Source organism: Myotis myotis, unplaced genomic scaffold (genome assembly GCF_014108235.1).
Source record: "Myotis myotis isolate mMyoMyo1 unplaced genomic scaffold, mMyoMyo1.p scaffold_m19_p_14, whole genome shotgun sequence".
Taxonomy (NCBI): Eukaryota; Metazoa; Chordata; class Mammalia; order Chiroptera; family Vespertilionidae; genus Myotis; species Myotis myotis.
This window is the reverse complement of record NW_023416318.1, coordinates 42,477,265-42,596,726: the sequence shown is the minus strand read 5'-3', so window position 1 is coordinate 42,596,726 and position 119,462 is coordinate 42,477,265. Positions and strand designations below refer to the sequence as shown.

Sequence of the window (119,462 nt, the reverse complement as noted above, 5' to 3'; positions counted from 1 at the left end):
GCCCAGGCTTTGTTGAAATTTATGGCCCAGGTCTGCTGTGAATTAGAACTAGAATTGTACTCGTGCCTATTGCTCAGAGTGGTGGAAAACACTGATAGATGTTTTCTGCCATGCCAAATTAGAATCCTCACTGGCTTCCTCCCATAAACTCTGCTATAATTGGTGGTTTGAGTCCACATTACCATGGATACTCTTCTGCTCTTACATTAAGAATTAAATTGATGTTGCAGGCAGATCTGGGAATTTAACCACTATTTGTACCACAGTCTCTGTGGGAAAATATATTCTGTGTTCCAAACAATTGACCTTTTGGAGTTGATCCAGTTCCTAAGTTGGGGACGGCCTGTACAATATTGTGTTACATTTTGGGTTTCATTTGTGTACTTCAGAATCAAAGACTTTTTATAGCTGGAAGAAACTTTGAGATCATTTATTAATGGACTGATTTTGTAGTTAATGAAGCCAAGGTTCAGAAAGACAGAGGGATTTGTCTATAGTTACTCAGCGACTTTGGTCTCCTACCTCCAAGCCAACGTTTTTCCCACTATCCAGATAATTGTGTGCTCATTTCCCCACGTGGTCATTAAAGCACTAAAAAGTTGGGAAGATCATGACTTCCTCAACACAGAATCAAAAATACTAAATGTTTCATAAATACTTAATTGGTCCATTATTCACTTTCCTTTCGAGGTCCATTCACTGTAAGATTTCCTTAAATAGCAAGTACCCTTGGATCACTTCAATTAAGAGCTTATTTATAACAGACTTGAGTAATAACTCATAAATATTCTATTTAACCAGTGTGTCCTACATTAGAGAACTTATCAGTGTTGGATGTCATTCCAATAAATATTTTTCACAGTTCACAGACATATGTGGTTTTAGTTTTAGAAGATACATGCCATTAATTTTAATGTGGTCTTAGGGGAGAGTTACTCATTTTATAACTACATTAGAAAACTTAATGCTCTGTTTGTTTTGTTCGCCAAAACTAATTAAGACAGAGACTTACAAAACTATTCAGAAGTAAACCTTCTCCAACTGAAAAGATGCCTCACATAATTTAAATGTACAGCATGAGGAGAGCAAACATCATTAGAAATAAAATATTTACATTACTTTATTTGAAACAAAGTTTTCATATTTTGTATACTTTTCTTCATCAACAAACACATTTAGTTATTTCCTGGTATCCTGTTTGCATGAGCAGGATCAGAGAACACTGAAAGAGAAGCAATCTCATATATGTAGCAGACATGGTTTTACTGTAACAAACTTGGAATGACCTAAATAGATAGCTGATCCTGTAATCTAATTACAAGAAAAAGAAGGGCCACCGATCAACTCTTCAAAAATTAAATACTCATCCTTTGTAGTGGCTGCCCATCCATGTTAAATGCCTTAGAGTTAACAGTTCTATATAGCCAAGTAGCTCTTTCAGTTACTGGGCATTTATTTTGCAATCACTTTATCTTGAAGAATAGAGAGTGAGTTTAAGAGACAATGCTCCACTGAGAGGTTGTGTGTGTGTTGGGAGGTCGGAAGTGTGTGTGTATGTGTGTAGGTGGGGGAGGCGGGGGTACCATTATTGGCCAAGAGCAGGGGAAGAGGCTTTTGGTAATACCTGGCTTTATCATTTTGTACTAAAATGACTGAGAACATGACTTAGCTGGTAACTTTGGTGCTTGATTCTTCTCTCATATGTGCATTGAAATGAAACCAAAAATAAATCCTAAGGAAAAATCTTGGCCCTGTCCAAGTGTACAACGTAACCTGGCTCTGGATTGAGGGGTGGCCTCCTACTGATGTACATTGTTTTGTATGGTATCTCAATATCTTTGAATTGAGCTAACCACAAAAGATATACTGCCCTTGCCCTAACCGGTTTGGCTCAGTGGATAGAGCGTCGGCCTCCGACTCAAGGGTCCCAGGTTTGATTCCAGTCAAGGGCATGTACCTTGGTTGCGGGCACATCCCCAGTAGGGAGTGTGCAGGAGGCAGCTGATTGGTGTTTCTCTCTCATCGATGTTTCTAACTCTCTATTCCTCTCCCTTCCTCTCTGTAAAAAATCAATAAAATATATTTAAAAAAAAAAAAGATATACTGCCCTTGAAGTATATCTAGTAAAATTTAGAAATTGCTGCCACTTAAGACTTATTAAAGACTTGATTAAAAGGAATCATTTATGAAAGGGCAGCCCATTGAATATCCATTCATTAATTTATAAGTTATCTGGGATTAGTCAGGGCTGCAAAGAGCTGTATATCACCATCACAACCTCCACATTTCGCTATCTAAACCTACTCACTTTCACACTATATTGGCCAGTATTGAAAGGCATCCTATCGAATAATAGACAAACATGGAAATTGACCGTACCTTTGCTTTGCCTCCCACGGGCTAATCAGCGAGGTATACAAATTAACCACCAACAAAGATGGCGGTTAATTTGCATACATAGGCACGAAGCGGCAGCGTGAAGCCTGAAGGCAGCTCTGGCCTGAGCGAAGGCCTTGGTCCCAGGTGCCAGAGGAAAACCGGTGCTGGCAGCCAAGGGAAGGGAAGGGAAGGCCTATTGCACAAATCTTTTCGTGCAACAGGCCTCTAGTATAAAAATATCCCTTGAAAGTCTGTGCCATGTTTACTAAAAGAAATGAGACTGCTATTCACTATGTTCCAAAGTGCCTTCTTTGAGGACAATCCAGCACAGTGATGGCTGGGTTCCTCTGAGCACTGGTCTAAAGGGCACTGATCTGTCCCAGGTATTTCCTGTTAGTACAGATAAGACCATGATTATATTAAGACCTTAACTTTTGATTCCCCAAGCCCCTTGCAATCAAAATTATCCAATTTTCCTCCACAGACATTTCTGGAATTACCCAAGAATATTGACATATATGACTCAAGTCTCCCTAAGCCTAGTGGCGTGCTAGTAAATGATTAACGAACGGCCAATTCTCTGATGGAAAAAAACCTACAAATTTGTAGCATTAATTTTACAATAAGGAAAGTAGCAAAACTTATTGTAAAAACTCCAACACTGTCAATATGATGTCACTGAACAGGGAGTTGAAAGGAGATGCATAGCAGCATATCATTATATAGTATTTCCATCATGCATATACGACAGATGCAAACAACCCCTAGACTATACATAATAGTGAAATGTAGCAACATAAACAGGATAAGTTTCGAGTAATCATTGCCTTTGTTTTTAGTACTGTGTAATTTATTTGTAAGTCTACATAATTTAATTTTTAAATAATAGCTCTGTTTAACAACTGGCTTGCAAAAATCCTGAAAATTTAACCACTGGCTCTCATGAGAGTGTAAGCTGGCTCCAGCACACCACCAGATAAAGGCCCACTGGTTTGAGAGTCCCAGCTAATAGTTTGCCCTTCGGTTTGTTAGAAAGGGATCCTAGAAAACAAAGAGCAGGATCCCTTTTCTCTGTCTTGCCACATGTTCAAAAAGCGTGGGGGGCAGTTTCCTGCATGCAGTCAGCAGCACTGCCTGGTCCCCTCCTCCAAAGCCTGCTAGTCTCCAGGCCTGGCCACCCCAGAGGGCTGCTGGCCCCGCGGGCTGGCCGAGGCAATGTCTCCTACGCCACTGGCAGCCTTCTCCCGTCTCTGCCTCCTCGCGGCTAGGGAACTGATGACCGCCCCTCGGCCCGCAGGCCACGGCTCACACCGAGGCCAAGAGCCTCCTCCGGGGCCGCATCCGCCGCATGAGGCTTCTCTCCTCTTGGTACCCACCCACTCTCGCACCTTACGATGGTGGCTCCAACTGCCTCTATTGCTGCTGCTCAGACATGGGTAATGCATTCCGCGTTTCCCCGTTAACGGAAACATGAGGAATTGTTTGCAAAGCCAGGGAATGGAGCCAAGAAAAGAAACGCGAGGCGGGAAGGACACAACAACAAACAGTGTCTGCGCAGCGCCCGGGCCTGGGCGGCTGGGAAGCGGGAAGGTCAGGGCCGCCTCCGCGCTGCCAACCCCGGGAGCCTCGGGGCGCCTGCGCCGCCGCGGCGATTTAGCGCAGCGGGCGCGGCGGCGGGGAACCGAGTCCAGTGCGGCTGCGCGAGGGCCGGGAGGCGCGAGTGGCCGCCGAGGGAGCGCCGTGCGCCTGCGCGGGGCTGCGTGGCGCGGAGCGGGGCCGGGCCGTGCGGAGTCGGGGCCGTCGGAGGCGCTGGTGAGCTTTGCGGATCTGGGCGGTGCCGAGGAGGACGAGGCGGCGCTGGGTCTGACGCGGCCCGGTTTGTGGGGGCCCCGCGGGTTTATTTATTTATTTACCGTGTGTGCCTCCGAGTGCGCGCGCTGCACTGCTTGGCGGGGAGGGGGAGGGGGGAGGGCCGGGGGCCGGTGGGAGCGGGAACCGGGATCGAAACGCCGCGTGACTTGTAGGTAAGGGAACGCCGAGCGGTCGCCGCCGCCGCCGAGAAGCCCAGGTTCCGGCCGCCGGGAAGGAGCGTCTGGTGCCGACAAGATGGCGGACGGGGAGCTGAACGTGGACAGTCTCATCACCCGGCTGCTGGAGGGTGAGTGCGGAGCCGCGGCCGCGGGGAGGGGCGCCTGGCTAAGGCCTCACGCCCCTGCGCTGCGGGAACCCAAGGGACCCCCCCCTCCCCGCCCCGAGGCGGCCGCGGTGGAGGGGCGAAGGGGCGGGTTGGCCGGGGGCAGCGGCCTCGGGGAGCGCGGCCCGCGGGAGGCTGGGCAAGAGGCGCTGTCGCCGCGGGGGGCCGGCGGGCGGGCGGGCAGGCAGTGTCCCCGCGGCCCTTGGGGGACCCGCACGGCGGGCGGGGAGCCCAGGGTGCTGGGTGACCCCTCCCCAGGAGTGGCCAGGAGGCGTGCGCCCGCATTGTGCGTCCGCGGAACGTGCATTTCTGGGCTCTTTTTGTGCTTTGCCCTTGGCCGCCTCGGCTTCTAGTTCCGGCGTAAATTTTATAAAAACCTTCTGGAGACGATGGTTTGACCTGTTCTGCATTTTTATATGATGCTATACTGTAGGAAGGACTCTTTAAGGAGAGGGTAACAACGGGAGCTGAATACCTCCCAGTTATTATTTTGCTTTAAAAAAAAGTAAAGAGGTGTTGGAGCGAGTTACAGATGCTCGCAAGAAAAATGGAATATGCAGACACGTTTGCTGAAGGTGTTAGCTTGCGGGTTTGAGGGTTTGGTTTCTGCACAAAGTTAGGAAGGGTCTGTTGTACGGCCTCTCCTGTGTTACCAGGTATTTACAGCTTTTGAAGTGTCGGACCCTTCCGTTTTGGTTGAACAGTTGCACGTTGGGGTGGGGGTCGAAGGGAAGTGAAGAGGTGGAGCGGCCAGAATGTCATTCACAGCTCGTCCGGGCTCCTCCCAGTGAATCCCTCTCCCATGAAATTTGCGTCATCACTAATTGCTTCATGAATACATATAGAGAGAGAGAGAGAGAAAATAAGCCTTAAAAAAAAAAAAAAGTTCTTCCTGCCAGAAACCGCCGAAGGATTGTTATTTGCTTTCTGATTACCTGAAGGTAATTGTTTGATACAGTGAAGCAATATACTTACATTTGGAAAATCATCGGAGGTTGTGTGATGATTTGGGGGGGGGAAGGGGGGCGCTAGTTCCTTTCTTTTCTTTTAAACCATTGTCGGTACCTCATCGGCTCTGTGTACTGGTGGTGTAACGAACGACAGTATATATTTGCTCCAGATGTGAAAGCTTCCAGCAATCTAAGACCGAATAAGCGGCAAAGTTTTCCCGGGAACTCTTTCTTATTTACCTTTTCCTTTACTACCAAGTTATTCCTGGGAGGCCCCCTGGTGCCTGCAGTTAGTGTTCACCACCTAAGACTGTGGACGCGAACATCTTGCCGAGTGAGACATTTGCTTTGAGAGAAATTGTATATTGTAATCGTGTGTTGTTCTAAGAGAGAAATATAGCTCATTAAAATGTTTAATATGTTAATTTGGGCGGAAGTTTCGTTTAGGCCCACATCGGTTTTTGTGTATTTTAAATTCAGCTTGTAAATTTAAATAATTCTAAAATCTGATGTTTGTATCTCAACTTTACTTTTAATTTCCATATGCTTACATATTTATATGCTTTATAGGCATAAAACAAAGTAGACTTATATGTTTTTAAATGTTTGATCTGGAACCTTTTAAGGCAAATGCACCTTTTTATGATTATAGGTAATTAAGAATCTTTATTAGTGGATTATTCAAGGTTATTTTTTTATTTTATTTTTTATTCAAGGTTATTGGAAAAAAGATACGGTGTGAAAAATGGAATGAGTGAATGATTCCATTTATTTTTGTGAGTTCAAGTTACATAAACATTTGGTTTTGGTTTTGGATGATCATTTTTCTTTAATTGGTGAGAGTTCTAGTCCAAGACATTTTCCCCTGTTTAAATTACCAAACATTGACCTGCTTTGTGCCAGTCATCAGGAATCCAAAGAAAAACAGTTTCTTCACTCAAGAAACTCCTAATAGAAACAAGTGATTTGGGTGTTTTTTTAGCCTTCTCTCTGTTCATGTTCATCACACCCTGTAAAGAATTTCATTACTTGCTTCTTAATCCAGGAAAGTATATTTAGTTTGTTTGACAGTGCCTCCCTGAGATTCTTAAATTCTCCAGGTTCCTCTTCTCCTTTCCCCTTCCAAAATCTAGACCCATTAAAAACATCCAAAACAGACTTGGATTTTCTTAAGCAATTACTTTTATCTTCAAGTAAACATTTTTGTGTTTGCCTTGTTTTTCAGTGGTGTCACATGATAGTTGAATTTAACTCAGATTTTTAAGTGATGGTATTTTTGTTTGTCTTTAATCCTCATCCGAGTTTATGTTTTATAGATTTTCAGAGAGAGAGAGGAAGAGGAGGGAGGGAGAGAGAGAAATGAACGGTTGCCCCTTGTATGCACCTTGACCAGGGATCGAACCCACAGCCTAGGTATGTGCCCTGGCTAGGAATCAAACCCGAAACCTTTTGGTGTTCAGGATGACGCTCCAACCAACAGCCACCCAGGATGGTATTTTGTAAATGCTATCTAGCAGAATAGGTACTTTTAGGTTTTGGCGTGGGTTTTTTGTTTGATTTTTGTATTACATGAACATATAAGTTAACATTTGACACAATTTCTCCACATGGTGGTGGGGGGGGTCAGCAGGACTTGATCTTGTTTTTAAAATGTTGATTGGAGTTCCACAATATTCTTGATTTTTTTTTTCTTTTCTTATTATATTAAATTGCCAATCAGCGAAATAGATTAATGAAACCACATTAACCCTCCCTTTTTTAAAGAACAGTTTTACTTAGCTATAATTCACATACCATACAGTTCACCTATTTGAAGTGTATAATTCAGTGATTTTTTTACTATGTTCACAGAGTTGCACAGCCAACTTTATTTTTTATTTATTTATATTTTTGAATATATTTTTATTGATTTCAGAGCGGAAGGGAGAGAGAGAAAGAGAAACATCAATGGTGAGGGAGAATCATTGATTGGCTGCCTCCTGTAGGCCCCACACTGGGGATGGAGCCTGCAACCCCAGCATGTGCCCTGACCAGGAATCGAACCATGATCTCCTGGTTGATAAGTCAATGCTCAACCACTGAGCATCACCAGCAGGGCAGCACAGCCAACTTTAGAATGTTTCCACCCTCAGTCACAACCCTGTTCCCATTAGCCAACACTTTCTTTTTTTCTTCATCCCATTTCCCCCTCTCCTCACACTAGGTAGCCGCTAAATCTATTTTCTGTCGGGATTGTGCCTATTCTGGATGTTTGATATAAATGTAAGTGTATAATATGTGGTCTTTTGTGATTGACTTCTTTTAAAAGTTTACCCATGTTGTAGCACATGTCAGTATTTCATTCCTTTTATGGATGAATATTTCATTGTATAAAATAACTAATTGTATCTATTCATTCATCACTTGAGTTGTTTTCCCTTTTTGGCTATTGTGAATAATACTGCCATGAATATTCGTGTACAAGTTTTTGTGGGGTCGTATTTTCAGTTCCCTTGAGTATATAACTAGGAGCGGAATTGCTGAATCATATGGTAACTCCATATTTAACCTTTTTCGCATCTGCCAGACTGTTTAAAGTAGCGGTTCTCAACCTGTGGGTTGTGACCCTTTGGGGGTCGAACGACCCTTTCACAGGGGTCGCCTAAGACCATCGGAAAACACATATATAATTACATATTGTTTTTGTGGTTAATCACTATGCTTTAATTATGTTCCATTTATAACAATGAAAATACATCCTGCATATCAGATATTTACATTTCGATTCATAACAGTAGCAAAATTATAGTTATGAAGTAGCAACGAAAATAATTTTATGGTTGGGGGTCACCACAACATGAGGAAGGAACTGTATTAAAGCGTCGCGGCATTAGGAAGGTTGAGAATCACTGGTTTAAAGCCTTTTTTTTCTGAGTAACTTGTTTAATTATGACCCAGTTGTCTAAAGGTTAGGCAATTTGAAGGAAGTGTTAAGTTGCTCATGGCAGCCTCAGCTTCTGCAGAGAAAGTGTGTATAGATCCAAAGCCAAGTCTGTTAGAAAAGAGTAGGTTGGGGAGCACGGGAGATCATCTGAGGGATACTTTCTTCTCTTGCTCCTTGGATGAGAAGCTAGAGGAGGCATAAAGGGTGGTACAGGTTTTAACTGATTCAGAAATTTGGAGTGTTTGTTTTCCCATTAGTTACTTCCAGCAGGTGAGGGAAAGTTTGACAGTTTGAATAGCCCAGAAGTGTTTCTGTTTTGTTATTTAAGGAGAGCTGGAGCTTTTCTGGTAAATTTCTAAATCCAAGATTAGGATTTAGACATCTATTTACATTTGAGTCTAAAGACAGGTTATATTAAGATTTAGGATTAGTAAATTGTATCTGATAGGCTTTTTTCTCTCGTATCTTATTCTCCACATTTATTGTTTAACGGTATCCATCCCAATAACAGGCATTCTTAAACAACTCTAACAGAAGCAAAATAATGTAGGTGCATAAGAATGTCAAGATATTTAGAAATAATAACAAAATGTCATTAAGTGTTTCTGAAACAAAGGTTATCCTGGAAGTCTTGGAATTGGGGTATAGGGATGCTAAGAGAAATGGTTTGTAAATGTCAGGAAGCTTAGCAGTGATGTGGTGGAATCTTCTGTTTTTGAGTGGTTACAAATTTTTATAACCTCAGGCAGTAATCACTGCTCCTCTACCTGCTGTAAATAGCTATTTCACAGCTTATTCTTCCTGGAAAAATGGAGGATCAGAGAAGACAGGAGAAAGAAATAAATGTCATAATTCTTCCTTCTGGTACACTCTCCATATCCCCCTACACTGAATTGATTACCTTTGAAGTCTTGGTTATTAGTAGGTGAAAAGTATTTTTTTTTATACTTCAGTCTCCGAAATACGCCATACAACAGAGACTTTCCATCTGTTGAATAAAATGAAAATGCTTAAATGGAAAAGAAGTCTTTATTCCACAATTAAGGGTAGAAGACTAAAAGTGCACACACTGATTCTGAAGATAAAGAAGTAGAAATAATTAGTAGCTAGTCCTTCCCTAGTTGAAGGGTAAGTACAGTTTCTGGTATAAGTGGGTACTTGTTATATTAGTAGAAAAAGTAGCTGAAACTGGTTTGGCTCAGTGGATGGAGCGTCGGCCTGTGGACTGAAGGGTCCCAAGTTCGATTCTGGTCAAGGGCGTGTACCTGGGTTGCGGGCACATCCCCAGTGGGAGATGTGCAGGAGGCACCTGATCGATGTTTCTAACTCTCTGTCTCTCTCCCTTCCTCTCTGTAAAAAATCAATAAAATATATTTTTAAAAAAAGAAAAGAAAAAGTAATTAAAGGGCAGTGACAAATGTCCTTCCCAAATTTACCCACATTTGTGCAAGGACAAGGAGAGGTATTTATACTATGTGCATCATCTAGTGGGAACATTGTTATTGGCTCTTCATCTGTGCTGACACTGTATAATTTGGAGATTTGGGCACAGTTTTTTTGTGTGGTTTTTTTTCCACTATAAAGGAATTCTATCCCTAGAACGTTCATCAGAATACCCCCGAGTTCCCAACCTGTCAATTACAGGTTGACCAAGACATTTTCTTGGTTTGTCTAACACTATTTTTACTTTTCCCCTAATCCTACCCCCTATGTTCAAGATTTAGAGAAATCAAAGTTACTTTTCATAATAAGTTTAAGGACATCTATTAAATATTGTGGGCATTCCTTAACATATACCAAAAATATACAAGTGGTAATTTCTTAACAGTTTATTCATTGATCTATCTTGTACTTTAAATGGGTCTTACACATGACTTTGTAATATGCATTGGTCATTTGGAGAATACTGGTTAAACTGAATTATGTAGATATTCAATTGTACTCAACACCTTCTATGATATCAAAAAAATCACATTTGTTAATATTATAACAAGATATTAAAAAATGAGTCCTTAAGTATGGAGAAGCCATCAGGTTCGTGGTGCTGGATATAAGGTTTCCCAAATTTTAATTTTCACTTGAAAGCTTGAAATGTAACATTAACAAAAATGCTGTCAGTTGTTTTCCTTGAAATGACACACTTTGTTTTCAAGAGTATTTGTTAAATATCTAAGTGTGAATAACCATAGTTTGTCATTATCTGTTAAATATCTAAATGTGAATAACCATAGTGTGTCAGTTGTGCTTTCTAGTAAAAAAGATGTTCTGTGGGGGTTGGAGGGGAGTGGCTAGATCAGCTTCAAACTAAGATAGTCACATGAGTGCTTTTCTTGGAGACAGCTATTGTACTTTGGTATGCAGCAGAAATGCTTTATGGGTACTTCCCCTTTCATCATCCTGAATATGAAAAAGATGTATACTCAGTGGTGGAGATTGTTTTTACTGCCTCGTTAAGGGCATTCTTAAGTGAAGCTGGGCTTTTTTATGTTTACTAAAAGTGCATGGCAGTAAACACACTAGTGACTACAATAGTACAGTTAGCACTGATTTGGTTTGTGCTGGGTACCAGCAGTTTTAACAACCATTGCTTTTACATGGTGCAGATGTCAACACAATGAAAAAGGAGTCACACTTTGAGAACCTTAGGGCTAGGACACTCCTTCCTGTACACCTGAATTGTCTAGCCCTCACCTATGTGTGTTACATCGATGTGAGAGAAAGAGAAACAGCGATTGGTTGCTTCCTGTGCATATCCACATCGGGGATTGAACCTGAAACCTGGGTATGTGCTGTGACTGGGAATCAAACCGGCAGCCTTTCTGGACATGTGCAGATGCTCAACCAACTGAGTCACACTGGCCAGGGTAGTTACTTTCCTTCTTTACCCTTTTATCATTATCAGCTTATCAGTGTACTTGGAATGATTTTTTAAGATGATTCATAGACCCCTTTGAGAATTCATGAAAGCCAGGGGTCTTGTCAGAAAAATACATATGTTCATGTACATACACAATCTTATATACATTTGTGTTTATTATACAGGGCTCCTGAAGGCCACCTGTGGGCTCTGAAACTACATTAATTTTTCCTATCAGACTTCAAGTGCATTGAAATTATAGCAACTGCCTAATTCTTTCACTTAAAACTAAAATTCCACGTTTTAGCCTATTGTAAAAATTAGGCATTTTTTCTTTTTTGGCTAAAGGTAGACTTATGTGTAAAATACAGGCTGGGGCAAAAGTGGGTTTATAGTTGTGAGTACACAAACCAGAGTTTATTCTTGTATTATTTTTATTCTGCTTATTTTGTTTAGATATGTATTTATTGCCATTTTATTGTTCATACTTTACCTTTTTTTTCCCCCTTAAAGAAGGCCCTATAACATTTAATATACTATTGGTTTGGTGGTGGTGAAGTCCTTTTAGCTTTCTCTTGTCTGGGAAGCTCTATATGTCCTTTGATTCTGAATGATAACTTTGCTGGATAGGGTAATCTTGTTTATAGGTTATCTTGTATTATTACTTATTATTGTATTATTTTCCACACAAGTAACTGTAAACTGCTTTTGCTACACCATGTATATTGAAATTAATTGACATTTATCATACAGAAAAATTTAGGCAATATAGGAAACCTGGATTTAAATGCACTTTGCTGTTGATTCATATGTATCCTTGAGTGAATCTTTATTGGGTGTAGAAGTAGGGTAGAACCCATTGGAATTAAAATGTTAAAGATTGGGCAGACATGATAGATAGTAGAATTAGTTCTTTTTTTTCTTGGCATCCTTTCTATTTTAGAGAAGGTAGGTATTGATAAGAACTTGCTGGAGAAAGTAGCAGGTGGTTATTGAAAGATAAAATTTAGTCTGGCTGGCATGGGTCAGTGGTTGAGCATAAACCTATGAACCAGGAGGTCATGGTTTGAGTCTGATCAGAGCACATGCCTGTGCTGTGGGCTCGATCTCAGTGTGGGATGTGCAGGAGGCAACCGATTAATAATTCTCTCTCATTGTTGATGTTTCTAGCTTTCTCTCCCTCTCACTCTCCCTTCCTCTCTGAAATCAATAAAAATATTTTTTTAAAAATGTGTGGACTTAATTGTAAATGGAGAATAGTAGGCGTATATAAAGACATAGCCTATGCTTTCCTTATTTAAATGTCTTCTCAGTTAAGATTGAATGGGAGCTAGCAGTATATTTAGAGGTTAAAGGGAAAGTGAGTGGAGATGGTAATGAAATTATTACAAGCTCAATTCATTAGGGCAAATAAGGAACTCCCATGCACCATTTCTCCCCACTCCATCTCAGAAGTTACTGGAAACCATATTATTAATGAATTTTATTTTCTCATTCATGTGAAAAAAGTGTTTTTCTTCATCTAACTAGCTTATAGAATTTTTAATATAATGCCCTATTATAAACATAATAATGCATTGAACTTTATTAAATATCTGGCAACTTTGAAAATCTGTTTTGTTCTGATTGGAAAATAGAAGTGATAGTTGATAAAATTCTTGGGACTGCTGATAATATTCCAAGAAGTGTGTGAAGCTAAATCACCTGACAGCTGCTTTTCCTAATCTTCCTTTCTTCATAGCCACAGCTTCTTAATGATGCTATTTTGGCATTTTATTATTAAATGCAAGACTTTGCTGAGAGAATAGGCCAGACACTCAACAGGTGCTGTCCCGGAAACATTTTAGGGCTGTGAGGCCTCAAGTTAGCCATTGCAGAGCAAAGAGGGCTGCATTTCCATGGTAGCAACTTGCCTGAGCATCAAGAATTAACAAGAATGGAGATAGAAGCAAAAGATCATAGAATAACCTTACTGTTAGTCATAGGACATAACAGGTTTTCTGATAGTTTGCTGCCTGTCAAAATATTATTATTTTGTGGATAAATTTTAGAAAACTGACCATTTATTCATTGTTTATCAGTACGAGGATGTCGTCCGGGAAAGATTGTGCAGATGACTGAAGCAGAAGTTCGGGGCTTATGTATCAAGTCTCGGGAGATCTTTCTCAGTCAGCCTATTCTTTTGGAATTGGAAGCACCGCTGAAAATTTGTGGTAAGTAAATGGGTAAAGCTGGAAACAATCTCTTTTGAATCTCAGTCTTCCTCCCATATTTACATTGAAGATGATCTAGGGAAAGCATTTTAAAGTTTTTGTATAAAAGAGAAGACTAATAGGTTTTCTTTTATAAAATTCTATAAAAATTGAAACTTTTGCCATGGCTGGTTTGGCTCAGTAGATACAGTGTTGGCCTGCAGACTGAAGAGTCCCGGGTTCGATTCCTGTCAGGGGCATGTGCTTGGGTTGCGGGCTTGGTCCCCAGTGGGGACCCGAGTGCAGGAGGCAACCGATCCATGCTTCTCTCTCATCACTGACGTTTCTCTCTCTCTCTCCCTTCCTCTCCGAAGTCAATAAAAATATATATATTTTTAAAAAATTGAAACTTTCATGAAATGACAAGTTACAGACAAAATATTAGCTACATATACAACAGATAAAAAGATCACTGTTCACACTATATAAAAGATTTCTTATAGATAAATAAGAAAAAGCTATACAGTCAAAAAATAAAGAGTCAGATCTTAGAAGAAATTCAAATGCCCAATAAATGTAAGATCCTCAATCTCACTAGTAGTCAGGGAAATGCAATTCAAAATCAAATCCTGAATGATAATCAGATTGAAAAAAATACCAACACTGATTAATGTTAAAGAAGTGGTGAAATAGGCATGTTGGTGCACAAGTTAAAAAAAAAACCACAAACAGGTACAGAACTAGTGTCAGTATGGCAATGTTCATGGTATTCTAACTTTGTTGTGATCATTTTGACTTATTTGAAAATTATGTAACTTTACAGTTTGTTGTTTTAAGTCTTATAATGGCTTTTGGCTGAAAGCAAAAACTTAAGACCTTAAGTGGAGTAATAACAATTTTACATAGTTCATCTAACAGCAGGAAGTGGTATAAATAATGTATTGTGCTGGCTTTTGGTTTAGTAATGCAGTTTTTCTTGGTAGTGGCTATTAGTGATTAAGACATAGTGTTTATGAACTTAACCATAAGTTTTTGCTCAATCAAGGATTATTTGCTATATGCAGAAATTTATCTGGCCCTGGCCAGTTTGGCTCAATTAGTCGCACTGAAGCGTTGGGGGTTCGATCGCCATTTGGGGTGCATATGGGAGGCAACCAATCAATGTTTCTCTCTCTCTCCCTCTCCCTTCCTCTCTCTCTCTCTAGAATCAATGAAAAATGTATTCTTGGGTGAGGATTTTAAAAAGAATTTATTTTGCATGTTTCTTAGCGATCTACTGTTTCTAAGTTCTCGCTATTTGTCTTGCTATTTGGTATAACAATAGGACCTAAGTTAAACTACCAGATAATAAGATTAACTGTATTAGTTCTGTATTGTTGTATAACAAATCACCCCAAAACCTTATTGCTTAAAACAACATTAATTTATCACCTCACAGTTTTGTGAGTCAGGATTTTGGACCCAGCCTACCCAGGCCCTCTGGTTCTAGGGCTCTCACAAGACTAGTCAAGGTGTCACGTGGTCATTTTGAGGTTCAACTGGGAAAGGATTCAGTTCCTTATGTGCTAATGGATTGAGGGCCTCTGTTCTCAATAAGCAGGTGGCCAAAGGCCTCCTTCAGTTCTTTGCCATGTGTGCTTTCCCAGAAGGCAACTGGCTTCATCAAGAGTGAGAGAAAGCAAGAGAGTACAAGCAAGATGGAAGTCACAATCTTTTGTAACAATCTCAGATGTGACAGCCCCTCTTACTTTGCTATATCCTCTTTATTTGAAGCAAGTCACTACAGCTCACATTCAGGGTGAGAGGATTACACAAGGGAGTAAACGTGAGGAATCATTTCATAGAAGGTGATTGTACAACAGTAACAAAATATTCTAAAGCTGACCTTTTCTCTTTTTAGGAGATATTCATGGACAGTATACAGATTTACTGCGATTATTTGAATATGGAGGCTTTCCACCAGAAGCCAACTATCTTTTCTTAGGAGATTATGTAGACAGAGGAAAGCAGTCTTTGGAAACCATTTGTTTGCTATTGGCTTATAAAATCAAATATCCAGAGAACTTCTTTCTCTTGAGAGGAAACCATGAGTGTGCTAGCATCAATCGTATTTATGGATTCTATGATGAATGTAAGTAAAAATAAAAACCTATTTTTTTTTTTAATGGAAAAAGTCCCTAATAATTTTCTACTTAAAAAAAGTTCTTTCAATTTAGAGTTTTTTAAAAAAATATGATACATTTAAGCATAAGCCCAAGAAGAGAGCTTTCCATGGAAGAGGAACCTGAAACTGGGAAATGTTACTAATTAAGTTGGTTCCTTGGGATCTCTTTCAGGTTGACTGCAGCTTGTTTGGCTTAAAGGACCTTTTGTAATTAGCTTACATAGTAAAATATCCAAGTGGACTAGAGGTTACTACAGACAGTAGCTTCTGGTTTTCTAGTGCCCATTAAGGTTTTAGCTCTCAGCATTCTTGTGATATGACAAAATCTTACTGGCTCTTTGTCAAAGAAATATTGAGACACTCTGAAATTATTTTAAAAGTTCGAGTTTCTTTTAGGATGTTAGTCTATACTTATAAACTAGAGAGATAAAGATACTGAATATTCTTTCCTTATTTTGTTGTACTTTTTTGGCAGTAATAAATCACTGATTTGCTGTTGTGCAGTACTGCTTCCAAGTGTCATTACTGAACTATCCCATTACATTTGAATTGGTCTTTTGTTTTTTTCTAGCATTTCAAAGTAAACATATATTTGGTTAATTACAATTTAGAACCAATTACAATAATTTTTAAATTAAATTTATTGTTTTTCAGTGCTGAGCTCTCTATTTGAATCTGTTTTTGCTTTTTTTCTGTATCCTTAAATATGGTAGAGTCCTATTTAAACTCCTATCTCTTTAGTTCATATAATTATTATTTGACAAAGGCTTAAGGAAGTGTTATATGTCTGGCACTATTCTATACACTGGGAATGCAGCAGTGCACAAGACAAATGATCTCAGTTGTAAGATCAGATAGTACATAATGTAAAACTTTTAAACAATCACTGAAAGGATTCCTTAAGTAAAAAATAAACTAGGGGGAAAAAACCTGGGTAATGTGTTGTAGACAAAAGGTTAGTATCCTTAAATACAAAAAAGCTTTTACAAATTAATTTAAAAAATCAACAAAACATATGAATAGGCATGTCACAAAAGAAGAAATACAAGTGGGCAAAAATATAGAAAAAATCTTCAGTCTAACTATTAAATAAACAAATTAAATTGATACTGTTTTTCACCTATCAATTTGACAAAGACTTAATTCCTGGTGTTGACCAAGATACAGAAAAAGGTACTCTCAGCCATTACTGGTAGGGATATAAACTGATTCAACATTTACTTAATTATATGTTATGGGGGCGGGGAGGAAGGTTGTTATCGCTGGCCCCAGGACAGATCATGGGATATGGCCTGGGGATCCCCAACACCTGGGGGCGTTCTTGTAAGCCCACGAAAGGGGGTGGAACCGTATCTGCAAGACAAAGACCTCAGAAGGTTATAAAAAGTGAAGCCCTCTGCGTGTTTCTTCACTCTGGTTTGGAAATTATTCCTGGAGTCCACTAGTGTTAATAAACGGGGTCCCTCCCTTTCTCTAGGAAGCGTGCTTGGTATTTCTTTGGTCTTCTCAACAAGGTAATACCAAATACAAAAGAATACATTTAAAAATTAGAACTTGCTGTTTGAATTTAAAATATACATCCCAAATCATATGTTATGAACTTCAACCACAGATAGGTATTTTTTCCTTTTTCCAAAATATAAATTATGTTTAAAAGGCTCAGATGCTATCTAGTCTGCTACACACATAAAAGGCTAATATGCAGAGTGTCCCCTCGGGAGTTTGTTTGCTCGCTATGATGTGTGCTGACCACCAGGGGGCAGCACGGAATGAAGGAAGGCCCCTGCCAGTAGCCGGAAGGCCCCGATTGACCCTGATTGTCAGCCGGCCAGGCCTAGGGACCCTACCCGTGCACAAATTTCGTTCACTGAGTCTCTAGTCTCTAATATAACTTTACTACCTTTTAAGCATCATCAAAGTAAATACTGATGTGAATTTGTTGGCTTATCAAGTTTTCTCAGGTAACTCCTTTAAGAATCTGGCAATTTGGAAGCTACAGTATTAGAATTCTAGTCAGTCAGCCTCTTGCTGTGCTGCATTTCTAAAGATAGCTTGGATCTGAACATGCTCCCCTTTCCTAATCCATAGTGTGGAGATGCCCTAGAGATATAGTTGCTATAATCAATACTTTGGGCCTTTGAGGAATGATATAAAACTGTAAGAACTGTTCATAACTAATTCACCTAAATTCTAAATCCCAAGTATCTAACAGTTGAAAACTGGCCTCAAATATATAGAGTTTACCAGCTATTCATTCAATCATCTATACCCTTATTTGTCTTCCCAAAATTGGCAGGTATATCAAGCATGAACAGGGTATTAAATGGTATATTAATTCTCTTTCTTCACAAGCCACTGAATGGTCAAAAGGACCATTCAGCTAACAAGTATATTATTAGGACATAAGAAAAAAAAAATAAAACTTAAAAAATTACCCTTAAAAAGTATTATTCCAATTTCCTCTTGATTATTAACCATCTTGTGATAAATATTTCAATCTTTCAACATCAAAATTGGATGGTTTAGACTCCAGTAGAAGAAATGACAGATGTACAATAGGGAGAAAGGTTTGTCATTGAGAACAGTGTGTAAGAGCTCGATATGTAATGAAAAAAGTATGGAACTTCCAAATAAAAACTGTTGATTAAACACACGCACCTACTTTAACTCTTTCTGTAACTCTCCTAAAACAATAGGAAAGGGAATTTTAATGCATAAGCTTGCAAGTAAAAGAAAAAACAGAAAGTAAAACTTGGAGTGACTACTTAGCAAATGAGAGAAGGCTGAATCCTCAGTGGAGAAAGCCAAAAAGCAACTGATTTCACTGCTGAATCACTGTGACCCTCAGAAATGTTTCAGGATTTGGCAGCAGCATCAAGTACCATTTCTTAAGATGAACACCTGGTAGTGGAATTGCCAGGCCAAGTATAGGCATATCTTTAACTTCACTAGATAATCTATATATAAAAGCCTAAGCAACTGGCCGACGTTTGACCAGTAGCTATGACGTGCACTAACCATTGCGGGCAGACCTCAACACAGGAGCTGCTGAGCTGTGGTGACTTGACAGCTGCAGTTCTCAGGTGTTGCACCGGAATCAGAGAGGAGGGAGCCGGATTCCGGGTTGCGTCACCCAAGAACCGCCCTCTCGCAATCCGGGATCCCTCAGGGGATGTTGTAGAGCTGGTTTTAGCCCCATCCCTGCAGGCCAGGCCAAGGGACCCCACCTGTGCACAAATCCGTGCACTGGGCCTCTAGCGTTACTATGATTGCCAAAGTGGTTTTACTAATAATAGTTTTGTTGGGCAATATCTCCTTTTTTCTTTCTTTTAAGACTGATTCTTTTGTACTGCTGTATTATCAAGGATGATATTGTAAGGTATTCTAATCACTATTTTCATGGAGCTTACATTCTAATCTTGCATTATACTAGAGGCCCAATGCAAGAAATTCATGCAAGATTAGGCCTTCCTTCCCCTGGCTATCAGCATCAGCTTCCCTCTGGCACCTGGGGTTCCCTGGCAGCCCTGACTTCGTCCGGAAGGACGTCCGGTCTAATTAGCATATTACACTTTTATTATTACAGATTTTTATTTCTGAGGTGTAGTATGTGGTTTCAATTGTTTAATCAGACCAGCAGACAGAAAGTGGGTTGTAGTATATCAAACTATAACCACTTTTCTAAAGCTACATCAGAAATAAAGGTATATTCTTAAAAGATAAAATACAGGCTTTAATATCCTCAGGATAGAAATTATATCAAATGAAATAATGTATGTGAGAACAGCTTACAAGCAGTGCTTTGAGTTAGACTTACCATTGAGAGACAGGTTAAGGCAAAAAAAACATAGGAAATTAGTGCTTGAGTCTTTCATCCCTTCCCTGGGTTATTGCAACTTATTGCCAAATTCAGAAAAATTGAATAACACTAAAAAGGTGAACATACACTGAAGATTTTCTTTGTTGTAGCTTTTTATGCTAGACTAAAGGAAAATTTTGGCCTCTGTCTCTGTTTATACTTGCTATAGTGCCAAGTTGTAATTCATTCAAAAGTGAATACCAGTTAAGCACTTGGAAATTCTCCTTTCTTGGTAATAAATTTATGCTGTGTTGCTCAGTGCATTAGAGTTAAAATGGCCAATGTCCAGAGGCACCCCTTTTGCTTCTGCTTATTTATTTGGCTAGATATGTAACTAGTATACATATTGAATAGAAAAAATAAACTAATAGTCTATTAGACTCTTTCAAAGTTGCTATGTTACAGTGATCTTAGAAGACAAGTGTTCGATGTATTTGTTTCATAGAACACCTAAGACAATCTTTGAAGTCTTTGTAACTTTATTGAAGGTGTGTAAATGTTCTTTAAATGTATTACCATTTTTAAAATATACAAGTAGCACTTATTCATTATAGAAAAAAAACAGTGCTAGATAAACAAAGAAAATTGAAATCATTCATAATCCTGTGGCTGTGAGAAAACTAATGAGAACAGTTGTAAATGTATTCGTTCTACTTGCTTGGTCCTTTTGTAGGCAAACGAAGGTTTAATATTAAGTTGTGGAAGACCTTCACTGATTGTTTCAACTGTCTGCCTATAGCCGCCATTGTGGATGAGAAGATCTTCTGTTGTCATGGAGGTAGACTACTAAATTTACCTAATGGGCTTTTCTTATTCTTCTATTATTTAGAAAAGACCTATAATATTTAAGCAGTGCTTTTGTGAAAACTCAAGTGATTAAAACTGTTTAAATATGGCTAAAATCTCTTCTGTTACCTAGAAATTTATGATATTTATACATAATGAAAATAAAAATTTAGTATTTATCTTTAAAGAATTTCACATAGGAGGATAACCATAGTTTTGTTTTTAAAAATATCTTCCTTTTGGCCCTAACTGGTTTGGCTCAGCGGATAGAGCGTCAGCCTGCGGACTCAAGGGTCCCAGGTTCGATTCTGGTCAAGGGCATGTACCTTGGTTGCGGGCACATCCCCAGTGGGGGGTGTGCAGGAGGCAGCTGATCGGTGTTTCTCTCTCATCGATGTTTCTAACTCTCTATCCCTCTCCCTTCCACTCTGTAAAAAAATCAATAAAATTATATTTTTAAAAAAGTTATATCTTCCTTTTGCCTCATTTATAACAGGAAGATGCCCCTACTATCTGTAAAAATCAGAGAATCGTTGTTTTCCTGCCTTTATTAATGCCTTTTATCAGAATCCAAATAATTTAATATTCCCATATGCCAAGAGTTCTAGGCTTTATGTAATATGTCTGCTTTAGTCCTAAAAATAATTTTAGGTAGAATGTTATTCTGTATGACTTGTTTAAATAAGCTTGATTTTTAAAAGTTTATTTGAAAAACTAATATATTTCTAGCATTTGGCTACATGCCATGAAAATATATAGATACAGATATATAGAAAGAGATATATATAGATACGGCACCAATATATGAGTTGGCTATCTTGAGGAATTTAAAAATCTATTGATAAAATGTATACTTTCAAAACAGATATTGAGTAATGAAAGAAATTTAATTATGTCAAAGTACTTATAGAGACAGTAATTATGAGAAGTCAGGAAAAGGAGAGAATTGTTAGGTAAATGTTTATGGAGACAGATTTTGGAAAGGTGGAAACATAAGACAATCTTTATGTTTAGTTCAAGAAATGAGTGAGGACTGGCCTGTCTAGAATGTCAAGTACATGTTGGGGAATGATGAATGGGATCAGATTATAGAGATTTGAATACTGAGCAAAGGAGTTTATTGAATGGTTTGATAGCCATATTAGGTTTTTATACAGGGAAGTAATTTAATGAAAAACTTGTAAGAAAGTTAGTTTTCTATCAATATGTGGTAAAAAGTAAGACAATGCTAAAAAGATAGATGCACTTTTCTAGGCCTGAGAAAATAAGTAATCTCTAATGGTACATAATTCACTGTATTAATTGAAACATTTTACAATAGATACTAAACATTTAAGAAATTGTAGCTCTTGCACATTAGCATAGCTAAGAATAGAAGTGTAGCAAGCAGTATGGAGTATGAATATTTAGGTTCATTCTTTGTGATGATTGTCTACCAAAGACAAATATTGGCTGTTACCTATGTACTACTTGAAAGATTACAAAGTATTTTCATGTTTATCATTCTGTTCAACAATTATGCTTTTGTGAAGATAATGAGCATGTTGGAGTGGATTATAGACGGACAGAGTGGGGCACTTTAACTTAGGGTATGTTTAAGAGTACGTGATAAGTGGCAAAATGGTTGGAAAGATTGGAATTGAGTATGTTCCTATGAAGGACAGAGAATGGTTGTAAAGGAAGAAGAGTGGTAGGATTTCTTTTCCTTGGGAAGTTTTTTTAAATGAAAGGTAATTTCATGCCCTGGTAGAGAAAGTGGAGAAGCTAATTATAATGCTCTGTTGTATCAAAATGGGATTCTATTTAATAACAAAATATTAAAAGGAACACGTTAAATGTCTTTAATTTCACATAGTGAATCTATTTAATTAAATATTTTTTTGTTTGGGTGAAATTATTTTAGATGTCAGTACTATTGACTCATGTTTTTATTTATAGGACTGTCACCAGACCTGCAATCTATGGAGCAGATTCGGAGAATTATGAGACCCACTGATGTTCCTGATACAGGTTATGTATAGAGACGTTTGCTTAATCATTTTATGTAAAATACTAGAGAGCCTGGTGCACAAATTCGTGCACCAGTGGGGTCCTTTGGCCTGGCTTGCGGGGATCGGGCTGAAACTGGCTCTCCGACATCCCCTGAGGGGTCCTGGATTGCGAGAGGGCACTGGCCAGGCCAAGGGATCCCACCAGTGCATGATAGGGGCTAGGGAGACGCGGGAGGTTGGCCAGCCAGGGAGGGACCGCAGGAGGGTTCCAGGGTGTGTCTGGCCAGTCTCACTCAGTCCCGATTGGCTGGACCCCAGCAGCAAGCTAACCTACGGGTCAGAGCGTGTTCTCCCTGGTGGTCAGTGCACATCATAGCGAGCAGTTGAGTGGCCTTAGCATATCATTAGCATATTACGCTTCGATTGGTTGAACGGACAACCAGACTTCTGGACACTTAGCATATTAGGCTTTTATTATATAGGATTGGCATATTTGAATTATATTTAGTGGAAGAATTGGTTTATGTAATAAGTAATAGAACCCTACCAAATATTGATTTATTTAAAAGCTCTAGTATGTTGTTGGCTCAGGGATAAGTAAAATTGATCAGTGGAGTAGACTGTGGCACCCAGAAATAGACCGTGTAGGTAGCTCTGTAAGGAAAGGATGATCTATTTAGGAAATGCTGTGTGTTACTTGGTTATCAATATGGAGAAACCATATACAAAAGGTGAACAGCCTTTTCCATATATTGTGTGTATTCTTAGAGCGAGCCATACACATATATCCTCTAGATGGAAAAGGTGGAAAGTACTACCTTAAGAAACCAGGGATGATTATATTTGTAAGGGGCTTTAATAAAGAATGGCTAAGTTTGATAAACTGGGATTCCAGGGGCAAGAAATTGTTACTGTTTATTAAAGGGTAAGGTAAAGGGACAGGAGAAGAAAGGTGATGAAGGTATAATTTATAAACTTTGTTTTGCTTTATTCATTGCTGTTTTTATTCTTTAAAGGTTTGCTCTGTGATTTGCTATGGTCTGACCCAGATAAGGATGTGCAAGGCTGGGGAGAAAATGATCGTGGTGTTTCCTTCACTTTTGGAGCTGATGTAGTCAGTAAATTTCTAAATCGTCATGATTTAGACTTGATTTGTCGAGCTCATCAGGTATGAAATATAAAACTTTTGTATATTTTAATATTTATTAACTTCACACAAGTCTACTTTTATTTTTGAGGAAACTGAGAGGTGAAGCCTGTACCTTGTATTCACAATTAACAGTCTAATGATTTGTTAACCCTTTCTCACACTTTAAGAGGAAATGTTTCAAAATAATATATTTTTGCAGTTATTCTACAATTCTAATAAATTTTTCAGTGTTTGAAACTTTCTAGAAAGATTTGATCCCATTTTAATACGATATTTACTTACTATAGATAATAACCAAATGAATTGTGGGGATTTTGATAAGAGCCAACCACGCTGTAAAAAGACATTTTTGAGAAAGTTGAGGAAATTTGATTACAGACGGGGTATTAGAAATCCAGTAATAGTTGTTAATTGCTTTAGCTGTGATGATATGTCATTGTTATATAAGAAGGATGTCCATATCAGAAATGTTGCTTTAAAACACATCAGCAGAGCCTGGCCAGTGTGGCTCCGTGGTTGAGCATCGACCTATGAACCAGGCAGTCACAGTTCAATTCTGGTCAGGGCACATGCCCGGGTTGTGGGCTCGATCCCCAATGTGGGGCGTGCAGGAGGCAGCTGATCAATGATTCTCTCTCATCATTGATGTTTCTGTCTTTCCCACTTCCTTCCTCTCTGAAATCAATCAAAATACATTTTTTTAAAAAACAAAACAGGGAAAAAGGAGGGCTAAATGAAAAAAATGTAGCAAAATGCTGATAATTATTAAATCAGTGGTTAGTAAATGGGAATTACTAACTTTACTTTTGTACATATTTGAATTTTCATTATAAAATGAATATACAATTTAGGTTTGTTTGTTTGTTTACTTTTTTTTATGTCCTTTACCACTAAATTGTACACTTTTTAAGGAGGGGATTGTGACTTGTTGATCTTTCAATATTCACTGCCTTATAAACTTACTTATTACACCATGCTTTTAGTATTTGTTGAATAAAGGAATTAATTAAAAGCTTATTTTAACAATATATAACAATTTTAATATAACAAAGCTTCATGTTTTCTAAAACATAACTAATATGAAATACATTCAGAAGCATTTTTTATTTTATTTTTTTGATATATTTTTATTGATTTCAGAGAGGAAGGGTGAGGGCAAAGAGAGAGAGAAACATCAATGATGAGAGAGAATCATTGATCGGCTGCCTCCTGCACACTCCCTACTGGGGGTAAAGCCCGCAACCCGGGCATGTGCCCTTGACTGGAATCGAACCCGGGACCCTGCAGGCCGACCCTGCAGGCTGATGTATCCACTGAGCCAAACCAGCTAGGGCCAGAAAACCTTTTTGGACTACTTTTTTGAAAGTACTAAAAGTATTTGAAATTTGTAAATATAATATTTTTTAAAGATTCCTTGTTATTTTTTGTTAAAGCAAAATTTATTAAGTTTATGCTGTCCCACAATACCTCCCTTTTCATTAGGGCTTTACACCCATGACACATGACTACTTCTACCTCTTTGTGATTCTACATGATAAACACAGGTGACTGGCTTCTCATTTAAGCCTTCCATTAGATAAGAGGGCAGAGTTGCTAAATTTCCTTATAAAATACCCACTATACTCTTTTTTTTTTTTTTTTTTCAGCTGTAGAGCTCCATTCACTGGTCTTTTTTTTTTTTTTTTTTTTTAAAGTGATGATTTTAAAAGTAGGTTACTGGAATACCTGAGTTTGTGTGGTCATTTTTCCAGACGCCTCCAAAATCCTGTTGTGCTTATTTTCAAAAATATTTGTTTTGTTTTGAGCAGCAAATTATGCTCAGAGACCAAGATTATCTTTGTCAGTGATTTAACACAGGTTCACTGCAGTAATTAGAATAATTTCACAAGCCAATACTATGAATCAGTGGTTCTCAACCTTCTGGCCCTTTAAATACAGTTCCTCATGTTGTGACCCAACCATAAAATTATTTTCGTTGCTACTTCATAACTGTAATGTTGCTACTGTTATGAATCGTAATGTAAATATCTGATATGCAGGATGGTCTTAGGCGACCCCTGTGAAAGGGTCGTTTGACTGCCAAAGGGGTCGCGACCCACAGGTTGAGAACTGCTGCTATAAATGATTATGTCTCTTAATAAGCCAATAAAGAAATAACATATTCGCTATGGCCATTGTGGTTCAGTTGGTTGTGCGTTGTCCTTCGCACTGAAAGGTTGCCAATTTGATTTCCAGTCAGGCACATACGCGCCCAGTATTCTGGCTTAATCCTCAGTAGGGGGACATGCAGGAAGGAGGCAGTGATGTTTTGCTTTCACATCAATGTCTCTCTCTTACTCTCTCAATATTCTCTCTCTCCCTCTCTCTGTCTCTCTAAACAGTTTTGAAAAAATCTAAAAAAAAAAAAAAAGAACATATTCCAAAGCAATAATCACACAACCTGTTGTATCAGGCAAGGGGAAAGAAAGTAATAAAGTTCTAATTGAACTGAAGTGTACCTTTATAGGACTTGGTTGGTACTCAGGCTTAGGAGAGATGGTTTAGCCAAGGAGAACTGACAAGTAAAAGTCCCTTGTTACTAGAGCATGTTGCTAGGCAACAATGGAGCCAGTGTTGACAGGTAAGATGATCTCCTTTGTGGAGGCTGCTGCACAGCTTTCTCCCTGCAGATAAGCTTCTATTAGGGGAGGAGCTAATGCCCTTAAGAGAGTTATTTAGGTCAGCAGAGTCTCCAGGAACTCTCACATGGTCTTCACAAACTATGGGTATTTATAGTTTAAATGTTCCCTTCCCATAGTTGCTTCTTTACATGTTTTTAAAATTATTTTTTGTTGTTAATCTTCACCGAGGATATATTTTTCCCATTTTTTTTTTTTTTTTAGGAAGAGTGGAAGGGAGGGGGAGAGTCAGAGAGAGAGAAACATGGATGTGAGAGAGAACATCAGTTGGTTGCTCCTGTGTGCACCCTGACAGATTGCACGCTTGGGGCTCAAGCCTGCAGTCGAGATACATGCCCTTGACTAGAATCAAACCTGTGACCCTTCAATCTGAAGGCCATTGCTCTCGCCACTGAGCCAGACTGGCCAGGGCAAATGTTTTTCTGCTAAGCCCCCAGCAGCATCCCACAGCAGCTGAGTGCTTACCAATGACAACAGATGAGATCATGGCATCCTGACACAGCTTACCTCACTCTGACATCAAAGCAACTTTACTGCCCTAGCTGGTTTGGCTCAGTGGATAGAGCATCAGCTAGTGGACTGAAGGGTCCCAGGTTTGATTCCAGCCAAGGGCACATACCTGGGTTGCAGGTTCGATCCCCAGTAGTGCGCATACAGCAGGCAGCCGATAAATGATTCTCTCTTATCATTGATGTTTCTCTCTCTCCCTCTCCCTCCCTCTCTGAAGTCAATAAATATATTAAAAAACAAACAAAACAACTTTGCTCTTAGAAAATTCATTTTTGTCATAAACAGGTGGATTTCAAATCATATCAAACCAATACACAACACATTATCTCTAATATTAAGAGACTTGTGATGAGGAATAACACAAACTCTAAATATTTTCTGTAGGAACAAACCTGTTCTTTCAGTAAATATGGGATTGAATGAACAAGTGAACAAGGAAACTAAGAAATAAAAGGATGTACTGAGTGCCAAGTACCTTGCTGAGCCTGCAGTAGAAAAGGTGGCCAGGGTCTTAACAGAAAAGGTTAATACCTAAATTCTACCATGAGATAATTACATCATGAGCATGTACCTGATACTAAGAAATTATTTTAAAACATACATTATTTTGGAGGTGCTTTCTTATCTTAGCAAGCATTGTAGGATAAGTGTTACTTAATTAAGGGTACCTAAAAGACTTCAAACAGTATTCTTGCCCAATATAAATAAATATTAAGTGTTTAGGTATCATTACCTACCTCTCAAATTGTAGAGCTGAGAAACAAATTAATTCGCTCAGAAATTGACAATAAATTCTAAAAATCATGTTAAGTTATTAATGAAAATTTTAACCTATAACAAGCTAATTTTTTAGGAGTATGATCTGTGTAAATTAAGTTTAATTTAGTAGAGCATTATGTGTAGCTACATAATACTAACATAAAATTTAAAAGTGGAGCAAGTAAAACCTTGTGATAATCTGTTTTTCCTTGTCTGGTTATTGTTCACTGAATTAAGGATTCTGTAGTTGGATTATAGTGCCATCATCTAAGAAGTGCTTAGGGTCTCAGCTCCCTGCAGACACTACATATTAGCATATGGAGAGCCCTGGAAATGGCATGATTTCTAAACTTCTTAATAGTCATAAATTTATTATGATTTCATGTAAGCTAAATCTTTACCATTATAGAAAAAGCAAACTAATTTAAATATTCTAAGGCAGTTTAAGAATAAAAATCAAGCTTTCAAAACAAACAGGGTTTGCTTTCTTTTAGGTCTTTGTTACATTAATCTCAGTGAGTTTAGATGGTTGAGAATTACATGTTTTTTTCTTTGACATTTTCTTTGACAGGTGGTGGAAGATGGATATGAATTTTTTGCTAAACGACAATTGGTGACCCTATTTTCAGCCCCAAATTACTGTGGTGAATTTGATAATGCTGGTGGAATGATGAGTGTGGATGAAACTTTGATGTGTTCATTTCAGGTATGATATAAATTTATAACAACTAATTTATAACAACTGGAAATATAATTAATAAAAATATTGTCAGAAGAAATGTTTTTTTAGACTGGTGTACTTTTCTTGAGCCAGTGTAGAAAATCGGTTTTATTAAAAAGTGAATCTCAGCATAGGCTCAGTAGCGATTTCTGTTTTTATTCACAAAGGTTTTGGCCTTTTGGTATATATCAGATATTAGAGTTTTAGGGAACCTAAGTTATATTAGTCCTTTTTTCCCCCAAGAAAGTTTAACTAGAAAGTTACAGAGAAAATAGAGGTGAGCCAGCTGGGCTAGATAGGCTCAGGGAACAATAGAAGCCAAAGAAGGGCCCATGGAGCTTAGGAGAGAGAAAGGCAAAGGTAATATGCTTGGGGCGGGGAAGCTGAGGGAAGGGAAAGGCACAGGCGAGTGCAGGGTCCTTAGTATTGAGGGTTTTAAAGGCTCGGAATTTATAAACTCAGATGAAAATAACATAGAATATTTACCTAAGAAAAAGCTTTCCAGATAATCTTCAAGTACCCATTTATAAATATAGAAACATTTATAGTTTAAAAGTGATGAACTTTAACGTGCTACTTAAAATCATTCTTGTTCATAGACCAAAACAACTTTGATACTTTGTTTTTGCAAAGGTTATTTTATATCCCTGAACATACATACACTTTTTAAATGTAGACCATCCCTCTTTCTTTTTATATTACACTGTTTGTGTAATTTACACTCAGTATAATTAAGTATAAATGTTTGGCTTATCACTTATAATTTAAGGGAAGTAACCAGGCCATATCCTTCAACAGTCACCATAGTGGAGTTGAAGTAATATATTATTTTTCAGTGAGGCACTATGATGCTCTGAATAGTTCTAAGAAATATTTCATAAGCCTTTTGTATGCATTTTTTGTATAAATATTGAAATTTTCTATTTATAATGAGCTTAAAGCTCTATTTACATCCACCAGAATGAATACAATTTTATTTATTTATTTTTTTAATATATTTTTTGATTTTTTACAGAGAGGAAGGGAGAGAGATAGTTAGAAACATCGATGAGAGAGAAACATCGATCAGCCGCCTCCTGCACACCCCCTACTGGGGATGTGCCCGCAACCCAGGTACATGCCCTTGACCGGAATCGAACCTGGGACCTTTCAGTCCGCAGGCCGATGCTCTATTCACTGAGCCAAACCGGTTTCGGCGACAATTTTAGTAAGACAGTAACAAGTATTGGTGAGGATGTAGAGAAATTGGAACTTTCATACATCTATAGTAAAAATGGACATTGATAGTGAAAATGTAAAATGGTGCAGTAAACACAGAGTTTCTGTATGACCCAGCAATTCTAATCCTAGATGTACACCCAAAAGAATTAAAAATAGGTACTCAATTACATGCATATGCATATGCATAGGAACACTATAGTAGCCAAAAGGTTGAAAATGACACAAATGTCAATCAGCTACAGAGTGAATAAACAAAATGGTGTATTGTTTGATAATTAAAGGTAATGAAATACTGATACATGCTGTAACATAAATAAATCTTAAAAACAAAGAAGCCAGTCACAAAATACTACATATTGTCAGGTTCCATTTATATGAAAGAGCCAGAAAAGACTAATCAATAGAGAAAGTCAACTAGTGGTTGCTTAGAGTTAAAGGGCGGGGGAGGAGGAGTAGGAGAGTGAAAAGGGATGGGAACAAGGTTTCTTTTGGCGTGACAAAATTAGATTATAGCCGTTGCTCTACAACTCTGTAAATACATATACTAAAAAGCATTGACTTGTATATTTTAAATGGATGAACTTTATGTAATACAGGCAGTCCTTGGGTTACGTCGGACTTGACGTATGTCGTTTCGTGGTTACGTTGCCATCTCCCATTTATTTATTAAAAAAAAAAAAGTTCCGTCATTTCGATGTATGTACATATGTGCTTCATGTTTTTTATTTACTGTATTTACCACAAGTAAAGGTCAGGAATTGTTATCTTCCTTTTAAATTTGTTTTACTGTTTCACTTCATTACTGCTGTGTATGTGCTCCACGTGAATGACGTAGGTGCTTTATGTAGGTGGGTTCCAACTTACAGCAAAAATCGCCTTATGTTGCGCCGTTTGAACGGAATCTCCGACATAACCCAAGGACCTACTGTATACAAAAACAAAGCTGGTTTGTTTTAGGATGTTTTATTTTTAGAATTTTTATGAGTTTATTTGAGCCAAACTGATCGCATATGCTGAGGAGCAAGATCTCAAATGCCTCCTCAAAGCTGTTTTTTAAATGAAAAGATCTGTTTACACATAAAAAAATTAAGGTGTGAAGAGTTTGTGACTAGTTACCCTCTAAATAGTGGCAGAATTATGGTGAGAACCTAGGTCTTTTTGACTCTTAAAGCCAGAGTATTTTCCTCACCACAGAGATATACCAATTTAAAAAAATTTTTTTGCTTAAATCCAAGGAATGGTAGTTGATAGGTCTCGTATACTCATGCTTTTGTTAGTAAATTATTGATGGAATGACATAATTGCACTATTCAGATGTTTGCAAACTCTTTAAAATATGAGAAATATTTGTGGAAATTTGCTGTTTTTTCTACATTTTTATTGCACTTTACAATTTCTGCCATTTATTGAAGAAGAAGAAAAAATACCCACTGTTGTAACAGTAACTTTCTTAAACTTACTGCACTTGAAAGAATAACATTGTTAATAAATTGTTTACTTTAAGATATTGAAACCATCTGAAAAGAAAGCTAAGTACCAGTATGGTGGACTGAATTCAGGACGTCCGGTCACTCCACCACGAACAGCTAATCCACCGAAGAAAAGGTGAAGAAAGGAACTGTGTAAAGAAACCATCAGATTTGTTAAGGACATACTTCATAATATATAAGTGTGCACTGTAAAACCATCCAGCCATTTGACACCCTTTATGATGTCACACCTTTAACTTAAGGAGACGGGTAAAGGATCTTAAATTTTTTTCTAATAGAAAGATGTGCTACACTGTATTGTAATAAGTATACTCTGTTATAATATTCAACAAAGTTAAAAAACCAAATTCAAAATTACCCATTAAAGTTACATCTTCACTTATCACAGTTTTTAAAGTTGAAAAGCATCCCAATTAAACTAGATGTGATCGTTAAATCAGATGAAAGCATGATGATCCATCTGTGTAATGTGATTTTAGTGTTGCTTGGTTGTTTAATTATTTGGGGCTTGTTTTGTTTTGTTTGTTTGTTTTTGCTAGAATAATGGCAAATATTTTAAATTTTTTTCCCCTAAACATTTTTAAAAATGAAATGTGGGACGAGCTCTAAAGACATTCACCAACTATTATTTTCTCTTGCTTATTTACTTATGTACCTGTTTAATCTTACTAAGAAAACTTATGCTTCATTGCTGTGAAAAGGAATTTTAGAGGTTGATATTTTAAAAGTATGCAAACTGTCCAATCCAGTGATTTAATCAACAGTTTGGGCAAACTTTACAGCTGATAGTGAATATTTTGCTTCATACAGAAATTGCCACAGATATGGATTTGTGCACTCTAATTTTTAACTGATTGATGCTGTATTGTGCAGTAGCATTTCATTTAACTTTAAGATAAAGTTCATAGTATTACCCACCTAGTTGGTAATGTGATTATGTGGTACCTTTGTTTTAGGTTTTAATTTGCACGAAACACCTTTTGGCATGCTTAACTTTCTGGAAACACTCTCACCTGCATCGATTTTGTTTTTTGGGTTTTTGTTGTCGTTTTTTTGTGTTTAGATCCATAAAACATGGGAATCCTTTTTTGACAAGCCTTGGAAAGCTGACACTATCTCTCCCTTTCTCTGTACGAAGGACATATTTAAATGAATGCTGGTCAGTGGGACATTCTGTCAACTATGGGTATTGGGTGCTTAACAGTCTATTAATGCCATGTGAATGTTGTATACGATTGTAAGGCTTATGTCACTAAAGATTTTTATTCTGATTTTTCATGATCAAAGTCCATATGATATTGTATAGACATGCTTTGTAGTGAACTATAGTAGCAATAATTTCTGTACATGATCAAGGGTTTTTTGCAGCATTTCTTTTCCTCTTCTCTCTTTCTCTTTTTAAGGGTTAGCATTAACAAATGGCAAGACTAGAAAAGTGAACATAAAGATTTTATAAGGAGAACTTAGAGGACACAGATTTGTGATTTTTGGGTGCGATACTTTTGATGTGATTCTAAAAGCTTTTATTGAGCATTGTCAAATTTGTAAGTTCATAGGGATGGACATCATATTTATAATGCCCTTTTATGTGTGCTACCGTAGATGTGAAATTCTTGACCTTAATATTGTCTTTAAAAATGTTAAATTGAGAATTCTGTTAACTTACGTTTTATGAATTGGTGTATTGTATTACTGCAAGAGATTTGATTTTCAACTCAGTGCAACGTTCTTTCAAATGCATATGTCTTTTTTTCTAATTCCATTTTGTTTTAAAGCACATTTTAAATGTAGTTTTCTCATTTAGTAAAATTGTCTAACTAATATAAAGCCTGACTGGTTATTTTATTCCCTTTTTCCCTTTACAATGAGACATCTTACCTAATAATAGACAAACATGTAAATTAACTGTCCCTCTGCTATGCTCACCAGCCAATCAGGAGAGTATGCAAATTAACCCAACGAAGATGGAAGGTAATTTGCATACATAGTGGCGAAGCGGCAGAGCGAAGACAAGGCTCCGTCTGGAGCCGCGAAGGCCTGGGTCCCGGGTGCCGGAGGAAAACCAGTGCCAGCAGAATCTCTTCATGCAACGGGCCTCTAGTTTAGATATATTTTATTCAATTAAGATTTCACGGTCTTTGACATACATGGAATTGGTCCTGCTCTGAAGGTGTTCATGTACTGCATATGATGTATTAGATTGGGTCACACAAGCTTTTATCTAACATGATTCAAATATCTACCTCACTGGAGTGTACATTGAGCAATTTCTAATAGAATTTTAGGTGCACTCTTAGTAGTCATAGTGAAGTGGGTCTAGAAAATAAGCCTTTCGTAGGAAACAGGGCAGTCTTTTATTAATGTTAGTATTAATCAAAATAGCTAATTTAGATCCTCCTTAGTGGAGTTTTGTAATAATTTTCCAGGTCAATTCTGATTATGGAAAATTAGTCACTAAGCAAATTAATAGCGGTCACTAAATTTTAAAGAATGGAAACTTATCCTGTTTAAATATTATTCAAGCTGCCTTAAAATCACTTTAACATCATATACATAATTTGGTTATTACAGATACTAAGTAACACTGCTACTTAAAATAAATAAGACGTCATTTCTTAGGAGAAAAATAACGTGTAGTTCTAGTGTCACTAATTTATAGTGTCCATCCTCTCTTTTTTAAATGTTTCTAGGGAGAGGGAGACAGACCATGATCAGCTGCCTCCTGCACCCGGTCCTGGGGATCACGCCGCATCCGGGCGTGTGCCCCAAACCAGACTTCTTGGCACGCGGGAGGATGCTCGGCCCACGGAGCCGTCCGGGCCAGGGCTCACATTGCTTTTTCACATATTTATGCTGAAAACGGGTTTAGGGAAGGAAGGTGTCAGGCTTCCTCTGCTCTTGCTCCCTGACCCAGTCCACTCCTCTGTGGGTCTCCCTGACATCAGGGCGGCGCTCACCGGGCAGGGCCGTCTCCCTTTTGCTCAGAGATTTCCCTGAAGAGCTCAAATCGGTTAACGGGGGTTTGAAGTGGCAGCGTGCCTTGTAACATCAACAATAGTTAAATAAGACAAACTAACCCATATGAGTCCCACCTAAAGTTTTATCACTGCTCTTCATGATGTCTACTCAACGAGTGCCATTTAGATACAGGGTAACCATTTCCAGTTCAACGCGGTGCTCCCCTCCGGAGTGTCATCAGCGGGGAAACTCGGCGACCAGGAGCCGTGGGGCGGGAGCCGTGACCGTTAGGGGAAGGGAAGTCACAGAAAACAGCACAAAGCTGTGCCGAGTCCTGCTGTATTCCGTCAACAAACAGTAAGCACCGACCACCTCCTAAGGCACCTGACCAAGGGCTAAGACGAGGCCAAAAAGAAAAGGCTCCTGTAGAAGAATTTACAGCTGAGAACAGACTTAACAGAAGGGACAGCATCAGCCCTCCTCTCCGAGCCCAGGTATTCGCCTCTTACTCCTTTAGTTTAAGTGGTTCTCAACCTCTGGCCCTTTAAATACAGTTCCTCATGTTGTGACCCAACCGTAAAATTATTTTCGTTGCTACTTCATAACTGTAATGTTGCTACTGTTATGAATCGTAATGTAAATATCTGATATGCAGGATGGTCTTAGGCGACCCCTGTGAAAGGGTCGTTCGACCGCCAAAGGGGTCGCGACCCACAGGTTGAGAACCGCTGGAGGGGTCTGTCCATAAAACTACTTAAACATAGCAGGGCCTCTCCATCTCGCCGAGGAAGACGAATGGCTGTTGATAAAGCCTCACTTGGGTGAGTGCCCGAGAGGAAGGCTCCGCTTAAACCCGGGGCCTGAGGACCCCTGGGAGGGTCGTGGCGTTTGGCTTGGTCCCGAGCTTAACGGCAGAAGGTCCGAGGGCAGCAGCGAGCAGGCGCGGGGGCGGGGCGCGGCATGCGCACCCTCGAGCCGGCCCCGCCCCCGAAGGCGGTCTCTGGGCGCTGATTGGCCCGCGCCGGCCTTGCCCCGGACGGGCGCGAGTTCTCGAGGGTCAGGCGGCGGCGGAGCGCCCGGCGAGCAACCGTCTGAGGCCGGGGCGTCTGCGAGAGTGAGCGCCGCTCGGCCTGTCACCAGCCCCAGGTTTTCGCAGGTACCTTGGTCCCGGGCCTCGCCGGCGACTCCAGTTTCGTTGTGCCTGGTCCCTCCATCCCCTCACCCCCACCGTGCGCGAGGTGGGGCGACGCCCCTGCCCCTTCCTCACACGCTTCCCGGGAGGCCCTGTGGTGGCCTCGCCGCGACGAGGGCACCGTGCCTTCCAGCGCCAGCAGCCTGGGCTGGGAGCCGGGCGGGGCGGTCGGCCGGGCGGCTCGCGGTTCTGGGGCCGGGAAGGCGGGGGGGGGGGGGGCGCGAGCAGTGCTCGTAAGAAGCGGGGCCGGGCGCCCTCGGTGGTCGGGGTGGGAGCTTCCCGGCTCGCGGCCTCGCGGCTGAGCAGGTGGGCCGGCCGCCGCCCACGTTCTCCGGAGGGCGGGGGTCGCGGCGCCTGGAGGGGGCCCTGCGTCGCTGGCGTCCCCCCCACATGGCTCCTCCCGGGGCGTCTGCGCCGAGTCTGGAGACGTGACCTCTGAGTGTCAGTCACACGCCGGCAGCGGCGGACATTTCCGGGCCGCTCGAGGCCCGTTAACCAGGTTCAGCTGGAAAGCAACGGGTGGGGGAGCGGGATGGCGGAGCCTGATAAACCCGTGTCGGAATCGAGACCCTCACGACCGGCCTAAGCGCGCGTGGAAACACTGCACTCTTGTTCCCAGTGGATGGTTTTTCCATTTAAAGTGTACTTACTGGTTGAGGTGGGATGTGGCTACCTGTCACTTTCTGTGAAAAGGACACAGTTACGGTGCCGCTCTGTGCTGAGGTGTCGGTGTCAGCGCCCTCAGGCGTCACCCGCCCACGGGTCCCTCGTCGACCCGACAAAATACGCATCACTAACCATGCTTCATGGGAGGGGGCTTTTTAAAAAGTACATTTTTATTGACTTCAGAGAGGAAGGGAGAGGGAGAAACATCCATGGTGAGAGAACCTGCGACCGGCTGCCTCCCGCCCGCCCCGCCCCGGCGGTGGAGCCCGAGCCCCGGGCCCGCGCGGAGGGGGGACCGCACCCGGACCTTCTGGGACCTGGGTCCCCGCCGACCACGGAGCCGCGCGGCGGGCGGGCGGTTTTATTGAATTGGTACCTGCACCGGGTTCTGAAGCGCGCGCACGGGTGTCTGCTCTCGCCGCCCTCAGCGAGGGGCCCGCCCGGAGCGTCCCGGTCCGCGCTCAGCTTCTCCGCCTCCTCTCCCAGCGCTGCCCGTCTGCCTGCCGGGCACACGAATCCCGTCTTTTTTTTTAAAAAAAAGTCCTCGTCTGACCGTCGTCCCTTCCCTGGGGTTATTGCCAGGGTTTGGGGGGGGGGGGGTCGGGGGGAGGCGCGTTCCTGCTGCTGCTCCTCGTCGCTCCTTCAGTTCCGTTCCGTTTCCGTGGTTCGAGCCCCTGGACTCTCATGGGCTGGATTTCTGACCGGATTCGGACTTGCTGTGCCGAATAACAGCTGTGCCGTATAATTTTACAAACACTGTAGCATCTGGGCCAAAAGTGTTCTGTCACCGTTAGATGGTAAATTAATTTTGAAAAAAAAAAGTTTAAACGTGAAAATTGTGGAGATTTTCTAAATTCGCTCTGTGTCTCAGTAATTAGATTCTGTGGTTATACTAGAGAAGAATGCTATAGCAATTTCAATGAAAATTTTTAAATTTTTTGATCTTTAGAGAGAGAGAGAAAGGGGGAGAGGGGAAGAGGGAAACGGGTTTATTCCACTGATGGATGCGTTCCTTGGCCGCTGCTTGCATGTGCGCTGCCTGGGGGTTGGACCCCAACCCCGGCCGGCCGGGAGGGTGCGCTCACCAACTGATAAAGATTACTTTTTAAGAGTTACTTTATTTTAGAGAAAAATATGATAAGCCCATCTTTCTTCCCTACAGCAATGGCTTACTTAACCACTAAGTCATAATTCACTCACATGGCAAATGCTAGAATTAAATTTTACAAAGTGTAGTCTTGTAGCCGGGTTTATGTTTTCCTGGCAAGGTGACAGTACGCAATATTGGACTGCTTATTATGTTTCAAGTGTTTGCACATGATTTCATTTAATCTTTAGAACAATTCTGTAGTGGTTAAAGAATACGGGTCTTTGTGTCAGACAGTGTTGGATTCAAGTCCGAGCTTTGTCACTCATTATATGACCATGGGCAAATTCCTTAACTTCTCTAAGCCTCAAACTTCTAATCTAGAAAATAAGGATAAAACAACACTCACTTTATAGAGATGTTCTGAGAATTAAATGAGATAATGCATGCAAAACCTTTGGCACAGTGCCTGGCACATGTGAAGTGCTCAGCTAAGGCTGCAGTTAGGCTGACCTGCCTGTCCAATCGCCAGTGGGTATTTTCCTAGAGGCCCATGGACCTCCAAACTACTGCTTCTGTTGTTTGACCCCTCTGTATATTACCTGCAGAGAGAAGAAATTATTTAGATGCCTATAAATTAGCTGTTGTCTGGATACCCCCTTCACCAAAAAATATCTCAGATATTCTGTTCAAGTACGAATTCTGGTGTGATTTTCTTCATGTTGGTGGAATCCATGTAAAAACTTGTTAAAGGATTTTGCCTTATGAGCATAGTTTCTCCTTCCCTATCTCTTGTCCTTTCCAGGAATGGCCCATATTTTTGTCTTTTATTCTTTTCCTCTTGCATGCTTATTAGGACCTCATTCTTTTGGTATATCTAAATGAAGAACAAAATTACAACTACCTCAAGGTGGAATTTGACCAAGAATATAGCACTGATAGCTTCTGTCCTTAAGCGCTTTCTTCATAACTTTACTGCCAATATTTGTGTATTAATCTCAATATCTCTTTGGGGAATTTCAGCCATTTCTTTGTCTATTTTCTCAAATTTTATAGGAAGTATCCTAACACATACATCAGGATTTAGTGGCTTAGTGTAAAGCTGTGAGCCTGATATTTATCTTTTTTATGAAAGAAAATTGCTTTTTATTGCATGATATATCCATGGTTGTTTTAATATAACAAAACTAATATAACTTACTTAACATTGAATAAATCTTACCTCCTGGGAGATATACCACCGTTATTCTATATTCTGGTACATTCCACACCTGAGCCTAGCCTCTATACTCCAGTTTGAGAAGCCTATTCAGTTTTTTTTTTTATCTAGATTGTAAGGGGGAGGGGGTACAGATGAGGCCCCAACTGTCTCCCAGATGAGGTGGGTAGAAAGGAGAAGAAAGATCTTACACAAGTCTCATGGCTTAATTTATCACCCATTTCATCTTCAGTTTGGTTGGACCTAGGAAGAAAGATGAGCAGTGTTTCTCAACCTTCCTAATGCCGCGACCCTTTAATACAGTTCCTCATGTTGTGGTGACCCCCAACCATAAAATTATTTTCGTTGCTACTTCATAACTGTAATTTTGCTACTATTGTGAATCGTAATGTAAATATCTGATATGCAGGATGTATTTTCATTGTTATAAATTGAACATAATTAACGCCTGTGATTAATCACAAAAACAATATGTAATTATATATGTGTTTTCCGATGGTCTTAGGCGACCCCTGTGAAAGGGTCATTCGACCCCCAAAGGAAAAGGAAAGAGAAACAATTATAGAATCAATTTAATATAATTTCCTCTGACTAGTTCTTCATAATCTAACCCTATACTGTCTAATATGGTAGCCACTAGCCACATGTGGCTATAGAGCAACTTGAAATGTGATGAATGCAACTGAAGAATTGAATTTTCCTTTTATTTCATTTTAAATTAAGTACTGAATGAGTGTGAAATATGTTTTTCCTTGCAGATTACTTGATTGTATTGGTAGGACTACATTTCACTTTAACTGTTGGAAATTTAACATCCAAATCGAGATATACTGTAAGTGTAAATATATACCAGATTTCAAATTTAGTATGAAAAAGTAAAATATTGATTACATGTTAAAAATGTATTTTTTATATACTAGGTTACATAAAATATGTTATTAAATTAACTTGTTTATTTGCACTTTTTAAATGTGACATTAAAATATAAAATTACACAATAAAAATAAAGTTAAATTTATATATATACATACAAATATGTGTGTATATAAATTACACATGTGGCTCACATTATATTGGACAGCATTGCTCTAGCCCACTAAGTCCAATCTTATTTTCCATTCCTTCCTTTAGCAGGGAAGTTTCTGAGGGTCAGGTAGGAGAAGCTGTGCCTAACTCCTGGAACACCCAAGAAGGCATGGCTGCTTGGGTCCCTTTGAGTAAGGATTCAGAGCTTTTAATTAGGGTCTTGGAGTAGTTTCCTACTTTGCCTATTTATACCTCCTTTTATACCCTACAAATTTTTTGACCACAAAAGTAATACTAACTGTAGTAACATTACCACCAAACATGATAGAGATTATACATACTGTTAAATATGGATGGATGAACATTGTTTCAAATTGTATTAGATTATAGCACTATATGTTCATTTACACTTATAATCAGCTACTCAAATAGCATGCTCATATATTACACTCAAGTATAAAAAAATGACCAGTTTATGAGAATTCCTCAAAATACATATACCATGCATCTCTGCTAGAATTATATTTAACTTTAATAAATACCAATAAATGCTCTTGAGTAAGTAAATTTTGTAACATATTAAGAAATTTACTAGTAAGAAAATGTTTTTTTGTGTGTGGACTACTTTTTAATATAATACTTAATATTGATTATAATTAATTTCTAGGAATTGTTTGCCTTGTTCTATAAAAAATTCGAGGTGTCATATAATCATGATAAAATTATGTCAATGCAAGCAAAATGTTATCAGGAAAAAAGAGTATCACAAATAGATTATAAAGTTAGTATAGTTTCTTTAATTAACTTTCAAAATTGGTTTTGAGTTCCCTTGTAGTCAAAGCAAAATAGTATACAGGATCTTATTTCTTGGGAAGAGGAGGTATATCAATTAACCAAAGGAAGTGTAGCATTTCTTAGCACTGAATTCTAAAAGCACTTTCTCATATGAGTCGCTGTCACAACAATTTAGTAGCAAGTTCAATAATGCCTCACATCACTGCATCTGGTGGTATCATCCAGTTAATTGTTTTCATATAGAAATGAGTAAGAGTGTGATAAATAATTATATGTTTTATTTTTACAGGACTCTTGGGAAAGCAAAATGAGGCATAATCAGCTGTGTTGTGAGACACCACCTTCTGTTACTGTTCATGTAAAATCTGGGTCAAGTAGATCACATCAGCCTAAAAAACCTATTAACCTGAAGCGTCCTATTTTTAAAGATAGTTGGCCAACATCTGAAAAAAATGTGCAGAATAGCAACAAGTCTAAACGCCCCAAAGGACCCTGTCTAGTTATACAGCGTCAGGAAATGACTGCTTTCTTTAAATTATTTGGTAGGTTTAAAATATTATAATTAGAGAGTACTTAAAAGTGAGAGAATGTAAAGATCTATTTTATCATTTTCATAATAATCAGAGGATGCTCTTATTTTCTGTCAGATTTCTCATTTCCAACCAAGCCTATTTTAATTAGTCTTTTTTTAAATGTTGGATTTTGATTCTTTTGGATTAGAAATTCTAACTCATCTCATTTCTAGACTACTTAAATACAAGTGTCAAATATAAATATTGGGCATTTCAAGTTCATAGCATGAGTTTTCTTTGACCTAAAGTAAAATACTACATAAAATCTCAGCCAAGCCAACAACCCTGCTTCAAGATTTTCTTCAGTGCTATAACTGAGCTATTGAATTTGTTCAGATCATGAGACAGTGTTGTTTGTGTTTTTTTTTTAAGATTCTTTTATTGATTTTTAGGAAGGGAGAGAGAGAAAAACATTGATACGAAAGCAAAACATTGATCACCTGCCTTCTGCACATCCCCTACTGGGGATTGAGCCAGAAATCTGGGCCTGTGCCCTGACAGGGAATCAAACCGGAGACCTATTGGTGCATGGGAGGATGCTCAACCAACTGAGCCACATTAGTGGGGCAAGTCATTTTTTAAAGACTGAGTTCTGTATCAGATTCCGTTTCCACCTGTTAAAGATTGACTTTGGAAAGTAACAAAAAGCTAATCGAGAGTTACCCAATACCTATTTCTCAAAGAGCTATTGGGATATTCAATAAATCAAAAAGTTCTACCATTCCCACTCCAGTCTACGCTATATATTAAGGCAATTTAGAGCATCATTTATAATTTCCCTATGTAGGAAATCTTCAAAAGGAAACATTCTCTCTTTAAAAGACAAGTCATAGCTATCTTTTGTTGTAGATGATGATTTAATTCAAGATTTCTTGTGGATGGACTGCTGCTGTAAAATTGCAGACAAGGTAAATTTAGTAATAATATAATCATTAACCAATGTTATTATATTACTAAACCATCAGAACTTTCATGAAACCTTATAAGAATTTTCTTCTTATTCATTAAGTTTAGGAAAAGAACTAGCCTGCATTGCTCCTTGAAAGTGGAATCCTTGCATATTAACTTTAAAATTAGAATAAACTATAAATTCATTCTGTATTTTGGGGAATTGTATAGTATTAGTGATTAGATTTAAAAGACCTTAGACTTATATCTGTTTGATTGAAAACAAGAATCAGTATAGATTTAATATGTTTAGATCAGAATTATTACCTTTTTTTCAGGCTGTAGAGAAAGAATATTCTGAGATTTATTCCACTAAGGCAGTCTGTTATACATTTTAATATTTTGTAGGTAATTTAGATAAAACAAATGCCAATAATCTTACAGAGTAAAATTAGCTCATCATTTTCTTTATTTAAGTATCAGTGTTTCATTAAAAAAAAAAAAATTGGACCGGACCATGCTGTTATATACTTTTTCAATTTAGCTGAACAGTTAATGATTTCAGCTTCGTGAATGCCATCTTACACTATGTAATCATAGAAAATTCAGCATGACTTCACATCACTCTTAATGTGCTATTGGTGTGAACTTTTTAAAATTTCAGGTTTAAAATAACAGATAAAATTAGAGAAGTTTTGTTTTTTAATTTTGGAAAATTTCAACCATACACAACTTAGGGTAGATATTAAAACAAAGACCCGCCAGGAGCCTAACCCACCAACTGTGGGCCATTCTTATTTTTTCTAATCCCTCTCCCCAAAAGCAGACATCCTACTATTTTATCCATAAATATTTTAAGATGTATCTCTAAAAAATTACATATTTTTAAACATAATTACAATGTCGCTAACACTTTTAAATGTTGACGGTACTGCCTTAATATCAAATATCCAGTTCATGTGGCATACTTTTACACTTGATTATATTAAGTGCATTATAATAATTAAAGTTGTTGGACAGCAGGGGGCAGTGCTTTCAAAGTAACTAACCAGGAGCACTCTGTTTTAACACTATCACATTGAAAACTTGAAATCTCCTTTATGGCCAATTCTGCGAAGGTAGGATAAATAAGCATTTTATGAGAAGGAAATCTAATACATCAATATTACAACTTGTTTTTAAATGAAACAGCCAGAGCCTGGCATAGTGTCTTAATACCAGGCTAGACATATATCTTTTTAATAAATACAAAACTTTTTCAATGAAAATAAATCCATGTTATTCTAATTTTTGATTGAGTTATTTTTAAAAGATTCTATTAGAAAGTGAATATGGGTGACCAAAACTAAAAGAATTCAGGGGGGAAAATGTGTATATAACATGTCAAACCAATGTGGCAACATACAAATGGTGAATCTAGGTGAAGAAGATATGTTTATTCATTTTATGATTATTTTCACCTCTCTATAGGTTTGATATTTAAGATAGAAAAATATTGTGTTTTTGGTTCAAAAATATTGACAATAAAATTTAGAAAGTCATTCTAGTTATAATCTTAATCATGATAAATGATTGAGAATTAACTTCTCACTGTTTACATGGATTACAGGAGCCAAAAAATAAGGACCTGAATAGGTAATTCTGTAATAAGGATAAATAATGCTTTATTGTTTTAGCATGTTAGTCATCTTAAAGGTAACTGTTTTAAAGCAGTTTTACTTATGAAAACACAACATTCATATTAACTTTTAACTTTTTTTCCTATAGTATCTTTTGGCTATGACCTTTGTTTATTTCAAGAGGGCTAAATTTACTATAAATGAGCATACCAGGATAAATTTCTTTATTGCTCTGTAAGTATGCTTTCTACTGTGATTTTTGTGGTAGTTATTTATAATATATATGATACTTTATTTCAAACAAAGGCTGTTTAAAACCTGATGTATATCTTTGAATAAGCCTTCTGGTATAAAAGCTACACATTTTTTACTTTAATAGGATATGTTCTTTTCACTGATCTTATCCTGCTTTATGCCTAAGATTTATTATTCCACTTGAATTTGTACTTGTACATTTTCCAGTGTTTCATATAAATTGTCCCAAATTATCCTCTTTTGTACTTAGGTTTTTTAAAGCCAGAATAAATATATATGTGTGTGTGTGTGTGTGTGTACATATATATACATATATATATATTTCCAGTTAATATATAGTAAAAATCATTATCATCATTGCTCTTTTACATTGAACAGCTTGCAGAAAATGCTCTAGACATACTCGTGGATTTCTGTCTATAACCTAAGTGTTAGTCATATCTGATACCTATAGTATCCACTCAATACTTAACACACTGTACTTTAACCAAGGCATATTGTTTCCAATTTCTTCCACTGACTTTATAGTAGTCAGTTTATACTAGCTTTGTGATCTAGTAAATGGTTTTAATGACATGGCTTTCTAATCCATGGGTCAAAATTCTGCTAGAATCTATGTAAATTAAGAATATGTATCTCTCCAGTAGCGCAATCGGTTAGCGCACGGTACTTATAAGAATATGTATCTCTATCTCAAACCTTTTATACCTAGTACCTGGTATAGTGCTGCAGTTGGAGATGTATGAATATAATTTTAAGTACTTAACTAGGGAAGTACAAATTAAAATATTTAAGTTGAATACCAAAACAACTGTTAGCATTATAGGATAAGTCTGCTTAATTCAGAATCAAAGAAATTTATTTCTGCATGCATTCAGGAGACACATTTTCCCATACATGGGAAAAATTAATTCAATATGAAATTTGGTGATGATTGCTAAGTTGGGGGAATATAATAGTATTAGCTAATACTGAGTATTAAGTGCAATGCACCACAAAATATTTTTTATAAGTTCACTTAATCTTCCGATGATATACACTTTTTAATTATCCCCATTTTACAGATAGAGAAATTAAGGCTTAGATTAAGTACTTTTCAAGACCACAAGTTAGTAAGTGGCAGAGCTGGGGCACAAATTCATCTGTGACTTGCCAATGGCCAAATTCAGCCATTGACCACTAGCTATAATGCTGTTTACATTGTATTTACAATGTTTAGTATTGTATTATATTTGTATGTTGATGCAATATCTGTTTTTTAGTTTTTTTCTCATCTGAAGATTAGCAACAAACCAAAAGAAGCTTTAGTTTAAATCATACTAGCTGCCTAAAATTGGATTTATTTGACTTTTTTGGTAAAGTTATTAACAGTAAAGTGATGTGTCAACTTATACTATGTAGTAGTCTGTGAGGTTGCATTGCATGTTGTATATTAAAAATAACATGAATTATAATTTTCATTTTATATATAATCATACTTTTGTACAGCCTGACTCAATAATTCTCCATAGTTTCTCACTTAGCCATTGTTCTAACTCAAGTTCTTTTCCTTTCTATATATTCTTATAACATTGAACTTCAATTATCATTCTTCCAATCTCTTTTACAGTTCCTTTTTCATACTCAGTTGCCTCTTCTACTTGACTGTAGGCATAAAGGCAAGGAGCATGTACTTAACCTTTTCTTGCATCCTTTAGTGGCTAACATATAAAAGGTTCTTAATTCTTTATTTGAATAAACACAATTAATTATTATGCAAAAAATGGACTCTGCTCCAAGAAAATATTAACTATTTCAAATTACAAGGGGACTTACATGTATACAATTCAGATATTTCATCACGTTGAGACTGAAAAATTGTTAATCTAGAGTAGAATCATGATGTCTGATATCATGGTACATTATAGATTTTTCATGTTTCACTTAGCAAGCATGAAAGGAACCGATCTCCCACTCTGTCTACCCTTTACTAAGAACTCTCAGGGATACTAAAAGTAAGAAATTACATAATTTTACAGAGGACAGGATTTGATTCACATAACTGAATGGTTTTAACAAGGTAATAATAAAATATGTACAATTATTTAAGGAAGGATAAATAATATGTAGGTACTCATTTTATATTAATGTAACTAAATATGAATATGAATATGCACATGGTTTTAAAAATACATAAGGGGTCCCGGCCAGTGTGGCTAAGTGGTTGAGCATCGACCTATGAACTAGGAGGTTACAGTTCAGTTCCCAGTCGAGCACATGCCTGGGTTGCTGGCTTGATCCCAAGTGTAGGGCGTGTGGGAAGCAGCTGATCAATGATTCTCTCTCACCATTGATTTTTCTGTCGTTCCCTCTCCCTTCCTTTCTGAAATAAATAAAAGTATATATTTTTTAAAAGGTACATAAGAGGGTATACAATTAAAAGTAAATCTTCTATCTCAAGACCTTGGTCTCCTTCCTCAAGGACAACTGTTTCATGTGTATCTGTCTAGAAATAATTTTCTATATGTGAAGCAATGTATATATTACATGAAGTATATGCTACACTTCTGTACCTTTAAAAAATTTTTTAATGTGAAACATGTACAAAAATAGCACATGGGCCTGGCCAGTATGTCTCAGTAGATTGAGCATCTTTCCATGCAGTGAGAGATCACTGGTTGGATTCCCAGTTTCCGGCTTGATCCCCAGTAGGGGGTGTGCAGGAGGCAGCTGATCAATGTTTCCCTCTCATCTAGAAACCTACTCTCTCTCTCCCTCTAAAATAAATAAAAACTTTATTTTAAAAGTGATCTTTTAAGTAGCACATGGTATATGTAGCTATATAGTTCGTCCTCACTGCAGAATAATAATATTCTATTGTTGCTTATATATTTGGATTTTTTCTACCATCTTGTGTACTTTCTATATGCTCCATTTATTCTGTTTCTTCTGTCCCCTCCATTTTTATCTTTTTTGATTTGAGATTTTTAAATTATTTTTGACACCTTTTTTACTTCTACTTGTTTAGGAACTATGCAATTTATATCTATTCTTTTAGCAACTACACAAGTTATTTTTAATCACACAACCTTGAGTATTTTAACTCCAATTATCCAACAATTATCCATTTAACTCTTTTTTTACAATTCTGTAGTTTTGTCTGATGTCCAAAAAGTATTATTGTTTTATACATTCGACATTTGTTTATATTTACCCTCATATTTATACCTTTGCTTCCTAGTCCTTGCATCTCAAACCTCTCACCTAGGATCATTTGCCTTCTTTCTAACTGCTTTTGAGGTCTCTCTCTCTCTTTTTTTTTTTTCTTTCTGATGTGTATCTATTAATTCTAGTATCTTCAGACTTCAGAGTCTGTTTCTGCTCATGGTACCTTAAGTGCTTTGTAATTTTCTTATTGTAAGTTACCCATTTTTCTTGGAAAGACGTCTATGGGGCTTGCATTGTTTCCAATGGGAAATCTGCTCCATTCTTATCTCTCTTCCTGTGTTACTCAACTTACATTTTCCCGCGACTGCTTTTAAGAGTTTCTCTTTATCATTGGTTTTGAGCAATTTGATTATGATGTGCCTTGGTGCTTTGGGGCTTCAAGAAGCTTCTTTGTGGGTTTATAATTTTCCTCAAGTTTTTAAAATTTTTAGCCATTTATTTCTTCAAATATTTTTTTCTGTTCACCTGCCACCTTTTAGGGACTCCAATTTCACTTTTATTAGGCTGCTCGAAATCTCGTGGCTCATTGATGTTCTGTTTATTATTTTTGTTTATTTTCTACATGTTTAATTTTGGATAGTTTATGCAGTTACGCAGTTTATGCCGTTATGTCTTCAATGCACAAGTTTTTTCTGCTGCAATATTTAATCTGCTATTAATTCCACCCAGTGTATTTTTCATTTACACATAGTTTTCATCTCTAAAAGGGTGTCTTAACTTTTTTAACATCTGGAATAGTTATAACTGTTTTAATGTTCTTATCTGTTACTTTTACCATGTACTAGTATGTCAGTTTTGATTGATTGATTGGATTGTGTTCTGCTTCTTTGTATGCCTGATCCCTCTCAGGCATTTGACAGGATATTGATTTTCATTTGTGCATAAGAAACTACTTGATTGCCACAAAAGGCCATCAGAAAGAATTAGAGGGGAACAACGCCTAAAATTTATCCAGGACTGGAAATAGTGTCTGTTCCCACTAGCCAGACTGAGAAAACTCATAATTGACAGGATATTGTGTAGATTATTCAGGAAGGTGTTGCATCACTAGTAGAGAATAATTAGCCCCAGACTGAACATTGCTCCAGATCTACCAAAAGCATAACCTAAAAGGATCAGAATGTTTCCAAGTAACTGCATCCCAGAACAAAGCTCAAGATTTATAGGAATACACAAATACGCACACAAAAGAGAGTTCACAAATATTCAGAACTCATTAAGGTAAAATTCACTGTATCTCTATTTTCATTTTTTTAATTATAGTAAGATTGAACATCTTTTATGTGTTTATAGTGCTTTGTATTTTTTTGTGAACTGCCCATTCCTGTTCTTTACATACTTCTTTCTTTGAGTCATTGGTCTTCTTTGTTAGGTATCTGGCTAATACAGTTGAGGAAGATGAAGAAGAATCCAAATATGAAATTTTTCCATGGGCTTTAGGGAAAAACTGGAGAAAATTGTTCCCTAATTTCTTAAAATTAAGAGACCAACTCTGGGATAGAATTGACTATAGGGCTATTGTAAGCAGGCGATGCTGTGAAGAGGTAAGATTTTAAAATACTTTATATGTGTAATCTCTGTCTTTTGTTCATATAATTTTCCTTGTTTTTTAATGTGCTTCTAACATTTTATCTTTTTGTATATATAAGGGTAGATCATTAACCTTGGTTACCATGAATACAACTTGTGTATTGCATTGTTGATGTTTTAATTTTATACCATAAGAATTTAAAATTGTGATTTCTGTTTCTCAGAGCAGTCTGTTTCTGTAGGATTTTTATTTTAGTTTGTTTCTCTTATCTAAAAGATCACCAATATATTGGAAAAGGATAAGTGTGCATATTTCAAAATATCTTATGGTAATATCATTGGAGTTGAATAATAATTTCATTAAATAAAATATATGAAATTCCAAGTCCAAAGATTTAAATGTGAATTGCATGATATAAAATTTATATAAATTTAAATATGTTTAAAAACCATAACTTTTTTTCACATAGAATACATAAAGTTTCCTTGATGCCAGATTTTATTAAGATAAAGCAGAAAGACACTAAAAGTTAAAAGATTGGTTATTTTATTTAATGTTCTGGTTTTCAATAAAGAAGAAAATTAAGGTTTAAACTAAAGAAAAATTCTAAAGAAGGAAATTAAATTAAATCAGTGATCACTGTAAGCCAATATTAATTAAGAAAACCTTGCTAGCCCTGGCTGGTTTGGCTCAGTAGGTAAGAGCGTTGGCCTGCGGACTGAAGGGTCCCAGGTTCGATTCTGGCCAAGGGCACATGCCTAGGTTGCGGGCTCGATCCCCAGTAGGGGGCGTGCAGGAGGCAGCCAATCAATGATTCTCTCTCATCATTGATGTTTCTATCTTTCCCTCTCCCTTCCTCTCTAAAAAATCAATAAAAATATATTTTTTAAAAAAAGAAAACTTTGATAAATGTGAGCTAGATAATGCTATAATTAAATGAAGTTATATCCAGTTAAATGGACTATAGGCCAAAAGAGACAATGGATTAGTGTCAAACCTAAGGAGAACTTTAGGGGCATATCATAAAACTCTGCCCAGAACTAACCATGTTAGTTATATTTATTAATGAGATAAAGATTTAGCAAGTATGCATATTTGTAGATTAAAATAGGAGGATTGTTGAATGTTGGGGAAAATTCAAGGATTCAGAGATAACTTAGAAATTCAAACCTTCATACATTTCTTTTGGGAATGTAAAACAGTGTTGCTTTGTTAAACAGTCTGGGTGTTCCTCAAAAAGCTAAACATAGAATTCCATATGAGGTCAGCATATAGGTACACTTCCCTAGTTTGACTTCTTAAATACTAGTAGCTACCATTTTCCAGTTGCTTATAATGTGATACAGATTTTACATACATCTAACCATCAGAACAACCCTGAGGTAGAATACTATCCCCATTTGAGATATAAACAAATTGAACCTCAGAAAGGTTAAGTAACTTGACCAGTATCATACAGCTAGCAAGTGGCAGAACCAGGATAAGAAACTAAAACTGACTCTAAAGGCAGTGTTTTATCTAACAAACCTTAGACAACAGTGACTGATAATGTAGTGAGGAATCTTAATTGCTTCATAAATAATCATGTAATCCTCACAACCCTCTATAATAGACACATTCTCTTCATGTTACAGATGAGGAAACTGAGGAACAGAAAGGTTAAGTAACTTACCTTTGTTCTTACCATATCCCTTGCCATAATTGCAAACATTTTAAGATTAGCCTAACATACATAGTTGGAAACCTCAATTAAACATGTTCTTCTCAGCCCAGTATATTCCAAAGCTAATAATTGTTTTGGGATAACTGTATTGTTTTTCACAAACTTAAAATACTCAGAATTGAAAAACCTAGAAGGTTGCTTCAGTCCTGTTTCCTATTTGAAATAATTTAAATTATTGTCATGAGTTCAAGCAATGAATCACTTTATAGGTAAATACTGTCGTATCTGGAGATGCTTTTTTTTTTTTTTCAAGATTGGTAACTTAGATTTTTAAATCTAGTTTTAAAAATAGCTGTTCTTTTTTCCCCTTCCCCTTCCCTTTTTTCCAGAGAGGAAGTGAGAGGGAGAGAGGGATGAAAACATCAAGATGAGAGAGGATCAACACTGGGAATCAAGCCCATAACCTGGGCATGTGCCCTGACTGGGAATTGAACCATGACCTCCTGGTTCATAGGTTGACGCTCAACCACTGAGCCACGCCAGCTGGGCTAGAGATAGCTGTTCTTAAGTTATATTTTTTGTGCTTAGTTTTACTAAATCTAAAAAACTTAGTAAAGTTCTAAAAGAAAGCTTTCCACTATAGGTTATGGCCATTGCTCCAACCCATTATATATGGCAACGAGAACGCTCTGTGCATCACAGTGGAGCTGTTAGAAACTACAACAGAGATGAAGTTCAACTTCCCCGGGGACCTAGTGCCACACCGGTAGATTGTTCACTCTGTGGTAAAAAAGGAAGATATGTTAGACTGGGATTGTCTTCATCATCATCTTTATCCAGTGATACAGTAGAGGTGATGGAAAAACATTCTCAGGAATCACACAACTCAATGAGCAAGATAGTTGATCCTTCTCAAGCTTATAGCTATCCTCAAGGTATGATTTAGTGATATGTCAGAATTAGATTTATGCAAGTTATTAATTCAAGTTGTTGACCTACAGACAGGGATACATAACATATTTACAACAATATGAGTTAAATTAGTATTGAAACTTGTCCGCTTTTCATTTACTTTTTGTCTGTGTTACTGTTTTTGTTGGTAGCTTACCTAAACTAAAAGATTTTTAATGTGATTTATGGTAAAGTGAAACCTTATCACCCTGGGTCTCAAATATTTTAAGAGCACTTGAAATGTTTATTCAAAACAAATTTTAAAAGGAAAATAAATTTACTTGTAATCTCATCATCTAGTTTTATCAGTGATTAACTATTGGTTTTCTTCCATACTTTTTTCTTTTAAAAGTTTAATACCACTATGCTACAAGGTTGAAAAACACAGAAGTCCTTTGTCTTACCCCTTCTTATTTTCTGTACACTTTTTAAAATTGAGATATAATTGATACATAACATTGTATTAGTTTTAGGTGTACAATATAATTTGATATGTATATATTGCAAAATGATTGCCACAATAAGTTAACATTCATCACCTACATAGTTACAGTTCTTTCCTTGTGATGAGAACTTTGAAGATCTATTCTCTTAGCAACTTCCAAATATACAATACAGTACTGTTAGCTGTATTCACCATGCTGTACATTACATACCCAGGACTTACTTATAACTAGAAATTTGTACCTTTTGTCCACATTCATTCATTTTGCCTGTCCCCCTAATTTCTGCCTTTTGAAACCACCAGTAGGTACTATGTATCTATGAGTTTGATTTTTTATTTTATTTTAGATTCTACATATAAGTGAGATCATACATTATTTATTTTTCTCTATTAGCATCATGCCCTCAAGGTCCATCTATGTTGTCAAAAATGTTAGGATTTCCTTTTTTCCGAATGAATAATATTCCATTGTATACACATACCACATTTTTAAAAGCTATTCATCTGTCAGTGGACACTAAGATTGTTAAATAATATGGCAATAAACATGGGGGTGCAGATGTCTTTTTGAGATAGTGTTTTTATTTCCTTCAGTGATATTGTTGGATCATATATTTCTATTTAAAAAAAAACACAAAAAAAACCTTTATTGTTGAGAGTATTACAGATGTCCCCCCTTTCTTTACCTCTGTTGTCCCCCTCCACCCGGATCCCACCCCACCCCAGGCCTTCACCACCGTATTTACTGTCTGTGTCTATGGGTAATGCATGTATGCATATAAGTTCTTTGGTTAATCTCTTCTCACCCACCCTCCCTTCCCTCTGAGATTCATCAGTCTGTTCCATGTTTCCATGCCTTGGTTCTATTTTATTTTTATTTTTTAAAATATGTTTTTATTGATTTGAGAGAGAGGAAGGGAGAAGAATAGATAGAAACATCTATGAAAGAAAAAACACATTGATTGGCTGCCTCCTACACAACCCCTATTGGGGATCAAGCATGCAACCCGGGCATGTGCCCTGACCTGGAATCGAACTGATAACCTCTTGATTCATGGGTTGACGCTCAACCACTGAGCCAAACCAGCTGGGCTGGTTCTATTTTATTCATCAGTTTATTTTGTTCATTAGATTCCTTGTTGTTTATTTTGATTTTTAGATTCAATTTTTGATAGATATGTATTTATTGCCATTTTATTGCCCATACTTGGATCTTTTTTTCTTCTTAAAAAAGACCCTTTAACATTTCATGTAATATTGGTTTTGGTAGCAATGAACTCCTTTAACTTTTTCTTGTCTATAAAGCTCTTTATCTGACCTGCAATTCAAAATGGTAGTTTTTCTGGGTAGAATAATCTTGGTTGTAGGGCCTTGATTTTCATCACCTTAAATATTTCTTGCCACTCCCTTCTGACCTGCAAAGTTTCTGTTGAGAAGTCAGCTTACAGTCGTATGAGTGCTCCCTTGTAGGTAACCAACTCTTTTCTCTTGCTGCTTTTAAGATTCTCTTTGTCTTTACTCCTTGGCATTTTAATTACGACATCTTGGTGTGTACCTCTTTGGGTTCATCTTATTTGAGACTCTGTGCTTCCTGGACTTTTTGCTAGCAGATTTTTGTGCATGGTATAAGTAGTGGTCTAGTTTAAGTCTTTTGTAGTGTTTCCAACACCGTTATCCTTTCCCAATTACACATACATTCTTGGCTTCTTTGTTGTAAATTATTTGACCATAGTTGTGTGAGTTTATTTCTGGGCTTTCTATGCTGTTCCATTGATCTATGTGTCTGTTTTTATGCCAATACCAATACCATTTTGATTACTGTAGCTTTGGAACACTATACACTGAAAACCTGATTTTAAATCATGACATGATACAAGTACCATATTTATTTGCATATTTCATTTTTGTTGGGATTTAAGTAGCTTTGAACAATGGTGTTTTATATTAGAAAATCTTACAAACTAGAAATACTTTTAGTCAATCACACAATTTTTATTTAAATTTATAAAGGTATAGTATTTCTCTGATATTTCTCAATTTGAAACAATCAGAATAGTATTCTAGCAGAAATCTTTCTTACTTATAGAGCCTTTCTTCCAAATTTTCACCCATCTGAAGACAGGACTGATAGATTTCTTATGTGAGACCCACATTATTTCAGAATTTCACCTATTTATTTTTACCACATCTTTATGAGATTAACAGTGGCCACTGAAGCTTCACTTAAAGAGAAACTAGACTCTTAAGAAGGTAGGGGTCATGTCTCATTGTTTCATTTCCTGGTCTTAGTAATCACTACACAAATTTGACTCATGGAATATGTAGTCTATTGCCTCACAACACTTCCAAGCATAATTTTTATTGGTTCACTCATATTTGAAGGTAAATAGGATCTACTATAGGAAATAATAAAATAAGAATTTCCTTCTAGCATCCCTCCCCTACTTCCTAACTCCTTTTACCTACACTCTTTGATCCTTATAATAGGTAAGATTTACTAGATGTTTAAAATGTTCCAGGCAACATTTTGTGTTTAGCATTTTATACCATAATCTTATTTATTATTCACAGCCAAACCTAAGGTAAATACTATTATCTCCACTTTGCAGATAAAGAAACTGAGGTTTAGAGAGATTAAACAATTTGCCTAAGATGGTGGAGCGACATTTGAACCCAGGAATGACTCTAGACTAGCGCCTGAATTCCTAACTATTATGCTTTACTGCCCCTTTTGATGAAATCCTGCCTTTGTGGTAAAAATAAGGTGCCACACAAGTCTGTCAGCAGACTGCTATGGACTAAGGAAGTAGTGAAAGCATTAAGAACCAAGTCCCTGATGAAAGTTTATATGGAGTGAACTGGAAGAGAATACCAACCAGCATTTGAACAGATATTTACAGAAGCATTATATTTTATACAAATTAGCTCCTGTAGTTTCAAGGACAGTAGCATTCACTATATTTTAGGCTTTGATATCTCAACAGGAAATCAGAATGCAGCCAGGGAATAGGGCTCTACCTGTCACCTTGCTCTGAAAAAAACAAAAAGCAGGTCTTTGAGGGATTGTGGATGAAAAGTGTGGTTAGGCCCTAGCCAGTTTGGCTCAGTGGATAGAGTGTCGGCCTGCGGACTGAAGGGTCCTAGGTTCAATTCCGGTCAAGGGCACATGCCTGTGTTACAGACTCATTCCCCAGTGTGGTGTGTGCAGGAGGCAGCTAATCAATGATTCTCTCTCTTCGTTGATGTTTCTCCCTCTCTCTCCCTCTCCCTTCCTCTCTGAAATCAATAAATATATATTTAAAAAGTGCAGTTAGGGGATTTGTAAACAGAATAAATAGAACTGTGCTTTCACCCATTCCCCTTCCCCCCCTTTTTTTAAATCCTCACCTGAGGATATTTTTCCATTGAGTTTTAGAGAGAATGGAAGGGAGGGGGAGAAAGGGAGATAAAAACATAGACGTGAGAGAGACACATCAATTGGTTGTCTCTCACATGCATCCCGACTAGGGCTGGGGATTGAGCCTGCAACTGAGGTATGTACCCTTGACTGGAATTGAACCCAGGACCCTTCAGTCCATGGGCACTCTATCCACTAAGCCAAACCAGCAAGGGCTCACCCTCTCCCTTGATGAAAGCCATAAAGCCCTGGTTTAGGATAGACAATTCATATACAGGAAGGAACAAGTATTTACTCATCAACTGTCTTATTCAGAGTATTGATTTGAAAAATTTAAGACCTTTTGTTTCAGGATGACAGAGAGTAGGCAGTACAAAGAAAAATTATTTATCATCCTTAAACATTTACATTCATTTTCCCTAAAAAGGCGTAATAAGGGAGTATTTGGGAAAGGGGGGGGGGTGGTTTAAGGGTAACAATGTTATCAGGAGCAGTGATCAGTCTCTCGATGCCTTAGCGCTGCTGATTCCCTGTAGTGACCTCTGCCAGCAAAATTTTCTTCCTTCTATCAACATGAAGGTGGCCGGAATCACCTAACAGTTTGTGGTTCAATTCAGCTTTCTCCAGAAGAGACACAAAGAACTGATGCTCTGCTCCAGGCTTTTATGCTAAAACTTAGCAATAGGTGCTTACCAATGCTTCCCTCTTTCAAACACAAGAGCAACTTACTTCTCATTTTTTCAGGTAAAATGTTAAAATTCTTTCCTCAAAACAAAATGTACAGAAAACAAGTTTTATATAAACATGTTTATGACGTTTATTAAGAACATAATATTTTTCTTTTGACAAGGCTGGGGGGGGGGTGAATAGATGAGGCATTCTTTACAAATTTAGGTACATCACAATCACTAATCATGTGCTAGGCATTTTATAAAGGTAGCCTCTTTTAACACCTGACCTGTTCCCCCAAAATCTTCGAGTGGCACTATGATACTCATTTTACTGCTGAAGACACAAACTCAGAAAAGTCACAGTTGCACCATGCCAGCATGGCTCAGTAGGTTGAGCATCCACCTATGAACCAGGAGGTCAGTTCAATTCCTAGTCAGGGCACATGTCCAGGGTGTGGACTCGATCCCCAGTGTGGGGTGTGCAGGAAGCAGCTGATCAATGATTCTCTCTCATCATTGATGTTTCTATCTCACACTTCCTCTCTGAAATAAAAATATATTTTTAAAAAAGTCACAGTTGCAAGGTAAAACAGCAACAAGAAAAACAGCAATATGGGAATCCAGTTCTATCTGAATGTACTGCACTTTGTTTTTTTTGTTGTTGTTAATCCTTGCCAGAGATATTTTCCCATTGATTTTTTTAGGGAGAGTGGAAGAGAGAGGGAAAGACAGAAACATCGATGTGAGAGAAACACATCCATTGGTTGCTTCCTGTAAGGGCCCTGGCCAGGAACCAGCCTGCAACCAAAGTACGTGCCCTTGACTGGAATCAAATCCGGGACCCTTCAGTCCGCAGGCTGATGCTCTATCCACTGAGTCAAACTGGCTATTTTCATATTAAATAAACTAGTTGACCCTTAGTGCAGGATTGAACTGCATGGGTCTACTTACATGTGCCTTTTTCTTTCAAGAAATATAGTAAATGTAATATCCTTACAATTTTCTTAACATTTTTTACCTCTGGCTTACTTTAATAATATAGTATGTAATAGATAATAATATACAAGATGTGTTAACTGACTATTGGTTATTGGTAAGGCTTCCAGTCAACTGTAGACAATTAGTACAGTCTCTCTTCTGTATCCACTGATTCCTAACCCTGGATTGAAAATACTATTTTCGCCGTAGCCGGTTTGGCTCAGTGGATAGAGCGTCGGCCTGCGGACTGAAAGGTCCCAGGTTCGATTCTGGTCAAGGGCATGTACCTTGGTTGTGGGCACATCCCCAGTGGGGGGTGTGCAGGAGGCAGCTGATTGATGTTTCGCTCTCATCGATGTTTCTAACTCTATTCCTCTCTGTAAAAAATCAATAAAATATATTTTTTTTTAAAAAAGAAAAGAAAGTACTATTTTCAACCTGCAGTTGAATCAGGATTCGAAACCTGCAGATACAAAGGGCCAATTGTGGTTTTTGGGAAATCAAGTTATACACGGATTTTCTACCGCATGGGAGGTTGGCACCCCTAAACCCCACATTGTTCGAGAGTCAACTGTACATTGTTTCTCTTTGCCTTATGCTGTCTTAAATAAGCTTTATGACACCTAGGGTAGTCCATCTGAAACATGGATATGTATTAGTACATATTACCTAAAGACTCTTCAGATTTTAGAGTGAAGCCAAGGGAAAAAAACAATATACCGAACCTTAGTTTGGTTTTGTACGCAGGCTTGGGACATTCTGTTATATAATATAAAATCAAATAATTTTTCCTCAAAAATCCTTCTCTGAACTTATTTTTGTCACCCCTATTCTAGTCATTCAGGTTTAAAACCCTTACACTTAACAAAGGCATAATCAGGGCTTATAAATTAGTTATATAATAAGGGCAATGCTAATTACATGACCAACATTTAGGAGCACAAAAGATTCCAGAATTAATTCTGTGTGTGAGGGACTTGGTAAAGGCTTTTCAGAGGAAGTATATGAACTGGCCATTGACTGAGTCCAGTTTTGCCCAGAGAAGGGAAAAGGATTCTGAATAGAGGATAAAAGTTTGAAACTATATTGCTTCTCTCCCACTGCATCCAATAAATTACCAGCTTGTCTGGTTCTTCCTTCACTATATATTTTTTACATCTGCCCCTTTTCCTCACATTATTATTTATTACTACCTCATAGTTGTATACTATGTATTACTATGAAATTTCTGATTTAACAGTTTTTCTTTCCTTTGAATACTCAGATACCACTAACAGACTGACTTTAAAAAATTATCTTTTATATGACCATATAACCTTCAGAAGTTTCCTATTATCTCTGAAGTATAAAGTTTGAACTTAAAGTCTTCCACAATCCAAGAGCTATACACCTAAAGTTTTCCCTAGAACAAACAAGGCAACAGATGAGACAATACATGATCCAGTTTAGGCTTAAAACCATTAGCACTTTTATTGACTATATATACGGGGTGGAAAAGGCAAGGGGCCCTTGGAAAACACTGGGTAGACAGTTATGAGTCATTCACAAATCTCTAGAATTCACACTATGGTAAGTGAGAGCCAGACATAAACAGAAATATAACTTATAGAAGAAGGTGTTTTCCATAAACCAGACCGTAAACATGCTTAGTGTTTGATGGAGAGATGGAGAAAGGTCGTAAGCTGAACTTTGATTTATTATATAAATCTTTTTTGCTTATTAGTTTGATTTTCAACTCAACTTAAAATTAGAATGGACACTGTTAGATCTTGTTCAATTCAGCATCTACTGAGCACAGTGTACTGAGCAGAAACTATTTTATGTGAAATAGGAGTAGTAGGCACAACTTTTCTTTGCTCTTAGGCCAGTCCCGTTCTCCAATCAGTACAATTAAGGCCTGCATTCCAAACAACTAATGGCAGAATTTTGCTGCTAATTAAACAAAAAGGAGTATTCCATGATGGAATTTAAATATGTACTTCAGAGCTGCTATATATCTGGAAATGTTATGAAAACTATAAATCCATTATTGTTTGATTGTTCAGATAGTACTTACCATACAGAAAGATGGCACCAGAACACTCTATGATAATGCAACCAGTGGTTTTTTTTTCCAAAACATAGATCTAAGCATGTTACCCTTCATTAAATCCTTAAATGGCACCCCATTTTTCTTAGGATAAACAAACTCCTTCACAGGGCTACCAGATCCTGTATGGCCTGACCCTGACCTATCTTTCCATTTCGTTTCACTCAACCCCAACATCAGTGGCCTTTTTGTTTCCATTTTCCCTTCTGTAGTCAATTCCTACTTACCAGTCAGGTCTCAGCTCAGTTGTCACTTCACAGGTAATTACTTAACCAGAGCAAAACCCTTATTACAGCACCCTGAACTTCTTTGGAGCATATAAAACAGTTTTAGTTTCATATTTATGTGATTAATGTCTGGCTCTTCCATAGACTGTAGTCTATAAAGGCAGAGATTTTAGGTTAAAATTTTCCACATAATGAAAACCATGTAAAACATTATTTAGAATTTATATATTATTTAAAATAGCTATAGCTTAAGGGATAAATCAAGGAATAGCATTTATTCTCCTAGGCATTACTACTTTAAACCTATAAAACATCTATGCTTAAACAACAATCTAACCACTCTAAACCTGTTTGTAAAATATGGATAATCTTAAAGATGAGCTGTACATACTAAATGAAAAAACTATAAAGGTCTTAAAACAATGTAAGGCACATGGTAAATGCTAAATAACTGGTGCCTGTGAATAATACTTTCGTTTTAATTCATATTTATAAAGTATATTTCTCCAAGCATTTGATTTATATAGTAACAGAATAATTGTGATGTTCTTCTAAGCTGGTTAAAATGATTCTGGGAAAGAAAAAAGTGATGCAAGAATTGTTACATCTTTTGTTACAATTTTTAAGGTGATTATATCATTCTTACCAGTTTCTCCATATTATTTACTACCAGAGGCTTGGTGCACGGATGAATGCACTGGTGGGGTCCCTTGGCCTGGCCTGTGGGGATCGGGGCAAAACCAGCTCTCCAACATCCCCCGAGGGGTCCTGGATTGCGAGAGGGTGCAGGCCAGGCTGAGGGACCCCACTGGTGCACGATTGGGGCTGGGGAGGGACCGTGGGAGGGCTCCAAGGTGTGTTCGGCCTGCCTGGCCCAGTCCCAATCCGCCAGACCCCAGCAGCAAGCTAACCTACCTGTCGAAGCGTCTGCCCCCTGGTGGTCAGTGCGCATCATAGTGACTGATAGAAAGGTCGGACACTTAGCGTATTAGGCTTTTATTATATAGGATATAGGATAACCCAGATTTCTTTGTACCTTTTAAGATACATACAAGCCATTAAAATATGTATTTAAAATACAGATACATAAAATTTATCTTAAAATGCATACTTTATTTCAGTAGCCAATGACCATCAATCAAACAAAGAAAAGAAAACTAATTTCATGAAGAAAGACAAATCTATGGAGTGGTTTACAGGAAGTGAAGAATGAGATGGCTCAACTGAAACAACTTGGAATCATTAACTACAATATGTCAAACTAACTACAAGACAAATGTCAAAGTGGACATTTAAGCAGTTTTAAAATGCTACACATCTTTCTTTAGCTTTTGTTATTTTTCAGAATTATAAGTAAAAGTTATACAAATCACAGTAATAGCTAAAAATACCAATCTACAAAAGTAATGATTTGCAACATAAAGTTCTGTTTTGATACTTTTCTGTCTTCAAATCAGTTGCCGTCATCTGAGGTACTCAGTTAAGTTGTGGTTTGAACTTCCTCAACTTGACAAGAAAAGCTAATTTAAGTGGGGGAAAAAGTAAAGGTCATTATAATAATTAGAAGAAAATACCATTTAATATGGCCTGAAAACATTACTCACCTGTATGACCAGTTTGCCAGTGTATAGGTCTAGCAACATAGGGAAATGATCCATATGGAAAATCAGAACGTGATTCTTCTGTTGTAGAACAAAGTACATATTGTAAATTACATAAAATATTTCATAATTTGTTCAAATATTTCAAAACTGTTAAAATACAAATTAATGTCCCTTTACTGTAAGTTTTTCTTTCACATATCTTTTTAGCATTTTGTTTTGGAGCTATTATGCCAGTTACCTCACAGAAATAATGTATCAAGGATTACATAATAAACTTATATATATGGTTTTATAACTAAACAGATAAATTCATAATCAAGGGATATATGAACATTTGCTCATAGCCTAAATAATTTGTACATACAACAAAGTCCTAAATTTGGAGAATTCCAGCCTCATAAATAGCAAATATCAGTTTATTTGCATATCAGATCCTATGAAATTCTTTTCCTTCAGTAATAATCACTGATCTAAATTTTAAAAATTCTTTAGTATATATATATATATATATATATATATATATATATATATATATAAAATATTTCAAGTTAATCTCCTTGTCACAGGTAAAATATGAATATTATAAAAGGCAAGCAAAGTCATTATTCTGTCCCTTACAGATTTTAATTTAACAGCATAAATACCACATTTAAATACAAAAAAAAATCCTTCAGACACATTTTTATAATTTATTGGTCAATACACTGAGGAACCTATTCTCCACTTACTACATACACATGCATAAGATAAAACCAAAGCTCACCATGGCTATCCTCCTGAAGCATCTCACCAGGGCCATCCTGAAGCATCTCACCTTCAGCTCTAACCTTTTGAGATTGTACTTGTAAATCCACGTTGATTTCAGGTTCTACTCTTTGAGCTAAAATTCCATTTTTCTGTTTTGCAAGGCAAACCAACCAATCTCTGACAATGACTTCACTTATCTTTTCACATGAGAGAGCAAGTTCACAGATGCGAATTCCATCTAAAAGTTCAATAACCTGTGTGATGCTTTCAGAAAAGTAAAAAAATGTACTTTAAGTTTCTAGTACAACTACTTTAAATTTACTATGCCTAAAAGTAAAAATGCAAGCTAGGGCACATAATAAGCAATTTTAAATAATAGTAAAAAATATAGAGAACATAATTTAACATTATTTGTTCACATTACCCTTTTTAAACGTTTATTCTAAATTGCCTGAAAATGCATCTTATATTGCCAATTATATGAAGGATGATTTAAGCAGCAATATAAATGATTTGGGACATATGTAGTTTCCTAAGTTTTACAAGGTGACATACACTGAGTGGCCAGATTATTATGACCACCCCATCAGTACTTCGTTGGGCCACATTTTGCCCTCAATACTGCGGCAGTTCTTCTTGGCATTGACAACACGAGATGTTGAAAGGTGATGCGAGGAATCTGATACCATGCCTGATGAATAGCACTGTCCAGTTCTGTGAGATTTGATGGTTGTGGAACCAGCTGCCGGATGGCTCTTTTAACTTCATCCCACAAATACTCAATTGGATTGATACCTGGTGATTGTGGGGGCCCCCGAAGCAAGGTAAAGTCTCCCTCATGTTCTTGAAACCACTCCTGCACAATACGAGCACCATGGCATGATGCTTTGTCTTGTTGGAAGAAGCCATCTCCATTGGGATATGCCATCAACATGATAGGATGAACTTGATCAGCAATGATACTTAGGTATGTTGTGCTATTCAGACGTCGTTCCACACGAATTAAAGGGCCCAAATCATGCCAGGAAAACATGCCCCAAACCATAACACTGCCCCCACCAGCTTGAAGGGTTGTACTTATGCACATGGGGTGCGTGCTTTAATGCTGTTTCCGCCAAATTCTCTGCCATCTGCATGATGCAACTGGAAATGTGATTCATCAGACCACATGACTTTTTTCCAATGCTCGACTGTCCAATCCTTGTGTTCCTGTGCGAATTTGAGACGTTTTATCTTGGTAACTGCAGACAGCAAAGGTGTTCGAACAGGCCTTCGGCTTCCATATCCCATGCAGTGTACGGTGCAGTGTATGGATAATTTGCCTACAAACGTCAGGTGGTCATAATAATCTGGTCACTCAGTGTATATGCCTAACTCAGTTACAAAATGAACATGTGTTTAAAATCACAAGTAATAGCCACATCACTCACTTTGCTAAATATACAGCACATGTACCACCCTGTTTAAGATTAGGGTATAAAACAGGCAAAGCAACTTGAGGATTCAACATATCCAAAGCTACCTGTGGGGGGAAAGGAGAATCAGACTGAATTTTGTTTAATTACGGCATAGGTTATCATGGTAAAATGATACACTTTTGAAAAGCAATTACCCAGTTAAAGTACTGCATTTTTTTGAATATTGTACTACTATCTTATTTTACTGCTCCTCAAAAGATATATTATCACACAATTTGTCACAGTACTACATAAAAATGGTGATGGCATGCCCTAGCTGGCTTGGCTCAGTGAATATAGTGTTGGCCTGTGGACTGAAGGGTCCCAGGTTCGATTCCGGTCAAGGGCACATGCCCAGGTTGCAGGCTGTATCCCCAGTAGGGGGCGTGCAGGAGGCAGACGATCCATGATTCTCATCACTGATGTTTCTATCCCTCTCTGAAATCAATAAAAAAAAATGGTGGTGGCATGTCTTGCACTGGGCAATGCTGGTAATAAAGGAATCCTTCCTTAGTTATATTTTATATACATACATATGTATATACAAAGTTTCAATGCTTTAGTTGAGCTTTTGGCAATAGAAATTCACATCTCAAATATTTTCCTTTTTTTAAAAGATTTTTTATTGATTTTTAGAAAGGAAGGGAGAGGGAGAGAAACATTGATGCAAGAGAGAAAGAACACGATTCTTACAGTTTAGAATGTCTAAAGTTAATATTCAGAATTTTTCTTCTGAATATAAAAAAAATATTTGAGCCTGGCCAGCATGGTTCAGTTGTTAAGCATCAACCTATGAACCAGGAAGGTATAGTTGAATTCCAGATCAGGGCACATGCCCAGGTTGTGGGCTCAATCCCCAGTAGGGGCATGCAGGAGACAGCTGATCAATGATTCTCATCATTAATGTTTCCCTCTCCTTTCTGAAGTCAATAAAAATATATTTCAAAACAAAACAAAAACATATTTGAGCCCTAGCTGATGTGGCTCAGTTGGTTGGGCGGCATCAGTGCACCAAAGGATTGCTGGTTTGATTCCTGATCAGGGCACATGCCCAAGTTGTGGACTGGATCCCCAGTCAGGGGCATGCAAAATAAATATGGTCAAAATAGAAAATAAAGTGACTATTATTGAAAGATAATACCAGACAGCTAAGAGTAGTTGGCACATCAATATACTTACATAATGCATAGCACATAATTAGAAGTTATTCTATTGATGTTTTTTAGTTTTTGTTTAAAAAATATTAATGAGTCAAGGAGCATCATTAATTTATTCACCATTTGGACACCTTTCATGTGCCAAGCATTTTGCTAAGTGGTAAGGATATAACAGGAGCTTACATACTATTTTTTTCATAGGAACTTATATACTGAGTGGCCAGATTATTATGACCACCCCATCAGTACAATGAAGTGAATTAATTATGCAAATAATAATAATAATGAAACCTTGAGAGATTTGCTTAGGAAGTTTTCAATATTCAGTATTTTTGGAAGTGTCTATGAAGTACTGATGGGATGGTCATAATAATCTGGCCACTCAGTGTATTCTAACTAGAGGCCCAGTGCATGAAATTCGTGCACGGGTAGGGTCCCTAGGCCTGGCTGGCAACCAGGGCCAATTGGGGCCTTCCTTCATTCCGCGCCACCCCCTGGTGGTCAGCGCATGTCATAGCGAGTGATCGAACTTCCAAGGGGACAATTTGCATATTAGCCTTTATATATATAGATGGATAAAGGCACAGACATTAAACAAATATCCAATAAATATATGTCAGAGGGTGATGAGTGACATGACGACCTACATAATTACAAAGCAGAATATGAGGGATAGAGAATATGAGGGCAGAGAAAGAAAGTGCTGTTTTATACATAGGCTGGTCAGTGATGAAACCTGAAGAAAATGATTAAGCTTATCCTGTGGAAACTTAAAGGGGAAGTGTGCTGCAGGCGGCGAGCCAGCAAATACAAATGCTCTGAGGCTGTGATAGTTGGAGAGTCTGAAAAGGCCACTGTCACTGGAGACAAAATGGAGAGGATGGTAAGAGATGAGTTCTGAATGGTGGAGATGTGGGACTGGGAGAGGGACAGATTATGTAGAATCTTACTTAGGAGGAGAAAAAGCCACTGGAGAGTTTCAAAGAATGATATAATCTGACTTTTTATAAACCTTTTTTCCATATTAAGTATAACAAAACTTGCCATTTTTAAATGTATAATTTAGTGTCATTAAGTATATTATAACATACTTTTAAAAACTATAGAAAAGGCTCTAGCTGGTTTGGCTCAATGGATAGAGCATTGCCTTGTGGACTGAAGGGTCCCAGGTTCGATTCTGGTCAAGGGCACAAGCCCAGGTTGTGGGCTCGATTCCCAGTAGGGGGCGTGCAGGAGGCAGCCGATCAGTGATTCTCATCATGGATGGTTCAAAAATCTCTCTCCCTCTCCCTTCCTCTATGAAATCAATAAAAATGTTAAAAAAAAAAAAAAAAAAAAAGACTGGGAGAGTGTAAGGAAGGATAATGATGGCTCGCAACAGTAAACAGCATTGGATGTAATGAGAAGTGGTATAAATTTTGAAAAAGTAAGAGCCAAATAGGATTGGCTGTGAAATGTGAGAGAAGCACAGGAGTCAGAATGAATCCTCAACATTGTTAACGAATACTCTTCTACATCCCGACTTTAACTGTCTAAGATACCTCCTGCCTGTTCCCTCTCAAATAGAAGCTATTTATTCCCCCAAAATCTCACAACATGAGGTCAGGTGCTGTGTTCAATATGCTCCCAACACTGCTTTACCTAAAAATGCTGAGGTTTATGATGCTCAACTCCTCCTCCTTGTTCACTACCCCGTATTTATTAATAACTTTGGCAATGATTCAGTAAGTCTCTCTACTCTAAATCCCACCATGATATTGAAGGAAAAGTATTCTTTCCATACCAGGTACAGAAATGGGGCAAACAATGAAGGAAGACCCTCTCACATACAAAAGAACTGTGATCCTGGTTTTCTTCACACACAGTATTAAGCAATATCCTAGGAACCACTTTTGAAAACTTACCGCATCAAATTTTAAAGATTTTAAGTCTTCACTTGCTTCTGAAATATCTTTATGAATAAAATCCACATTGTCTGGCCACTCTTCTACATGACTAATTTTCCATGAATCACGCCAGTGTTTGTAATTCTTCTTAGCCAGTTCATGGTGGTCTTTTCGTATTTCAAAACTTATGACCCGTCCTTGTGATCCAACTTAAACAGATAATTTATGACATTTCATAGAATTAATTAGTTCATAAAAGAACATAAAAATTATATTGTAAAAGGGTATATGGGTCCTGGGTTGATTCCCCGACACACACACACAAAAGTTATATGGATGTGAAAAAAAATAATTCAAATAGTTCAAGTTTACAAAAGTCTCTATCCCATCCCAGATACCCAATCAACCTCTCTCTTCAGGGGTAACCATAATACTAGTTATTTAGCCTTCCCAAGATAGTTAGTGCCTACACAAGTGTGCAAGTACTTCTTTATTTTTAACACACATTGTATCCTCTACCTTCCTTTATACTTATTGTGCCATTTCAGTGATTAACAATCTACTGCATTATTTTTAACAGTTTTTATATTCCATTGTATGGCTATGGCATAATTTATCTAGCAATCACCAATAAAAATTTAGTTTGTGTCTAGTCTTACACTATTATAAACAATATTGCAATGAAATTTATTATGCCCAAATTTTTGTATGAATGAGCCAATATATCTACAGAATTCCTAAAAATGTACATGCTGGCTCAAGGGGTATGTGAATTTTTTAGTTTGAAAATTATTACCAAATTGTCCTCCAAAAAAGTGATACCAATTTATACTCTACCAACAATGTATTTGAGTGCCTATTTCTCTATACTCTCTCAAACTTATCTATGTCAATCTAAAAATGAATAGTTTATCATTGTTGTTTTAATTTGTATTTCTTTTGTTATGGATGAGGTTAGACCTTCCATATATTTAAAAAATATTTGTATTTTTGGGTGTGCCTAAAGAACTTTTAACTGTTTAGCACAGTAATACTGCTGTTTCACAAAAAAACTACCGCATTTTAATAAGGCAATTCGTTTTCCACCCACCTCTATCTGAGGTGCTTTGCTATCATTTGGAGGCTATCCCAGATCAATCAGTCTGTAGTTTTATTAATGAAAAGTTTACATTCCAAGATGTCTTTTGAAATGTAAGTCCAGCTGCAAGTCATCATGTTCTCAAGTGATAAAAATTAATGCTAATAGTAGCATAAGATAAACAATTAGAAAATATAAGTATAGCGGGGAAAATCCATTCCAAAGGTAAGTAGCGATAATTTTTTGATCACTCATAACTTGCGATTATTCAGGACATGACACTCCGCCAATACTATAGACATTAGAAATACAGGCACTCCTGTATCACAAATTTTTATAAATTCACTTTGTCAAATGCATTCAGGAATCTGTCACAGATTGTGAAGAAATTACTGCCTTTAATTAGATTCAAACAAAAGATATGAGGAGCCAGAATGAATTTCCTGATCTAGTATAAGCTGGATTCTGTTTGTATGTAATGGCACTAGGTCAAAGAACAAAAGGTTTAAGATTAATGCAGCATATTTCTACCTGTAATCTTTATAAAACTGACCCATATAAACCTACAACTGCTCTAACAGTTTATTAGTTTAAAAAAATGAATTAAAAAAAATAGAATGCATCAATAAGGAACAACATAAATGATTTTTTAAAAATCTACCCAGAGTTCTGTCACTGTTCAGGAGTCTATAATTAGGTGAGGAAGGGAAATCAATCCTGACACTCAGAGGAGTTAAGTGATCATAGGATAATCAACTAGGATAACTGTAACCAGACATCAAGTGGTGGAAACATGAACAGATATTTATGTTTACTATATACTTCTTGATTTTTGATCAGGTGCTCCCTTCAATCAGTACTTTTAGCAACTGACTATGTATAGACTTTCTTAAAGACAGAAAAATTCTCCATGATCTAGCTTTAACTTAGTTCTGTATTATGATTAACTAGAGGCCCGGTGCACGAAATTTGTGCACTTGTGGGGGGGAGTGTCTCTCAGCCCGGCTTGTGCCCTCTCGCAGTCCGGGAGCCCTCAGTCGGACATCCTTAGCGCTGCCGCAGAGGCAGGAGAGGCTCCCACTACCACTGCTGCACTCACCAGCCACGAGCCCGACTTCTGGCTGAGCGGCACTTCCCCCGTGGGAGCGCACTGACCACCAGGGGCAGCTCCTGCGTTGAGCATCTGCCCCCTGGTGGTCAGTACATGTCATAGTGAGCGGTTGAGTGGCCTTAGCATATCATTAGCATATTACGCTTTGATTGGTTGAATGGCCAACTGGACGACCAGACACTTAGCATATTAGGCTTTTATTATATAGGATTTATTTATGAACACTAACAATCCTTTACCTGTAACAGTATGTCAGCCCAGCACTGACAGCCCTCCTCCTTCTATATTCTCTCATACTGAGAATTCATCTGGCACTATTATTAACAAGTACATGAATATTCAGAGCAGCACTATTCATAATATTCATCTCAAATGCCCACCAGGAGTCAAATGGATAAATTGTGATTTATTTATAAAATGGAGTAACTATATAGCAACTAGAATGAAAGCACTAATGCTATATGCAATGGCTGAATCTCACAAACAGAATGTTGAATGAAAGTAGCCAGACTCAAGAGTACATACTGTGTGATTCCTTTTATATGAGGTTTAAAACAGGTAACACTAATCAATTATGATAAAAGTCAGAATAGTGGTTATCTTTTGGGAAGATAAGGACTGATAGGGAACATGGGAGGCTTCTGTGGTGCAGTACCATTCCCTATCTTGCTCTGGGTAATAACTACATGTGGGTGGCCACTATTTAAAAATTCACTGAGCCCTAGCCGGTTTGGCTCAGTAGACAGAGCGTTGGCCTGTGGACCAAAGGGTCCCAAGTTTGATTCTGGTCAAGGGCACGTGTCTTAGTTGCAGGCTCCTCTCCGCCTGGGCCCTAATCAGGGCTCATACAGGAGGCAACCAATCCTGTCTTTCCTCTCTCTTCCATTCTCTCTAAAAATCAATGGAAAAAATACCCTCGGGTGAGGATTAAAAAGAAAAAATTCACTGAGATATACACTTATGATCCATGCACTTTTCTGTAGCTATGTTATGCTCCAATAAAAAGCTTAAGTTTTTTTTTTTTTTTTAAGTAGAAGCATTAAAAAGCATGAGAGGAGCAAGAGAAAGCAAAGCAAAAGGTAAGAGAGTGACTGGAAAAATGTACAAAATGGGAAAAAAATGTAGTTGCTTACATTTGGTTTTAAAGAGAATTCTTTATATCCCAAAGTCATGTGAATATTTTCTGAAACATCTTTATCTAACTTTCTGTTATTATGAACGGATTAAATGTTTTCTTTGTTATCTAAATTCAGCTCCTTTTATCCAACTCTCTTACCTGCTTTGGATAAAAATAAGCTCATTCCACCAGAGCCAGAGCCAGCTTCCAAAACAGTATCTCCTGGGTGAATATTCATCATCAACAGCATCATACTTATATCCTATGATTTAAACAAACTAATCAATAAATATGTACTAAGCACCTACTCTTATCAAATATCATGTTGGACTTGGAGAAGTGACAAAAAAGGATTAAACCCTGGCCCTGCCTAGCAAGAGTTTATATTTTACTTGATGAAATAAGAGATTTAAGAATCAATTAGCTAATAAAGCAGTATATTACTGAAATTATAGACAATAAGTACAATAGGAGCTCCTACTTTAAAGACAAAGTGGGGAATTTAAGGAAACAATCACAAGGTAGAAACAGCTTTGAACAAAACAGCAGTTAACACAAAACTATTGAATTCTGCAATACTTTTCCCTTTGCCAGAACCCTTGGCTCCTACCTCTTTGCATGACTGGCTTTTCCTTAAATTGCGTTTATCAATTGTACCTCCTTGGAGCCCTGGCCAGTTTTGCTCAGTGGTGGTTATAGTGTCAGCCCGTAGACCGAAGGGTTGCAGTTAGATTCCTGGTCAAGGGAACGGATTTCGGGTTGCAAATTGGATCCAGGTCCAGTCATTCCTGGACAGGTCGGGGCGCATGTGGGAGGCAACCAGTCAATGTGTGTCTCTCACATGGATGTTTTTCTCTCTATCTTAAAAAGATCAATAGAAAAACTATCCTGGGGTGAGGATTTTTAAAATAATGTACCTCCTTGGACACCTTCTCTAACCACCAGACATAAAAAAATTCTCTTCCCTCACGTCACCCAATACAATATTACTGTATCTTTATGACACTCAGCACTACCTGAAATTATCTTATTCTTTCATTTACTTGTTTTTTTCTTTGTCACCCCCTCTAGGATGTAAGGTCTGTATTAAGAGCAAGGACTGTGGTTTACCATTCTACCTCCCTAAAGTAGTGCCCTGAACACAGAAGGTAGGTGATTATTTGCTGAATAAATAATGAGTGTCTCCGCATCTGGGAATAGGAGTTGTTACAAAGGAACAACCTGCCCAAGGACTGTGACTGTAATTAAGGATTGAAATAAACCGCTGGCAATGGATGATTAGTATAAGATTCTAGGAACTAGGTCAGTGATGGTGAACCTGTGACACGCGAACTCATTTTTTTTTTGTTGATTTTTCTTTGTTAGATGGCATTTAAATATATAAAATAAATATCAAAAATATAAGTCTTTGTTTTACTATGGTTGCAAATATCAAAAAATTTCTATATGTGACACGGCACCAGAGTTAAGTTAGGGTTTTTCAAAATGCTGACACGCCGAGCTCAAAAGGTTCGCCATCACTGAATTAGGTAGTTAATTTATTCATAAAGGATATTCTTTTTATGTTTAGTGTTTAATTTTAACTGTGTTAATACAAAACTTTTTCTAAAGGGAAAGCATAGTAATTTATCTATAGTTGATAACATACCTCTAGTAACATGCCTTATCAAATGAAATATGATCACCATAACGATACTAAAAAATTGTCCCCAAAAGAGTTCAACACGCTGAGTGCTGAACTTGCAAACTTAGAATTATGGGGAACAAATATAAGTACTTATTATGTGCCTAGTGAGTTCACTTAACTCTATGTAGTAAATCGATATTCTTTTCACTTTACAGATTAGAGAATCGAGACTCCCAAATTAAAATCTGGCTGTTTCCTCCTATAATTAGCATAAAAGTCATATCCATAGCCCTGGCCGGTTTGGCTAAGTGGATAGAGCCTGGGCCTGCGGACTGAAGGGTCCCGGGTTTGATTCCAGTCAAGGGCAATGCCCGGGTTGCTGGCTCAGATCCCCAGTAAGGGGCGTGCGGGAGGCAAATCAACGACGAGAGAATCAATGATTCTATTATTGATGTTTCTATCTCTCTCCCTCTCTGAAGTCAATAAAAAATATCTTTAAAAAAAGTCATATCCATGATTTTTTTAATAGACTGAGAACAATAAAAACCCGAACCACCTGAGAAGTGCTTTAAGTAGGTGAATCAGGTCGGCAGTGCTGACCTTTTGCTCTTTCTGGAACCAGTATGCACCTAACTCCCATGGCGTTACCTTTGGATACGTTATGGCAGGCCCTCTGTTCATCAGTAACACATAGTCTTCCAGTGTCGGCCTCCTGAGCAGGAAGTGCTTACCAAAGGAGCTCCTCAGCACCTGGCCGGGGAACTTCCCCACGATGTCGCTGAACGGGACTACCCCCCAGCTGCTATTTAAACGCCCGGCGTTGCTCAGCCGAAACAATTTTTTAAAGTGTGTTTCTCTCTTCCCAGTCTCAGCTAAAATCAGCTCCCCAGCCCGAAAGGGCTCCTCCCTGGAAGCGGACCAGGGAGAGGAGCCGTGATGTTCCGCCACCAGGGCGGGCAGCGAGGGACCCCCGGACGCCCGGTGTGCGGGATCGGCCAGGGCCAGGTCTCCGCTCGAGTCCTCGCGCTCTCCAAGGGATGGCTCCTCTCGAGGCGCCGGCGGTCGGAGGCTTTCCAGTGACGAAAGACACCTGGCCCCAATGCCCCGGCCGCTCGGAGGGAGTGATGGAGGCGACTCTGCGGCGGGAGCCTTCTTCGGCGCGGCCTCGCGCTCTCTCCGTCCATCTCGCGCGTCTCTTTGCGAGGAGTCGCTACACCGGGACCGAGCTCTCTCGACGGGCTCCCGTCCAAGGTCGCGCAGGGACGGCCAGGGCGCGACCCCCGGCCGCCGCCTGAAGCGCCGCAGCCGGAGCAAGACTGGACCGCGGTGACCGGCCGACAACATGCTGACTCGGGCCCGCGCCGTCCCACGGAAGTGACGTCGGGCCTGGCGAGGCCCCGCCTTTCGCCGCCCAGCGCGCGGGCGAGCTCGGGAGCGTCTCCGCGGGGAGAGCTCAGTGACTGCGCCTGCGTCCCGAGGGGCTGGAGGCCGAGCCGGGGGCGCGGGGCCGCCGAGTCCTCGCTCCGTGACCGTCCCAGGAGCGCGTCCCAAGCCCCCGGGGGCCATTTTCTTCTTGGAAGTGTGGACAGTCTAAGGAGCAGTTGACCGTTGGCAAGTCTCCAACCGCCTCGCCGGGGACAGGCGGGTTAGGAGCGACAGAGCCCGTGAAAGCGCTAAATTCTGTACCGGGGCCGGCGCTGTCGTGGTCAGGAACACGGGCGTCTCCGGGTCTCCCCCAGGGGGTGCAAGTAAAACGCCCCGAGTGGCGTTTGACAGGCGGCGGTTGATCTGGCCACCCGCCGACCCGCGCTCCTTCCCCGCCTGGCGCTCCCCCCAGGCCCAGAGATCGTAGTGGCAGGGTTCACTTTGTGCTTATTATTTATTAAAAACAGTTGTTTTAAAAAAAGACAAAAACATAGTTGTTTTTAATAATTAAAATGCAACATTTAGTTACCTATGTATTTTACGCTCCCCCAAACTAGAAGCATCTCAAAAGGTTCAAAGGCCGCTGCTGAAACATGTCCGGGTAGCGCGGTGTTTAAAGGCTTAATTCATCCCTCCAAAATTCATGGTTGAAATCGATGTCTCTACCTCAGACTATGACAGTATTTGGAGATAGGGTTTTAAAGAGGCACTTAAGCGAAAATGAGGTCATTAGGATGGACGTTAGTCCCGTCGGACTGTTATGCTTATAAGAAGACGGTGGGAGCCCCAACCGGTTTGGTTCAGTGGATAGAGCATCAGCCTTCAGACTGAAGGGTCCCAGGTTCGATTCCGGTCAAGGGCATGTACCTTGGTTGTAGGCACATTCCAAGTGGGGAGTGTGCAGGAAGCAGGTGATCGATGTTTCTCTCTCACGGATGTTTCTAACTCTCTATCCCTCTCCCTTCCTCTCTGTAAAAAAATCAATAAAATATATATATTTTTAAAAAGTGTGTATGCATTAAAAAAAAAAAAAAAAAAAAAAGACAGTGGGACACAGGCAGAAGCCCGCCACCTACTGACCAAGGGGAGAGGTCTCAAGAGGCCAAACTGCTCACACCTCCATGGTGGACCTCTAGCCTCCAGAACTGTGAGAAATTGTCTAAGGCCCCCCCCCCCCCCCAAAAAAAGAGCATTAACTGTATTTTCTGATTCTCTTTAATTGGTTCTCTTTAAAAATGTATTCCTAGGTTTTGGCGCCCTCCAAAAATTTAAATAAAAATAAATTTACTCGTAAAAACACAACCAGGAAAAGATTCCCTTTGGATTCCAAAGATTCATTTAACGTTAAATATCACTAACTTGTTTAATATTAATTCAATTGGCACAAATTTACCGAGGGTCTGGCAATATTAGGCACGTTAGATATTTATTTCATTTAAGTTCACAATAACCCTGTGTTAGCAATAACTTTTCCCATTTTATGCATAAGAAAACTGACCCAAGGAGATTCCGTGAATTGGAATACATCCCATAACTGACAGGGTTTCCTATTTATGTCAGTCTGGTTCAGCAGTCCATGCTCTTTGTATCTAATACTCCTTCTCAAAGACCAGTCAACAGTGCAATTGAATTCACAGTTAAAATAAAATATGTTCAAAGGGCTGTGAATTCAGTTTAAATTTTATAAAATAGATCTTACTACTTTTGAAGACTTAATACTTTTCTAATTTGTGCTTTTTAAAACATCAGCCACGGTAAACTCTATCATCAGGATTTCTCTCTCTTGATCCTAAAAACTGAAAACACTGCTTCCTCCCCTCCCTTCTCCTTACCACGCCCCCCCCCCCAAATGCATGTTTTACTTTTGGTTTTGATTTGCTTTTTAATATATATATTGATTTCAGAGAGGAAGGGAGAGGGAGAGATAGAAACATCAATTGATGTTGATCATTGATCAGCGGCCTCCTGCATGCCCCCTACTGGGGATCGAGCTGCAACCTAAGCATATGCCCTGATCAGGAATCAAATTGTGACCTCCTGGTTTATAGGTCGATGCTCAACTACTGAGCCATACCAGCCAGGCTGGCTGACATTTTTAAATCTCCAAACTGGTTCACTCGTTCTAGGTCTAATCTCGTCCTCTGAGAACTGTCACACTGCACCCTTCCTTTCTGCCTTCCAACTCTTTCTCAAGAGCCAGCAACTCACCCTGTAGCACTCAACCACAATTCCTCTGAATATTAAGTTATTTGTGAAGCATTTAAGCTTTATGCTTAAGGTCTCTGTCTTTGTTTATGAATGCACATAAATAAACTCCTCTAAACTAAAAACCTTTTAAAAACTTAAAACCTTGGGCACATCTATTTATTAACTATTCATTAACTTATTTACTTTGCATAATTGAGTCCTAGTCCTAGTCATACCTCCAGAAGACTCCCCTGAATACCCAAGACAAATACTGTTCTACTCTTTCTTTTATACATTGCTTGTTATTTAGTTTTGTTAAAACTGTAGTCACACTAATTTTTTCTCATATTGACTCTTTGTATTGTAGATTATAAATGAGCATAGAGTAAAAACTTAGCAAGAACTTAGCAAGACCATGTACAAGTGCCATTATTGTGAACTTTTAATACTCTAAGAAATCCTCTTTAATTAAATGACAATCTTGTTTGTGTCCTGAAAATTTTAAACAAGTTTGTAAGGTTACATGTTAGTAAAGACAATGTGTCTGTAAGAAAGAAATTTAGGGTTAAGATGGCACTCTGAAGTGTCAGGTATTCCTGGGTGTGCTCTTATTCCAAAGATTATGTTAGAGTTTGATATGGCTGCTCAAGTTCCAGCCATTACATCCCAATTTCAGTCAGTGAGAAGGAGGAAGAGGGAAGAAGGTCATGCCCTCTTTCCTTAAAAATATTTCCCTGAAAATGCACATGTCACTTCTGCTTACATTTCATTGACTAGGACTTAATTACATGGACAGATCTAGCTGCAAGGGAAGCTGAGAAATTTAGGGTTTTTTTTTGTTGTTGTTGTTGTTTTTAAAAACTCTTTATTGTTAAAAGTATTACATAGGTCCTCCTTTTTCCCCCATTAACTTTTTCCAGCCTGCGCCCATACTCCCCCCGGAATTTAGTTTGTATTAGAGCTGACCATAGGCCTAACTAAAAATCTGAAATTCTATTAATATTGAAGGAGAAAATGTGGATTTGGAGGCAATTAGCATTTTCTCTCACAGGTGCATGCTTGCTTATTTAGGCAATCCCCACTTAATAAATGTGTTCCTAAAATTTGTAAATAGGACATTTTTAATCTAATGTAAATAGTGGTTGTATTACAAGAGCTGCTCAAAAGTCTGTTGATTGCCTGGCCTGAGTAATTTGGTGATTGAGTGTCGACCTATGAACCAGGAGGTCACGGTTTGATCCCCAGTCAGGGCACATGCCTGGGTTGTAGGCTTGATCCCCAGTGTGAGGCATGCAGGAGGCAGCCTATCAGTGATTTTCTCTCATCATTGATGTTTTTATCTCTCCTCTCCCTTCCTCTCTGAAATCAATAAAAATATATTTTTTAAAAAATAGGGAAGGTGGGAGAAAAAAGTCTGTTGAGGGGTAAAGTAGCTGAAGCAGTGTTCACTATTGAAGAGACAATGGGAAACTATATAAACAGGCTCTTGTATCTTTAAAAAATTAAAATAAAATTCATAATTTAAACTGTTAGACTCCATCTCTGGTTGACCTATTAGTGCCTCGAACTCAGCATGACCGAAACTGAACTAACTCATTATTTCCTCCTTTCTCCTTTTTGTTCTTCCAGTTCCTTGGAACCCTGGTCCTCTTCTATTCCCTGTATCAGTTAAAATCACACGATTTTCTATTATTTCTAGGCTAAAAAGTTCCAAGTCATATGACTTTTCTCTCTGTGAAGCTCTCTCTGGCACAGACATATGCACACTTACAACCTCTGATCAGTGGTCAAGTCCTGTGAATTTCCATTTCTATTAGACACCACTCAATATAATTTGACCAGCCCCACCGTTTCAAATAGCACGTCTTCTAATGCATCCTAAATCTGTATCTCTAGCAGTGATCGTCTCACATATCCAAGTTCCTACTGAACAACTCTATTTGGATGTCTAATAGGCATATCGTACTTAACTGTCCAAAATAGAACTCTTGATTTCCACTCCACCCAAACTTGTTTTCCCAATTCAACTAATGGCACCATTCACTTACTTTTACACTGTTATGACTGAATACATTATTATTATGTGTATGCATGATTATAGATTGGAAATGGTTAGGCAAAAATGGAAACAATTGTTACAATCGTGCAGTTATAAGTGAATATTTCCTTTAAACATTTGTTTAATCATGTTATTAAAAAAACAAAAGCAGCTTTGCCCTGTCTGGGTGGCTCAACTGATTGAAGCATCATCCTGTACACCAAAAATAGTTTCGGATTCAATTCCAAGTCAAGGCACATACCTAGGTTACGGGTTCGCTCCCCGTTTGGGGCATGTAAAGGAGGCAACTAATTGTTTCTCTCTCACATCCATGTTTCTCTCTTTCTCTCTCTCTCCATAATCAATAAACATATCCTGGGGTGAGGATTAAAAAACAAAAAATAGAAAACAGCTTCCTACACTACCCATATGGCATTGTTCTCAGTTCCCACATAACTGAAATGGAAACTTTCACAATGTCCAGAGACCCTGATGTCCTGCAAGTGAAGGAGGAGGATGTCCTGTCCTTAAATTCCTTGCAGCAGGAACCCACTTAGGTGGCGCCGACCTTGACTTCCAAATGGAACAGCACATCTACAAAAGGAAAAGTGATGGCATCTACATCATCAATCTGAAGAGCACCTGGGAGAGGCTCCTGGCAGTTCGTGCCACTGTTGCCATTGAAACCCCTGCTGGCGCCAGTGTCATATCGTCCAGGAATGCTGGCCAGCAAGCTGAGTTTGCCACTGGAGCCGCTCTTACTGCCAGCTGCTTTACTCCTGGAATCTTCACTAACCACACCCAGGTAGTCTTACGGGAGCCTCCTGGTGGTTACTGGTCTAGCGCTGACCACCAGCTTCTCACAGACACGTCTTACATTATAACCTGCCGACCACTGCGCTGTGTCACGCAGACTCTCCTCCGTGCTATGTGGACTTTGCCAGCCCTTGCAACAGCAAGGAGCTCATCAGTGGGTCTAATGTGGTGGATGCTGGCTCGGGAAGTTCTGTGCAACCGCGGCACCATCTCCCGTGAACATCCATGGGAGGTCATGCCTGATCTCTACTACAGAGAGCCTGGAGAGATTGAAAAGAGAGAGAATTTTAGGGTGAAAAGGCTGCTCCAGCTCCGGAGTTCACTGCAGCTCAACCCGAGGCCAGGGATGGGTCTGATGACGAGCAGGTGCCTCTGTGCCTATTCAGCAGGTTCCTATTGAAGACTCAGCACTCGGCCTGCCACAGAAGACTGCTCTGCAGCCCCCCCCCCCCCCCCCGCCCCGGCTCAGGCCGCTGAACGGGTAGGGACACCCACTGCGTGGTCTTAAGTTGTTCTTCTCCAAACTCTTAAACAGAATGGAAATAAAGTGGATGAAAAATAAACTGTTTCAAAAACAAATAAACAACCCAAACCTCCCTTTTGTTTTAAAGGAATGGGCCCTGCCCTGCAACGCACCGTCCAGTTACCCCACGCGTCCACGCTACTTAGTACAAGTTAGCATTGGGCCCAGCGGGCCGCCGTCCGCAGGTCGGGCCCGCCCAACGTTCTCTGGTGTCGCGAAGAGCCACTCCACGGGCTCCTTCCGCCCCCACTTCCTCCGCCCCACTTCCTCCCTCAGGCCCCGCCCCGCGCCGGTGCGCACGCGCGCCAGCGAACACGTGGCTGCCGCGGAGCCGAGCAGCAATGGCGGCGGGTGGCGGCCGAGTTGCCGACTCCCTGTCTTCCGCGGCGGTCCCCTGCGCCTTCTCCCCGCATAGTCAGGCCTTCTTCGCTTTGGCGTCTGCCGATGGTCACCTGCGAGTGTGGGAGACAGCCAACAACCGGCTGCATCAAGAGTACGTGCCTTCCGCGCACCTCAGCGGTACCTGCACCTGCCTGGCATGGGCGCCAACGCGGTTGCAGGCCAAGGTAAAGCGAGCGGGACGGCGGGGGTTGGGCGTCCGCCCGGGCTCGGCTCGGCTCCCCCCCAGCCCCACGGCCCGTAACCCCGCGTCTCGCGGGGCCCTCGGGGGCCCGGGGCGTGGAGGCACTGCGTGTGGCGGCGGCGCGGAGTGGGCCCCGCGTCGCCAGTCCCCGGCGGGCTGTCCAGAGGGCAGTGACCGAGCGCTCGGCCCGCTCCGACGGGCAGTGGACCGGAGCCCTACCAGCGGGCTCCACGCGGTCTTCGCCCTCGCTCCGCTGGCTGTCTCCGGGCCGCCATGTTCGCCAAGGCCCTGGTCCCCTCCGGCTGCCGGGCCTCGCTGAACAGAACGCGATCTTCTGAGCCCTGGCTGTTGACAGAGCCCCACTTCGGGGCTACACCGCTCCTGGACTCGCTCACTCCCCTCTCGTCGGATTTGCCCCGGGCGGCTCGAATCAACAAGTCTGCTTCCTTCCGTGCACCCCACCCTGGGTGCCGCTTACCACGTGTTTGTCTTCCACGTCCAAGACGTGGGACTCTCACTCTTGACTCTCCCAGGCTCCTTTCCATCCTCAGCCGGAACCTTCTTGCTTTTTTACCTTTAACATCGTCTCGACTACTTCCCTTTGTAAGCATCCTTTCCCCCCCAAGTCTGAAGTCTGTATTAGGATGTGGAGGTAAAGTGAAGTAGTTTAACTTAAACATTGAGTCCAGGTGAAGTTTGTCTTAGAAGGGGCACTGCCGACGTAGGGAAGGCTTTTCGCCGCTAGGGATCCATCTCAGGTAAGATGCCACCCCCTGTTGAGTCACCGCCGCATCTGCTGTAACTCACACGCACGTGGGAACTGCAGCTAAGCTGGACTGCCTTCTGTGAATCCAGGCTTAGCTTCGTCTAGTTCCCCATTTGTAAAATGGAGTTAATAGTACCCACCTCACAGAGTGTTTGTGAAGGTTTACCTATTTAATGTGTAAAGCATTTAGAATAGTTCTTGGTGTGTAAGTGCTATAAGTTTTGTTGTTATTAGTCTTATATTTGTAGGGTTAGTTCTGCGGGGTAAAGACTAACTTTTTGACTTATTTGGGAAGAAGAAACAGGCTCTGGAAAATTAAGCAACTTGCAGAAAGCAACAAATTGAGCTCAGTTCTCCATTATCTGCAACAAATAGTTAATATTAGGCTGGCAAAATTTTTTTTTTGCCCATTCTGGTTTCCTGTAGACTTACAATCACATTGAATGTCTCAGAAATAAAACATTTATCTAGTCTTAAATTTCCTGTTAAAAGTCATAGTTTTAAATTAAATATAGCACTTTAATACAATAGAAAACTATCCGGATTTAGTTTCATAACTGGACTCAACTCAAACTTGGTTTTGTCACATTGAGCAAGTCACTTTAATTTTGAGGGCCTCATTGCAAAGTGTGAGGGGTTACATTAAAAATAGGTTTCGTATCCTTTTGCCTGTATTCTCTCATTTTAGCCACACAACTCTATGAAATCCCCTGAAGTTACTACATTTCTTAAAACTAAGAATCAGAACTAAGAAAGTTTAAATGACTTCACCAAAGCCTTAATAACCAATAAAGTAGTTGTGGCCACTGGAGTTGAGACACTATGACTGGAGTAGCATGGTCTGGCATGTAGTGAGTGCTCAATAAAGGTTAGTTCCTATTAATTGAATGAGTCAACGAGTGATCCATATGGACTCATTTATCATTTACTGCTACATTCCTCAATGAAAATCAGTTTGTAAGAATACCCTCTATGTTTCAGTGATTGGCAATTCACCACCCGAGAAGAAAGTTTGGTGATGTTATCAATGGAGAGAAAATGGGGTGGTGCTGTTTTTCTAGGGTAATGAGTTAAAGCAGTTCATAAATGTGTAGCAAATTTAGACTGCTGCTTCTTGTTCTCAGTCACAGAATGATTATAATACTTTGCATTTATGCCATAGTAGTTTCTAAAGGGTTTTTGTACATATTATGTAGCTGGGCATTTCCATTTGGTTGATGGAGCCTGAGTGAAGAGGACCTTTAATGATGACAAGAAAAGTACAGGGAGACATTGATGGACTATGGATGGATGCTATTGCTTGAGCTCCTCAGGTTTAGGTGTATAAACCAAGGCTGAGATGTTATATGGTATGCCAAAGCCACACAATAAGTGGTTAAGCCACCTAGGAACAGACTTGCTCTTTCATTCCCCCCTTAAATCTTTCAAACTTTTCTCCTTTTCCTTCTCTGCTATAGAGCCTGGAGAAGTAGACCTTGTTTACTATTGGCTACCACAGTAAATATATTTATGCTGTTTTGCTATCACAGCAAAGCACACTCACACAGCTTAGGGCTTGCTGAATGAAGCACATGGCATTTCAGACATTGCACAGGGCAAGCATAGTCGCATAAAGGATACTTCTGGGAAAATCTGAGATGAGCATCCCCACTCCTTGTCCTTAGAGATGTAGCACAATCCAGTGTGTTCTTGTACAATGCTCTGTCTTAAGGTCTCCCCGGTATTCAAACGTCAAAAGAAGGTAAACTTTGCAGATAAGATCCCACTGGCAGAAATAGATGTTCCTTTGTATTAGAATGTAATTGGGTTTTTTTTGTATAAATACTATATGTAATTATATATAAAATGCACACATTTTGTTCATTGCTGTCCATGAAACATTTGCCAGAGAAGCAACTAAGGCCAAGAAATGGCATAGAAAACTAATTGCAGAATGAAACTTGAAACTTTGGCATAATTTGCAGTGTCTAGAGGTCAGTATTTTTCAAAAATAGGTTTTGATCCATTAGTGGATTATGAAATAGATTTAGGGGGTTGTGATTGCATAAGACAATATTAGAGTGTATTTTGCATGGTAAAGGATACATTTTTGGTGAAACTTGTTTCACTTATATGTACACACATTCTTATAAGGATGCACTGGCTCCACGTAAACGCTTTTCTTATTCTGGGATCTAGTCCAAAATGTCATTACCAAATTGGTGAAATTCAGACTTCTCATTACCTGGATATGCTTTTTTTTCTGTCTTCACCACATCTGTACTGTGTCTTGCTTTTGTAAATTATGTACATGTGCCATTCGGTCTCTCACTCAGCCTTATTGCCTTCTGGATCAAATTCTGATCATCTGTCTTCAGACTGGTGTGGTATTTATTGCTTAGCTCACTTTCACCTTCATATTGAGAAAGATTCTAGTCTAAAAAAATCATATCCTTTTGGTCTTCACTCCTGGTACCTTCAGGAACTCAGATTTTTCGATCACAAATACATATAGGAACCAAATTTTTAGCCTACCCTTTCCATTACTTATTACATTTACGTGTACAATTTATGTGCACAAACATTGTGCTAGGCAGGTTAGAGGAAACAAAACAGCATGCTAGAATAAAGACAATTCAGATATATTGCATCTGAAGTGCAAAGCAGAGTATCACTTGTGCCTTAAGAAAAGGAGGTTTTTGTGGAGAAACGATATTTGAGTTAGACCTTGAAGCATGGATAGATTTTTTTTTTAAACCAAATGATCATTGAGATGAGTAGGAAAAGGCCCCTCCAAATGCAGGTAAAAGCAAAGGCAAAGTGGGAAAGTTTATTTGTGATTAGGGAGTGTAATGTAAGGGTGGAATTGAAAATAAGGCTGGAAAAGATGAGTTGGAGGCAAATTGGGGATGCTTTGAATGCCAGCTAGTTTATGTTGTTGATTTACTCTTCTCTGGGGAGTCATTGAAATTTTTGATCACAGGAATAACAGGTTCAGATAGAAAATGCCAACAAAGGCCTGTTATAAACTGTAATCATTAGGTGCACTAAACATTTGGTTTCAGAAACATTTAGTAATGAGGTAGTACTCTAAATATTAGAGTTCACTAAAATGCACATTGGTTATTGAAACTTCTTAACTGGTTGATGTATTACATGTTTAGACATGTTCATCCTGCTGAATGGGAAGTTATTTTTAAAAACATCTTCCAACACTGAGAAAACATACATGAGTCAGTAATTCTTTGAGATTAATTAATTAGATTACATTTAGGTTTAGATCGTTAATCCTCAAAATTGAATACTACTACCACTTGTTCACTCTGCTTGCTTCTCCCAAAAACACATTTTGCTGATAGGAAAACTAGGGCTTTGAATATGTTAATGTTTAATTTCTAAAATTTATGTGCTTTTAAATGCAAATCCACAGAAAAACATATTGCATATATTTAGGCCAGCCTGTGTTTTACAGGTTAGAAACCTCAGTGTAGATAAATTCTAATTTGATTTGGGAAAATCAAAAGCAGAAGAAATAATTTCTAGACTCAGAGTTTCCTGATGAGGTAGTAGTAGATGGGTATACTTTCCCCATTATCCTCACCTGAATAGGGATTTGTGTTCATAACCATATGAGAAGCCACATTTGTTTTCTGGGATCATTCAGATGTGGCTTTAGAAATTCATTTAACTGAAATTGGGATCTAGGACAAACCTTGTGCTAAAGTTTCAAAGCTTCAAGCAAATTAAATGTTACTCTAGAGATTATCAGATTGATTTATATTTCGGCTTTTAATTGTAACATCTCTTTGGGTCTATGAAGGTGGATACATTTTTCAAGACTTGCTAAATGTGTGTTATTTTTTCTGTAGAAACGTTAACCTATTTTTAGTTAAATCTTTTTTATTGTTGTTGATAAGTATGCCCAGTGAATCATTCTTCAAATGTACCATCTCTATAAGATAACATAAAGAAAAACATGGAAAATGCCTTATAAATCTACTCCTTGATATTCTTTATGCACTGGTAACATAGTTTTCATTGGTGGGTTTTGGGTTGAGCAGATTTTTGTGTATCCTGGACTGCTTTTTTGTGCTGTAGAGCAAAGATCGTGCAGTACTGGGAAAATGTCCCTTTGGGTATTGGTCCGTTTTACACTAAAAGAATGGATTTTTCAGCTTCTTTATGCTAAAATAGAGGCTGGGAAGCTTTGATTTTAAGAAATTACAAACATGGAAGATAAGTTCAGAAATTATAATTTTTCAGCATTATAAACTGACATAGTACTCTGAAGTTGGAATCATTGGTTGTCTTTTGATGGACAGACAGCTGTTACTATCATTTTTGAAATAAATCCAAGTCTGTCGCCTTTGACACTAGATTTAAAGTTGTGCCTCTGCTGTCATTGGAATCAAGACAACATGGAACTTTTAGACTAACTCTGTGCTGCTCTTTAGTTACAGCAATTTTTTCACTCAAATTGAAGTAAATGCATTTTATAAATATTAAAACATTTGTGTCTGTTTTCCTAAAAACGAAGCTAGAATGTGAAAGAAAAGATGAGGTGGAAGGGGGGATGTTGGCTACATAGGTATGGGTCTGTCATCTCTCTGCTTGGGATTGGAGCATTGGACTTGTTAAGAGAATATCAAGAGCGTACCAAGTTGTTCTATTTGACACCTTCCTTCCAGAGAAGTAGGAGATAGGGCAGGGGTGGGCAAACTTTTTGACTCGAGGGCCACAATGGGTTCTTAAACTGGACCGGAGGGCCGGAACAAAAGCATGGATGGAGTGTTTGTGTGAACTAATATAAATTCAAAGTAAACATCATTACGTAAAAGGGTACAGTCTTTTTCTTTTTTTTTTCTTCTTTTTTTTAGTTTTATTCATTTCAAACGGGCCGGATCCGGCCCACGGGCCGTAGTTTGCCCACGGCTGAGATAGGGGGACAAGAATTAGGCGCTCTTCTTCTGTTGGATTGATTTTTTTTCTAAGTAGTGAGAAAGTGGGAATCCTACCTCCACTTTTTTTTTTTTAAGTAATGTCACTTAGTGCAATTACATTTCCTTTGTGGGCTATTGGGCATTTGCATTTATGCATTAATGATGTTTCAGTGTTTAAAATACAAACTAAACATTTTTTTTCTTTTATTTTTAGGAAAGTCCCCAGAGGAAAAAAAGGAAATCAGAACCTATAGAAACAAGTAACCAGATTGACTTGTTGGCTCTTGGTACAGCAGTTGGTAGTATTTTATTATACAGTACAGTAAAAGGAGAATTACACAGTAAATTAGTAGTAAGTATGTGTGTATGTGATATAAAGATAAGGGATTTATTAAATAAAAACTTTAGGATATGCTGTAGGAGCTACAGGTGCACTATGGGTGCATTTTTTTGCCCCTTACACATTTAAAATTCTGAACATAATATTTAATCATAGCTATGATAGGCAACATTGTTCTTATACATCAGGATATGAAAAAATGTTGACTAAATTGAAAACAAGAAAGGGCAAAAAGAATGCTAAGTATCACAGATAACAACTGCAGGAAGAAGTCCTCCATCTCTAGGTTAGAGAACGAAGGAGATGGTTGGAATTATTGCTGAGCAAGTGGCTCTTCATGTGGCGCTGTCTCTTGAGCAGGAGTTGGCCCCATGGGCCCGGGGTCCAGAACTCTGAGGAAGGGGCTCCAGCTGACTGCTGGTGTCTCTGAAGGGAGGTGATGAAACTGGTTCTCCAAGTGCTGGACAAATTGCATTCAGCCACTGCTAAAAAGATTGCCACTGCTGCGTTGAAGAAGCAGTGGGGTGATGCAAACTGGGAGACAGGAAGGAATAAGTCCCTTGTCTCCCTTAGCACCCCTTATTGGTGGAGTCTCCTGGCCATGCAGCTGGCAAAACAGAAATACGGTTTGTCGAAGCCAGCCCTGGCATTGCAGAGCGGAGAAGTGGGGATTTACCTCTGCAAGATAGTAACTTCTGACACACTTTGTTTCGGACAAGATTTATTGCAATATATATTTTGGTGTTCACTATATAGGAATGCTTTCTGTAGATATGAGTAAATGTTTTCTTTTTTAAGTAACATCTTACCTATGGATAATTTTGAACTACGTAATGTTGAAAAGTGAAAAATTTTATACCTAAATCTATTACTGAAAGGTCCTATTTGATAGATTATATATTTCTTGGCTTTATGCATATGTTTAAAAAGTACATTTGGGGTGTCTGTTCATCTATTTTGTATCCTGATATTTTCCATCCCATTAAAACGTAAACAATTTTCATATTTGTCAAGAACTATTTATAAATACTTCTAATGACTGTCTAAAATACCATTAAATTGGATAGTTCCTTAATGATTTAACTATTACCATTTAGGTGGTTTCTGATATATGTTTGATGTTCTAATTTTATTTTTTACATGAATTCCCAGAATTACTAACCTGTAATTAATGAGTCAAAGGTTTTGAAAATTAAGGGGTTTTATACATAGTAGAAAAATACCTGCTGGAAGAGTTTTCCTGATTTGTACTTACATCAGCAATGGAAGGATAGTACCAATAGAATTATTGCCTCCTTTGAACATTGCCATTAAAACAGCAATAACACTAACCAAAAAACAGCTAATTTGATAAGCGATGAAATTTTTTTAAAATCTTGTGCCTCTGAGTAAGCGAGCATCTTGCCATGTTTAAAATGTTTAAAGTATCATTAATATGATATCTAAGACCCAAAGAAACATTTAGTGTTTGCCTGAAAATAACAGTGATTTCTTTATTGAGAGAGAGTTTTGGCACCTTTTAAAAAGGATTTTCAATGATAGTTTTGACTGGCCATGATTTTTATCTAAAATGTTGACTTTAAACTCTTAGGATTGGACTTTACTAGTTCACTCAGGTGTCACAGTTTTTTTGCCACTGTATATGAAGTATGTGCCATGTTTTATGGTGGCATACCTGTTAAAAGCAGTTGTGGTTAGGATTAGGATCCTTTAACTTAGCATGTAGAAGTATGTTTTTCCAGCAGAGAAGGGAAGGTTAGCATTTGATGAAATTACGGCTGATTCATCTCATTTTTGATGTTGGAAAGAGATAGATATAGGTGTTTTTAGTTTAACCTCAGCCTAATGTTTTAGTTAACTGTTTAGTGATAATTCCAGGGTGCATATGAGATTTTTTTCCTTTCATCTCCTTTTTTTAAATTTACAGAGCGGTGGACATGACAACAAAGTCAATTGCATACAGTGGCATCAAGACAATGGCTGTTTGTATAGTTGTTCAGATGATAAACATATTGTGGAATGGAATACACAGACGTGCAAAGTAAAGTGGTGAGTAACATTGATGGTTCTGCAGTATTAGAGGAGTGACTTGGAGATACAAATCAAGACTGTGTTCTTTTTTATTTTCCCCCAATATTGTATTCTTGCTATAAGTAAAATTTGATATTGGGGAATGTTGCCACTCTTACAGGCTTAAGAGTCTATAAGGCTATAGACTCTCCTCAAGGAACTTTGAAAAATATATTTTTATTTATTTCAGAGAGGTGGGGAGAGAGAGATAAAAACATCCATGAGAGAATCATTGATTGGCTGTCTCCTCACACCCCTTACTGGGGAACAAGGCCACAACCTGGATATGTGCCTTGACCGGGAACCGAACCTGGGACCTCTTAGTCCATAGGACAATACTCAATCCACTGAGCCACATCAGCTAGGCAAGGAACTTTTTTAAAAAAATATATATATATATTTTATTGATTTCTTACAGAGAGGAAGGGAGAGGGATAGAGAGTTAGAAACATCGATGAGAGAGAAACATCAATCAGCTGCCTCCTGCACACTCCCTACTGGGTATGTGCCTGCAACCAAGGTACATGCCCTTGACTGGAATCGAACCTGGGACCCTTGAGTCCGCAGGCTGACGCTCTATCCATTGAGCCAAACTGGTTAGGGCTAGGCAAGGAACTTTTAATGAAATCTTGCATACACAAAAGTTAAATAATGGTATAAAAGATAACTGCGCAAGAGATGTCATCAGATAGCATGTGATGACTGGTCACATGAGTAGGGTAGTGTTGGAAAGGCCTGGTGGAAGAGTAGAGATTTCTGTTGGGCTTTCTAGAATGTAGATAAGATTTGGATAGAAAAGGCTGGGAGAATCCTGCCAAGGATGGGGAAAGGAAGGTGGGGAAATGGCAAAGTCTAGGAGAAAAGGAAGTGAGATATTTTCTTAGAACTGAGTAGAGTACTTAGATGAGGGACATATTAGAGTTTTTTGGTAGAGGGTATGAACCAAAGTATCTTAAGAGTCTGGCCTTAAGTGGCAGGTAAAAACCACAAACAACTATTTGGTAAGCAGGAGAGAGTCAGTGAAGGGCAGTGTCTTGGAAATAAAATAACCAAAATAATGCTTTGGAAAAAAGTAATCTGTCACCAATGTCTAGAATATATAGGAAGAAGCTAGTTTGAGGGACTTATTGTACATTTGCTTAGGTTTGTATATACCTGTCATTTCATTCTCACTTCTATAGTAGTATATAATTCTCAGTTATTTTTAGACACATCAGTTTTATTTATTGGAGGCTTTCCTCCAATTACATTTATTTCTTGGAGGACTTCTGCCTTGGAGGGTCTGCTGAACAGTTGTCCTGGGATTTCCTTTCTCCGTCATCTTGAAAATTCTCTTGTCAGATGTAGCCTTTATTTCCTAAATTCCATGTTTCATTGTTGGTTTGCTCCTTTTTTTTCCCCTCCATGAAACCAAGTTTATTCAATTTTTTATTTTTTTATTTATTGTCTAAAGTTTTATTGTCTCCTTTTTCCCTGATTGACACCCTCCCCCCCCTCCCCCCCCCCCCCCCCCGCAGCCATTCCCACCCCGGGCAAGCCCCCACCACTCCAGTGTCTGTGTCCATTGGTTATGCTAATATGCATGCAAACAAGTCCTTTGGTTGCTCCTCCACCCCGCCATTTGTTTCTGGATCTATTTATTTTTGTTCATCAGATTATGTGATCATTGTATCCCACATATGAGTGAGATCATATGATATTTATCTTTCTCCCACTGGCGTATTTCACTTAGCATGATGCTCTTCAGTTCCATCCATGCTGTTGCAAAATGGTGAAAGTTCCTTCTTTTTTATAGTGGTGTAGTATTCCATTGTGTAGATGTACCTCAATTTTTTGATCCACTCATCTGCTGATGGGCACTTAGGTTGCCTCCAAATCTTTGCTCTTGTAAATTGTGCTGCTATGAACATAGGGGTGCATATATCCTTTCTGATTGGTGATTCTGGTTTCTTGGAGGGTCTGCTGAGCAGTTGTCCTGGGATTTCCTTTCTCCGTCATCTTGAAAATTCTCTTGTCAGATGTAGCCTTTATTTGTATTTGGTTTCTGGTTTATAATCCTAGAAGTGGGATTACTGGGTCAAATGGGAGTTCCATTTTTAACTTTGAGGAAACTCCATACTGTCTTCCACAGTGGCTGCACCAGTATGTATTCCCACCAGCAGTGTACAAGGGTTCCTTTTTCTCCGCATCCTCGCCAGCACTTGTCGTTTGTTGATTTATTGATGATAGCCAGTCTGACAGGTGTGAGATCTTATTGTCATTTTGATTTGCATCTCTGGGATGATTAGTGACTTCGAGCATGTTTTCATGTGTCTCTGGGCCTTTTGTATGTCCTCTTTCGAAAAGTGTCTATGTCCTTTGCCCATTTTTTATTGGATTGTTTATCTTCCTTTTGTTAAGTTGTATGAGTTCTCTGTAAATTTTGAAGATTAAACCCTTATCTGAAATAGCATTGGCAAATATGCCCTCCCATGCAGAGGGCTTTTTTGTTGTTTTGTTGATGGTTTCTTTTGCTGTGCAGAAGCTTTTTTTTTTTTTATGTAGTCCCATCTGTTCATTTCATTCTTAGTCTTCATTGCCCTAGAGGCTGAGTTGGTAAAGACATTGCTACAACGTATGTCTGCTATTTTGCTGCCTTTGGAGTCTTGCAGGATTTTTATAGTTTCCCCATCTTACATTTAAGTCCTTTAGCCATTTTGAGTTTGTTTTTGTGTTTGGTGTAAGTTGGTGATCTAGTTTCTTTTTCTTTTTTTTTTTTTTGCATGTATCTGACCAAATTTCCTAGCACCATTTATTGAAGAGACTGTCTTGACTCCATTCTATTCCCTTGCCTCCTTTGTCAATAATGAATTGAGCATAATGTCTTGGATCGATTTCTGGGTTCTCTGTTCTGTTCCATTGGTCTATGTCTGTTCTTGTGCCAGTACCAGGCAGTTTTGAGAACTGTGGCTTGGTAATATAGCTTGATATCTGGTATTGTGATCCCTCCAACTTTGTTCTTCTTCCTCAGGATTGCTGTGGCTATTCGGGGTCTTTTTGCTCCCTTCTTTTGGTGAAACTTACTAAGAAAGGGTGCATGGATGCTAAATTTATTGAAATTTTGCTTGCTCACAAGAGTCATTATTCTAGCCTCACAGTTGATTCATAGTTTGAAGATAAATAATTTTAAGTTGGAAATAATTTTCCCTCAGTATTTTGAAGCATTGGTTCATTGGTTTTATAGCTTTCAGTGTTAATTATCCTTAGTACTCTAACATATCCTGAGATTTTTTTTTTCATTAATCACTGAATTATATTGGAATTTGGGAGACCATTTGGCCTGGAAATTTGTATTCTTCAATTTTCTTTACTATATTCGTCCCCTCTGTGGTTTTGTTGTTGTTGTTATAATTTTTTTTCAATCATTCTCTTGAATTCACTGTTGTTTAGATTTTATATCTTCTGGATTACTGCTTTAAGATTTGTATTTTTTTCTCTCTCATTTTTTCTCTTTTGTCTTTCTCTTCTGTTAGCTGGGGAATTTTTTCAATTTTATCTTCAAATTTTTTATTGAATGTTTAAATTTCTCTTACCATATTTTTTAACTTACAGGAGCTATTTTTTGTTCTCTTAATATTTTTTGTTGCATCATGCTCCTTTTATGCACTTACTGTATTCTAACTCTAAAGATATTAGTTATAGGATTTAAAGTTTATTTCTTTTGTCCCTTGTGTTTTGTTTGATTTCAATCTCTGTCTTTAATGTGAAAGGCATCTTCAAAAGAGTGCAGGTCTTTGGCTGGCTGTTGCTTTTGAAAATGAAACATTAAAAATCTTACTGGAAGGACTGTGTGTGTTGTGTGGCTCAATTGTTGGACTTCATTTGTAGAATTATTGGGCAGCCTTCAGATTTCAGTGTGTGGGTCATTCTTCTGGAACCAATCACATTTCCCAGAGTGGAGTCTTCTGATTGAGTGTTTTTCAAGCTCTGCTGTGCATATACAGTACTTGTGCATACAGATCTGATTTAGTAGGTCTAGGTTGGGGCTTGGAAATATGTAATTCTAATAAATTTTCAGGTGATGCTGATATAGGAGGGTTACATTTTGATTTGCAAAGCTCTTAATGGGGGAGCGGGTGGAGGAAGTGGTGATGATATTAGCTCTGTGCTGGCATTTTCTTTTTAAAGAAATATATTTCTATTGATTTCAGAGGGAAGGGAGAGGGAGAGAGAGATAGAAACATCAATGGTGAGAATCATTGATCTGCAGGCTCCTGCCCGCCCCACACTGGGGATTGAGCCCGCAACCGGGCATATGCCCTAACAGGGAGTCGAACCATAACCTCCTGGTTCATAGGTCGACACTCAACCACTGAGCCACGCCAGTGGGGCTAGTATATACGTATAATATTTTCTCCTAGCCTTTTGCTTTTATTTTATCACTTATTTTGTACAGATATAAATCAGGTAATTTTTTTTTTTCCTTTATGAGTTCTGGTTTGTAATTGCTTTGGAAAACCTGTCCTAACCCCAGGATTATAAAGTTGGTTCTATGTGTTTTTCAGTACTTATTTTTAGTAAGTCTTATGTGCATATATTATAAGGTAGGAATCTTAAGTTTTTTTCAAATGAGTAATTTGACATTCCAATGTGATTGGTAGAGCAATACATTTTCTTTCACTTTAGAGTTAACCCCTTTTGGTCATAAGTTTGCTACTATTATTTCTTGATTTATAAGTGAATAGCTAAGCTCCCTGCTGCCTATGACAGTATTAATGTGTGCAGCAAACTGCAAAGACTCACGTTACTAATTGTATTTGAGGTATTAAAAAGGAATCATCTACAACTAATTTACCCTATCAGATGGGGCTCATCTATGTGGATTTGGGATGAAATAACCTTTTTGGTTGAGGAGTCATTTGTATTATTAGGTAAATTAAAAGCCAGTTCTCCAGCCCAGCCCGTGTGGCTCAGTGGTTGAGTGTTAACCTATGAACCAGGAGGTCACGGTTCACTTCCTTATCAGGGCACATGCCCAAGGTGGCGGGCTCAATCCCCAACAGGAGGCATGTGGGGGAGGTGTGGGACAGCCGATCAATGATTCTCTCTCATCATTGGTGTTTCTATCTCCCCTCTCCCTTCCTCTCTGAAATCAATAAAAATACACATATTTTTTAAAAAGCCAGCTCTCCAGCACTAGCTGGTTTGGCTCAGTGGATAGAGCGTTGGCTTGTGGTCTGAAGGGTCCCAGGTTCGATTCTGGTCAAGAGCACATGCCCGGGTTGCGGGCTCGATCCCCAGTGGGGCGGGGTGGGTGTGCAGGAGGCAGCCTATCAATGACTCTCTCTCATTATTGATATTTCTAGCTCTCTCTCTCCCTCTTCCTTCCTCTCTGAAATCAATAAAAATACATACATACATATATACATACATATAAAGCCAGCTCTCCAGAGCAAGGAACCATGGCGGGGGGGCGGGGATAGGATGGACTTGCAGAGGTTCAGCCAGCATGGTAATTTCTTGGCATTAACAAAATCCACCTCATGGATCACAGGGTATGCAACTACCCATTTTACATTCTTAACATCTCTTAACCATTTCCTGATACCTTTTAAGAACCAATCTTATCAGGGAGGCTTTACCTTAGTGATATGTTCAAGGTTAGTTTCTTGACATAAGCTTTTAGGGAATGCAATTTGGCATTGAACCTTAATTGATATTTTTAATGTCTGATTTGTCTTTTATGGTTTTGCTTTGAAGAAAGTTTCCTCTGTATTGAGATATTTTTGTTTCTCTTCACAATACAGCAAATGGAAAGGTGACAATAGCAGCGTTAGTTCCCTGTGTATCAGCCCAGATGGAAAGATGTTGCTTTCAGCTGGTCGAACAATCAAACTGTGGGTTTTGGAGACCAAAGAACTCTACAGAGTGAGTGAATCAAATTAGTTGTAAGCATAATAAGTCATCTAAAGTAAGTATGGAGAAATCAGAGGTTATGAGCCATAGTATATTATTTTAAGAATACAGACTCTTTCCTGGCTTGTGTGGCCAGTGGATTGAGCATTATCCCATGGACCAAGAGATCCTGAGTTTGATTCCCGGTCAGGGCACATGCTGGGTTGCTGTCTCGATCCCTAGTAGGGGGCAGGGGGTATGCAGGAGGTACCTGATCAATGATTTTCTCTCATCATTGATGGTTCTATCCCCTCTCTCCCTTTCTCTCTACCTAAAAATCAGTAAAAACATTTAAAAACAAAACAGATTCTTTATTTTTAAACATATCAAATAATAGAATTAATAGACAAAAGTTAGCCTCCAAATCTGGTTTGTTGATGTTAAATATTAAATAGGTTATACATGTCCACTCCACATGCATTGGGAAAATGAATAGACCAAATGAGTGGAATTATAATTAAAAATCTTTTACTCTAGTATGCAGTGATTTAGTGATTTTGATTTCTAGCTTGCAACCAGCATTTGGTCCACTTAAAGTATTTAACTGAAGATTAGTTTTAGATTTGAGTGTTCTTAGGGACTACTGAACTTTTGGTGCTGTGATGATGCCTTAAAATTGTGGTTTCGACTCACTGAGAGTAAATGAAGACCTACAATTCCTTGGCTGTGTCTGAGCACCTTATCAGCCCTTTAAAAATTGAGTAGAATTAAGTGGATCTTTAACTCAAAAATGGCAGAACCACAGGTAGTGGAGTACTGTCATGGGAATTAAAAGGAGCATCTTAATTTTAATTTTTTTCTGGTGGACTTTTTAAGAAGTGAGAATATAGCACAAATAACCTTAGTTCTTAGAATTAAATTTGTTAACTTTAGTCTGGAGCTCTGTTTTCAGATATGTCTTCTGATACATATGGACTCTATCCTCATACACATGAAATAACTTTTTTTTTTTAGCACTTCACGGGACATGCAACACCGGTTTCATCACTTATGTTCACTACTATCAGACCTCCTAATGAGAGCCAGCCATTTGATGGAATTTCAGGTCTTTATTTTTTATCTGGAGCAGTACATGACCGGTTACTTAATGTCTGGTACGTAATCTTTTGGATTTGGGAGGTAACTTTGCCTTGAAAGAATCCATCACAGCTTATATGGTTAATATAAACGATGAATATGAGACTTGCTTTATTGTAGTCAATGTTAGATTTATATTGACTTGTAATGAAGAATTGAGCCTGCCTTAAACTGACCTATATCAGGAAAATTTAAGAGCACTGTATAATAAAACTTCCTCCATTCTTTAGAGGTGTAGTGGGCTCAATATTTTTATGAGTGGGCAATTTAAAAGTAACCTTTAAAAATTTTCAGGAAAATCTGAGTTTGTTGAAATAGATGACTGACTACTGGGTTAGTACAGTAATGTTTACTGATGATTTGCTGAGGACATCAAACTACTTGGCTATATTTTTGGAACTACTTTTAAAAGTAAAAATTAATTTTGTATTAAAGTGCCATCAAAAAGTTTTCAAATTTAAGAAATACGAGGAATTTATTGGATTTTATGGCATCATCTGATGATGAAGTTAACTTTTTTTCAACTGGCTATTATTCATGGACAAAATAGAGATTTAAAATGTAGAAGTAGTTTTTCAATCAGATTACATTGGTTTTCTTTTTTAAAAAATAATGTTTTTATTGATTTTTTTAGACAGAAAGGATGGGATAGGGATAGATAGAAACATAGATGAGAGAAACGCCATCGATTGGCTGCCTCTTGCATGCCCCCTACTGGGGATTGAGCCTACAACCTGGGGCATGTACCCTGACCAGGAATTGAACTGTGACCCCTTGGTTTCTGGGTCAATGCCCAACCACTGAGCAACATGGGCTGGGCAGATTACATTGGTTTTCTATTCTGTGTCTGATGTTTGAGGAATACCTATTGATGTGATTTCTTTTCGTTCTTGAGGGTTTAACACTTACATAAGGAATTAGTAATGCCAAAAAGCTAAATTCTGCCACCAAAGTCTTCTGATATTACTAAGGTACTTCTGACTTAAATGTGTTTTTGTTTTTTTTTGATATATTTTACTGATTTTTCACAGAGAGGAAGGGAGAGAGAGAGAGTTAGAAACATCGATGAGAGAGAAACATTGATCAGCTGCCTCCTGCACATCTCCCACTGGGGATGTGCCCGCAACCCAGGTACATGCCCTTGACCGGAATCGAACCCGGGACCCTTCAGTCCCCAGGCCGACGCTCTATCCACTTAGCAAACCGGTTTCGGCTGACTTAAATGTTTTACCTGTTTGTTTTACCCCCAGACCTAAGGGACTCTGGCTACAAAATTTCTTCTGTAAAAGAAAAGGTGATTTTTGTTGTGTTTAGATCCTGTGAGCTTCCTAGTAACAGGGATAAACGTAAAAAAACCCATGTTTACGCCGAAACTGGTTTGGCTCAGTGGATAGAGTGTCAGTCTGTGGACTGAAAGGTCCCAGGTTCGATTCCGGTCAAGGGCATGTACCGGGGTTGCGGGCACATCCCCAGTAGGAGATGTGCAGGAGGCAGCTGATCAATGTTTCTCTCTCATCGATGTTTCTAACTCTCTATCTCTCTCCCTTCCTCTCTGTAAAAAATCAGTAAAATATATTTAAAAAAACAAAAACAAAAAGCCCATGTTTAAAGGCTGCTCAATAAGGCCATCTATGAAAACTTTTGTTTTTTGGTAGACCAGTGAACCTAACATTCCCTGATAATTACCATCCGGGACTGCTGGCTCCTAACTGTCCGCCTGCCTAATTGCCCCAAACCGCTTCTGCCTGCCAGCCTGATCGCCCCCTGTCTGCTCCCCTGCCAGCCTAACTGCTCCCCTGCCGGCCTGGTTGCCCCCAACTGCCCTCCCCTGCTGGCCTGATAGGCTGCCTCATGCAAGGCGGCGGAAATACCGGCTTCCTCCGAGCTATGTGGAGCCATGGGACCCCCTGGCCTCACAGTGCGGAGCGGAGCGGCTGCCCGGCCCCACCTCCACTGTGCACGCAGCCATCTTGTGATGATGTTGCGCACAAGGACCACCTAGGCCAGTGGTCGGCAAACCGCGGCTCACGAGCCACATGCGGATCTTTGGCCCCTCGAGTGTGGCTCTTCCACAAAATACCACGTGCGGGCGCGCATGTACAGTGCGAAGTTGACTTAAAACTTTAACTAAAGTTCATTAAGTTAATTTTAGGGAACATTGTGGAGTGAAAGAAGATGTAGTGTTGAGGATTGAGAAAGGTATGTTGAGGTGGTTTGGACATATAGAGAGGATGAACGAAAGGAGATAGATGAAACAACTATACATACAAGACAAGTGTGAATGGGAGAGTTGGAAGGGGTCGACCTCAGCGAACGTACCTCAATCAGATTGAGGACGTTTTTAGCAAAGGCCAGTTTAGGAGTACTCTAATTAGTTAATAACGTACCTACCTAGTATATAGTTTAAGTTTAAAAAATTTGGCTCTCAAAAGAAATTTCAATCGTACTGTTGATATTTGGCTCTGTTGACTAATGGGCTTGCTGACCACTGACCTAAGCTTTTATTAGTATAGAATAGTACTATCTCCGATCGTTGGGCTAAGATAGCAGTTTCTTCTCTAAATAGTGGTCTGATGGCAGTAATTTTGAACATGTCTAATATGAATGTCCATATTAAAATGAATCTTGTTTGAAAAACTTAGAATTTGTCAAATTAATTCTCTTAATTTTCTTGTAGACAAAAATATTGATAGATTGTATACTGGTGGTCCCAGTACACCTTGTTGAAAGATTATCTTCATTGAGTTGGTTTTGCACATATATGTGTGTATACACATAGAGTCAATTCTCGTTATTCACTAATTATTTTGTACGAAGTTCTCATGAGCACTGATTTAGTGATACTGAACTATTTACTCCTCAGGGAAATAACAGGGTTAGGTTTCTTGCAACCCTCTCTGGTCACATTTTTGTCATCTAATCAGTATGTAATCTTGTTTTATGTGTGTTTCTGTTTAAAGATATCCAATTTTACACACACCTTATTTTATCATGCTTCGCTTCATTGTACTTCACAGATGGCTCCACCAGCACAACTTGCTATATTGCTGTACCTGCTTTATTGAGGTGATCTGGAGCTGAACACACAGTGTCTTTAAGATTTGTCTCTGTCTATTGTTGGTTGACTCTTGTCAGAACAGAGTTTACCTAACACAGGCATTTCCTCTATAATGCATATCACAGCTTTTTTGCTCTTAGTTACACTAGACAACACTTTACTTAAACAGTAAAATCACCAATAGAAAGCACAAAAGCAAAAGATGCAGCAGAGGAAAAGGACTTAATAGTATCAGAGCTGAAAGAAGAAGGCAGAGCATAGCCTTGTTTAACCTTGTGAGTGGTGGACGACTGTTAAAGACCATGAAAGCTCCACAAATACTGAGTTTGAGGTTTACAAGTAAGTTTTAGCAAGCAGGTGAATTTCAAGTAAGAAATGAATAAATAATGAGGAGCATTTGTGTGCGCACACACGCACGCACATTACTGGACTCTCAGTATTGCTGTGATGTTATTAGATTAACCTATAGATTCAGTGCAAACCTAGTCAAAATCCCAGCAGACTCAAGTAGAAATTGACAATGTGATTTTAAAATTCGAATGGAAATGCAAAGGACATAGATAGCCAAAACAAATTTGAAAAAGAAGGAAAATGTTGGAGGACTCATCTGATTTCAAGACTTGTCATGCTACAGTAATGAAGACAATGTGGTATTGGCATTAATCCAGATAGACAAATAGGTTAATGGAAAAAAATAGAGGATGTTATGCATTGTTAAAATCTGTCAGAAATGCATTAATGCTTTCTCTTTTCCCAGGTAACCATGTTATACAGTAGTGATACAAGTGTTTCTCTTATTTTGATCTTTAGTCACTTTATTAGTTTTCAAAAGATGAAAAACTATTGGGGATCTAATGCTGTGACTCCTTTTTGGTGTTTGCCTTTAAAAAAAAATTGTTTTACTACCTAATATCAGTTTTGTTATCTAGGCAGGTCCGGTCAGAAAACAAACAGAAGAATGCAGTGATGTCTTTCACAGTCACAGATGAACCTATCTATATCGACTTGACTTTGTCAGAAAACAAAGAAGAGGTAAATGGCTCAATTTTTGAGGATTTGTTTTCTGATTTCACAAATATTTTTAAAATTGGGGTTTTGATGATTTAATGAATAGGGAAAGAAGGGGAGAGAGAATGAAATATGACAAAAATCTTCTTAGATGGTTTGAAGTAACCATTAGGTCACTGGTCAGCTCTCCTGAGAGGCAGGGACCAGGTGCAGTGGCACTTTGAGCAATCCGGTCTATTACACGCGGGGCTACCAGTTTCCTGTTGTCCGCTTTTGCACTCATCTAACCTCCAAGCTGCATTCTCCTTGACTGTGTTATCTTCTTGGCCTAAAAACTTTTATTTATAAGCTTGAAAACAACTTGAATTGTTACTTTGAAGACAGTAATTATTTTTAAATGCAACAACTGTGCATCCTTGCTGTTCTGACTTTCTCTCTGGAGTTTTGTAAGTGTAGTATGACAGTAATTGTCCACTAGAGTAGACTGAAGTTTATTTATGACCCATTTTTTCTTTTAGCCCGTTAAGTTAGCTGTTGTTTGCAGAGATGGTCAAGTTCATCTTTTTGAACACATATTAAATGGGTAAGTAAGAATTTTCTTATGTCAGAAATTTTCCTTCCCTGACTTGTTACTTCTCTATACCCGCACCTCAATATTCTTTGCGTTATATTTTCAGTTAGATTGTTTTGAAAGCATCCTTAATTCTTTATCCCTATGACTACATACATTCCCAGTGAGAGCTCAAGAATTTGGCATTGTGCATCATTTCTTCATGTTTGTGGTTAGGAGAATGGCTTTCTGTGATGCACACTTAGTAAATGTTGGCAGTTGTAAAGATAAACTTTAAAAGAAAGTGGTTTAGTTGGAGAGTTTTGCTTGTGAACTTTTGGTGAAGCTTTAATTTCTAACTCTGATAGTGCTTCCCCTCAGCACACACGTGGATCAGTGAAGCATGGCGATGCTAGTGTTTGGTGGACAGGGGACTGTTGCTGGTAGGATGTATAGTAGTCAGATTAAGGGTCAGTAAATTATGGGCTGGAGGCCAAACCCAATAGAGCCCACATGCGGCCTCCCAGAACTAAAATATTTGCTGCCTGGTTTTTTACCGAATGTTTGCCAGCCTTTGCCATACACTATAAACATGGTTGGAACTCAGTCATGTGCATAATTATGTTAAACTTTAAAATAGTTTAAACTTTTTATTGTCAGTTAATATTTCCTTTTATAATCCTAGTATAGTAATTTGTTTAAATATAAACTACTTGTGAAAGCAGTATACACTTATTTTAAAATATTCAGGATATAGGGACAATTATAACCCAAGTCTCCCTCTATTGAATTCTACTCTCTAGAGGTAATTGTTAATAATTTGATGCCTTAATTTACATAGTCATGTGTACATGGAATGTACCTATCATTGAGGGCCCAGCAGTAGTGGGCCATGGTGAGGACTTGGGCATTTCTCCTTGGGCAAGTAAGTAAGCCATTGAAGGATTTTAAGCAGTATGGATGGGGTTTTACAGTTTTAAAACATGTAAGTTTTGAGTCATTCTGTCTGATGTGTTGAAAATTGACTATAGAGGTGTAAAGGGCAAAGCAGAGGCCAAAAACCCTAAATAGAGATGAAGGGTGAATTGGAAAGATGGATAGTGGAGTGCTTATAATTGAGATTATGGGGGTGGGGGGGCGTTTATTGGTGTTAAGATGTCTGTGATGTGAGAATAAGAGGCTGAGATACAGTGAAGGGCAGAGTTGTTGGAGGTAGGAAGATTACGGAATTGCGAGTACGGTGTCAGAAGGAGTATTGACCTGCATGCTAAATATAGAAACCACTAAGAATTCCTTAGAAGTAGTGTTGGACAGAATGACAGCCACTAAAATCTTTTAAGAAATGTGGGAGAGTGACCCAGAGGTCTTTGGATGATGGCAGGACAGGGAGGTACCTGGTATCTGGTGACAACAGTTTCAAAGGTTTTAGAGGTGAAGGAGGGAGAGGGACTATTTGCCTCGGAGTGTTAAAGAACAAGGAGCATGTTAAATCATGTCCTAGGCCCCTGGCACAAAGGGTGTTGGAGAGCAAACAGCTACAACTTTGTGAAGGGCGGCTGTGGTGAGCTAGCATAGAGCAAGAAGGTGAAGAGAGCTCTTAGAGAAGACATTGAGGATATAATTTTGTTGATTATGTTTTGCTGATAATTTTGTTCCTGGAGCTACGTTGCTGAAGTCCTGGTGAGGCTTTTAACGGTTAGGAGTAATTAGAGTTGGGGCTGATTAGGGCTTGTCCAGAGCCATTTGGGACTGAAGCTCAGGGTGATGATAGAGCCTGTGGGAGCTTGGGCCTCTTGTGGGGGTTGACAAGTGGGATAGAAGGGCAGATGGGGCTGAAGGAAGTATTTGGTGGTGAGGTCTTGTGTGTTGGGTAGGGTGAGGGATAGATGAAGTCCTGACAGGTGCTCTGGGGACCCTGGTGTGTGAAGGCCAGAGGAGGGTCACATTTCATGCCAACTTCAAAGAATATGAGATGTTATTTCAGATATTCTAATTTATTGTTTTTACTTCTAGATACTGCAAAAAGCCCTTTACTTCAAACTGCACAATTCAGATAGCGACACCTGGGAAAGGCAAGAAATCAACACCAAAACCCATCCCTATTCTAGCAGCAGGTTTTTGCTCAGACAAAAATTCCTTGTTGCTTGTATATGGCAATTGGTTTCAGCCCACCATTGAGCGAGTGGTACGTAGATGCTACTCTGGAGTAATGCAGTAACAACATGTCTATGGAAAAGAGTAATTTTTAAATGATACATTTGTCTGCTTATTAGAATACTTTAAAAGAACCTTTCACTGGGTGGTTTCACTGTGTAAACTCTGTAATTTTCTTTAATGAGCATATCTAAAATATTTTAATGCTTAGTCAGTATAAAACATTTGAGATGTTTGATGCTCGCTCCTCCTCTGTTTGGTGTGCTATGGCTTTGAAACCTGGTGTCTCTTTTACACTTACAAGTATATCAGTTTGGTCTATCCACGTTTAAAGTGCTTAGTAGCCACACATTTGTAGTGGCTTTTTAAAAAATATATATATTTTTATTGATTTTAGAGAGGGAGGGAGAGATAGAAACATCAGTGATGAGAATCACCAAGCGGCTGCCTCCTGCACGCCCCCTGCTGGGGATTGAGTCCTCAACTTAGGCATGTGCCCTTGACTAGAATCAAACCCAAGACCCTTCAGTCCATAGACCAATGCTCTATCCACTGAGCAAAACCAGCTAGGGCATGGCTGCTGTTCACAGATATGGGTGAATTTTGCCCAACTACCCAAAAGTTAATTTTGTTTTGATTTGTTTTGCTAATCCTCACCCAAGGATATTTTTCCATTGATTTTTAGAGAGAGTGGAAGGGAGGGGGGGAGAGAGAAAAAAAATCAATGTGAGAGACATGAGAGACACATCAATTGGTTGCCTGTGGCACTCAGCCCTTGTGGGGCCAGGGGTAGAGCTTGCAGCTGAGGTACATGCCCTTGCCTGGAATTGAACCCAGGACTCTTCAGTCCACGGGCCCACACTCTATTCCCTGAGCCAAACCGGCTAGGGCCCCAAAAGATAAATCTTAGTTAAAGGGTCTTTAGTGATAGCACCCATTGAATTTTCTAAGTGGAAATGTAATGGGCAGTGCAATCATTTGACTTTTTTATTACAAAAGTTTCTTTGGATACTTTTGATGAGTTATTAAGAGCATGTTCAATAGATGATTTCTTAAGCTTACATTTATAAAACATTGATTCTGTAAGACCCTCAGAGAGACTGTAAGTAGGATATTACATGTCAGAGCAAGCTCTTGTTGAGTTTATTCAAAAATACTTTTAAAACATTTACATGGATTTGGTATAATAAAAAAGAAAAATTTTAAGTTGTAAATATAAGTCTTATTGCCATATGTGGACCCTGTTACCCCCAGCCCCCTCCAGATGCAGCCATTGTTTGCTGTTTTATCCTTCCAGATAGATTGATTATATGGGCATAGAGAATTCCATGTAACCTTAAAGCTTTATGGATACATAATGGACTTTGCTGCATTTGACTTCCCCTGTTTAATACCGTACCTCAGAGCACTTTGTTAATCAGCAGTGCTGTCTTTACCTCACTTATGGAAAGGCCAACAGGAAATCTGGGGTAGGATCATTCTTAGCACAGATTAATTATTTACAAGGGTGATGAACTTATGTTTTTTTTAAAAATCTGTCACGTAAAATTTCTGTTGATCTTTTAAAATTATATATGTGAAAAGTTGAAGCAGTTCCTAACTGAAAAAAGTAAACACAATGCCTCCTGTCTTCAGTTACCCATTTTCCTCAGTGCTGTTAATTAGATGGTGATCAGTCTGAGTTGCTCACAGTTTAGTGTGGAAGCCTTTCATACTTTTCTGTATTTTCATAAAAATGTACAAGTAGACATTTGTTTTTATTATTCCCAATTACTTAGTTTGACACATTCTCCCCTCCCTTCAAATTATATTTACAGGCTTTAAATTCCAAAGAACCTCATATGTGTTTAGTAAGAGATATTTCAAACTGCTGGGCTCCAAAAGTAGAAACAGCTATAACAAAGGTAAGCGCTTTACATACTAGAAGTTGAGAAAAAAAGATTTGGGTGAATTGAATTATGTAATATTATGTTTGGATTCTTTAATATCCTCTTTATAATTTATATGGGGTTAGGTCTTAAATATTTTATACATTTTGTGGGATTAGGTTTTAGATATCAAGATTATAAAAACTTCATTTCTGTGCTCTTGTAAATAGATGACTAGAAGTTGAAGACCTTGCATTTAGCTCTTTGCCCCCATACATGATCATTGAATAAATATTAAAATCAAATTACCAATAAGTTATTTTTTTAAACCCAATACTTAAGGGAGCATAACTTTGTTGAGAAGAATGTTATATTTCAGGGTGGAATAAGACCTAAAACCATGACGGGGCTGGAACTTAAGACCATGAATGAGAGCATCATTATGATGCTTTATTTTGAATATAATGTGGCATCTACATGTAGGTATTGTTTGGCCAGTTTAATGAGAAACAGAAAGCCAAGACATGCTATGATGACATCCATATGGTTTCGCTTCTGGCTGAATTTCAGAGATGACACCTTTCTCTTGGCTGTCTGAGCATTTCTGGCAAAGATCAATTACTGGCGGTGGTCGTAAGATGTACAGATTTACTCTTTAACATTCTTAAGTCAGTGTGTCCTTGTGTAATCTGTAGATTTTGTTTTTCCTGTCTTTTAATCTTATGTAGTTTTGAATGTTTTAAAACTATGGCTTCAAATTATAATTTAAATACTTATTTGCCAACATTCATTCAAACTTTATCTTTAATAGCTTATGTTAAGTTAGTCAGTAAGTTTTCCAGTAGAAAAACCTTTAAAAGCTGTTTGTTTTCTCATTGGGGTAACTACAGCAAGGACCAAGGCATAATCCATACCCCTGCTATTTCTGGTTAACAGGTGAGAACACCAGTGATGAATTCTGAAGCAAAAGTGCTAGTGCCTGGGTTACCTGGTCATCATGCAGCCATCAAGCCCGCTCCTCCACAAACTGAGGAAGTAGAGAACAAGAGAAAATTAGGGGAAAAGGAGGTAATATAATCACTTTTACCATTTTTGAGTTTGAAACTTTAGAAACTTACTTTTAGATTGCGGCTGTTAACACTCTCCTATCTCCAGCTGTGTAGATTCTGAAATTGCAGATGGTGACTTTTGTAAGATCTACACAGAGTTAACAGGTGGTTTATTTACAAAGCCACTGTTAATAATGAGGAAGACAGCACTTCTGTTAAGTAAAGAGAGTGCTGTTTTGGCCATTTGTTAGGTTAGCTGGATAACATAATTAAATAGATTAAGCCAGGACTTGCTGTGATGATTTTCATTGGGTTTCGCATGTTGCTGAGTTCCAGTGATGCCTCTTCTCTTGGCTGTCTGAGCATGCCTGGTTGGTTTAGTGCAGGGATGGGCAAACTTTTTGACTCGAGGGCCACAATGGGTTCTTAAACTGGACCGGAGGGCCAGAACAAAAGCATGGATGGAGTGTTTGTGTGAACTAATATAAACTCAAAGTAAACATCATTACATAAAAGGGTACGGTCTTTTTTTTTTAGTTTTATTCATTTCAAATGGGCCGGATCCGGCCCACGGGCCGTAGTTTGCCCACAGCTGGTTTAGTGCTAGTTGGTCTTTAAAAATGATAGTTATTAGAGCTTCTTAAAGTGCTTGTAAATTTTATTTTTTCTCAGCTCTTCAAACCCTCCTGTGGTTGCTGTACTTACATATGTAGGATCCTCTTTTCATCTTCCAGTCATGTGTGACTGTTGTCTAAGTAATCTAGCATTTTAAGTATTACCATTAATTAGAGAAAGATTGTTTATGTTTCTTTACCTGATTTTAAATGTCTTACTTTGTTGAGTGGGGGTTTGGGGATAACATTGCTGTTCATAAAAACTGTTTCTCAGTAACATTAAATGTATATTTAAAAATAATGTGCCAACTTTCTTGAGCTTGGCTTAGATCTAACCCTTTCATTTCCTTCTGCCTTTTCAATTTTTTTCATAAGTTAAAATATCCCAAACTGGAGGCTTTACCAAAGCATCTCTTTTTGATTTGGTAGTCACAGAATATTATATTTTTATGTAGTCAGACTTGGTTTTATAAGGGATCAGTTCTATACAATTAAGTTTTTGTATAGCAGATTTCATCATGCTTATTTACACTTAAATTTTAGATGTTTATCAGGGGAACTTGGTTGTAGTATTGCATCTTACAGAAAACTAGATTTGTGCACCGGTGGGGTCCCTCATCCTGGCCTGCGCTTCCTCGCAATCCGGGACCCCCTCAGGGGATGTTGGACTGTCAGTTTTGGCCTGATCCCCATAGCCCGATTCAGACAGGAGGGAAGCCCAATCCCCACAGGCCCAATCCCTGCAAGCCTGATCCAGACAGGAGGGAGCCCAATCCAGACAGGAGGGAGCCCAGTCCTGTGCGTTGAGTGTCTGTCCTCTGGTGGTCAGTGCGCATCATAGCGACCGGTCGACCAGTTGTTCTGTCTTTTGATCACTCAGGCTTTTATATATACAGATATAGATAAATTAACACCTGGAACTGACCGATAAAGAGAAAAATTGGAAAAATTTAAAAATTGTCTTGGAAACAAGTCTCTAATGCTCTTTTAATAGTATTTTTTTCCTTTTGCAGACCTCAGGTTGATGGCAAAGAACAGTTATGGAAGGGGAAACTTCTATGAAAATATGTCTTTTCTTGGGTTTTAGTAATCAGATGCTAGATCCTTGCCTTTTTTGAGTCTTCATATATAGAAGGATTTTTATCAATTACACTAGAGGCCTGGTGCAGGAAATTCATGCACTGGTGGTGGTGGTGGTGTGTCGGGGTGTCCCACAGCCCAGCCTGCGCCCTCTTGCAGTCCGGGACCCCACGGGGGATGTCCCTCTTGCAGTCCGGGAGCCCTTGGGGGATGTCCAGGACCCCTCGCTCTTTACTGCCCATCTGCTTGCTGCTCCTTAGCACTGCAGTGGAGGCGGGAGAGGCTCCCGTCACTGCTGCTGTGCTCGCCAGCCCTGAGCCCAGCTTCTGGCTGAGCAGCGCTCCCCCTGTGGGAACGCACTGACAACCAGGGGGCAGCTCCTGTGCTGAGCGCCTGACACTCCCCCCCCCCCCCCCCACAGTGCGTGTCATAGCGACTGGTCATTCCGCCATTCAGTCAATTTGCATATTAGGCTTTTATTATATAAGATATTTGAATCATGACTTCTTGGGCAGTTGTATTTTCACTGGACCCTGGAAACTTGAATTCTAGATACTGCACTTGTCTCCAACATTAGCTTTATGGCAGTGAGGTTCTATTGGAATGAGAAAGAGCAGGCTTGTGTTTTTCAGGGTTGAAGTGTGAATCAGTGTCTTTTGTCTCCTCGGATATAAGCAAAAGTAATTTGACCGAACTACTTTATGCCTTATCTGGTTTATCATTAACGGGTCGTCTCTCTTCTGTAGGTTAGCATTGAAGAACGCCTGGGAGCACTGAATATAGAATCAAAAAAAGAAAAGGAGGACCTACAGACAAACAGTTTCCCAGTTCTTCTGGCACAGGGTTTAGAAAGTAATGATTTTGAAATGCTAAATGTAAGTATTATAGCAGTTTTTAATTGAATTAAGATGGTTAATTTTTCTTAGAAATGATGGACATACACATTCACAGAGTGAATAGTCATGTTATATAGCCATTTTAAATTGAAAATTTTGTGAGTTTAATCAAATATATATAATTTGGTGGCATTATACAGACAGTCACTAACCTACAAAGGGATTGTATTAAGTTATTTTGAACCTGGAATGCATTTTCTCATAGAAATATTGTTCAGAATTGTTATTAGGATCTTAGGCTTTAGTTCACAAAAGCCTTTGTAGACATAGTATACCCGAATTACAATACTCAGCATTCTAGATCACAATTTATATTTTTTTCTGTAGGAAAATGCGTTCCTGAGTTTTTACTCTGGATTCCAGAAACTTATTTCCCCCTGGCCGTGAGAGGGGGCAGTGAGGTGGAACCTTGGCAATGGGTAGGAGGTTTGGGGAAAAATTCAGGAGGGTTGGGGGTTATGTTATGAAGTATTTAGAGGTAAAAAGTATTAAAAACTTTGTGTAAAGGGAGGCATTTATGATTTCTGTGTTTGTAAGTTGGTGACTGCTTGTATGAAGTTACTTATTTAGGTATTTTTAAATTCCAGAATTTGATACTGGTCTGTAGAGGAAATTTAAGTGTAAAAAATTGGATTTAAGCACTGCTTGATTAGCGTAAAGCAATTTATATTGGCTGAATTCATATATTTTTGGTGACTTAGTGATATTACAGTGCCACTTAGTATAGATGTGACTTTAATATGTAACTTATGAAGTTTGTATTTGTATATGTTTTTAAAATATATTTTTATTAATTTCAGAGACAGAAAGGGAGAGATAGAAACATCAATGATGAGAGAGAATCATCAATTGGCTGCCTCCTGCAGACCCTCTAATGGGGATCGAGCCCACAAACCTGGGCATGTGCCCTGACTAGGAATTAAACTGTGACTTCTTGGCTCATGGGTCTATGCTCAAGCACTGAGCCACACCGGCCGGGTTTTGATTTATATTTTTATTTGAATGGAATATCTTATGTTTATGTCTAAGGTGATTTTGCAAAATGAGAGGGGAAATCAGCATGTCTAAAAAGTTAAAATGACTTTTAAAATAGTTTGGGTGTATATATATTTTGGAAGGTAGATTATAGTTTAGCATGGCATGCACAACTGGTTTTCACCAAAGGTACCTAAGTTGAGTCAGTGGAGAGAGTAAGTCTTTGAAACTAGTGCTGAACCAACTGAATATCCACATGGAACAAAAAGCATCTTGGCTTTTACCTCACACCTTACACAAAAGTCATCAAAAAATAGATCATTGGCATAAATGTAAAACCAAAACCTACAAAACTTCTAGAGGAAAACAGAAAAAAGTCTATGCAAATTTGAGTGGAGAAAGGCTAGTTAGATGCATTATAAAAAATCATGAAATGCTAAAGAAAAATTGGTCATTTGGACTTCATGAAAATTAAATACTTGCTCATGATATGACAGTTAAGAGAATGAAAAGGCAAGCCACAGGCTGGGAAAAAAAATGCAACTCATATTTGAGAACTTATATTCAGAATATATAAAGAACTCTTAACTTCGTGAGACTTAAATAAAAAATAATTGGTGCCCTAGCTGGTTTGGCTCAGTGGATAGAGTGCTGGCTGCGGACTGAAGGGTCCCAGGTTCGATTCCGGCCAAGAGCACATGCCTGGGTTGTGGGCTTGATCCCCAGTAGGGGATGTGCAGGAGGCAGCCAATCAGTGATTCTCTCTCATCATTGATGTTTCTATCTCTCCCTTCCTCTGTGAAATAAAAAAAAAAAAATTGGTAACGGTGTGATACTTCACAAAAGAATTCATAAGGCTAATTAGTGCATGTAAAGCTCTTAGGCATCATTAACCATCACAAGTGCACATTAAAATCACAGTGAGATAACACTATCTAACCAGTAGATTGATTAAAATTTAAAAGACAGACTATGCCATCCTGTGTGGATGTGGAGCAACTGGAACTTGCATCTTGCTGGTGGAAATGTAATATGATACAAATAATTTGGAAAACAGTTTGGCAGTTTCTTAAAAGTTAAGGATACATCTGTCATACGACCCAGCCGTTCTAGGTATTTATCAAGAGAATAAAAAAACTATCTTCATACAAAGACTTGTATGTGAACGGTCATAGCAACTTTATTTGTAATAGTAAAAAAATGGAAAGAACCCCAATGTCCCTCAACATATGAATGGATAAACAAATTGCTTATTTAGCAATACAAGAAAAATGTTATTGATACATCAACATGGGTGAATCTCAAATTTACACTGATAAAAAAAAAGAACCCAGTCCAAGAAGTAAAGGTACATATTATAGTATGATTTCATTTATATAATAATTCTAGGAAGTACCTACCAATATATAGAGTGCAGGTGCAAGGAGGGATAGAATATAAAGGGGCCCAAGGAGACTTGAGGGTAAAAGAATGTTTACCTTAAAGTTTGTTTCATATGTACACATTTATATCAAATTGATCAAATAGTACACTTTAAGTGCACACTGTTTATTGTGCATCAGGTATATTGTAGTAAGACTGTAAAAGGAGAAACAAATTATCAAAATTATCTTACCATTTGTGGCTATGGTTTTTAGGGTTGTCCTTTATATATATATATATATATATATATATATATATATATATATATATATATATATATTAGTATCTGCAGAAATGAATGCTAACTTCTGTATCCATTTAATAATTTTGCTTTATTTGGGATAGCTTATTTTTGAAGGTTTTTTAAAAATATATATTTTTATTGATTTCAGAAAGAAAGGGAAGGGGTGGGGGGGGGAGAGAGAGAGAGAGAGAGAGAGAGAGAGAGAGAGAGAGAGAGAATGAGAGAGAGAGAATGAGAATGAATGAAAGAAACATCAGTGATGACAGGGAATCTTTGATTGGCTGCCTTCTGCATGCCTGGGAATTGAGCCTACAACCTGGGCCTGTACTCCAACTGGGAATCAAACCTTGACCTCCTGGTCATAATTTAAGGACCAACCACTGAGCCACACTGACAGAACAAGAAGAAATCTGTTTATTGAAGTAAATGTCCCATAACTGAAGACACCTTTTCTGATAGCCATAAGATATAATATTCTTCATTCAGTACTTCCAACCTTTATTTGCTAAAATTCAGTTAGTAGTTTATTGCTTGATTTAAAAAATTATTTTACTGACAGTTTTTTTTTCTGTAGTGTTCTCAGCTTCTGAGTATGCTTATATATCTTTTCTTTTGTCACAGAAAGTACTTCAAACTAGGAATTTAAACCTAATAAAGAGGACTGTGTTAAGGATGCCCCTGCATGCTGTTATTCCATTGTTGCAAGAGGTAACGTTGAGTACTCTGTTCATTTTAAGGTTCTAATGCTAGGAGTTTAAGACTAAATCCAGTATTTACAGAAATGGATTTGCAGTATGTAAGCAAGCAGAGCATTCACAGTGGATGAAACAATAGATCTATTCAAACAATATTTGCCTAATGATTTTGCCTGTATTTTTTATTGAGATATAATTCATGTCGCATAAACTTCACCCTTTAAAAATATATAGTTCAGTGTTTTTATTGTCTTCACAGGTTGTACAGTTACCACACCAAAAAGAAATCCTGTACCCATTGCTCACTCCCATCCTCATCCCATTTCTGGCAGCCTCCAACCTATTTTCTATCTCTGCAGATTTGCCTGTTCTGGACATTCATACATATAAATGTTAGCTTAGATTTTTGTCATTATTCTTATTGTGGGAGCATATATTCAGATTCTGTTACATTGGTTGAACATTTAGGAATTAGGATTCTTAGCAATAATGTTTTCCTAACATGATCATTATGTTCATTTGTGTTTTTGTGGATGTGTGTATTATGGGAATTGATGGAGATTGGTTGTCTCTGTAGTGCTGTTGCTTATACTGTTTTTCTCCCCCTCAGCTTACAAAGAGATTGCAAGGACATCCTAATAGGTAAGATGTTTAAGTGACTTAAATTGCTTTGTTTTTATAAATATTTTATAGCGTTTTTATTTCTTTTAGAAAACGCCTGTGTAGGTTTTTAAATTTTATTATTAGGTCATTTAATGAATTAATCTTATTTAATGATTTGGTGTAAAATTGCCATTTGTAAAACTTAACCTTTGGTAGCTGCTAAGATAAGGCAATCTATATATATAAAAAGCCAGCGAGTGGAGTGGAATGACTGGTCGCTATGAAGCTCACTGCGGCCAGTGAACCTGCCGATCTGGGGTGGGGCTGATTGGGGGTGGGGCTGTCCAGCAAACCTCCCGAGGCCCCTCCCCCCGGCTGGCCCCGCCCTAAGCCTAACCCTGGCTGGCCCCGACCCTGATTGGCCCAAACCCCCTCCCCCCACCAGCCCTGCCCCCAATTGCTCCTGTTACCCCAATAGGGGACGGGGCTGGCAGGCCAACCTCTTGCAGCCCCTCTCCTCCCCACCCCCAATGGGCCCCCACCACCCTGATCAGCCCACAGCCCTCCCCCCGACCGGCCCTGCCCCTGATCTCCCCCTTACCCCAGATCAGGGGCAGGACCGCCTAGCCAACCACTGCGGCTCCTCCCCCTGGCTGGCCCTGCCCCTGATTGACACCCCCCCCCCCACACACACACACACCAATTGGGGATGAGGCCCGCTGGCCAATCACTCGTGGCCCTTACCCCGGCTGGCCCGGCCATGATTGAGCCCCAATCCCGCCGTCTCCTCCTCCCCGACAGGCCTGGCCCCGATCCGCCCTGATAGGGACAGGGCCAGCCAGACCCCACCTGTGCGTGAATTCATGCACTGGGCCTCTAGTACGTTATAACAGACTAAATTTCTGGGTCTTTTTGTATTAATTTGATCGTTAAATATTTAAACAGGAAGTTGATATTTCAGAGATCCTAAGCTTTACCATAGTATTATCACTGTGTACAATATGCATTTTTTCTTATCTAAGTTATTGCTAAAGAATTTATTAATTAGGCCCGACTTACACATTTTTGGTCTGTATTTTGTTTTTAATGTTGGTGTGGGAATCTTTTGCTAATTGTACCTGATGATGAGTAGATGATGGGCTCAAATATTATGAACATAAAATACAAAGTCAGTTCAGCTCAGGTTACGTGCCCTGATAGCAGTTAATTATGAAATAAATGCTTGAGTTTTATTCTTAAAATATTTTAGAGGAAGGGAATTTTGTCCTGTGTTTCAGTCCATCTTACTTCGTCCTCACTCCCAAGAGATTAATATATTACACAGATCTGAAATACTCAGTGAAAGATTGTAAGGACTGTTAAATTCTCAGAGGTTTATTCATATAGTTATTTTTTCACTGTTTTATTCATATAGTTATTTTCTCAGAGCATAGTTTGTAGATCTTCACTTTGCCTGAGTTTTTCTAATTTTATTACTCATTTGTATTTAATTTCAAATTAATTTACTTGGATTCTTCCCCTTTTTTTCAGTGCTGTTTTAATGGTTCAGTGGCTAAAATGTGTGTTAACAGTCCATGCATCCTACCTATCCACAGTAAGTCTTTTCAGCTACAGTTGCTGAATAGTTTGACTTTGATAAGGATTATAAACTGATGGCTTAACAAAACCACTCTCTCTCCATCTTTAGCCCTAAGCTGCTGCTTTTAAGAGATTTTTGTTTTCCCCCAGGTGCAGTGCCATAATAGCACTGTTGTTGCCTTTTATAAATTGGTCTTTTCCCCCTGGATTTAAAAATGACACGTTTAAAGAGAACTTGGAGGAAGTTATATATTGACATGTTAGCCTTCAGGTGTTTTTCTATATCCATAACCTGTTCAGCAAAGTTATCTTTACATCGTATGTGTCTTCCCCCCTTCCCTCTTAAAAACTTAGCAGATTTCAAAAGTTTTGTATATGTACTAACATGTTTGCCCTACCTTGTCTCAGGAGTATAAAAGGTAGCTTGTGATTAAAATGACATAAATTAAGCATTCAACATGTGGCATTTTGCTGGGGCTGTTTTCAGCTCTTGGTTGCCTGTGCACATGGAAGGGAGGGAGCATCATGTCTTACAGCAGCACCAGAAAAAATGTTACAGGTCACAGTGTGAGATGATGTTGCTAGGCTAGGTCGTAAGCAGCCACACCGCTGGACATGTAAACAGATGGTCATGGTGCGTTGGCCAAATACTCAGGCACATCTAAGCATGACTTGTATGTTGGTTATCTATATTATGTCATAATAATATCCATTTTGTTTTGTTTTGTTTTTCTTTAGTTGCCTGACCTGGTACCCCAGCTGGGGACACTATACCAGTTAATGGAAAGCAGAGTAAAAACTTTTCAGAAACTTTCCCACCTTCATGGAAAGCTTATCCTTCTTATCACACAAGTGAGTAGATTCAAGTGTTTTGTGCTAAAACTTTGGATGTGATGGGAATGGAGGGAGGAATAAGGATCATTTACTGGAACATTGAAAACTCCCTATTTCAGTCAGAAATGGCAAATCAGGATCCAGTCTTGAACTTGGAAATGTTATGCATTTTACAGTGAGTAAACTCAGTTGTGCCTATTTTAACTTTCACTGAAAGGTTCTCATTTCAGTTGTTAAAACAGTTAGGATGCTTGTGGCACTTTGAACCAAAACTACAGGGTATTTAGCTCCAGGCAGTTTGGCTCAGTGGATAGAGCATTGGCCTACGGACTGAAGGGTCCCAGGTTCACTTCCGGTCAGGGGCACATGCTTGGGTTTTGGGCCCAGTCCTCATTAGTGGGATTGCAGGAGGCATCCGATCAGTGATTCTCATCATTGATGTTTCCATCTCTCCCCTCCCTTCCTCTCTCAAATCAATAAAAAAATATTTTTAAAAAATTACAGGGTATTTAAATAGTTAAAAGATTTTGGCACAGGAATAAATTCTGATCATCTTTTTAAAAGATATTTCAACTTTTACAGAGTAATTCTTTCCTTATTGCATTTGATGAATTTGTTTTTTTGCCCTGTATTTGATCTGCAACATATTGAGGTAATCCATTATGGTCATTGAGGGTGAGTTTACTGTTGGAGAAGGTTCTGTTGTGCTACTTGAGATAAACTTAAATACTCTACTTTTATTAATAATAGCATTTTATTATCTTTCAGGTTACAGCTTCAGAAAAAACAAAGGGAATGACTTCTCCTGAACAGAAGGCAAAATTGGTGTATGAAGAAGGTAAAGCTTGGGGGTATGGGGTAGAGTCTACAATTGGAATATTTAGTTATTGACTCAGTTCCGTTATCTTTTTATATATATATATATATATGTATGTATGTATGTATGTATGTATTTTATTGATTTTTTACAGAGAGGAAGGGAGAGGGATAGAGAGTTAGAAACATCGATGAGAAAGAAACATCGATGAGAGAGAAACATCGATCAGCTGCCTCCCGCACATCCCCCACTGGGGATATGCCCGCAACCCAGGTACATGCCCTTGACCGGAATCAAACCTGGGACCCTTCAGTCCGCAGGCCGACGCTCTATCCACTGAGCCAAACCGGTCAGGGCTCAGTTCTGTTATCTTATTTTGTAAAAATATTAATGTGAATGAGGTCATGCTTGACACACGCTCTCTAAGAAAATGGGCATGCCTGTGGCAAAAATATGATTAGGTAAGAAAAGCACAAATATAATAACAAAAAAAGACCTTAGGTAAGATATTTAAATTTAAATAGAAGAATACTATGTCCCCTCATAAGCTACCAGGTACATGAATAAGTTTTTGCCCAATAAAATTTAGGCATCTTTATGAGTCAAGATCAGACAAGGATAGTGAAGAAAATAACATTTTAGACCATCCTCAAATATCCTAGGTAGCAAATTGACTGTGGAAGTGCTTAAATAATAATTTAGTCATTACTTAGTGAGATTTATTTAAATATAAGGTGATTTAGCATCAAGAAATCTATTAATGGCCCTAACCGGTTTGGCTCAGTGGATAGAGCGTCGGCCTGTGGACTGAAGGGTCCCAGGTTCGATTCTGGACAAGGGCATGTACCTTGGTTGTGGGCACATCCCCAGTTAGGGGGTGTGCAGGAGGCAGCTGATCGATGTTTCTCTCTCATCGATGTTTCTAACTCTGTCCCTCTCCCTTCCTTTCTGTAAAAAAATCAATAAAATATATATATTTTTAAAAAGAAATCTATTAATGTAGTCAACATATTAATAGGTTAACAGGGAACACTATATATTTTAATAGAAGGAATTCAGTTAAATTGAATGTGTCTCATTACTTGCTAAAGTGAACAACCTAGGAATTTAAGGGAATGTCCTTAATTTACATTAAAGTTCAGGAGCATTTTCAGAAAGACAGGAACAAGATACTAATGTACCTTTTACTGCTGCATGTCCTGCCTAGTACTGGATTGAAAAAATGAATTCTAGAATGTTGAACTTTGCAATTCTTATCCTTTTCCAATAGAAAATGCAGCAGGATCTGTAATAACACTGTTACTAATGAGATATGTAAATAATCAAGTTTACTGGATACCAAGGCCAGATAAAAGGAAATCTGGTAGTATTATGTCTCAATAATGTATGTCCCAGTCAGAAAATGTATTAGAAAAATAAGATCTCATTCATAGCAATAAAAAAACCTATGAAGTACCTAAAAGTACATCTAAAAGTGAAGCAAAACCTTTGTAAGTTATAAAGCATAATTGAAGGACATAAAAGCATATCATGCTATACATACACAGGACTTACTTATAATTCAAAGTTTGTACCTTTTGACCTTCACCCATTTCCTCCACCCCTCACCTCTGGCAACCACCAGTGTGCTCTATCTGACTTATTTCACTTAGGTTAGTGCCCTCAAGGCCCATCCATGTTGTCACATATAGCAGGATTTCTTTAAAAAACTTATTTTATGGGTATTCCATTGTATATATGTGCCGTATTTTCTTATTTACTCATTATGGACACGAGTTATTAGCTGTCGTCAATAATGCTGTATGGAATATGGGGTGTAGATGGCTCTTGTTCCCTTCAGCATATACTCAAGTGGGATTGGTGAATCATATGGTAGTTCTAGTTTTAATTTCTTGAGGAACCTCCATACTGTTTTCTTAGTGGCTGCACCATTTTACATTTCCATCCATAGTATTATACAAGGCTCCATTTTTTAAAAAACTGAAATTCTTTATTGTTTAAAGTATTACCTATGTTTTCTTCCCCCCCCATTTGACCTCTCCCCAGCCGCTCTCACCCCCCCCCCCCCTACTGTCTTTGTCCATTGGTTATGCATGCATACAAGTCAAGGCTCCGTCCCCCCCCCCCCCCCCCTCAGCTTTGTTTTTCTAAGATGGTATTTTGTTAGCATTTTGGTACTTCTTCCTGCTCAGTGAAATCTTGATGGAATAATATAATGTGCAATGTGCTTTTATGCAGATGAGAATATTGTTACTACTTAGATGGATCATAGTTGAGTATAATATTTCTGAAAGTAAATTCAGGTATCTGATTCTGTTTAGTTTTCAGGGCTCTGCCCTCTGCTTTGATCACAAAATTAAGGCTGCATTTTTTCCCCTCTTACAGAATCTTCTGAAGAGGAATCTGATGATGAAATAGATAAAGATTCTGATGTGAGTAATTTATTTGCTGGTGCATAAATCTGCTTTTGTAACCTTGTACCCTGTAAGAACAAGGCCTTCATGAGCGCTTTCCTTGCTTAATATTTTTTGCCAGGATAATTGGGATGAAGATGAGGAAGAGAAAGAAAGTGAAAAAGAGGAGGAGGTTGATGAGGAGGAGGAAGATGAGGATTCGGAAGAAAAAGATGAAGAAAATGGTGAGGACAGAGATGTGACAAGTGAAAAAGAATTAAATGGAGATTCTGACTTAGATCCTGACAATGAAAGTGAAGAGGAATGAAGGCAGAAAACAAGCCAGTGGAACTGTATAGACTGGCTCACCTTCCCAGTGCTGAGAGTTCCCTGGGGAGGCTGGCTGACAGGATGCCAAGGACCGACCGCTGCACATTTCCCAGTTGCTGATGGTGGTTCCCAGGCCCCTAGTCCTGAACAAGACTTAACTGTGTAAATATGAGTGTTTCATTCAAATGTTAATAAACTTTACACAGTAAATAGACACATTTTCTGCAATGTACTGACATCAGTGTCGAATATATGGTATATTTTTATAATATAATATCCTAGTATGACTTGGTTATACCAAGAATTGGCTTCAGTGAAGATACAGACATTTCCCAGATAGGGTTCAAGACCTGGACTTGTGTGAAGGAGTCAGCTCTTATCTCAGGTTGGTATCTTTCACCAAATCGAGATATGAAGCAGCACGAGGGAAAGGAATTTTAATTTGATAATTATAAAATATGAAGGGATAACAGAGAGTAAAAATGTGATTAAAAAATGAAATCACCAGTGTCCCTAGATTGTCTATTAACTGTGGTAATCTGATTTGAGTCAGATTGGATATTTGGAGGGCTTCTCTAAAACAACCACTTATTTTTTAAGCTGTCATGTGAAATATTTTTTAAAAACAAAATTATGATAATTAAAAAAATTCAAGAGTTAGCCATATTAAGGATTTTTCTTGACTGCAAGTTGGCTGTAAAGAATCATTAGTGTATAGATTTCGAAGTGCTCATTACCTGCAACTTTTAAAAAATTCAGTGATAGCTGCTTTTGAAGAGGTTTTCATTTTTATTTAAATTACTAATGGATCAAAGAACAATTGTTTATTTTTTTCTCTTTGGTTTTAGATATTGATGATAACCTTGTTGGAGTTTTTTTCCAAAGAAAATATTTTTATAATTAAGTAATTTAATGTTTTCCTTTCTTTTCATTACCCACTCGTGGCAGTGTTAGGGTATCTGTTTACCTTTAAAATAATAAATCTGACTCAAGATTTTTTATGTATGTATAAATACGTATTTTGGTGTGCCACAAACGCCTTTTCAAATTAGTGATTTTTTTTAAAAACATGCCAGTATTTGTTTAGTGCTCTCTAGGGAACATGCAGATGGAAGCTCACCCCTTAAGGAAGGGCTGGGGAGATGGGTTTAATTTTCCCATCTGTGAATAAGTAAAACAAAGCCATTATCTTTGAGGGACTTTTTAACCATCTATGTTCAACTAATAGCGCTGGAGCGGGAGAAGTATCTTGGGAAAGTGAGTTTGAGCCAGCTACTGTTATAATGTACAGTTATATTTGTCTATAAATGGAGCCGTTTATGGGAATTTAATACCATTCTCTTTGTAAAGTGAATAAATATTCATCTTTATCCATTGCTTGTCTTGTGATATATGCAGAGAAATGGCCACACATTTGGCCTTGTGGCATAAAAGTTTCAAAAGCAATTTTATCCCACTAGCATTAATAGGTAAATGCTTTCAGTGCTTGTTGGATAACATTTGTAATGAAGTGAAAGAACCAGGAACTGTTGTAATCTAGCGATTGCTTCTTGATGCCGCCCCACGCAGCTGGGTCGCCTGGCACAGCTCGCTGCTGGCTGACCTTCCAGGATCCTGTGCTGTTATAGTTTCTGTTTTGTGCTCTGAGTCAGATTTCCCTGCACCTGGCTATCTAAAGAGGCATCTAATAACTGCTTACTAATTATTTTTTAATTGATTTCAGAGAGAGGAAGGGAAAGGAAGAGAGAGAGAGAGAAACATCAATGATGAGAACATGCCCCCAACTGGGGATCTAGCCTGCAACCTGGGCATGTGCCCTGACTGGGAATTGAACTGTAACCTCCTGATTCATAGGTCAATGCTCAACCACTGAGCCACACCACCCGGGCACTAACTATTTTTGGTTTAGATGAATCCAGAGTTAAATTATGTTTGTTACAGGGTATTTTTCACTGTGTTTTTCTCCTAATCTAGCCAAAAAAGTTTTATGTGTGGTGTTGTCTTTTGTGATTTGATTTTTCTTTCCAACTTTTGATTTTGAAAAATTAACCATTCGTGATCAAATCAAGGGTCACACACTGTATTTGGTTGTCATTGCTCTGCCAGGACAGTTACTGTGGTTGGGTCTCCTCAGCAGCACGTAGGACGGCTGGTTAGGGTCCATTCTAATAATTCAGGGGGCAGCTTGCTCCTGACCATGGGTAGCACCACAATATGGTTACATCTGGGAAACAAACTGGCTGTTTGCAGCCAATCTTGTTAATCTCAACCTAGCCACGCCTGCCCCTCCTTTTTTTTTTTTTTATTGTGGTAAACTATATATGAACTGTACCCTTTTAGCCACTTTTGAGTGTACATTTCTGTGGCATTAAGTACATTTACGTGGCTGTGCAACTGGCAAAGTCTCTTAAGTGGTGATTTTTGTGATAGGATCAGGTCCAGGAGGTGAAAGGGTGAACATGAATAGTCAGTCTGTTGCAAAGAGACCAAATTTGAGGCCAGAAGCGCCAATTCTGGGCCTATACTGCAGCATGGCAATGAAACACCTACTTGATTTATTTTTTCCTTTGGTCCACAACAGGAGAATAACGGCAGTCCTGTCTGACACAAGGATGCTGGGAGAATCAAATGGGACAATGTCTGGGACACTGAACCCCAAAGTGCAGCACAGGGCAAAAGGGGTTCTTCATAGAACCATGAATTGTTAGACATTTTTCCAAAATGGGAGGGGAGGATGGGGCCCAAGTTTCTTAGGGAAACTCCCTATGGTCTCTGGCACTTTTAAGAAATTGAAACAGAGCCTATGGGTAAACAGTCCTTTTCCACAAGTGAAAAATGAATTAAATATTTTCCCTCTTTTCTTTAATGTATTTTTTAATCTATTGTTTTAAAAGTAAAGATGTTGCTGGTGGGAATGCAGATTGGTGCAGCATTAAGTCCCAAAATTAAAAATGGAACTTGCGTTTGACCCAGTAATCCCACTTCTGGAAATATATCCTAAAAACACCAACCAGAAAGAATATCTGCACCTCTATGTTCATAGCAGAGTTATTTACAATAGCTAAGATTTGGAAACAGCCCAAGTTACCCACCTGTAGATGAATGGATAACAAAGCGGTGGGAAATCTACACTGGAATACTATGCAGCTGTGAAAAAGAGGGATCTTTTACCCTTTGGGACAGCATGGATGGACCTGGAAAATATGCTAAGTGAAATAAGCCAAAGTGAGAAAGACAAATATCACATGATCTCCCTTACTTGTGGAATCTAATGAGCAAAATGAATTGACAACAAAATAAGATCCAAAGCATGGAGGCAGGGAACAAACTGACATACCTCGATGTGGGGTTGCGGGGACAAGAAGAGAGAAACCCAAGAACTTACCTGCATAGCCCATGGACATGGGCAGTAGGGTAGTGAAGACCTGTGGGGTGGGTCTGTGCTGGGAGGAGAATGGGGGGAGGGATGGGAGCTATCTGCAATACTATCAACAACCAACGAGCATAAAGAAGGAACATAAAGTCAACCATTTGTAATGTTTTCTTGTGTCTCCTTTTCATCTTTTTGCATGTGTGCACACAAATTCTTCTTACGAAATTTGGATCATATGTTTTAAACGTCACATCATATATAGTTAATTATCTTTTGAAATAATGTTGCTTGTGGCTATTAGTATCCCACTTGTGTTACACTTTAAATGTTCTGTAATAATTTGTTAGAAGTAATGCTACAATGAACGTTCTTGCATTTTATGTTTCTTTAAAGGTACTCTTGTGAGATATTACTAGGAGGGATGTTACTAAAATGCAAGAATATTCTCTTAGACTTAAAAAATTTGCCCAAATTCTTTCCCAGAAAGGTTGCATAGATGTTAAGCCCACAAGCCGTGCTTGTGTTTCCATCTCATCATGAGACTCAGTTCGCCTCCTGTTTTCATTGCCACTTGTGTTTCTTTAAAGCAGTGGTTCTCAACCTTCTAATGCCGCGACCCTTTAATACAGTTCCTCATGTTGTGGTGACCCCAATTTCATTGTTACAAATTGAACATAAAGCATAGTGACGGATCACAAAAACAATATGTAATTATATATGTGTTTTCCGATGATCTTAGGCAACCCCTGTGAAAGGGTTGTTCGACCCCCAAAGGGGTTGCGACCCACAGGTTGAGAACCGCTGCTTTAAAGTGTTGCGGGTTCAAGTTCTTGTCTGTGCTTAAAGGGATTGTCTTATTTACCTGTAAAAGCTTTTCATATATTAAAGATATTCCTTGCCAAACATGATACAAACATTTTCTCCAACTTGTCCTTTAATTTTTTTTCTTGATGCTATTTTTTAAAATAGTTTTCTTGTTTTTAAGCTTAAAAACTTTCTCCTTGTAGTTTGTTCTAGTCATGTTATATCTTTAATTTTTTTAAAAAAATTTTCCTCTCTAGTAACTGGTTGTTATTTGTCAATGCACTGGTTGTGAAATTAAGTGGGTTGCAACCACCATTTTTCCAAGTAGAGTGGTAATTAATATGGAAAATACCAGTGCATTGCTTGTAGTTAAGGGTAATTGCTTTAGAGGGGGG

General features: G+C 38.6%; 4 protein-coding genes, 1 long non-coding RNA gene and 3 other non-coding genes across 14 annotated transcripts; 6 read left to right on the top strand and 2 right to left on the bottom strand.

The window, feature by feature from the left end:
* Window positions 1–3,834: 3,834 nt before the first annotated feature.
* On the top strand, window positions 3,835–32,651 carry PPP1CB (protein phosphatase 1 catalytic subunit beta). 3 transcript variants are annotated; one of them, XM_036335002.1, is made up of 9 exons: window positions 4,065–4,191; window positions 4,404–4,537; window positions 13,385–13,516; window positions 15,396–15,626; window positions 20,192–20,296; window positions 22,243–22,314; window positions 23,312–23,463; window positions 27,964–28,098; window positions 30,839–32,651. In XM_036335002.1, the coding sequence occupies exons 2-9, from the start codon at window positions 4,486–4,488 to the stop codon at window positions 30,941–30,943; spliced, it is 984 nt and encodes a 327-aa protein (XP_036190895.1). In that variant the 5' UTR covers window positions 4,065–4,191; window positions 4,404–4,485; the 3' UTR covers window positions 30,944–32,651. The 3 variants fall into 3 exon arrangements, with proteins under 3 accessions (XP_036190896.1, XP_036190895.1, XP_036190894.1); XM_036335001.1 differs by having other exon boundaries at window positions 4,158–4,255; XM_036335003.1 differs by lacking the exons at window positions 13,385–13,516; window positions 15,396–15,626 and having other exon boundaries at window positions 3,835–4,191; window positions 4,404–4,536; window positions 20,258–20,296.
* A 2,157-nt stretch (window positions 32,652–34,808) lies between these two features.
* SPDYA (speedy/RINGO cell cycle regulator family member A) lies at window positions 34,809–71,933 on the top strand. Of its 3 annotated transcripts, XM_036334999.1 has the most exons (10): window positions 34,809–34,938; window positions 38,705–38,778; window positions 40,057–40,309; window positions 41,189–41,247; window positions 42,995–43,080; window positions 47,681–47,852; window positions 50,146–50,437; window positions 68,335–68,379; window positions 69,489–69,569; window positions 70,911–71,933. In XM_036334999.1, the coding sequence occupies exons 3-9, from the start codon at window positions 40,075–40,077 to the stop codon at window positions 69,554–69,556; spliced, it is 957 nt and encodes a 318-aa protein (XP_036190892.1). In that variant the 5' UTR covers window positions 34,809–34,938; window positions 38,705–38,778; window positions 40,057–40,074; the 3' UTR covers window positions 69,557–69,569; window positions 70,911–71,933. The 3 variants fall into 3 exon arrangements, with proteins under 3 accessions (XP_036190892.1, XP_036190893.1, XP_036190891.1); XM_036335000.1 differs by lacking the exons at window positions 68,335–68,379; window positions 69,489–69,569; window positions 70,911–71,933 and having other exon boundaries at window positions 34,810–34,938; window positions 50,146–50,448; XM_036334998.1 differs by lacking the exons at window positions 34,809–34,938; window positions 68,335–68,379; window positions 69,489–69,569; window positions 70,911–71,933 and adding an exon at window positions 59,382–59,518 and having other exon boundaries at window positions 38,689–38,778.
* On the bottom strand, window positions 56,282–71,413 carry TRMT61B (tRNA methyltransferase 61B). 2 transcript variants are annotated; one of them, XM_036334997.1, is made up of 7 exons: window positions 70,693–71,413; window positions 68,577–68,679; window positions 65,130–65,320; window positions 62,042–62,133; window positions 60,628–60,875; window positions 59,865–59,942; window positions 56,282–58,412 (listed from the first exon to the last, which is right to left on the bottom strand). In XM_036334997.1, exons 1-7 carry the CDS (start codon window positions 71,386–71,388, stop codon window positions 58,375–58,377), a joined length of 1,446 nt encoding a protein of 481 aa, XP_036190890.1. In that variant the 5' UTR covers window positions 71,389–71,413; the 3' UTR covers window positions 56,282–58,374. The 2 variants fall into 2 exon arrangements, with proteins under 2 accessions (XP_036190890.1, XP_036190889.1); XM_036334996.1 differs by lacking the exon at window positions 56,282–58,412 and adding an exon at window positions 59,241–59,780.
* A 3,867-nt stretch (window positions 71,934–75,800) lies between the features above and the next one.
* Window positions 75,801–77,317, bottom strand: LOC118669144. Its single transcript, XR_004971896.1, has 2 exons — window positions 77,147–77,317; window positions 75,801–76,770 (listed from the first exon to the last, which is right to left on the bottom strand). It is a non-coding gene; the product is annotated as an uncharacterized LOC118669144 (long non-coding RNA).
* A 24-nt stretch (window positions 77,318–77,341) lies between these two features.
* WDR43 (WD repeat domain 43) lies at window positions 77,342–116,264 on the top strand. Of its 2 annotated transcripts, none has more exons than XM_036334995.1 (18): window positions 77,342–77,599; window positions 83,516–83,653; window positions 85,569–85,690; window positions 91,498–91,618; window positions 92,600–92,739; window positions 96,710–96,812; window positions 97,307–97,371; window positions 99,352–99,523; window positions 101,310–101,396; window positions 102,297–102,428; window positions 104,850–104,978; window positions 108,262–108,348; window positions 108,946–108,977; window positions 110,469–110,532; window positions 111,255–111,368; window positions 112,119–112,188; window positions 114,553–114,599; window positions 114,703–116,264. In XM_036334995.1, the coding sequence occupies exons 1-18, from the start codon at window positions 77,375–77,377 to the stop codon at window positions 114,886–114,888; spliced, it is 2,034 nt and encodes a 677-aa protein (XP_036190888.1). In that variant the 5' UTR covers window positions 77,342–77,374; the 3' UTR covers window positions 114,889–116,264. The 2 variants fall into 2 exon arrangements, with proteins under 2 accessions (XP_036190888.1, XP_036190886.1); XM_036334993.1 differs by lacking the exon at window positions 77,342–77,599 and adding an exon at window positions 77,653–78,219.
* LOC118669549 lies at window positions 92,240–92,323 on the top strand. The gene has a single exon (XR_004972018.1). It is a non-coding gene; the product is annotated as a small nucleolar RNA SNORD53/SNORD92 (small nucleolar RNA).
* Window positions 101,885–101,962, top strand: LOC118669546. Its single transcript, XR_004972016.1, has one exon. It is a non-coding gene; the product is annotated as a small nucleolar RNA SNORD53/SNORD92 (small nucleolar RNA).
* On the top strand, window positions 102,700–102,775 carry LOC118669547. The gene has a single exon (XR_004972017.1). It is a non-coding gene; the product is annotated as a small nucleolar RNA SNORD53/SNORD92 (small nucleolar RNA).
* Window positions 116,265–119,462: the final 3,198 nt, after the last annotated feature.

Coding starts and splice junctions, on each gene's coding strand:
- PPP1CB (XM_036335002.1), top strand. CDS start 4,486: ATGGCGGACGGGGAGCTGAACGTGGACAGTCTCATCACCCGGCTGCTG. Junction 15,627..20,191: donor TTATGGATTCTATGATGAAT/GTAAGTAAAAAT, acceptor GTCCTTTTGTAG/GCAAACGAAGGTTTAATATT. Junction 28,099..30,838: donor CTTTGATGTGTTCATTTCAG/GTATGATATAAA, acceptor GTTTACTTTAAG/ATATTGAAACCATCTGAAAA.
- SPDYA (XM_036334998.1), top strand. CDS start 38,689: ATGTTTTTCCTTGCAGATTACTTGATTGTATTGGTAGGACTACATTTC. Junction 41,248..42,994: donor GCTGTAAAATTGCAGACAAG/GTAAATTTAGTA, acceptor TTTTTCCTATAG/TATCTTTTGGCTATGACCTT. Junction 43,081..47,680: donor ATAAATTTCTTTATTGCTCT/GTAAGTATGCTT, acceptor CTTCTTTGTTAG/GTATCTGGCTAATACAGTTG.
- TRMT61B (XM_036334996.1), bottom strand. CDS start 71,388: ATGTTGTCGGCCGGTCACCGCGGTCCAGTCTTGCTCCGGCTGCGGCGC. Junction 68,680..70,692: donor CTGCCATAACGTATCCAAAG/GTAACGCCATGG, acceptor TTTAAATCATAG/GATATAAGTATGATGCTGTT. Junction 60,876..62,041: donor TGTGCTGTATATTTAGCAAA/GTGAGTGATGTG, acceptor CTTTTCTGAAAG/CATCACACAGGTTATTGAAC.
- WDR43 (XM_036334993.1), top strand. CDS start 77,890: ATGTTCGCCAAGGCCCTGGTCCCCTCCGGCTGCCGGGCCTCGCTGAAC. Junction 92,740..96,709: donor GACCGGTTACTTAATGTCTG/GTACGTAATCTT, acceptor TTTGTTATCTAG/GCAGGTCCGGTCAGAAAACA. Junction 101,397..102,296: donor TAGAAACAGCTATAACAAAG/GTAAGCGCTTTA, acceptor TCTGGTTAACAG/GTGAGAACACCAGTGATGAA.